Source organism: Nelumbo nucifera, chromosome 1, assembly GCF_055504915.1.
Source record: "Nelumbo nucifera cultivar China Antique chromosome 1, China Antique-T2T, whole genome shotgun sequence".
In the NCBI taxonomy this organism is placed as follows: domain Eukaryota; kingdom Viridiplantae; phylum Streptophyta; class Magnoliopsida; order Proteales; family Nelumbonaceae; genus Nelumbo; species Nelumbo nucifera.
The window spans coordinates 214,069,613-214,213,339 of NC_142649.1; the positions used below are offsets into that span (position 1 = coordinate 214,069,613).

Below are 143,727 nucleotides of genomic sequence, written 5' to 3' on the forward strand. Positions count from 1 at the left end.
GCTATCTACGCTCTGACGTAGATAGCGAACTCAACGAGCAAGTGAGTCCCTTGCTAAGATGTACCATATCCCCGGGAATTACAGACTTAGAGTTCCCAACGTAGGTGATAAGCAGTGGTAGCCACCCAAGGGGGAGGTGTGCGTGCATGAGCACTACCTCCACTTCGGCCTCTGATTCCCCATTCCTCCTCTCATCTCTGAGCTCTTGAATTGCTACAACATATCCCTTAGTCAACTTGCCCCCAACGCCGTTGGGAATATCCTTGTCGTCTTGGTGATGGCCCACCTTCGAGGTGTCTACGTGACCGTGAATGTCAAGAAAGCACCCTGCTGGGGAAGGTCTTTTCTACGAAAAACAAATAAACCCATATTCATTCTCTAATAAAAGAACAATTCCCAAGTGGCTTGTGGCTTATTTACCCATAAAAGAACACTAATAAATGTTCTTATCCAAACAAATGTTTTCCAGATAAATACATTTACGCAAATAAACCAGTTACCAAACACAAGCGATGCCTAAATAGATTTGACCAATCAAAACCCTTGTGAATTTTGAGGAAAATCCATTTGATTGGTTAACACTTCTACGATGATTTTGCCACGAATTAATATTTTAGAGAATGAAACAACGCAACCTTCATCAATTCAATACCTTCCCCGTGCTCAAAAATGGTGCAAGCAGGGCACCTTTGACACCAGAATTGAGAGCACTATGGGTTTAGGGGACGACACCTATCAGTGTTTTTGCAACATGAGCATCTGGCACAAGAATGGTCCTGATTTGGTGATACTCCCACTGCACCAAGACTTCCAAAGGGATCGACACAGAGACATTAGCTTATTTAATATGCATTCAGCTCTGTATCACAATTCACAGCACAACACAACGCACACGCAAACCCGAAACCCGGAAATACAGAACCTAAGACCTACCAAACTTTGTCCATCAGGCTTAGACAACAAATTACATGGGGACTTGCTATTATTATTACTATTTTGGAGTCAAAGTGCGTTAGAATACTACAACTCCACCGGAGAAGGAAAATGTTTCTCTTACATATTAATAGATAGATACATACAGTTATCTTTTGTTAAAAACATGATGTTTTTTCCTTGTGCAAATGAATCTTTGCATTTTCTTAGAAATCAAGAAAAACCAATGCATACATGCATACTGCCCCGTATCCTAATTTATGCTATGCAATTTGAGAAAATGAAAACTTAAAATATGAACTTTCGTGACATATTTGAAACAGAATTATTGAAAACCCTGAGATATTCACATATGCAAAAGTTTACCAACGTCAAGCAAATTTTTAGTGATCTTTAAAACCATGCATAAAGCAACCATCTCCAGAGATTTAAAGAAAGACAAAAATACATGGGAACCAGCACTTTTTCTAATCTTGAGTAAACATGATATAATTAACAGCAACAAAAAGTCTCCAAACAGAATTCTTTTAACTGTACAATAGGAGATAGCCAATATAACTTATTTTTATATCTAACAGAAGGAATAACTTTGTCAAACTCTCACTTATCAAAGAAACTACAGCAAGTACCCTTTCCAGTTCTAATTTCGGCACATCATCTCAAGTAAAAGGATCAAGTGGCGTTTACAGAAGTAAAATCACTATTCGTACATGGGCAAAATCAGTGGTCTGCATTGATTCCAAAGATTCGGACTTTGTGCATGTTGGGGAACTTGGCAACCACCAGAATGAACACCGCAAGAGTGTTGAGAGCAAGCATTGGGTGTTGGTAGTCTGTTGTATGTGAGGCTATCAAGTACCTGTTACAAAACAATGAGTGAATAAAGCATATGGTCCATCATCTGTATCACTTCATAACCATGCATGTTACCAAGTCTACCAACCCAAAAACCGTATCCATACTATATAAAAAGATACTTGTCTTGAGTTCCATGCAGGTCATAAAAGTTAAATCCAAATGCCATGTATCAGATATGGTTAACCCTTACTTGAAGGCATACATAGCACATTCTCTTACACTAGTTTAGACAAGGAGAAAAGATCAACTAATCAATAATTCAAGAACTTGCATCATTGTGAAGTTGGCATTTCATATTGCAATCTGATAAAGGGTTCAACTATGATACCGGAAGGACATGATATATAAAAAACTTGTGGCCAATCAACCGGTATCATAGACGTGTCAGGTGGTATTTATCAAAATTCACGGGTGGGTTTTGATTGTCAATCTCTTCTCATACCATGTCTTTCCAGTATCATAGATTTTCCCCCTAATCAAATATATAAACATAAACACTATGAAGGTAGAACACTAGCTTGACTTTTTTACCTACAACACTGCTAGCTATAGGGCAACAATAATTTTAATAATTACAAAGACTACAAATTTATAAGAATGAAGCAGTTTTTAATACTCCAACACAAATCCTAAAACTACAAAGACACTTCTAATCCAAGAGTCAAATGATGATGATGATGATGAAGACGACAACGACAATGATGATAATTTTTGGACCAGGAATATCATCATGTTTTAACCGTGTTAACGTGCCGGGACAGATAATTTAATAACTATTCTAATAACGCCATACCTAAGCTATAATACCTAGATAACTGTACAAGGCATCATGTTGGATGCTTGAATTTTTTGTATAAATTTCATATCTGATAAGATTAATACCAAATCTAGTTGTGCCACGCAAAAAAGAAGGACTATGGTAACATAGAACTAGAGCTAAGCTCTAGTTATCCAAAAAGAATTTGTCCACTAAGAACACAAATATCAACACAACTTATGGCTAAGCATAGGTTGAATGACTATGGTACAGCAGAACTCTGTCGGCAACTGGTATGGCTTATGACTCAAAAACAATTACAGCACAACTTTTAGACAAGCAAGGCAGTTGGATAATGCATTGTATAGTTATCTCTAGGAACCATGTTACCATTGGCACAGTTTTTCAATAACTCAACCCAATCCTCCCAAAACAATGAACAAAAAAATAAAATAAAATAAAACCCATGGTATTCTAGGGCTGCAAGCAGCATCCATTTGTCTTGAGTTTTTTTTTTTATCAATAACACCATCTTCATTAAATTAAAAGAAAAGAGGGAATATGGATACAAAAGGGGAGATAAAACAACTTAGCTCCCCAAAAACAGAAAACAAAGGAAATGCAAAGAAGAAAGATTAAAAACTAGCCCAAAAAACAGACTCCCCATTCACTCCTTGCTTGGCCAACCCATCCCGCAAATGAGTTGGCACTCCTCTTCACCCAGCTGTACTGAATCTCAATGTCCCTACCCAGCCATAAGAACTGTTTTTCTTCATTGTTAAAGTTCCACAAACCACTGTCCTCTGTCTTCAACCAACTAACCACCACCTTCGAATCACCTTCCAGGATCAAATGGCTGATATTTAATTCCTTTGCTCTTCGAATTCCTTCAAGCGCTGCAAGGATCTCAGCCCTAAGAGAGTCACCTTCTCCAATAGGGCCAGAGAATCCCTTCCTCATTCCTAAAGACTCCTCCAATCCCAGAGGGCCCTGGATTTCTTACACTACTGCCATCAAAATTCAGCTTTATAAAGCCCGAGGGGGGAGGGGACCAAAACGAACAAAGAGTCCTCTTGCATCTAGCAATGGAAGCAATCTCTTTCTAGTTTCTTAGCAAGTCATCCACAGGAAAACCTAAAAACAACTCCATAGATTTTAGCCAGTGAACAGCCCTTAAAAGGATTCGATCTAACAATTCTTCCAATGTTCTTTCCTTGTCGGAAAAAATGCGTGAGTTTCTTTCTTCCCACAATGACCAGCATACCGCTGCCCTAATACACCTCCACATAGTCTTCCCTCGCTTCCTAGGCCAACTGAAAAAAGAAGGAGAAAACAAACCTTGGACAGTCTCCGGAGGATACCAAGAACACCCAAAATGGGAGAAAACCCACTCCCAAACAGTTTTAGCAGCCTTACAAGAGACCATGAGGTGGTAGCCAGATTCCCCATTAGCTTTACAAAGAGCACATCTATTAGGAAGTAGACAATAGTTGGGTCTCTTTCTCTGAAGTAAGTCTAAAGTGTTGATTCTTTCCAGAAAAATTTCCCAACAAAAAAAACCAACCCGAGGAGGAATAGACCTGCTCCAAATTTCCTTAACTGGAAAGGACAACCCAAAGGGGATAGGAGGCTGAGTTAAGGTTTCAAAGAATGAACCACAAGAAAAGGTACCAGAGCTAGAAAGGATCCAAAATCTGGTGTCTTCCTTAGCAAGGTTTACGAAGACAATCTCAAGGGAGGCAAGCAAAGTTACCAAGCTATCCATATCTGTATCCCTAATTTCCCTACACAGGCCAAGGTTCCATCCAAAACCAGAAGTGGAGGCTGAAGGGACCAAGAAAGAAGATATGGGTTCATTTTTCAAGTCTGATAAAGCATACAAGGAAGGAAACCGGTCCTTCAGAGGAGAATCCCCGACCCAAAGTTGTTCCCAGAATTTTATTCGGTTACCAGAGTTTAGACCATACCTGATCCAAGGGGAGAAAACTGGAAGCAGATTGTGAATGGATTTCCAAGGAGAAGCAACTAAAGCCCTTGCCAAGATTCTAGGATCCCAGCCATTGTCTTCCAACCCATGAATGCTAGCCACAATCTTAGTCCACAATTTATCCCTTTCCAATGAAAACCTCCACAACCACTTCCCTAATAGAGCCATATTCCTTTTCTTGAAATTACCAATCCCAAGACCTCCTAGTTTTTTACACCTAGTGACCACCTCCCAACTCACCCTATGATCTCTCTTCTCCTCTCCAGGCTCCCAGAGAAAGTTCCTTATTAATTTTTCCAAAAGATTTGAAACCTTTGAGGGGATCTTAAACACTAACAGATAGTAGACAGGTAGGTTAGCTAGGGTAGACCTAATGAGAGTGACTCTCCCACCTAAAGAAAGATAATTTCTCTTCCAGGCCGCCAGCCTCTTCTCAAACCTCTCCACTACCAGAGCCCAAAAGCTAACACTCTTAGGATTATCTCCTAAAGGGAGGCCCAAATATGTCAGGGGCCAGTCCGAAATTGCACAACCTAGCTCACCTGCAAATTCCCTTAGGTTCCTTTCGTTCACATTCACTCCCGCCACACAACTCTTATCAAAGTTTACCTTGAGGTTAGATATCTGCTCAAAGAGTTGTATTGTCAACTTTAGATTCCAGATCCAATTGAAGTTCCCTCCTTCACAAAAAATGATAGTATCATCTGCAAATTGTAGAAGTGTTAAGGGAACCTCCTCCCTTTCTACTCTCCACCCTCCTATCAAATTCCTCGAGTCTGCTCTATGGATTAATCTCCCAAGCACATCAACAATCAGGGTGAAAAGAAATGGGGAAAGAGGATCTCCTTGTCTTAGACCTCTCAACGCAGGAAAGAAGTCAACCACAGTCCCGTTCACCAGGATAGAATAATGACAAGTCCTAACACAGCCTCAGATCCACTTACACCACCTGTCTCCAAAACCAAAACTCCTCAACACCTCCATCAAGAAAGACCAATCAACCAAGTCATAAGCCTTCTCCAAATCCAATTTGCAAACCACTCCCTTCTTCTTTGACTTCCTAAAGCTCTCCAAGCTCTCATTTGCAATGAGAATCTGATCGGTGATCTGTCTTCCCTCCACAAAAGCACCTTGGTTGGGTGCAATAATAGAGGGGAGCATCTTCTTTATCCTAAGAGACAGCATCTTTGCAATGATTTTGTACAAGCTAGTCACCAAACTAATAGGTCTAAAATCCTAAGGTTGAGAAGCATCTTTCTTCTTTGGGACTAAAGCAATGAAAGTTGAGTTCAAGCCCGGGTTTATTACACCCCTCCTGTGGAACTCAAAAACCAATCTAAGATCATTCTCCAAAATATCCCAACAATCCTAGTAAAAGGCCATTGTGAACCCATCTGGACCCAAAGCTTTTGTCCTATCCATTGAAATACTGCTTCCTTTACCTCCTCCGTATCAAACCTTTTTTCTAACCACTCTCTCTTCTCTGCACTTAAAGTCGGCCTATCCAATCCCTCCAACCACACTCCCATTCATAGGCCTTCTAAAAATAGATTTGAAGTGGTTTACTAGAGCCTCTGCAATTTCTACCGGGTGGGACAACACTGCTCCATCAACTTCCAAAATAGAGATGAAATTCTTCTTTCTCCTCCCATTTGCCACTGAATGGAAAAACCTTATGTTTCTGTCTCCCTCCTTTAGCCACTTACACCTGGATTTTTGTCTCCAACTGATTTCCTCCTTAACCAAGATGTCCTCCATCTGCCTCCTCAAAACCCATCTCAACTTCCATTCTTCCTCTCCAAAGGAACCTCTCTCTTCCTTTAGGTCCAAATCCTCGATTTGCTCCACCAGAACTTGTTTTCCCTCTTCTAATCTTCCAAACTCCAGCCTATTCCACTCCTTTAATTGTGATTTTAAGTATTGGAGTTTCTTGCGGAACCTCATTCCCTCCCAATCAACTACCGGATTAGCTTGCTCCCACCACTCTCTGATCTTCTCAATGAAACCCAGATGAGTCAACCACATGTTTTCAAACTTGAAAGGGGTAGGCCCAACTCGTCTTAATTCCTCCTTGACCAACACTATAGGCCAGTGGTCTGAAGTAAGTCTTGGGAGAGCCCAAGAGGTAATATTGCCCCAATGTTCCTCCCAATCTGTTGAGAACAAAAATCTATCCAACTTAGAGCAAATTGGCCTTGATTGAAGGTTGGACCAAGTGAAGTTATTATCTAGGAAAGGAAGTTCTTTGAGTTCAAAAGAGTCCACAAATTGGTTGAACTTCCTCATACTTGTTGTCACTCTCTGTCTGGGGTTGTTGGTTTCCTCTATAAATCTCACTACATTAAAATCCCCTCCCACACACCAAGGTCCATCCCAGAGGCCTCTAATGTCACTCAATTCTTCCCATAATTTCTCCCTCTGCCTATAGTCATTGGGGCCATACACATTTGTTAGTACCCATTCATATCCATCGTCCACCTGTCTGAACTTTAGGGAGACAGAATGATCTCCAATTAGCTCCTCCACACCTATGAGTAAATCTTCTTTCCACAGGGTCACAATACCTCCTGAGGAACCCCAGGAGGGAGCAGCCACCCACTTTATACCCCTAGAACTCCACACACTCCTAGTCCATCTGCAATCAAAATCCATTCTTTTGGACCCCTGAAGCATTACCACATCCGGATTAAACTTCTTAATTACCTCTTTAATTGTCGCTCTCTTCCTAATGCTACCCAACCCCCTCACATTCCAACTTAGGATTCTCATTGAAAACTCTTAGCCTTAACCCTAACTCCTCCAAGAATTATTTAGACCCTTTTCTTCTAACCCCTTTCACTTCAAACTTCTTGTCCCCCCTCAATATCTCTTTTTAATCTCTCCACTTCACTCATCTTTCTAACCTTCATCTTGCTGTCCTCTTTTTTTTGCATGTAGGCTTTTAGATCATTCGGGTTCTTCAGCTTGCACCCCAACTTTTTCACAAACTCTGCAACTGACTCTTCCCCACTAGTTTCCTCTTTTTCTAAAGATGCACTCGCCTCACTCCTAGGAAACTTCTTGTTCCTTCTCACATTACCTCCAACTACAGCCCTTTTTGTCCCCTCCAAGCTCCATCTCTGCAATTCCTTCCTCTCCACTTCACCCAAAAGGCTCTCTAAGATTTCCCATATTTTTGTCTCTCTGCAAGTTTTCTCACCCACTTCCCCCCTTGTAGACGCACTGTGGGTTTCAGAACAAGGGCTTCCGACTCTTGGTTGGGAAGAGAATCTGGAACAAGGGACACAGAGCGCTCATCAGTAGCCAAAACTGAATTGACAGAGTTGAGGGATTTACCTAAGGCAGAGAAGTGAGGAGAGAGCATAGGCGAAGGAGTGGTAGTCACTTTCTTTTTTGAGAAATTAGAGCACTCTGTCTCCCCGAGTTGGGGGAAGAAAATCCCTATCGATGTATCAACACAAAGACCCCTTTCTGTACCCAAGTATGTACCTCTCTGTGAGGTACCCTTGTTCAGCTCTGAGAAGACCCGAGCTACCTCCTTTTCGGCCTCTTGCAAAGCACTAGAACTAGGGGAGGGCTCAACCAAATTTGGGTTAAGATCATTCACCCGCTTCTCCCCCTCCTCCTTTCCCTCCCCCACCGAATCCCCTATGAACAAACAATCCAAGCTGAAAGGATCCCTGTTCTGATCTTTAGATAGAGCTTTGTCTGCCGCACTGCCTAAACTCCCACAGGCTTCCGTTCTTTCATCATAGTCAGAATCTGAGCCGCAGCTTATCCAACCTTGGTCAGCCTCTTCGTTCTCTTCTGTTCTACCTCTCGAATAGCACGGGTTCGGGCGATCGGGAACGTGTTTTTGCGCGTCGCCGGCTGTCCGTCGGACCCAGCACAGAGGACGGCATCCTTCTGCCTTTCTCGCCATCTTAAGCCCCTCCACAGTCGAGAGGGCGAGACCTAGACAATGATAGATGAATGTTGCCATCTATCGTCGCCCCATGCCTGTCCCGTCCCACATGATGACTTAAGTTGTCACGTGAGCTTTTAAAAAAACAATCCGAAGCCTACCCCATCCCACATGAAGGCTCACCCACTGACTCGTCCGACCCAGCCTTCCTTAAAGCCGGTTCAGACAAAGACTTTGAGCACAATCGAACCTTACCCATTTTAGCCACATCAGCACAGGACGGGCCACCCTCTTTAAACAACCCAACTACAAAAAAAAATTGAATTAGAAGCCTTAATAGGAAAGCTTCAAGACTTGGGTCACCCCCGTAACTATTCCCCTTCCTCTATCGTTCGCCCACATGCACCAAGCTTTCCCACCAACCTGTTGAGGGCCCGAGAATAGGATCTCGTCATGGGTCGGTCCACGGGGAAAACCTCCTGTTTTCCCTTGTTCCTTCCTTCTCGTGATGAACCTATCTTGGCGCCTTTAGTGATTTGTCCAAGAGATCACCAACTCTCCTAACTCACTCTTTGACTGAATAATTTGATGATTTCATTCAATAAGGGTGTCTCCTTAAATAGGAGATTACAAGAGTCCTAATCTGAGGGAGTCTCCTTGTTGAATAGGGAGACTTCCAGTTCTATCTTGCTAAGGATAAGATAAGCTAATCCTAATCTGATAACTTACTAACTAGATAAGATAAGAGCAATAGAATAAGATAAGAACAAGCAAGATAAGCTAATCTAATCTGGATGAGACTGTTGCTGCCAAACTAGGTAGACTGAGAATCACTGAATCATTACTGTTGCTGGCGGTGGGTCAGGTTCCTGCTGCTGCCGGCGGCGATGGTATGTCTTCCCGAGGAATGCGTCCATAACACAGCCCCTGAAGGCCACGTGTACACCAACCTACAGACTCGTCAGCTCCTTCAACCTTTGTTCGTCTTCCCCAGAGCGAGGCTTCATCTTCTGAAGCTAACCAGACCTTGTACCAGGCATCTTCTGAGAGAACTTCGAAGGCACGCGGCAAGTTCTCCGGCTTGATCCCAGCAACCTTAAGTTCCACAGCTCTCAAGTTTCTTAAGTTAACCTCCAACAGAACTCTACCCAACGCTCTGACAATTTTCCTTAGTATTTGATCATTCCAAAGGTTGAAAGGAAGACCGAGAAGTTTGATCAAGAAGTTGTCGACTCTAGATTCAACTTCGTTGCAAACTGGAGCCCAGTTCTAGACCTGAATCAAACCTCCCTCTACAATGAATGTACTGAAAATCAGTTTCTTATCTCCAGTATCTAATAAAGCTTTCTTTTCAGTAGAAGGCAACAACACTACATCTTCATTTAAGCCCAACCTCTCTGCAACTACTTCTAAAACCTTTGTCCAATCTTCTATCACCCTGTCTACCACTAGGACCACCCTCTTCTCCCAACTCCCACTCCCTTCTTCCAAAGCTACTCGTCGGAGGACAGTCGAGCTAGACACCAAAACATCAGGGTAATGCTTAAAGCAGGGCACCTGATTACACAGGACAGAATGATTACAATCCTTCAAGCCAGGGGCTTCTTCCACTCTCCCTTCAACCTCCAGAAGAAAAGCCCGAAGATTAAAAGCGAAGGAAGCCCACCCTCTCCGCTTCTGGCCTTCCGGAATACACAACACTTGCTTTTTGTTATTACCAAAGAGTTCGGTAACCATTATAAACCACCCGTTTCCATTCCTCTTCAGCACAGATTTGAACCTCTTACTCTCACAGGTCAACGGGTTTCTCCAACCTTCTTCCCATAAAGAATTAACAGTTCCATCTACAAAACCTTTCAACCACATACAAGCCTCCTCTGGTAGGAGAATCGTCGCCCTACTCCCTTCTCTGATTTTCAAGTGAGCCTTCCCCTTTGTCCTTCCTTGCTCGAACAGGAAAGATTTGGCTTCAATGATCAACTTCAGTCTCCATTTCCCCGCCAGCTTGAACTTCCTCTCCCCTCCCATTTGGCTTGAGAAGAGGTTTGATTCTACACTCCTACTTTGCAACAAGTAGTTGCAACATTATCATTGTGTAAATGGATCTGTTTGAATTCAATCTGTTTAAAGGGTGATCTAAATTTGATCCATTTATGATTGGATTGAATATGGATCCACCCCTATCTGGTCCAATATGATCCAATGCAATTTGACTTATATTGTATTCATTATTAAAATTGATTTGGGCATTGTATTTTACTAAAGAGGTATTACATTCAAGTTTCATAAAAATTATTTTCAATTCACTTTTGCAATCTAAAACCAATATATATCGGACATATATGATTTGATTTGAATCCAAATACTAACAAATCAAACTTGGATTTAGGTATATCTGATTCAATCCAATCTATTTGCAGCTCTAACTCATTCATTGCAAAGTAAGATACCTCACGCATTACATCCAACAATTGCATGTTAGATGTTGTATCCAGCATTTGTTACATGGAATTTGAACCTAAAAAGAAAAAGAAATGCAAATATCTATCTTAATGGGCAAAGATCCAAATGATCATAAATGTGCATTTAATAGGTTTATTATATACCAAATGTCAAACTTTGATAAGTAATTCACAAGAAGTGAGTAATATAAGAATAACTGTTTATATAAAACAATTGTTAATTCTTTTAAACACCCCACGGTTTGGTCATATGCCCCATGTGTAAACCATACATCAGACATGAGCCTTGGTACCTTGCACCAAGGTGCGCCTTGAGGCTTATACACATACAAATCTGAAAAAGCAGGTATTTGTGCAGGCATATAAATCTATTATATTATATCTGCATTTACAAGAAAAAGCATGCTGAATTTATTTTATTCTATATTTTTCAAATGAAAATGTATTAAACATGAGTTAATTTTAGCCAATCACTACAAGGGAGAAAGCATTGCACCCTCCTACTAGAGTTGACATAACTCTTATCTAAGTATATAAAAATCTCTTCATTACCAATTAGAGATCTGTTCATGAGCTTTTGATGGGTGAAGCATGCTCATTATTCAGGATCAAAGAACTCCTTAAAGATGCACCATTCTTCCCCCAATTTGGTCCTTGAATTTTCCTACTGGTTCTGGCTTCACTTAATTTAGTTAGCTATCCAATCCCCTCATGGATCACATTGTTCATCCTTGTAAAAGTCTCTCTCTCTCTCTCTCTCTCTCTCTCTTTGATGAATAGTAGACAGTTTATTCTCTGAGCCCATACTCCTGCCACATTTAGGAATTTAGGTCAAACTTTTTAAAAACTTAAAACATTAATTTGAAATCTTGAAATATTCTTGGGAAATTAGAATACTTCCTTTTCTAGTTGTCCTAATAGCAGATTCATTTTTCCAATAATTTCAATCCAAGACCACCCCCCAAGGTATTCTAACAGCTGTTCTAAGATTATTTGCAGAAAATAACATAATTTATTTGGTGATCCTACAAATATATACACCTCAACTCAGTCATGCACTAATATAAGCAAATAAAAACATATATGCAGCCTGAATTGTTGAGTTACTATAAAATTCTAAACAATTTGCGACATAAAATATTGCACACAAAGTAGGATCAATTTATGCAATTGCCAGAAATGCTCCTCAAAATATTTATTTCATCTATTCATATTCAGAATGACCAAATTGAAAGGACAATGTCATAGTGGTATACTCACAGCACCACGGGTACAACAGTCAGAAATTTTCTATTACGAGTGAGCTGCTTTCCATTGTCTATCTGCTCCCACCATGTCAATCTATTATAGATACCTTGGTCTTCAGCAAATGGGGTTCCCTTCTTCCAATGGAAAAAGTGATATGTGACCTGGGCCAAAAAAAAGAAAACAAAAATCTCTTCAATCATGATATATAGAAAAACAAAGAAACTAAAATGCAAGGCAAAAAAAAAGATGATTAAAAGGAAAACAAAAACAGACTGTTAGCTTGTTCAAGCAATTTATTAATAAACATAACACCAAACTCTGTTTTGTCAGAGATTAATAATTTAAAATACCACCTACAGGGAAGCATAAGGTGAGTAGCAACTAAAAGACAACAGAGCTCGACTCCGGAGAGACAAATTCTCTCACAGAAAAGATGTGCAAACAGCAAAAAAGGTAATAAAGTCTCAGCTACCAAAACTAAATTCAGCAAAATGATTAAATGCACAGATAATTATGTAAAAAAAGGCTTGGTCTCATATAACTTCTTCCAATTCAAATATAAATTTGACTCTTTTATCCTCTTTCACTGATCGTTGCCTACAAGAATTCTTGAGCACAAAATGTAGGAAGCCTAGTTATTTAAAAAGTGTGCCTCAGGCGCACCTAGGTGCACAGGCAAGGCGCATTTTAGGGTATGCACCTCGCCTAGGTCCCAGGCAGAGTATTTTCAAAAGGTGCTCACCTGGTGTGCCTTGCGCTTCAGCCCAGGCATGTGCCTTTTGAAATCTGTGCATTTTTTTTGTGTGTTTAGCAACATATTTACTAATGTTGCTCATTCATTCATCCTAATAAAAGATATTTTTAAAAGATACTTAAAGTGCCTTGTGCTTCAGCTCAGGCATGCACCTTTTGAAAATCTGTGCATTTTTGTGCTTAGCAACATATTTACTAATGTTGCTCATTCAATCATTCACCCTAATAAAAGATATTTTTAAAAGACACTTAACATTATAAACCTTCCTTTTTATAGGGATTAAGGATTTAAGACCCTAATATGGATTTGTTCGGGCTTGCCTCGAGGGGCATGGTACAAAGGCAACTCATAGAATCAAGAATGCATAATGTTTAACATAATATTATCTATTTGAAGTAATGCAACTGGGAAAAAAATAAAGAGATTAAGAGTTTACATGCTTGAATATGTTTGGTATGTTATGCTTGATTTTTTTTTTAATTTTCATTTTAAGTACGTTTTACATGTTATGTTCAATATTTTAATTGGAGATAATAGGTTTTTAAAGCATTTATTTTAAAATTTAAGTTTATATTTTTAATTAATAATTTGTTTAATATTTTAATAATTAGCATTTTTTGGATTTTTTGGCTTTTTAGTTTTTGGCATTTTTTGAAATTTTTAGATTTTTTTTTGGCATTTGTGTGTCTTTCTTCAAAAAAAGGTGCATACAATATATGTGCAAACACCGAGGAATTCTGTCAGTTAAAAATAATAAGCATACATCTTGGCTTTAGGTTCAGAAACCAGACAATCTCAAAATAGGGAAACAATCCAAAGAAAAAAACAGTATGTCTGCTTTAAAAGCAGAAATCCATCAAATAGAAATATAAAGGTAGCAAAAAATGAGCTGCGATCTGCTCACAACAAAAAACGCCCAGCACGCTTCCAACAGGATCTGTGTTTGCACATCTCACATGAGACTGGGATCCACCATGTCTGCGATGTGTGAACACAGATCAAGTTGGAATATGTTGGAACAGTTTTTTGTTGTGAGCAGATCTGGACTCACAAAACATCTAGCTTAAAGGTTTTTGGTTCAAATATAAGACAGGCTTCAATTATAAGCTATGTTAATTAATTTTATTCTGCTATCATGCTACAAATTTCATAGACTCTAAATGAAGTAGGAAACACAATCTGATGCAAGAAAGTAATTAAAGTGCAATAAAGAATGTCATTCCCTATTGCAGCTTTATCAGTCTATTTGTAGAAATATCATAGCTTATAAGGTCTTTCAGATGCATTATGTTCAAGCTAAATCATTCATCTAGTATACAAAGGTTAAAAGAAAAGTCTTATGGTAAATTGTGTGCATGCACGTTGGAAATTATATGTATGCCTAAAATTACACAGAATCACCATTGCATGTGGATTCAAATAGGACAAAGGAAATGAAACCAGAGAGGGAGTTCATGCAACGTCAAAAGATAAAGAGAAAATGCATTTACACCATTTGAGCTCATTCCATGTTTATGCAAATCAAGCTGCCAAATTGTAATCTTAGCATGGAATAATCTTCCTAAGTCACACAGAGAACATGTAAAAGATATCAAAACACCAAAGATAAAGAGAAAATACATGAGATGAAATGATAAACATTATCTCAAATATTCTGCAATTTGGAATCATGCATAATTGTAGAATATGAAAAAAGAGCTGTGACATATCCAACTACAAACCAACTGAAAAGTGAAAACCCTAGAGTAAACCTGGACAAACATTATATACCATGGCCTTACTATTCAAATTCAAATTTGACTAGTTATATTGAATTGGTTCTGTTTTCTCAAACTCATATGACTATAAAAATACCAATCCCATAACTAAGTGTTTGCACCCATATAATTTCAATTGGGGCATCTATTTTCTATCACCTCCTAATGACATAATATCATATCAAGCTAAATATGGAGGATAACTCATGCAGAAGACAATGGAAAATCAGCTAACTGGTTAAGAAGAGACACTAATACCATAATATAACTGCCAGAAGAAGGTCATCCACAAAATTAAACTCCAAGGTTTTGATCAAAGTAAGAACTAAAATCAAGGAAACGAAGAACAGTTTAAGAAGTCAATTCTCATAACATATAGACTGTAGGCTGCGTCCTTATGTCACCCAATCCCACTTGTTAACATTCTCAACAGTGGTCGCAAACATACAATAAATAAAAGGAGAGCTCAGGAATTCGCAGTCATGTCCTTTATTTTCTAAATTCAAACCCCGCCCTTACCTTTCAAGGAACAAAACCTATCCTAGAAATATCCAGAAACTATATAACACCGATCCAACAGAAAAAATCCAGCATGACCCTATTCCTACCTGCCAAATTCAATATAACGGGGGGGACCCCTCCGGCCAGACGAGCAACAAAAAATTGAAACCTAAACCCTAACCCTGTGAAAAAGTCAAATCATGAAAAGATGGAACAAATCTATAATCTGAACGGGTAAACCCTAGTGCACCATGAAATTAATGAGAGAGAGAGAGAGATGAGAAAAATAAAAAGGAGTGAAGCTTACGGCGAAATGGCAAAGATTGACGATGGTCCAAGCCATGCCAGGGGTGCAGCCAAAGAGGGAAAGCACCAAGAGCCATGAGAAGAAGAGGATCAAGATGTAGGTAGTCCAGACACCAGGGTACATAAACCACTCGGTGTTCTTATTGAGATCCGTCGGGGGCGCTGCGTGTACGTACAGCTTCGACATTTTTCCCGATGAGAAGTCAATCCATCCACCGTTATCAAAATGCTTAAAAAACCCCTTTCTCTATCTATCCGTTTGGTGCAGAGAAACACCGCCAACCAGATTACAATTATTACTATTACTAGTAATATATTTGTGATTACTGTTTTTTCTATTAAATCGAGAATAAATGGAAAAAAGGGAGAATGAAGAAAAACAAAAATCAGTGTTGAAACCCAAAACCAAAAACAGAAAACAGGCAAACTAGAGAATAATGGGAGAGAGGGAAACGATTGTTTTTTGAAGATGTTTTTTGGGTATGGGTATCAAATGGTTTTGTTGTTGATGAGCGAGGGGCATTTTCATTTATTAAAATTATATTATATATAAAAGTGTGAATATAGTGTAAAATTTTTTTGGACTAAAATTACTTTTTATTTATTGGTTTGAGAAAGGGTATAAAAATTATTTTATTATAAGTTTAATGTCAGCTTTAATGGCTATTATAATGACAATATTTGTGTATTTAATCTATCTCTAATTGTAAGGGTTGAAAATATAACTTCAATTATAACTTTTTACTTTATTTAATCCATTCTCATTAAGTCTTATATACTTAAAGTTATTAGCTCCTATTTTTTCTTATTAAATCCTATATTTAATTTATTTTTCACCAATAAATGGTACTAATTAAATCTATCTCAATATTTTTAACAATATAGACTCATATATTTTAAAAGTGGTTAAAAAACAAAAACATTCTTTACCCAAGTGATGGACAAGGCAATTCAACCATTCGAATCAAATTGATAAATCTATAAAGTTATAGTTAGGTAATAAAATTTTTTAAATAGAAATAAATATAAAAAATTACAAAAATGTAAAAAAATTAGACACATTTATGATACTTTTATTAATCAAATTTAAAAAATATGTGTAATAAAAAGATTTATTTTTATTGATAACGAAAATGAAATACATACTTTAGAACTGACCAAAATGAAATTATTTTACTATTTGGTATAGTTCAATGGTTCAACTTTTGAGTCAAATGTATTAACATTTAATGTCATATATAAATAATAAAAATACATAAATGTTGCAAAAAAAAATATTGAGGAAGATGTATAATATTAATTAATTTTCATATTAAACAAAAAGTAAGTGTGACATACTGAAATTATTTTTACACATAAATATAAAACAAATATAGAAAAAATTGAAGACATCTATAATTCTATATTTACACTACTATAACCTTTTTTTACTAAAATTACCCTTTATTTTTTTATTTGAGAAAGGATATAAAAGTCATTTTATTTTGGCTTTAATGGCTATTAAAATGCCCATAATTGTGTATTTAGTATATCTCTAACGGTAATGATTGAAAATGTAACTTCAATTATTACTTTTCACCTCATTTAATCTCCTTCTCATTAAGGGAGTGTTCTGTAGTGTGGATGAGAAATTGGTGGGTGTAGACTGGTCCACACCACACCCTATGGCAGGATCAATCCACAACTGTTCAGAACTGTGGACAGACTATGTAAACTGGACCAGTCCACACCCACAGTGTTCGGCGTCCACATCACACTTTTTGGTTCAATGTATCTCATATACATTTTATGAATGATCTACATAGTCGATCATAAATGTCTAATTTTTGCATTTTATATGATAAATATATTAAAAAAAAAGACATCGATAAATTAATATTAACCAATAAATATTAATTTTAATAAAAATGATAGTAAAATAATTAAAAAATAAAAATATTTCAAAAATTAAAAAAATATTACTTTATTGATAAAAACATAGAAGAATTAATATTTAAATAAATAAAATGAGTGGAGAAGGAGCACCTCTAGGCTTGTGCTAAAGTTATAATTAAAAATATTATTTTATTGATAAAATATTAAAATTAAAAATTAAAAAATTATTATTTGAAAATGAAAAAATTAAAAGAGAGAAAAGTATGTAGAAGAGATGTATTGTATCAAAATAGAGTGTGAAAATGTTGTGAACCGACCACATCCACAAGATATATGTGTGGTCGAGATTTTGGGTTGTGGACGGGGAGGGTCATGATATAGTGTGGGTTGGTCTCATCCACAACCAACCGATCAGGGAGTTCATCCCGTGGCATGGGCTGAAATGGTCCATCCATGAAATGAACACGTTACCGAACGCCACGTAAGTTTTATACTTAAATTATTAACTCCCATTTTATCTTATTAAATTATATCTATGTTAATAATTTTAATAATATAAACCCATATATTTTAAAACTAACTCAAAAACAAAACCATTTTTAATCCAAATGGTGGCTAAGCAATTCAACCATCCAAATCAAATTGCTCAACCTATGAAGTCATAGTTAGGTAATAAAATTTTTAAAATAGAAATAAATATAGAAACTTACAAAAAATTAAAAAAAATAGACACATTTATGATAGTGTAATAAACAAGAATTATTTTTATTGGAAATGAAAATGAAAATATAATTTAAAACTAACCAAAATGAAATTATTTTACTATTTAGAAAAGATCAATAGTTCAAATTATGGGCCACTTTAATGTCATAAATAAATAATAAAAGTTAATAAAAGTGTGGATGTAATGTAGTAGAAGCGGAATTAGTGGTAGAGGATTACACAGTTCCATTACACAATGTGGTAGAAGCGGCCATTGAAGAATCAGAGTGAGAAGAGGTAGTTGACCTGATCAGACATCAAAGCTCTGATACAAAGGATTTAATTGATACACATATCTATACTATATATTAAAGAGTAAATGCAATGTGAAACTTTTTCATGACTAAAATTACCCTCTACTTCTTTGTTTAAGAAATGGTATAAAAGTTATTTTAATGTCAACTTTAATGGCTACTAAAATGATTATATTTGTTTATTTAATGCATCTCTAATTGTAAGGGTTTAAAATGTAACTTTAATTATTATTTTCCACCTCATTTAATCCCCTCTCATTAAGTCTTATATTTAAAGTATTAAATCCCATTTTCTTCTATTAAATCCCATAGTTTTAATTTTTCACTAATAAATGCTACTAATTAGATCTATGCCAATATTTTTAAAAATATAATACCATATATTTTAAAACTGACTAAAAAAAAAACTATTTTTTTATCCAAGTGGTGACTAAGCAATTTAACCATCCCAATCAAATTGATCAACCTATGAAGTCATAATTAGGTAATAAAAATTTTAAAATATAAGTAAATATAGAAAAATTACAAAAAATATAGAAAAAAGTAGACACATTTATGATATTTTATTAATTAAATTAAAAATAAGTATAATAAACAAGAATTTTTTATTGATAATGAAATACATAATTTATAACTAACCAAAAATGAAATATAAAAATTAATAATAAATAGTTCAACTTTTGGGTAAAATGTGTTAACCTTTAATGCCATAAACAAATAATAAAAATTAATAAAATATAAAAATGCAAAAATAAAAAAAAATACATTAGTTTTGCAAAAAAAAACATTCATGCACATGTATAATATCATATTAAATCAAAAGTAGGCGTGATATATTAGAATTATTTGTACACACAAAAATACAAAAAAAAATGTAAACAAAATTGAGCACATCTATAATTCTATATTTACACTACTATTAAAAATATGAAAAATTATGGAACTTTTTTTTAATAAAATACTCATTTTGAATTTAGTTCATATTTAATTGTAAATTGAACTACTACTTTTCACCTCATTCAATTCCCTCTATTTAAATCTTATAATTTTTTGATAAGTGAACAAAAAAAAATGATACACCACAAAGAGAAAACACTACAAATGAAGTCTAGCCAAGCAGGTAGGTCTGTCAATGATACTTGAAACTTTACAACTCGATCTGATTATCACATATTTGGGTGAGGTATTCTATAATCAGATTTGGATTTTGCAAATTTGCATCTAATTAATAATAAAAAAATATAAAATATAAAAAACAATAAATAAAAACTATATAAATTTTATAGAAAAAAAATAGATATATTATTATTGTCATTATCATCATCTAGAATTGCCCACACGCAAAGCACGTGCATGCTTACTTGTAACCTTCACATTTTTGTTTAGACTTTAGACTTCATAATAGAAGGTTCAAAAAGGCAACGGTCATTCATCGTTCCTGCTCAAACAGACCATTGTTGAAGATTACCATTACATGAAATAGAAAAACGGGCATTTGAGAGTTGAGACCAAGCACAAAGACAAGGCAAACTTTTTTCTTTTTTTTTTTAGAGAGAGAATCCCCCTTGAGAGTGTGTCCAGGGGGGCATCATTCATTACATGAGGAATCACGAAATTAGGGATGGAATCCCAAGTAATATAATGAGAAGTAAATTTTACAACCTTATGAACAACTATATTGCATTTTCTAGGAGGAGTCCGGATCACTTGCCAACAAAATACGTTCAAACCCTCTACCAATAATATCTTATATTGCACATCTCATACATGGCGGGTCTCACTTTTGTGGTGGGTCTTAGTTTCATGATGAAATGTGCAGTGTTAGATCTTGTTGATAGAGGGTTGGAACATATTTTATTGCTAGAAGGTCCAGACTACTCTTCTGGGAGTCCAAAAAAAGGATAAATTTCTTAAACTACCCTTATGGTTTAGCTAATTGACTAAGTGTACCCTTACCAGGGTAATTAAACATGGACAAGAAAATGTAAAATAACTATTTTACCCTGAAACTCAACCAGATGGAGCCACCGGAGAGATCAACGGCAACGGAGAGAAAAAAAAATGATCGTCTTGTATTGTTTCTGATCTGAACCTAGATCTGAGATAACCCTGATGAGAGCCACCAGAGAGATCGATGGTAGTAGAGATTTGAGAGAAAAAACTACTTGTTTCTAATCTAAAATCCAAATTAGAAACGATCATCTTGTATTGTTAAGATTTCATATGCACGTTGTCCGGTGAGGGAGAGAGAGATGTGACATCCCACCCATTGTCGAGGGACCAATTATGGCCAGTTAGGTTCTATGGGAACTGCCCAGATAATGATTAGAGGAAGAGCTCGGGCCAAAGAACCCTAACCTGAAAATCCCGGCTTCTCTCACAAACCTTAATAGACTACAAATACTAATGCTCCAGTCAAACAAACTCACTGGAAGCATACCCGACTCATTTGGGAGCCACCTAGAACAGTCACTTGTCTTTAGGTTGCCCATGCACTAGTATAGACCATAAATTGCTGCATCATCCGGTGTCGTGCTGCCGTTGCCGGTGACAAAGCTGTTGTACTCAGACTGAGATGCGGAGTTGGCAATGGAGGACAATAAGGAGTTGAGGTTGGCTTCAAAAGTTGAGGTGGGCTGGTATTTGTCTGGAGAGCATCCTCCATAGATGAAAGAGTGAGCTTTGACAAAGCGGCGGTCTTGGCTGGTGAGGGATGAGAGGAGGAAGAATAGTAGAGAGGAGATTTTCAGAGCTATTGAGATAATATTGTGGGAGGAGTGTTGTTGAAGGTTCCTCCACATCTTTCTTTTCAAACTTTGATTTGTTTTTCCTTTTGCTTGTGTGATCTTTTAGATAGCTCGAAGGATCAAGACCTTTTTGGTGTTTTCCCTGTGTGGAGCCTTCCTGCGAAAGAGTGAAGTAAGCGTATATGTTTCAGCTACAACAATCAGTGTTGGGATTCCACGAATCGAAGTAATGGGGGATTTTCAAAAATTTTTTGATTTTCTAGAGGAAATCCAAATTTTCTCCTCCGACCCTAGGTAAGAGAGAGAAAAATAGAGAGAGGTAAGAGAGAGAAAAATAGAGAGAGGTAAGAGAGAAGAGACCGGAGGTTCGAGGAGGAAAGGGTTGCCAGTTAGATGAAGGGGACAAGGGAGGGGGGTAATATTGGGTTTTAAAAGAACTTTAAACGTCACATGGTCTCACGTGTATGCGGGTTTTGACGGAATACTAATGGATGTTAACGGTAAGGGTAGAGTTAGTCAATTGTCAGAAATAGTAGGGGTAGCATCAGTCAATTTTCAAACAATAAGGGTACACTTAATCAATTAGCTAAACCATAAGGGTAGTTTAAAAAATTTACCAAAAAAACCGAGCAAAAGGGGAAGCTTCTTATGAATAGCTTGTAGTCAGCGATCACCACACGGATGCGCCAGGGAGGGACATGCTTCTCTAACAGACTCTGAACAACCAATATAGAGTCCTCTTCTTCAAGTTTAATGGAAGAGAAGCAAATCGATGGCTATATAATGCTGTATAGGCTTCAACTTCCTCTAGAGTACAGTAAGCAATCTTTAAAGCATGAGCAAATCAAGCAAAAATTCCCATAGTGGTCCCGAATAACCACACCAATTCCCACATGAGTATCAGTCACTGCACCATAAAAAGTTAACTATGTGGAGTCGGTTTACACCATGTGAAACAGTGTGAGAATGAAGAGGAGAAGCACCAGTCAAAGAAGTTGCTAGAAAGGATTCAAGTTCAGCCACTTGAGATTGAGCAATAGATAGGGGATTGAAAGGCTTGGAATCAAAAACACATTTAAACCTATCTTTCTGGATATGCCACATCACAATGCTACAGTGAACAAAAAGAGAAACAGAAGAGGACATCAATCATAATGCTAACCCCATATGTAGCTTGTGCCCAACTAAAGTAGAGGGCATCAATCATTTATTTTTTTCAATGCTCTATCACCAGTCGCATATGGTTTGCATACAAGTTTTCTAGTCACCCAGATTGGAGATTGGAAGAATATTGGTTAGATTTTTGATTTATACAGCAACCATCAACAATAATAGAGGTGAGGCAAAGTTTTAGTCTATGTTAATATGTTTTGGCTAATTTTATGTGCCACTGAATTTCCAAATCTTAGAGTAAAAAACAAAACTAAGCAGTGACATAGATAATTTAGGCTGCGTTTGGTAGAGGTGTAAAATCAAATCGGGGTAAACTTTACACCCCGGTTTGATTTTGCAGACATTTGGTAAATATGTAATTTTACACCAAAATTGGTGTAAATTTACATGTTTACTGTTTAATTACATCGCTCTCTCTCTCTCTCTCTTCTCCTTCTCTCTCGCTCGCTCGCTCTCTATCTCTCTTCTCCTTCTCTCTCTCTCTCTCTTAACAATAAGTGGTGTCTATCGGCGGCATCAGAGCAAATCCAAATGGGCATTATCCTTCACCACCACCACCTCCAACAGGGTTTTGATTGGGGGAACTTGGAGGCCGATTCATATGGGCGTTCTCCTTCACCGCCACCACCTCCGACGAGGTTTGATTGGGGGAACTTGGAGGCCAATTTAGATGGGCGTTCTCTGCTTCTGGGTAGCAATCTCCATTTGGGTGCAACCCCATTGTTCTCTCTCTCCCTCCATGGCTACAACATCTCGTCGTTCTTGGGTGTTTTGCTCCCGTTGTCTCTCTGCTGGTAGCATGGGTACTTGGGGATCTGGTAGACTGATGGGGCATAAGGAAGTGAAAGGCAGCGACATAGACCTCCCTCCATGGTTGTAGCATCATGCACATTGGTCATTAGTTTCTTCAACTCAAGCGAGGCAGCTTGATTCAAATTCCACAGGTCGGTTTGTCGAATTAGAACATGGTATCGGAACTCAGGCGAGATACCCCAGTTCCACCCTTCTCTCTCTCTCTCTCTCCCCCTCCCTCTCTGATAAATCTCCCGCTACAACAAGATGTAACCAAACAGAACGATTGTAAATGGGCACAATGGCCGGTCCATATTTTACACTCTCACCAAACCATCGTGTCTCAACTCCATTGGTGTAAAAGTATCGGGAGATGTTCCCAATACACGGCGGGGATGTGCTGTGGGGCGTTGTGGGGTGGAGACGTCATCTCCTCCAAGCAAACTCCAGAGCTTGTACAACTACCCACCATTTAGTCTCACCACTACTTCCTGCACAACATTGATAGCCAGAGGCAAAAACAACATTGTTATTAGTGTTTAACATCATCAATCTTGTTGTAGCATATCCTATCTCTGACTCATATGAGCCATCAACAAAAAATTTCTAGTGTGTAGATGCAAATCATCAAAAGTAACATGATTTCTTTTGTTCAAGGAAGTTGTTTCTAGCGAGCTTTGGAAAACTTTTTACAAGGAAATTTTCCACTTGATAAAATTGTTGCAGCAGCTTGTTTTGGATTTGATATCTTATCATGATACAGAACTCCATTCCTCACATCCCATATGAAGCACAAAACTGTCCAGAACAAACCCATTAACTGTAGCTTCTCCTTTTTCATTAGTACCTATCTGTAAAGACAATCAAATTACTCTTGCAAAATAGCGAATGAAAAATAAATGATTGAAGGTCTCTCCCATCTGATTACACATAAGGGAGAGTATATCCTCTTCTTCCAAAGATTGCTTCAACAGACTGACAAATTGCTAAGCTCCCACTAAAAAGAGAGGCAAATAAATTTTAATTCAAGCTAAGGTACCCTCATCAATGGTAATTAAAAGAAAAAAAAAAATTGTTATCGAGTGACATGGACCTGGGTATCCAAAGATTAAGCACCGTCTTACCAACTAATAGAGTATAGATAAATAAATGATACAACTAATAGAGTATAAACTTGGAACCTTTGATTCCCCCCATGAGCCAAGAATAGTATTCATGCTGCTATATACGGGAGTTCTTAGTCCGGGCTGGGCTTAGGTTTTTATTACCAAGGTATTGGGCCTGAGCCTTGCTGCAGGCCAAGTAGTCATGTCAGCCAGAGATTTGAAGGCCCAGTCCAGCATTACCTTTTACAGGCAAGCTCTATAGTATGATTTATACACAACGTGACCAATCAAAACCCATCCACCTTATTGGTTAACATGTTCATGATACCAGTTGATTGGGTGTATTTCCGGTATATAGGCAAAGTCCTTAAGTAATTAAACCTTCCCTGCAGGAACATTCCTATTTCTGCCAAGTGAGGAATCTTTTGAGTTTCGATTGATCACCTGTACAATCCTCCAATATCAGTTCTGTAGCCCCTCCCTTCTTATTAGTAGTGTGTCTTACACAAGTAATGCTGGCCATTAACAGACACTAAAATTAATTTCACTTATTTAACCTAACATATGTAAGATGTACCAAACATTGTATTGCTTCACAACATTCTATATATACTATATAGCTAATTAACCAATCGGCCCTCAAAATACCGTCACCCAAACCCAGTGATGGCGGTAACTTCTTGATCTGATGAGTAGACAAATTGGAATGTATATATACAAAACAATAGAAAACGAAAGGAACAGAAAAAGAAAGAGAAAATAAAAGGTTTTGCTTCTTCTCCACTCTACATTGTTTTCTTTGCTTTCTCAACCTTGAGGAGAGGAGAGAAAGTAAAAGATGTCAGTCAGACAGAAAACGGACATTGTTATTCCATCGTCTTAGCTTTATTTATTTATTTTTTTTCTTTTACACTCCTACTCCTCCTTAATTGAAGTCAAAAGGAAGGAAGGAAAGCCACTTTTCTTTCTTTTAGATTTTTTTTTTTCCTTTTCCCCGTTCCTTGGCATTTTCTTTGCCAATTGTAACCAAACACAACAAGTTAACTTATAATGCAAGTGAAAATTAATTTTCGGGTTTTCACCTTCCTCTATATATCAATCTATTATACTTAAGAATTTGTATGCATGTGTGCATTAATTAGTTGCTGTAGTGTTCAAATTAATTAAAATTGATGATGAGACCGGGCCCCTGCTTTTTTGTTTTATTTTCGAAGGTGGTATATATGAAATAGCCTAGCTACTTCCTTTTCTTTTTTGTGGAATTAAGTGTACGATCACTATGATGTATGAACTATGTGATTCACAGGCTACCGAAGTTTCCTTGATAACGCAACGACCTTTAATTTCTAATGTAATTGCCATAAAGAAAAAGTGAGACTATTAACTGATGAAGAAGAGAGGAGAAGGGGTCGAGTTAAACTTCTAAGGAAAGAAAGAAGAAGGCTAAGGCTGCATGTGTACTCTCATGGAAGCTAGCTAGCAGTGCACTGTTTAATATCTGTCGGACATAAGACAATGCGTGATCTTTGTGCTTTTTTTTTTTTTCATTTCTGCAGATTTTTGAAGGGGAGGCCAGGTTCTCTACATCTCCCAGTCAACAATTTCAAAGTTCAAATCTCTTTAGATTGAACTGGTTGCAGTCAAAAGGGGTCTGCGCAATTCTCTGGTTGCAGTCAAAACAATGTCTTTTGGAGCGTGAATGGCCTTCAACCAAGTTTGAAAGCTTAATTCTCTAACGCTATCATGGCTCAACCCCCTTTCCCTACCTTTGCCCGATTTTAATTAACTTGCTCTTATTTCCCTACTTTAAACTTGTATAGTTAAGAAATTAATTATAGTATACCAAAATCGAAAGAGAAGCTAGCGTTTCAAAGCATTCATGGTGCTCAACAACAAAGAAGTTGAAGTTGAGCTGAACTTGTCGGGATGCAGTGTTTTCAAACCAGTCTTAATTAATACTCAAAACTAACCACTGTCGCTGCTTTAGTTTTTTTTTTCCAAACTAGGGCATACTATCTACTCATGTACATATATAGCATTCTCTGTTATTTAATGAGGAAGGAATTGAGGAGGAAGATGCATATATGCCCAACGACAACTCATCTCCTTTGACAGTAAAAAATTCCAATCAGCAATTGGTCTCCATTATATTACTTGCATGGCCATTGGCCACATATACATATACTTAAATTAATTAAATCCCGAAATGAATAAATTCCATTCTCCCAATTGTATATGTATAAAAGAAGAAATGAATAAATTCCAAAACCATTCCTCGGTCACAGCCTCTAATTAAAATGTTTATCACTCCAACCATTGCCTGATTAAGCTCATCCAATACTGGACAAACTTTGGGGTCACACCACACCAGTATTATCTTATTATGTGACGATCTAGAGCTAGAAAAAGGAGGTTGGGTTTGCTTCATTTTTAATAATACAATATGTAGATAGATGATGTGTTAACTGTTAAGCCGTATGGTGTTGGATACCCAATTGGCCAAAAGAAAAAAAAAAACATTAGTTAATTAATTAAGACTTTTAACACTTAATTGGTGCCTTTGAATGGTATGGTAGCGTTAACACCTCAGAGGTCAAGAGCTTATATACCCTTCTCTTTTTCAAATGAGTCAGCAGAAGGAATTGGATTGCAGGAATCATGCATCCTTCAGTTCAGGTGAAGAAAATATCAAAATATTGAATTTTGTAGGCGCACCGCCACCGGCGCCGGAAAAAAGAGAAGCATTATTGAAACAGAAACCAAATCAACAATAAGAAAGATGCATGGCGCGCTTTACTACAAAAATATACTCGTCACCGATGGGAAAGCCACGGCCGACAAAAAAGAGTATGTGACGATGACTGGCCTGTAGACTAATTTTGTTCCGCAAAGTTTGAAAAAAGAAAAGGAGACGTGACGAAAATTACACCTTATGTTATGGCTTCATCCTAAGATTATTATACTAGTTAAAAAAAAATCAATACTTGAAGAACCATGATAAAATTTTCCAAGTAGCGATTCCTGATCATTATAGAAAAAAAAAAAAAAACTGAATACTAATTTGACAAAATACTGTTTTTAACATTTATGTTCTTCTGTTTATATGGGGGAGCTCGGATCGGATGCCCACAAGAAGATGTTCAGGGGGGAGGTTGTACAGGGCAAATGCAAACGCACGGCAACATCTAGCATATACTGCCATACTGGCTGGTCAGAAACTACGTACAACCAAACGGGTCATTAACTCATATTAAAGGAAAATTCAAAACTGACTAAATAAAATAGTAAAATACTCAATACTAACGCACATCGTACGTCAATATCATTTATTAAATACAAAAATATGGATGAAGAAAATTGGAGATCAAGTAGATGAAACCCATAAACATTCATTTCGTGACTTGTATTTCGACTTTGGACTTTGGACTTTCAACTTTCAACTGTTGTTGTGGCCTACGCTGCTGATCCATCCCTTTTTCTTTTGTTCCCTTTTCCCCTTCTCCGTTCGGTTGTACATCCTTGAGGATTTGTCTCACTGTCCTCGCTTTCTCTTTTAATTTGACGCACCCAACAAATTAAAAGCAACAAGAGTCAGAAGACCCACTTCAGATTTCCTCCTCCCCTCCCTTTTATGTCGTAAATACATCTCTTCTTACAGATTTGCCGTTCGGTTGTTTTTGTAGGTCTGAACTCTCTCTACTACTTCTTCCATTCTAAGAATAAGGAAAGAACAACAGCAATGGACAATGTTGCTGATGAAGTTCCTTCCTTCTTCATCTGCCCCATCTCGCTGCAGATCATGAAAGATCCAGTCACCATCTCCACAGGTATGACCTACGATCGAGAAAGCATCGGAAAATGGTTCTTCTATTACAACAACAACACATGTCCCATTACAAAGCAGCCCCTCACCGATCAAAGCCTCACCCCAAACTCCACCCTCCTTCGCTTGATCGAATCATGGCGTGTCAACAATCCACCAATATTGTTCTCCGCCACAAGGACTGAGTCTCTGAAGCATACATCCGATATTAATACGACCCTTGTTGGCCAACTTATCGAGGAGGTAAGAAAACCTGAGTTGCAGATAAAATCTCTGAGAAAGATTAAATCACTAATCCAAGAGAGCGATGGCAACAGGGCGTCCATGGAAGTTGCTGGTTTCGTTCCAGTAGTAGCATCTCTCATCACTCAAACCGACGACCCACCACCGGAAGGGGTTTCACAATCCAGCTGTGACAAATCGGTAGTCGTTGAGGAGGCAATAAGTGTTTTCTACCTTCTTAAGCCAGCTGCCGACAAGTTGAAGAAGATATCTGAGGACAGAAACGGCCTACTGATAGGATCACTTTCGCAGATTATACAACATGGGAGTTACCAGGCTAGAATCCAAGCTGCTCTTGTCCTTAAATATGTGTTCAGAGCGGTAGATGATATATATAAAACAGAACTGAAGATGGAACTCTTCGAAGGCATCGCAGAAATACTGAAGGACCAGAACTCGAATCGGGCATCTATGGCAGCGCTGTCGATCTTAATGGAAGTGGTGCCATTTGCGAGGAACAAGATCAAAGCCGTGGAGGCTGGAATAGTATCAGTGCTTGTGGAATTGCTGGCAGAGAGCAACGAGAGGCGATGCTGCGAGATCATGTTGGGGGTAATAGAACAGCTATGTGGGAGAGCGGAGGGACGGTCAGCTTTCTTGGCCCATCCGGCAAGCGTAGCGGCGGTGGCGACGAAGATCTTAAGGATATCCCAGATAGCTAATGATAAGGCTGTGACGGTGTTATTGTCGCTGTGCAAGTTTTGTAACAACAGCGGGGTTGCCAAGGAGCTTATGGAGGTGGGTGCTATTGCTAAGCTATGCCTGTTGGTGCAGGCTGAGTGCAGTGTTAAGACAAAACACAAGGCCAAAGAGATTTTAGGGCTTCAATATCTCAAGACATGGAGCAAATCTCCTTGCTTCCCTTCATACTTGGTGTAGTAGTTCTTCATATATCCTTGAAAAAGCTGCTGTTACATCTCTCTGGTTTAATTCTAGTTTTTTTCTTAATTATATATTCTGTGTATTCATTTTATTTTGTTCTATATTCAAACCTCTCGAGTTTGGGTGGATGGAAGTTACAACTTACAAGCGTGGGTTGCTGCAACAGGAAGTTGATGATGTGAGAAGAACTGTGAGATGTATGCAAGTATACGTGTTTGTGTGTTGGTGGCAGAATTAAACAATGAGTTGGGTCCGGTTGGGTTGAAAAAAAAAGTGTCAATAAAATAGTCATGAAAGGGTAAATTTATTAATTATACAAACCCATTATATGTAGCATTGTAGCCATAAGCATACAAATCCACAAATCCCCATTATTATATAAATCCATTGTATTTGATCAGATTGAAATTCAAACAAACGGAATACCATTTGCAACCGTGCTGTAGATATCTTATTTTGAATTAAAATATCGACAATGGGCCTAGATTTGGGCCTATGCCAGCCTAATGATGATGGATCTATCAATTATCATAAAGTATGATGCAGAAACCAACGAGGGTGTGTTGTGGCTAAATCAACCTGATGATTCGAGTCATTAGAATTGGTCTCTTTAATATCAATGAAATAATCTCTAACCATACAAGTGACATCAAGATTTGTTACCCGTTTGGGAGGGTTTTTAAACAGCGTGTTTTTTTTTTTCGTTGCAAGATAAGCCCCAAACAAAAAACTGTAAAACTGTGTCTAGTGAAAAACTAGCAGCTGAGAAGTTAATTTTGGTACGTTGATTCTTTGAAGCAGTTCAATGCTGAAATCTTCTCAAAATGGGCCCCTAATAATGATGTACCAAACCATCAATATATGACTTCCACCATTCCATTCAACTAAATTTACAGCTGTCAATGGATTGGGTGTGGTTCTAGGGTGTACCAATCCCAAATTGATTATTAATCAGTTCTAGCTAGATAGATTCAAACCACCCCAATTAATAATTGTGTATCACCCAATTACAAATAATTATACTTGGCATCTATAATTACCAATTCTTTTTTTTTTTTTTTGAAGGTTGTAATTACCAACCTTAGTAGAATTGGTACTAACAACATAAAACTTCATTTTTGATAATATAGCCTTAATAAAGATGACGAAAAAAATAGTAAACATTTTATAAGTTGACAAGTCAATTGATTTGAACCAAAACTATCTTATATATTATGTACAAATTTTATCTTTTTGGACACAAAATGTAATAAAAATTACAAAAAAATGAAAGCTTTCTAATTTTTTAGCTATATAATCAGTTCAAAACAGCTTAAACCAGTTCCAACCCAATTATTATTTGGGATAAAATCACAATCAGAAACAATACAATAGATTAGGTAATTTTGGTTAGATCAGGTAGACCTGACCCATTGACCCTTCTCCTGATTTTTGCTTTAAAATCATAAAAAATAAAAGATATGTGGGTGTGATAAAGTCTCATATTCCAAACTACATAATTTACCTTTTTTGGGTAAATTTCTAAAACCACCCCTAAAGTTTCTAACCAGTAACCATTGTTAGCTAGTAATTGCAATCACCTCCCCTAAACTTTCTAACATAGTTGCAACTAGACCCTCTTTGTTAGAATCCTAGAAAACTAGGTATGAAAATGTCCAAAATATCCATGTAGTTACTTTTGACCAAAATGTTTATTTTCCAAATTTTCTCTTCATAATAATGCTAGCCAAGGCCATCCTCTTTTCTAAAATTGATTTTTTTTTTCGAATTTGTCCTTCATATCAACCACTCAAAGGTAAAGCTACAACTTTAATTTCTCCATTTTTTTGTTGTTTATAAATTTTGTATTGTTTTTCTTCTGTAGAAAACCAACCTCAATAGAAATTGCATGAGGATTCTAACAAAGGGATCTACTTAAAACTATGTTAGAAAGTTGGTGCAGTTCAGAAAACAAATCACATTAAGAAAAGCTTCAAAGAAAAGAACTAAAGACAAAAACAAGAAGAAGAACAATTCTTCACTGAATACTTAAAAAAAAGAAAATCAACAAAAACTCCCCTATCTTTGGTCTAGCTACTCTTTACGTAGACTTCATTACACCCGTATAGCTCCTACAAAAAAGTTTCCTAATCTAATTGAACACTCCTTATCAAAATCCTACTAATTCTTTTCAAAAAAAAGAAAGTCCTAATTGAAGACAAATTCAGAAATCCCATTGTAATGCTAACTTGATAAATGCAAATCAAGATAGATAAACACAAAAATCCTGCATTAATGTTGTCTTGGTAAGTACGAAGTGAACAGGTCATCATAAGCCAACCTAGTAAATGTGTACTCAATTGGACCAAATCCCATATTGCATCAAAAGTTTAGGATAGGTGGTTAAAATTACTAAACTTCAAGGGAGCATTCAACAATGGTTAGAAACTTCAAAGGAGGTTTCATCAATTTACCCTTTTTCAGCAAACATAACTTAAAAGATAGTTTGGAATTATTTATTGGAAAATTGCATATTATTAGTACCATGTACTTTGGGCCTAGTATCGCTTTGGTCCCCAAACTTCAAAATGTGACAATCCAGTGCCTAAACTTTCAAAACATGCCAACGTAGTACCTACCGTTAGTTATATGTATCATGTGACATCATGTGCGACTTAAAACTTTTGAAAATGTCAAAATTACCCTTCAAAATAAAACACTGTTCATCATCTTCTTCCTCAAGAAGATGAAATAGAGGTGTAAGTGTTGTATTCTTCGATCCTCCTTTCAACTTATTTGGCATTTAATCCATGATTTAAGCCATTTTCAGCAAGGATTTGCAATCCCATTCCCCCTCTCTTTGATGGATCTCGAGCAATCTCTCTCTAGAATTCGAGCTCTATCTTGAAATTCAAGGGCGATTTCTTGAATCCTCAACCCAGACCAGACCAGCTTCAATGGAGGTAAAACCTAAATTCTTTATGTTACAATTTTATTTTATTTTTTTATTTTTCATTCTACAAGTTTTATGGGTTCAAGATCTATCTAGCTTTCGGTTCCCCCATCACCTGGACCCAGTGTATTGGTTTTGCTTGTTGATTCCTTTTTTTTTTTTGGCACTGTTGGGGTTTTCCTTACTGTTGGTTCTCTCTTCCTGAGCAAGAATTTTATTCGTAGTTGTGTTTTAACCTTTGATCTTCTTGTTATTTTGGGTGCTTTTGTTAATTCTACTTGGAAAGGAATTGGTTTTTCAAGTTTTGCAAAATCGGTTGATTTTGATTTTGAAGATTGAATTTTGATGCAATTATGTGAAGGGGCTCCTATCTTCTTGCATATGGGAATGAATTTCATTGAAGTTTCTAGCATTGCAAATTTATTGGTTGATTTTGATGATTGAGTTTGATTGAAAATATGGAAGGTGTTCATTTGTTTCCATGGGATTTGTTTGATGTTGATGTAGTGCGATCTAGTCGCTCCTTGCTAGAAGGCAACTCGGACATCGATTTGCTACGTGGCCGGGTTGAACTACAAGACAAGTAGATTAGAGGTCCCAGGGTACTTTACCGAATGTGGGCACTCCGATGCTTAATTTAGCGTAGAAGGTTTTTGTGAGAGTTGAGAACTCAGAATGCTAGTAAGAGAGCTAAATCACTGGTACCTTCTAAAGATGGTGACGATGCCTTTATATAGGCAAGCTACCGTAGGTCTCATGAAACATGTACGAAATCTCCGGCCCGCCTAACTCGGAGTTTGTTCCGCACCCGAAGATGGATTTTGTGTAAGCTGATAAGGCTTATCCAGGTTTGTCCAATTCGAGTGGGATGGAGATAAGATCCGTTGGCGTGCAACGTAATACCGAGGAGATTGGAGACAATTGGCTCACATCTACAAGGAGCCTACGTGGCACCTTGGCAAGTCGGTGGATATAATGAGTTGCTCGGGCCTTGGTCTTGGCTGAGTGACCCAAGGTGACATGGACTGCTGAGATGTCACAAAATCAACAAGTCACTCGACGTGTCATCATGTCGTAGGTTGGGCCAAATTATCCCTCATCAATTGTCCTCACTCTCAATCTTGAGGCAACTGACTTGGGGTAGGAGTTTCTGGCGACCTGGATGAATTTATCCCGACCTCTGGTTTGGCCAAGATCCGACCAATAGGTCAAACTTGAACGATCCAACTGGCTCGACCTTAAGGGGCAAGGCCATGTCTCGAGTACACACGGACGTCACACGAACTATAAATTCCATGGACATCAAAAATGCGCTCAACTGAATTCGGCTTTAGAATGCGAACACACCCCTGGGAGCCATCGGATCTTGTTTGATCTGGACCATCTGTTGTTGGTTAAGGAAACTATAAATAGGGCCCTTGGGAACCCATTCATTTCGTCCCATTTCAAGCTCTCGTGCATTTGGAGGTCGCGGTGCATTCTGTCGTCAATGCCTTCGGTGTCGTTAGGTCGGTCTTTCTCCCTTTTTCGGTAAGTCGTCTTCCTTGTTTGTTTTCATTATCTTTGCTTTTCCTTCTAATATGTCGGGTAGTGAGTCTAGTGGGGAAAGGGTTCAGTTTGGTCAGGCCGAGGAGGGCACCTTGGTCTGAAACTGACAAGGTTCCCATAAAAGGACCTCGTCTTCCCACTGGCCAACTAGACCTAGAGAGTCGGATCACTTCGGTCGTACCCAACTGATTGCCAACGCCATTTGCGGTCTGGCAGCTCGGTACAGAATTCCAAACCCCTTTGGTTACTCTCTTCCATTTGTGGGGTTTCCTTGGCAGAACAATACGAACAAGGTCACAGTCTTCGAAGAGGCCCTAAAAGCCAACCTTTGTTTCCCGCTTCACCCCTTCATCGCTGAAATCCTGAACTTCTATGATATAACCCTTAGTTAGCTGCATCCAAACTTTGTTCGTACCCTAGTTAGTATGATTTCCCTTTACTTCCACCTCAGCCTTCCTCTAGACATCAAAACCTTCATCGCCCTCTACCAGATCAAACAAAACCTTGCCATCAGCTTGGACAAATTTAGCTATTACTTGTCCTACTATCCCGGATACAAGCTTCTTCGTGGGTTTCCCTCCAAAGTCCCAGCCTAGAAAAGCAAATATTCCTTTGTCACCCTAGCTAATGGGTGGCCTTTCTCGACACATTGGAGAAAAGGAATCAAAGATGTCGATGAAGAGTTGAGTGAGAAAATGCAGGCCAAGATGTGAAACCTAGTAGAATGCGGCCTGCGACTAGACGATTTTTTAGCCAAATAGAAGCTAATTCAGGCCGGGCTAAGTCCTTTGGGTAGGTCAACGTCTTGGGCTCGGATGTTCAATTTTTTTGCTTCATTTTGACTTGTCTAACTCTTGGGCTACTTGTGCAGGTGACATGTCGGGCATTAAGACTTCGGGGTTCCTCTTGGATATGAGGAAGAAGAAAAAGAGGAGGGTGTCTCACAAGGACACACCACAGTCGTCAACCTGGTCGAGGAGGACCAAGTGGAAAGGCCATCGCACCAGCCCGAGGTGGTCCAGTTGTCTGAAGCTCGTCCTCCTCTACCACTCGGGGCCAATTCTGTGAAGGAGGCTCCCTAGGAGAGGGGAACTATCATGGACTTCCGGACCTCCCTTATCAAGAACAAGGAGGTCATCTTCCCCGAGGAGGTGGGAACAATGTTCGAGATGCGGTGCAACGAGCTCGGTGCCAAAGCCGTGCATTGCCTTATGTGGGTAAGCTTCTAAAATCTTTTCTACGTTGCTCCCAAACTGCATCTTTATACTTAGCTTATTTCTTCCTTTTTGTAGGCGAACTCTGTGGTCCATTCCCTTGTCAAGCAGTTTGAGCAACATTTGATTAGGGCTGAAAATGCCAAGGCAGCGTCACAGGAATATCTATCTCGAGTGGAGTGAGCGGTTGGTTACATCGACGAGATGAAGAACGATTTTAACGCTGAGTACAACCACGTCGGGGAACTGGAACTTCAGTGTGTGAGACTTAAGAATGATCTCTGAGAGAAGGAGGCTCGTTTTTCTAAACATGAGGTGCAACTACTTGACGAGATCCAGGCTGCCAGATTTCAAGCTATGGAAGAATTTAAGGTCTCACTAGGATGGTTGAAGGAGAAAAAGAACTTCGACATTGCAACCTTTCACTAGGGCTTCAAACTTTACGAGATGCTGGTGAAGACGGCTTACCCTAAGCTCGACCTTGCGCCTGTCAAGTCTTTGTCTTGCACCAAGGGAATGTCCCACTAGGTTGACTTAGAGCCGGACTCCGAGGAGGAGGAAGATGAGGCCGATGAGGGTGCTGGGGAGGAAACCGATGCGAATGTTGCCGACAAGGATATCATCGAGAAGGATGCCACTGAGGAGGACGTTGCCGATGCTACCAGAGATGGGAGTGAGGAGCCCTGGGATGTTTGAAATCCTACCTCTTTTCTTGGACCCCCCCTATATATACGTGTAATGTGTCAAGCCTCTGAGCTCAATCTAAAGAACTCTTTTCTTACAATACAAATGTAATTTTTGTCGAGCTTTAATGAATGAAAGTTTATTTTTAGTGCACCTAGCGTTCATCTATTCTTCATGCTTTGATAAAACTTGGGACTTCAAAAATAATATAAGTGTAGATTTATCCCGAGGTGCCTATCTATCAAAGTGACTAGACACAGTATGGGATTAACTTGAGGTATTTGTGCGCTAAGGCGACTAGGCATAGTATGGGATATAACTCAAACTGCATATGTGCCAACTAGGCGTATTGTAAGATGTATTCGAACTGCCTATATGCCAAAGCAACTAGGCTTTATTAAACTGCCGAGGTCATTACCAGGTCAAAATAAGGGGTCTTTAAGCTTAAAGCGACTTGACGTCCCCTTTGACATGTAGTTTAGCTAGCGTGTGCTCTACGCAGGGCGAATTGACCAGGTTGCCAAAGCGGGTGGTCTTCCATACTTAGGGAAAATTTTGATCATCTTATTGAAGTCGTGAATACTTAACTCCCAAGCTCATAAATAGTACTTCCTTAAGTTGTCCACGTTCCAAGCACGGGGTACTTGCCTCCCTTCCAATGTCTCAAGCTCGTACGTCCCTTCGCCGATCACCCGTTGTACCCTATAGGGACCTTTCCAATTCAGACCCACCTTACCGACATCGGGATCCGGTACCATAACCTTCCAAAGTACAAGGTTGCCAATTCAGAAGTGGCGTCTCTTGACTCGGGCATTGTAGTATCGAGCTACTCATTGCTAGTAGGCCATAGTCCGAATATAGGCCAGGTTGCGTGCTTTTTCCACCAGGTTGAGGTTTGTTCGCAACTCCTTGTCGTTGGCCTCCTTGTCATAACCATGAGGTCAATACTTCAATCTCGGCAGGGATGACGACCTTTGTACCGTACATCAAGTTGAATGGAGTTTCTTCAGTCACCGTTTTGATTGTAGTTTGGTAGGCCCAAAGGACGCTAGGCAGCTCATCTACCCACAAAGACTAAGCTTAGGAAAGTTGAGCTTTGAGTCCGCGGAGGATCGCCCTGTTCATCGCTGCAGTCTGTCTGTTTGCATATGAATGAGCCACTGAAGTGAAATTCTATTGAATCCCCATCTTGGCACACTAATTTTGGAACTTAATGTCCTCGAACTACTTCCCATTATCGGATATTAGCACCTTCGAGAGTCCGAATCAGCACACTATGTTCATCTACAAGAAATTTTGTGCATTCTGACCTATGATTACCACCAGTGGCTCAACCTCCACCCACTTCGTGAAGTAGTCAACTGCCATGACCAGGAACCTTCTTTGCCTAGTCTCCAGTGGGAAAGGACCAATGATGTCTATCCCCCACTAGGCGAAAGGCCATAGGCTGGTCAGGTACTTGAGGTCGATGGTAAGCTGGTGAGGTATGTTGGCGTGCCTCTAGCAATTGTCACACTTCTAGACGAGTTTGAGTGCATTTGCCTTCATCGTAGTCCAATAGTAGCCTTGCCTTAGCGCCTTCTGGGCAAGCACCCTACCCCCCAAGTATCCTCCATAGAGACCTTAGTGGATCTCGTGTAGGACCTAGCTTGCCTCTAAAGGTCCCAAGCAACGAAGGTAGGGGAAAATGAAGGATCTCATGTACAACTACTCGCCGATAAGGACGTAGCAAGCTGACTAATGCTCTACCCTCTAAGCTGCGTTGCGATCCACTGGTAGGGTCTTGTGGAGCAGATAATTAACGAGCGAGTCCATCCAGCTTGGTTCTGTTGCCAACGTAGGAGCGACCTCTTCTGCCACCCTTTTGATGCTAGGTCGTGGCAGGTCTTCGATGTAGACCGTCCTCCTTGTAACATCGGTTGCGCTATCCAGCTTTGAAAGTGCATTGGCTTCTACATTCTCTATTCATGGTATTTGCTGGATATATCAAGAGTGGAACCTGGGTAGGAGCTCTCTCACCTTAGCCAAATAGGCCGATATGGTGGGCTCCCAGGCCTCATACTGTCCATTCACCTGGTTCACAACCAGTTGAAAGTCACTGCACACCACGATGTTCTTTGCACCGACTTCCATCAACAAAGTCAGCCTAATCATTAGTTCCTCATATTCTACTTTGTTGTTCGATGCCTTAAACGCGAACCGAAGAGCGTACTCCAACTTTACCTTGGCCAAATAGGCCGACATGGCGGGCTCCCGAGCCTAATACTGCCCATTCACCTGGTTCATGACCAGGTAAGAGTCACTGCACACCACGATGTGCTTTGTGCCGACCTCCCTCAACAAAGTCAATCCGACTATCAGTGCCTCGTACTCTACTTCATTGTTCAATGCCTCGAATGTGAACTGGAGAGCATACTCCAACTTTACCTTGCTTGGCCCATAGAGCATTAGCCCAGCTACGCTTCCTTGCTAGTTAGATGAGCCATCGACGTGGAGGATCCAAGGCTCCTCTTCCCAGGCCATGGCAGGTGTCGTGCTGGTTGATGCCTCCGACATGCTGAATGTACACCCAGTGATGAAGTCTGCCAAGACCTGTACTTTAATTGCTAGGTGCAGCTCATACCAGATATCGTACTCACTTAGTTCGATTTCCCACTTCGTCAGCCTTCCTGAGAACTCGGGCTTCTGAAGGACATGCCTCAAAGGTTGATCAATTAGGACTATGATGGTATGGGCTTGAAAGTAGGGAAGTAGCTTCCGAGCTGCCAAGACTGAGGCGGAGGCCAACTTTTCAAGGTTGGGGTACCTGGTCTCAATTGCATACAACACCTTACTTATATAGTAAACAGGTCATTGCACCCGGTCTACTTCTCTTATTATTACTGAGCTCACTACCTCATCACTTGCAGAGAGGTAGAGTTCTAGCTCGTCTCCAGGTTCAGGTTGGGTTAACATTGGTGGTGAACTTAGGTACCTTTTAAGCTCGTCGAACATGAGTTAACACTCCTCGGTCCACTCGAAGTCCTCATCCTTTTTAATTGCCTTAGATAAGGGTAAGCACTGCCTAGTCGACTTAAATATAAGCTGGTTCATGGCGGCAGTTCAACCTATTAATTTGTATACTTCTTTTATTGACCTAGGTGGTCTCATATATAGGATTGCCTGGATTTTATCTAGCTTGGCTTTGATACCATGTCAATGCACTATGTAGCCAATGAATTTGCCCAATGTGACCCCGAAGACACACTTGTTCGGGTTAAGCTTCAGGTTAAATTTTCATAGAATTTGAAAAACAACATTTAAATCATCTACAAGAGATTTTGAAAACTGGGTTTTCATGACCATGTCATCAACATAACATTCAATTTTATTGCCAACCAAAGGGGAAAAAATACTTTATTTAGTCCAAAGGACATAACTTTATAATAGTATAGCCCTAGATCAGTTACAAAGGTCATTTTCTCATAGTCGTCTAACTCCATCCAGATCTGGTTATAGTTAGAGTAGGCATCCATGAAGCTCAGCAACTCGTGCTCCGAGGTCATGTCTACCAAGCGGTTTATTCTGGTGAGCGGGAAACTGTCCTTTGGGCTAGTTCTATTGAGGTCATTATAGTCGGCGCACATGCGCCACTTGCCGTTGGCTTTTTTCATGAGCATAGTGTTGGCTACCCAACTCGGGTACTGGACCTTTCTAACGAAGTCCGCTATAAGGAGCTTCCCAATCTCCTCATCTACTACTCTCCACCTCTCTGGGGTGATGTTCCTTTTTCTTTGCTTGTCTGGCTTGATTAAAGGGTCCACATTAAGTTTGTGAGTAATCACAGATGGGTATATGCTGGGCATTTTTGTTGTTGACCATGCAAAAACATCTAAAGACCGGGACCATGACGGTGTCCTCCATAGGTCGATCTCGGTCATTTGTGTTCTCGAGGGGTGGCTCTAGCTTGATGTCTTTTGCCAGCTTCCCTTTGCTCTTTAATGCATTGACGTAGCACTTTCGCGACTCCAGTTGGTCGCCCCATGCAATCCCTACTCCATACCTCGTTGGGAACTTCAACGAGAGGTAGTAGGTCAACACTACTATGCGAAGTGCATGCAAGATGGGCTGACCTAGGATCGTGTTGTAGGGGAACAGGATGGCAACCACTAGGAAGGTGTGCTCAAACCGGACTATATTGGGCTCTGACCCGCTGCAACTGGTACTTTGATCCGACCTAGGGGCTTCACCACATCCCCGCTGAAACCAATGAGTGGAACGTCCGCTAGCTGCAAGTCTTTCCGCTCCAACTGCATCTTCTCGAAGGCCTCCAAGAAAAGGATGTCGGCAGAGATCCTAGAGTCGACTAGAATCCGCTTTACCTCAAAGTCATTGATCACCATCTTGACAACAAGGGCATCATCGTGCGGATACTAGACCCTACGAGTGTCATCCTCGGTGAAGTAGATGACGTCTTCCACATGAGGGCACTTCAGTGGGTACTCATCCTCATGCTCTAGCTCCCAGACTGAGTTTTTCCCATTGTTGTGCTACAACTTGCCACTATTGACCCGTTGGTGATCATGTTGATCACCCTGCGAATCGACCTCTCCGGTGGTAGTGGATCCCGAGGTAGCTAATCACGATCTTGACAGCGCCACTTGTTGCTTGAGGAATCCATTGGGTCAGTTGGATTAAAAATAAGGTCAGAACTAGTTTTTTGTTGCGTTGTTCCCACAGACGGAGCCAATTGATGTAGCATGATCTGTTCCCTGCTAGAAGGAAGCTCGGACGTTGGTCTGCTACGTGACTAGGTCGAACTGCAAGACGAATAGATTAGAGGTCCTGGGGTACTTTATCCAGTGTGGGCACTTTGATGCTTAAGTTAGTGTAGGAGGTTTTTGTGAGAGCTTAGAGCTTAGAATGCTAGTAAGAGAGCTAAATCGCACATACCTTCTGAAGATGGTGGTGATGCCTTTATATAGGCGAGCTATAGTAGGTCTCACAAAACATGTCCAAGATCTTTGGTCCGCCTAACTTGAAGTCTATCCCACACCCGAAGACGGACTTCGTGTTAGCTGATAAGGCTTATCCAGTTCCGTCCAATTCAGGTGGGATGGAGATAAGATCCGTTGGCGTGCAACGTGATCCCAAGGAGATCGGAGACAGTTGGCTCACTTTTAGAATGAAGCTATGTGGCACCTTAGCAGGTTGATGGATATAGCGAGCTGCTCGGGCCTTGGTCTTGGCTGAGTGACCCGAGGTGCCTGAGGTGACTTGGACTGCTGAGGTGTCCGAGGATGCTGAGATGTCACAAAGTCAACAAATCGCTCTATGTGTCATCATGTCGCAGGTCAGGCCAAATTATCCCTCATCATACGCTTTCTAGTTTTTGCTCCAAAAGTTAGAAAGGTCACTGGTTTTTTTCCAAATGGTTTAATTCCCTGCCTCTAGTTGGTCGAATAGGTTGGACTATTGATCATCTAACGGTTGTGAAATAGGGATCGAAGAGAGAAGAGAGAAGGAGAGATGGTTTAGATCTTAAAAGAGAAAGACATTTGGATGGTTGATAAAGAAAAGGATAAATTTCTTAAACTACCCTTACTCGACTAACTGTACCCTACCGTTAAGTGCTGACAAGAAAAAAGAAAATGTCAAATTTGCCCTTACTATCTCCGGCAGCGGCTCTTTCTCTCCCCTGTCCCTTGTTGAGCTGGTTTTCCGACGAAGCTCTCTAAATAATCAAACCAGACCAACACTCCAAATAATCAAACGAGTGAAATCTACAACTTTCAAAGTCCAAAACCGAAGCTCAACCCAGAAAAGGAAACCCTAAAAAGAAGAGAGAGATACAATACAACTTACACGAGTTGGAATTCGGTAGTGGCATACTCTAAAACATCGACTTCGATCAAACAAAACTGAAACGCAAATCATCCAGAAAATTAAAAAATGAATTTCTTCCTCTTCCTCTTGTCTCGATTCAACTATTAAAATAACCTTCCTTTTCTTCTCCTAGTGTTTTTTCTCCTCTGTTCTTCGTTCGAAGTCGTTTCTTCCTCTGTATCTAATCTCTCTCTCTTTGATATTTCATTCAAAGTTCGTTGTGGGAGAGATCGGGGATTCTGAGCTTATCTAATCCGGAGAGCTTCTATGGGATCTTGCCAGAAAGCTCATTCCAGCTAAGATTTAAAGCTATCTCTAGCGCCGGAATTTTGCCCAGGCTCAGTGAAATCTCTCCTATGAATTGGTTTCCGCCCAAGTCAAGGAGTTGTAGTTTCGTACACAAGCCGAGTTGTGACGGGATTGAACCTGAAAATTGGTTCTTTCCAAGGATGAGTTTGCTAAGCGACGTCAGTGATCCAAGATTTGGATTCAACTCTCCTTCTATCAAGTTGTCGGAGACGTCAACATATTGAAGTGAAACGACTTGGTTGAAATCTGTAGGCAAGTTGCCTGTGAATGAGTTGGAATGTAAGTTGAGGAATGTTAGGTTCTGGCAACCAGATATCTCCGACGGTATGACCCCGCAAACTATTCGAATCGAGATCTAAGAACTCAAATTGGATTAACGACATGCATTTCCCAATCTTGGGTGGAATTTGGCCTATTGTTCGACAGTAGCAGCAGATTGTTTAGATTCTATAACTCAAAGATTCCTCTTGGAATCGGACCTCTGTATCTAATCTCTCTCTCTGAGAATTCCTTCTGAGACTTCGTTCAAAGTCGTCCAAAGTTCGTTCACGTTCAAAGTCTGAACTTCTCTACAACTTTCTCTCTCTCCCCATCCCGTTCATTCTCTCTCTCTCCTCTCGCCCCTGTTTCATCACCGTCCAGCAGCGGCAACCTCTCCAGCAGCGCCTCTCTCTCTCCCCTCTTCGTTCTCCCTATTTTCTTCTTCTTCCTCCGCCCCTCCCAGATCTACAACTCCCTGCTTCTTGACTTGCATTCGAAGAGGGCACCGGCACCCCCTTCCCTATTTTCTTCTTCCTCCATCCCCCTCCCAGATCTGTAACTCCCTAATTTCGTTGACAAGATTTTTCCTCTCTTCCTCTCCTCCCTCGGCGGTCAGACGACTTTAAAAAAAAGGAGAAGATCACACCCGTCTGTAGATTTGGGACTTGCGACTTGTTTCGTGTTCCAGTAAAAGATCTGGGACCTGCAAGTGAGAGAGACATCATCCTCAACATTTTTGTGAGGGGAGAGTGTAGAAAACAGATTTGTAAAACCTGAAATAAAGATGACAAATTTGAAGAAGGAGAACATGAAGAAAGAGAATGATGGAGGGAAGAGAGAAAGGTCAGAGGAAGTAGGGGCTGGCGGTCGAGAGGAAAGGGACGAGCGTAATATTAGGTTTTAAAAATTTTTAAAAGTCGCATAGTATCACATGTATACGAATTTTAACGGAAAATTAACAGATAGTAACGGTAAAGAGCTATTATTGTAAAAAAAAACTTAAAAGGTATTATAAGACAATAGTTAAACAGTATGTTTGTCAATTAGCTAAATAATAGGAGATAGTTTAAAAAATTTATCCTAAAGAAAATTAAATTCCCGAAGGACATTTGTGTATTTTTATATCCGGCTGATTAACTATAGTACTAAGTTGATACCTTTTTAAAATTTAGATAGACAAAAGATTGACACGTTTTGAAGTTCGAGACAAAACAGTCTCGAACCAGGTGGTTAGAGACGCGCGACCCAGTGATCAAAACGGGTTTTCATCCGGTCATCACTCATCAATTCCTTCAATATTTCCAGGTAAAACTGTAAAAGAATGGAGGAAATCGTATCTCACTACTTACCAGTCACCCTCACCATCCCTGGCTGTGGTTGTGGGTATTCTGGTGCAAATGAGGTCAACAAACTAGATGTAGTCACTAGTCAGTAGTTTTGAGGAGAAAACCAGTATGTGGTGATTTGCATCACTTGTAATCAAATCCCTACTAATTCAAGTGTCAAAAAGACCGGCATCATCCCCTTCCTCTTCAGAATTCTAAGTATCTTCTCTTTCCTGTACTTCGATTCTATTGCACTTCGCTGCGAAAATGGCATCTCTTCTAATCTCAGAGGTTGGGCCTGCCACTCACCCAACCACACCATGTCACCACAGTGATTTGAGTTCCCATCACAAATCCATTAACCTCTCCTTTCGAAGTCTAAAACCCGCCACACTCTCAATGAACCCACCTCTCTCGGACAAGCAAAACCTCGTCTTGTCACTTAATGGCCCTGTGGACTCCACCGCCTATGCTTCTGTTCTTGAGTCCTGTAAATGCCCTGGTTTGGGAAAACAGGTCCATGCCCACGCCCTTAAAACTGGGTTTTGCGGGCATGAGTTTTTAGAGACCAAGTTGTTGCAGATGTATGGTAGGTGTGGTAGCATTGAAGAAGCAAGGTTGTTGTTTGAGAATATGCCTCTAAGAAACATATATTCTTGGGCTGGCATTCTTACCGTGCTTGCCGATAATGGGCACTTCGAGGAATCTCTGTCACTGTTTCAAGAATTACAGTATGAAGATATTTGTTTGGAGTTTTTCATATTTCCTGTAGTTTTGAAGGTGTGCAGTGGTCTTCGTGCATTAGAACTAGGAAGACAATTACATGGGTATGTGATAAAGAGTGAATTTGCTTCAAATATTTATGTGGGCAATTCTCTAATCGATGCGTATGGCAAATGTGGGAGATTGGATGATGCCATGGTGGTTTTAGCTAAAATGCCTAAAAGAGACTGTGTTTCGTGGAATTCTGTGATTACTGCTTGTGCAGCTAATGGGTTGGTCTTTGAGGCATTTGAGTTTCTAGAAAATATGAGATTACAGGATGATTTGATGCCTAATGTTGTTTCTTGGAGTGCCATGATTGGTGGGTTCGCACAAAATGGGTACGATGAAGAAGCTCTTGAGCTTCTTTGTAGGATGCAATCAGCTGGGTTTAATCCAAATGCTCGGACTCTGGCGAGTGTGCTGCCTGCTTGCGCTAGATTACAAAATCTAGGCCTTGGCAAGGAAATCCATGGCTATATAACAAGGCATGGATTTATGTCCAACCCATTCGTTGCTAACGGATTGGTTGATGTGTATAGGAGGTGTGCCGATATGGGAAGTGCTCTAAAGATCTTTTCTAAGTTCTCAGAGAGAAATCTAGTCTCTTTCAACACTATGATCGTTGGGTACTGTGAAAATGGTGAGGTAATTGAGGCCAGGGATATTTTTGATCAGATGGAGCTTGTCGGGATCAAGAAAGATATCATCGCATGGAACTCAATGATTGCAGGGTACGTAGACAACAAGCTGTTTGATGAATCCCTGAAGATGTTTCGAAATTTGCAGATGGAAGAAGGGATTGTACCCGACTCTTTTACCTTAGGGAGTGTTCTTTCCGCCTGTGCAGACTTGAATTGCTTGAAACTTGGAAAGGAGATTCATGCTTATTCAATCATTAGGGGTCTACAATCTGATACCTTTGTGGGCGGTGCATTGGTAGAAATGTATTGTCGATGCCAAGATCTAGTCGCTGCACGGATGGCTTTTGATGAAGTGATCGAAAAGGACACAGCAACATGGAATGCTTTAATCTCTGGCTATTCCCGCTGCAATCAAGTGGAAGACGTCCAGGAACTTCTTCGTAAGATGAAAAATGACAGTTTAGAACCCAACACTTATACCTGGAATGGAATTATAGCAGGTTATTTGGATAATGGCCACAATGAAGCAGCTTTGCAACTGTTCTCTCAGCTGCAAACTTCAAATCCGAAGGCAGATATCTACACAGTAGGCATGATTCTACACGCCTGTTCAAGGTTGGCAAGCATAGATCGAGGTAAACAGGTTCATGTACATTCCATCAGACGTGGATATGATATGGATGTCCATATTGGAGCAGCACTTGTGGACATGTATGCCAAATGTGGAAGTATAAAGCATGCATGGCTAGCCTTTAATAGGATATCAAAGCTTAATTTGGTTTCCTGGAATTCCATGCTTTCTGGATACGCCATGCATGGTCATGGTGGGGAAGGTATTGACCTCTTCCTTAAGATGCTGGAAGATGGAATCACACCGGATGAGGTGACCTTCCTTTCCGTTCTATCTTTGTGTGTTCATGCTGGATCCGTTGACTTAGGCAAAGAGTACTTTGGTTTGATGTGCCATTATAACATAGAACCAACAATCAAACACTATACATGCATGGTTGATCTCCTTAGTCGCGCTGGTTGCCTTGAAGAAGCTTATGACCTAGTGAAGAAAATGCCCATGGAACCTGATTCCGTGACATGGGGTGCTCTGCTTGGTGGTTGTGTTCTTCACAGGAGCATAGAATTGGGAGAAATTGCTGCAGATAAGCTGATTGAGTTGGACCCATACAATACGGCAAACTATGTTCTGCTAGCAAATATGTATGCTTATGCAGGGCGATGGGACGACCTAGCTAGAACCAGGCAGATGATCAAGGACAAAGGAATGCATAAGAGCCCAGGATGCAGTTGGTTCGAGGATAGAGACCTGATCCATGTATTCCTTGCTTGTGATAAATCTCACAATAAAACAGAGGAGATCTATGCTACTCTTGACAGCTTGACCACTCAAATGAAAACGGAAGGTTATACAGCTCTTATCTAATCTCTCATCACCAAGTAACAGTTATTAAATTATACAAATACAATCATACAAAGGCATAGCTCAGTGGTGACCATACAAGCACCCTGTCTAGATATTTTGTTAGCCCTCCCAAAATTTTAGTACAGATCAGTGACTCAAGAACCCTGCGAACTTGGATATATAGAGCTGTCTGCCTTTGATCTGGATCAAGGGGTTGACCCAAACTGACTTGCTGCTCATATCAATGATGCAGATTTCTCACCCAGAAGTTGTATTATGTCTTCATGTATTGTTTATTAATACTGTTGAGAAAGCAACAAAGAATAGAAGATCTACCCCCATTGTAGTTTTTTCCAAGGTATGATTTATGGCAAGGCTTGGGTTGTAATTAGCTATATGGTAAAGTTGAACAAAAATGATATGCTACTATGTGTTACTAAAATTCTTCAAAGAGTTCTTTTAGCCAATTCCAGTTCAAAGGCATGTCTGTAAGAGATACTCAAGCATTATTATCCTAGTACTACACCATATTCAATGATGCACTGTCATCTTATTATTTGAGTTATTTTTCAAAGCTCCAAGCATCGCACCATAAATTTAATTTTCGGAGTTTGTCAAGAAAAGCAACACCAAGTTCAAATCCCGACTCCTGACTCCTGAGCAAGGCAGATCATCAAAGTGAACTTGTGATATGTATGGAAACTGGTCTCCCAATCAGGTCAGTTATGGTCTTATGGGAGGTCCCCTATACGACCTCCACATATTTCTGTCACACAGAGGAACCCTGTGGCTAATCCAGTCAGTGCATTGGATGAGGGGATCCTCTGGATCAATATTCACTCCTCCAGTCCACCTCAGTCCTACACTCCACCTTGTATTAATTTCACTTTGATATAAGCAGCCAAATTTTTCAATTTAATTTAGTTGCATCATCCTCCAGAGTAGGCCATGTAGTAGATCAGAACTCAGGTCCATTATAGAGAGGGAGGGGGGATGATGCTCATTACGTCAGACAAAAGAAAGGGAATATATGGTTTGAACACCAGTTGCAATATCACATCAAAGAAAAACGAGAACCCACCTTTTCAGGGGCAGATGAGAAAAGAAACGTTTACCTTATATTTTCATCCAGTTGTTTGTCTTTAACAAGAGCTCTGCAACTTTCTCAGTGCCATGACATCCCTCAAAATCTTGGAAAAATTATATAGCCAAACTAGGGCCATAAATCATAAACGTAGAGTAAATGGAATTTACACGAGCGGGGCATTAAGTCAGCATGCGAAAACATCAATATTTTATGCATGTGTGACTCTCACACCCCGTCTCTCTCTTCCGCTTTCTACCCCCTCTCAGGTTTTCTCCCCCTTTCTCTTCCTGCTTCTCTCTCTTTGTTCATGGTCCCTCTCTCCCTCTAGCCAACAATCACACTGAAACATTCTTCACAATGCTTTGTCATATGTACTATCTAATTCTACACCACTTACAAATGTTCTTGAAAAGGGTTCAAGTAGTATGTTTATACAAAGTAAGTAGTTGAAATATAATTATGTTATATAATCATTATTGAACATAATATGTTATATGGTACTAAAATATTTCTCATAATACCAATAGGAAATCTAAGAGTTGAACATTTTCAAAGTATTGCAAGACAATGGAGATTTGAAATCTTAAGCAAGCGAAGGGCAGATGTGAATGTTGAGATTTAATGTAATCCCCCAATGGGATACCTTTATATAGGCGTAGGTTGTCATGGGATTCACGTAGCACGTCTGAGATCATCGGCCCACCTCGTCCATAGGTGGTTTCACAATCGAAGACGTCTTCCACATAAAGTGATAGAGCTTATCCGGTTGCCTCCAAAGTGGGTAGGGCGGGAGTTAGCTTTGTAGATAAGGTGTGATCCCGGAAGATTCGGAGATGATACCCCACTTGCCAAGGAGGTCAGCCACCATGTCATGCAAATCGACAATTGGTCTCAGTCATGTCAGCGAAAGTAGGTCACCTCTTACACCGACCTGACCTCGCTGAGATGCCCGTAAGTCAGCCTTGCCGAGGTGGTGCTAGGACAGCTAAGGCAAGCGAGATGTTCCTAGAGTGTTTCGATGTCATTGCCTACATGGCGTTGATGTGTCATGAGATGGTTCCAGGATGCCATGTGTCACTAGAGGGCCAAATCATCCCTCATTAGTTGCCATAAAAGCAGAGCTAGAGCTATCTATGGTTTAACTAATCAATAAAGATCATTACCAAGTAGGCAGGTAGCTACTTTTTGGCATGGTGGTTTGCTTCGTCTCATGGTCTCAATCTCAAACTCAGCCTCTCACTCTCACTTCACTTTCTTAGCTCATTCCAAATAGATTTAAAGCAGTGAAAAAAAAATCTTTGAGCCATAAATCAATTAGGGTCCCATGCATTCGTGACTGCATTTTGGCATGCTAATCAGCCCTGACAGCCTGAGATTTGAGATTTCCTTTCTCAATCCCAAGCTCTCACTTTCACTTCATTCCTCATGCTGTTGCAGTTCATTCTATAAGAGAGATGGAGAAGATAAATTTAAGTGTTTGGAACCATGGGAAATATAAACTAAGAGGAGAAGATAAATTTAGTAGTTTTATCACCTACTTTTTTTATTGAGGTATTCATAAAAACTAGTAAGCATGCACGTGGTAATTCTAGATGATGATAATGATAGTAATAATGTATCCACAAATTTTTATAAATATGCATTTTTTTATATTTTATTTTTTATTATTAATCGGATGCAAATTGCAAAATTGAAATCTAATTACATAAACACTTCATCCAAATATGTGATAATTGGATCGAGTTGTAAAGTTTCAAGTATCATTGATAGGCCTACTTGTTTCGCTAGATTCTTCTTTTTGTAATGTTTTGTCTTTTCTGGTGTATCTTTTTTTTGTTTATTTATCCAAAAAAAATGTAAGATTTAAATAGAGGGGAATGATGTGAACAATAGTAGTTCAATTTACAATTTAAAGGTCATAATTAAATAGGGACTAAATCCAAAAATGAGTATTTTAGTCAAAAGAAAGTTCCATAATCTTATTCATATTTTTAATAGTAGTGTAAATTTAAAATTATAGATGTGTTCAATTTTTTTCTTTTTTTTTTGTATTTCTGTGTAGAAATAATTTTGATATATCACACTTACTTTTTGTTTAATATGATAACTATATGATATTATACATGTGCCTGAATGTTTTTCTTTTTGTAAAATTTATGTTTTTTTTTTCATTTTGTATTTTTATATTTTATTAATTTTTATTATTTATTTATGACATTAAATGTTAGCACATTTGACCCAAAAGTTGAACTATTAATTTTTGCAAAACAGTAAAATAATTTTATTTTTGGTCAGTTCTAAATTATGTATTTCATTTTCATTATCAATCAAAATAATTTTTGTTTATTACACTTATTCTTTTAATTTGATTAATAAAAATATCATAAGTGTGTCTATTTTTTTTACATTTTTGTATTTTTTTTTATATTTGTTCATATTTTAAAAATTTTATTACCTAACTATGACTTCATAGGTTGATCAATTTGATTTGGATGGTTGAATTTCTTAGCCACCACTTGGACAAATAATGGTTTTGTTTTTGAGTTAGCTTGAAATATATGGGTTTATGTTGTTAAAAATATTGGCATAGATCTAATTAGTAGCACTTATTAGTAAAAAATAACTTAAATATAGAATTTAATGGAAGAAAATGGAAGTTATTGATTTAAGTATAAGACTTAATGAGAGGGAATTAAATGAGGTGAGAAGTAATAATTGAAGTTACATTTTCAACCCTTACCATTAAAGATGGCCTAAATACACAATTATGGGCATTTTAGTAATCATAAAAGTTGATATTAAAACTATAATAAAATGACTTTTATATCCTTTCTCAAACAAAGAAGTAGAGAATAATTAAATCCAAAAAAATTCACATTGCATTCCCACTTTTATATATAGTATAGATATACTCTGGTTTGTAATGATACCACCATTTTTAAACTTTTGTCTATATGACTTGAAAAAATAATAATAATTGTACATATAATCCAATATCACTTTGAGAAGGCCTAATTTGGTACTAGCATTGCTTGCATCCAGACATGGGAATAGTTATAATGTTTGATCTTGTTATTTGATACAAAAGGGTTAGAGGAACTCTCAAGATAGGCAAAAAATGGGAAAAAAATTTTGCTCTATCCTTCTGGCATGTACTTCCACTTTTTCACAGTGGATGACTCAATCATGCCTCTCTTTTTTTGAAAATTTTTGAATGTTAAATGAGGTGACTTGAACATCCACCATGAAAAAGCGGAAGTATGTACTTCGAAGATGGAACGAAATAGAGCTCAAAAAATGGCATGGGTAGAAGTAGTAATAAATGAGTCTGAGGTTGGGTTTTCTTGTGTTTAATGGTAGGGCTGCAACTTGGACCAGCGTGAACGAACCTAAACTGAATTTTTAATTTTCAAGGTTTGAGTTTAAGTTTTTGGACTATGAAGTAAGTTTGGGCCTAAAAATTTGGACTTAATCTAAACTTGGGCTAAATTTGGGTTAAGGTCTTGGGTAGCTCAAGCTTGACCTGACTCAAGGTTAAGCCTGAATTACCAACCCAAACTCAACCTGAGCTTAATCCAACATCAAGCTAGACCTGGGCTTGAGCATGTTGAGGTTTGTAACCCAATTTACAAGTAGAATAGTATGTAGGTATGTATGTCATAACATGTTGGACGGGCTTAGATTTGATCGGACTCAAGCTCCAACTACCTAAAGCATCAACCCAAGCCCAATTTGAGTGTAGGTTAGACTTGATTTTTTTGACCGAAGCCCAGCTCCAAGTTTGGCTGAGCCAAGCCAGGCTTGGGTTGAGACCACCTAAGTCACATGGGTCCTCTCAGTCCTCGCTGGCATATATGTTAAATTTGTGAATGACATTTTATACATTTTTTCAATCATTTTTATTTTTATCCAACCAAACCCTACCTAATCTAACCCAACAAAATTTTGGTTGGGTAAAATCAAAATACCTACATAACATTGATGTGATGGTGTTTCTTAAAAAAGTGGCCACATACCAAACACCTACATGAACGGGATAAAATGCTCATGGATTTGAGTTGGGAACTTCCAACATAAAAAAAAAGACACATTCAAACATATTTTAACAGAATTTGGATTTGTCGCCAACAAGATACGTTCCAAACACCCTTCCAACACTCATTCTAACATGATTTGTTGTACATGTCAACATAAGAGTGGGACTCTCCATATATGAGATGTGTAGATTTGGATCATGTTGGAAGGAGTTAGAATTTTTTTTCTTGGTTGGGAAGAGATCTAAACTCCAATGATTTTGTTGTAGGCTTAATAAGGGATAGGGATGTACTATCAACAGAACACTTCCAACACTGTCCCAAGAGGCCATTGCAGTCACACATTAGGAATATCTCCGTTTAGATTTTACATTCTTACCCCACAAATGTCCCACAACATATCTCAAGGAAATATCTCCTAGTGACAACTTTGAGAAAATTTTCAATGCACATTAAAATGTGTATGTGAGGCGCAGATGTGATCTCTTGTGTTGGTAACAGATGTAAACTCCTTAATAAGATTGCACCATAATCATGGCATGTGGCACGACGACAATGACATGGGAAAAAAATAACTCAGGGCCACATGCAGCTGGTCGGGATCCTAAGAGAATTTTTGGGGAGACCTCTTTAGTACATATGTCATAAAGCAATACTGTCGTGTGGACCCTTGAGAGTGCCATTCAAGAATGGGAGGGCTCCAGAGCCGACCATGATCGATTTTCTCTGTCAATTTTTGTTATTTCCACGACTCTTTACCTGACAGAATGATTGTTGGAAAGGGAGCGTAACGGCTTCCCCTTGGGGAATTGTCTTTTGATTAATTTTTAGATTACGTGCATATAGTTTGAGTTTAAATCCTGTGTTTTTTTTTCCTCTTTTTTTACCTTGACTTATTTATTTGCAATAAATAAAATATAAATTAAAATGGTGTGATTCACCTGATATTCAAAAGAATGGAGGTAGGAGGAGGATTATTTATTTGAGAGTGAGTTGGGAAGTAAGATGTAGTTCCAAATTTATACGAGTGATAATTGAGGTGAGAAAAATGGTTCAAAATTTGCATCAGTTTTTGAGTGAATGCAAATAAAGCAAAAAGTATAAATTTTATATCAGATACGAATACAATTATGGTTAACTATTAACAAGTAGATGCAAAAATTGTATTTATTTGGGATTTGCACTGCAACCAATTCATCCTTAATGCTCTTTCTCGTCACTCAGGAAACCCTTCAAGTATAGCAAATTACTCTTCTATCAGTTAACTCACGAGATTTAAAAATCAATACACCCTTAATAATTAGGAGGGTAAATTGCAAATAATTACCCTCCTAATTAAAAAATCAATCACTTATGGGCATGAGCTTCACTTTAGTACTTAAACTTTTAGAAAATATAGATTAGGGAAAAGCGGTAAAATTATGAAAATACTCATCTTTAGACTCTTTTTTCACTATTTATAATTCTTTTACGTGTGGACTCTTCACTTAGGGGGTGTTCCTTTTTCGGATTTTGAGAGGGGGGAAAGTAGGTCAATGGGATTTTGGTTCCCATTGACCAAGAATCCCATGTTCATTTTTCATATTTATGTGGGGATTAGAAAAAGTTTATTTTCTTAGATATCACTTACCTAGGTATATAACTTTCCCACTTAGGGGGAAAGTTGCTAACACTTGAATAGAACAAAAATGCCCCTTTTAATAATAGATTTTGAGGATAAAATGGTCATTACCTTATTTACTTAGAAAATAAAAGAACATGGGTAAATAACTTACGGAAAAGATCAGGGTGTGCTTACTTTATCATTTATATAGTTTTGAAAATCAGGTCAGATTGGTTAGGCAATTGATTCTATTTTACCTTAAAACTGCTTTTTAGCCAAAAACCGTTGATTTAATCAATAACCCGGACAACAGTTTTTGCCGGTTTTTATTTTATTTTTTAAGTAAAAATGAACCATCTATTTGAACCAGACGATCTGACTGTTCAACGTGGGAACCTGTACTAGAAAGGCTCCGTGCCCAGTCTGGTTTTTAAAACCTTCATCACCTTCAGTCTGATTTTTAAAACCTTGATCACCTTTGATGTGTTCAAAGTCCAAAAGTGGAAGATAGATGAATAGTGTAAAAAAAAAACTACCTGTACCATTTTGCAATTTACCGAAATTATCATTAATTCAGAAATTTTGAGTAAGCTTAGAAACCGAGAAAGAGAATGAAGCTGATTAGCTAATCGAGTCCCCGTTTCCGGATTCCCACAAATAATCAATCATATATGCCATATATGTTTCATGTTTGATCCTTACAGCACCATCACTGCATGTGCATGCATGGCCTCCATCGGCATTCCATTTATATATTCTATTATTTTGTAGAGTGTGTGTCTTCCTTCTCCTCCTTTAATTCAATTCATTCATTGACTCCCAAACCCCGTTTATCCTCTCTCCATTGTTATCTCTTCTCTATCAAACAAACCATACAGTGAGTATTAACGTCTTATCTGAAGAAGCCACCCGATTTGGGAAGAACAACCTATATAATAACTATAAGAAATTAATAAATGGTTGTTGGGAGAAGGGATGGTGTCATTTCGGGAATATAATGTTTGTCATCGATTGAACTATCTATCTATATATAATATGTGAATTTTAAGATGACAGACCTAAATGGCACTTGCAGCTTTTGCTGCGGAAAGCTATGAGATTCCTGTTAGCTCCATCTCTGCATGTTTTTGCTTGCTCTGCCTAAATCCCAAATTCATAGACGCAAGTCTAGTGACGACAAACTAAACACTCTTTTTTTTTTCAGAACAGTTGGAGAAGTAGTGGAGTACAAGGCTCCTCAATCAAACTCAGTGCCACTTTTTTTTCTTTTTTGCAGGTATCCCATGCTCCTCGTCCTCGATCGCCCAGCAAGCAACAGAACAGAACACACGCGCCCGCACAAGTTTGCAGCAGAAGTGTCAAAACTGAAAACGATATTACCTGATTGTGATGGAGTTGCAGGTTCACATTGCAGAGCAACAGATCACAGATGGATGGATCTTATTCTTATATATAGATTATGCGCAAATATTATTTAGTAGAACAAATTGAGTACTATTTAAACGCCCCTTCTCTCTCTCTCTCTGCCTGATGAATAGCTGAAGTGAGTAGTGAGAGCTCAAGCCACCACTTTGTTGGACAGTTGCAATTTGCAAGTACTATTTCAAAAGGAAGAAAATACTACTTCTTGCGTTCTTCAACTCCAGAATCTCTGTTTCACTGCTCTTCATTGCTGTTCACTCGTTTTAGAAGCTCTGCGAATACAAAAGGAGGTAAAGAATATCTTCTTCTTCTTCTCGTGTCGCAAAAGCTCCTGCGTTTTCAGCTCCATAAACCGAGCTCCATGAAAAAAGACAGAAAAAAAAAAAAGGTTTTGACTTCGGTGCATAGTAATAATGCCCTGAACCACTTTCAGGAGTGAAGAGTCCCAGCAGCGAACTTTTATGTTGCAGTTCTGAACACGAAAGCCGTTTTCTTTTACTCCAATCGGCTCTCTAATTCTTCCTCCATGGTTGAAATATAAATTGGAAAATAGCTCGTTCATTTACCCTACAATGTGAAGAACCACTGTTGTTGAAATCCACAGGTTTGTTTCCTGCATTTCTTATTCTGGAGAAAAAGAAGCAGATTTTTAACTGTCTGCTGATGGTTGTTGAAATCCACAGAATTGTTACGTGAACTCTATTTATCCATCCATCTGATTTGTGTGGTTCTTGAAGCAGACAAAAGATGAGTTCCTTGCTTAAAGAGGAGCTTAAATCTCTCTGTTGCAGCAATAGATGGTCTTATGGGGTCTTCTGGCGCATCAATCACCCAAATTCCATGTAATCCTAGTCACATTTATGTTTTGTCTCTTAATATTATTTCCTCCCTCTCTGGGATTCATGTGATAAATGCTATTCTGATTAATTGTTTTATTTTGGCACTTGGGATCTCTGGTTTCTTATTTTGTGCTTTTCATTTTTTTTCGTTTTCTTCTGATTATTACCATGAACTGCTTATTTTATGCTTTTTTTTTTGTTTTCTTCTGTATTTTATTTCTTTCCCATTTTTTCTTAACTTGGTTTGCCATAGTATGAAACTGCCTTTTCAGACAAGAAGGGTTGAGAAGAGCAGTTAAGTGCTATATAGGATTTCCGTTATAAAAACTCAACGTCGTCAAACTTCAAGTTTTTAGGGGAATAATTGTCTGTTATCTAGTCCTGTCTGATTTTTTTTCCATCTTTGGCCTTGTTGAGAATGCAATGGCCTCCTTTTACCGATGGAGTTCCAGAAATAGCTGATAATTTCAGTTTATTACACAATAACGTTTGATAGAAATAAGAGAGATACAGAAATGGATTTGAGTTGGAATTTCACAAAATTCCTTGTGAACATTCTCTTAAATTTCTGTTTCTCTCTTATTTTCTATCAAACCAAACACAGCCTTAGGTATATGCGGATCTCTTGTTTACTGAGCCTAGTTGATGTTACCTTGCTAGGTTGTTGACTGCAGAAGATGTCTACTTCAAAGAATATATTGGGGTGGTAGTTGACAGGATGCTTCAACAAGTCCACATGCTGGGGCAAGGGTATTTTTGTTATTACATATTCAGTTAATTAGGCTTTAAATTTGTATTTCGGGATGTCTTCATTTACAGGATCAAAATTCTCTGACACTAACCTGCCAACTAAACCAAATTTCCTTTCCTATAAAGATGATAATTTTGAATGCCTTAGGCAAGTCATGAGCACAAGGCAGGGTGCTGACAAAGCTAATCTTGTTTTTCTTTTCCCTTTTAGAATCATTGGAGAAGCTGCTTTTACTGGGAAGAACAGATGGTTGTTCTCAGACACCTACTATAGAGAATATTGTCCCCAAGAATCTGTTGACAACCAAAATGCATTCCAGGTATTGCTAGATGTTAAATATGGTGCTCAGCCGTCACTATTTTTCTCTTCAGTATTCTGGTGATCTATGTTTATATAATTTTTAAGTTTCAAATTTGACTTAGTCATTACTGATTCAGTAATCCCTTCCATGTAAACTTTTGGCGTATTTCCATTATTGTATTATAAAGTTATATGTGTTCTACAGATATTTGTCGTTCTTCTTTTTTTATCTTTTACTAGTTAAAGGAACATGCATTGTACATGTATCAACAAAAGAGAAAATATTTGTTAGCATTTTTATACAGCTTGCCATAAAAGATATTGGCAGTCACATTGATGTGGATTGTGAAGCTGCTTGCAAGTTTCAAAAGTACATACTAAAGATAATTTTCTCCAAATCTATTTTGGATGAAAATAAACTTTTTGGTGTTGGTACTTGTTGAACTGCAAGCCCTGTTCCTTCCTATGAATGAATTACAAGGTTAACTCCTTGATACTTTTCTACAGGACAGTACAGACTTTCATCATCAATTTTCTTCTGGAGTGAAGGTATATCCCTGTTTCTTTTGTATTCATGCATAGGTAGAAAAATATTAGCTCTTATATTGAAGTAATTAAGTTTTATTATATGACTCAAATCTTTTTATTCCCCATAATTACTTCATAGTGAATTTGTCATCATTTTCTCATTTCAAGTCTTTAAGGAATGCCCACTGACCATTTGGGTCCTTTTTGCAGACAATTGTGGTAATTGCAGTAACACCACAGGGTGTTTTGCAGTTTGGATCCACAGAAAAGGTTAGTAATAAAAAGGGATGAATTATCGAGAAATTAATAATAGAAAAGGATACACTTTCATGGTTTTCTAGCCATAGCATTTCTAAAATTATTTATTGCCTTGACGAACCTGTTCAAGTGAATTCCAATTGCAAAGATTGCAATGTGGTTTAATGATAACTGATTAGTAATTGCTGACTACAGCTATGCCTATCTTGTGGGCTGAGGTTTCAGTGTTGATCTTTAATATTTTGGGAGCATATTGTTTATCCCTTTACAACTGTGAAAATTACATCCAAATTCCATTGCAAACCATGGAATTATCAGCTTACTTTTTGGAGGGTCTACAATTAGTAACTGACACATTACTTATCTAGCATGAATGAACTGTCTTTTCCTCTTCTTTTTTTTTTAAATAAATCTGTCATTTATTCATTCATTGGAGCCTAGATGTCTTGTGCTTGATTTATAGTTTGCACAAATATCTTAGAATGAACAATATTTAAGGTACTATAATTGATTAGTCACAAACTTGTTAGACTTGCCAGATAATTTTTGCTATGATAAGTGGATAGAAAAATCAACTTTGGCTTCTCTTTGTTCTTGTGGTTATAGATGGAACCAAGGGGCTCTGTGATAATGACTGAAGTGGCTGAACTAAATGATTTATTGATTTTTATTTTAGTGGATAAAATAATCCTGCAACTCGACTAAGTTCTGTCCCAACTAGGATTACATGAATCCTGTTCCACCATTCTACTTTATTCAGTGTAGTAAAGAAAATATTTAAATGACGAAATACTTGAGGGCACAGCAGTCAATCCAACTTCAGCTTCAACCATTAAGGAGCTCACAACCTCTTTAATAACTTGTTCATTAAAAGACAGAGCAACAAGTCATTCAGTTCAGCCACTTCATCTATTTCAAACTTCCCCTAAAGTTTGATGTGAACTGCCACGATTCATTGTTTACTGTAATGATTTTGCTTTGGCAGGTTCAGGAGAGTTCAGAATTTGTGGATCATGCACAAAACTTGTTTGGCCAGATTGAAAATCGTAATGGAATTGTCCTGTCAGGAGATGTATTGACATCTTTGAACAGTGAAATTTGTCATCAAAGTGGATCATTTGCATCAGTAAGTTTTGCCTGGAATTTCCTTTTCCAATTCTGAGAACATCAAATCCATGCATAATGATAGCTGAAAAGAGCTAACATGTAAAGCTGATCTTCATTGATTTTCTCTCAATATTCCCCTTTTACTTTGGAGTTGCACAGTAGCAGCACAACTCCCTTTATTAGCAACTCATTTCATCACAAGGTTGAACTCCAGATGGCAGGTCTTGAAGCTCAGGCTTTATTGCAGTCTACTTGCAATTCTACTAGCAATTTTATTGCCAAAAACACCACTATGAGCACTTGGAATGGAGAGAGTTTGACTACGACTTTGATTGAGCAACGACTTCTCACTGGAATGGGGATACATGGTTCTTCAAATATGCCTTCTGTATACCTAAAGAATCCTGTACCTTGCAGAAATGCATTTCAAAATTTTCAAGGGGATTCCGACACAGGATTGCTTCAGGTCAACAGACCTATTGTACATGGCTCAGGGAAGCTGGTAGACTTACCCCATGCAAGTGAAGTTGAACTTTCAAAAACATCAACTAGTTTTCCCTCTTTCCCATGGGATTCTTTTCCTTCCAATGCTACAAAAGCTCTCTCTAAACCCAATCCAGGAAATAGTACTCCCCAGTGGGATTCCCCACCATTTGAGCAGGTCAATGGTGAATTGGATGCAAAATTGAATGAAAATCTGTCACAATCTCCCAGGCTTGTTTCAGTATCATCTGGTTTCACTCAAAGTGATGTTTTCAACAGCATCTCAGAAAACCACGTGGATACATCTGTAAACAATTCTATCAATGATACTATAAATTCTCCTGCTGCAGTTAGTGAATGGAAAGAAAGTTCTCCTAATGTTCCAATGCAAGTGCCCATTGTCAGCAAAATTTTTGATAGTTCAGGATTGGATTTTGGGTACTTCCAGGGGCAAGAATGTTGGGATGATATTTTAGTGCCACTAGGAAGGAGTAATAACTCAAGCTTGAGCACATTTTTCTCTGGATGCATTCCAGAGTTGGATGTTGGCTCCATTAATGATTGTAAGAAAGGCTTGTTGTCAGAGTTTGGACTCAAACAGATGTTGAGTGATGCTTGTGATTCTAACTCTGTTGTCAGGACTGCTTTGGAAGATCAGTTGTCCACATCTACAGTAACAAGAACAGGGAGTACCTCACAATATGGTAATCAAGTTCAGTTGGCAGGTCTTTCTTACTTGGGTAGGTGTTTGGATGCGATGGTGCCTGGATCTACCCTGGAGAAGATAGCAATGCATAGAACTCAGCAAGAGGTTATCTCAAAATCTCAGGCAGTTTCCTGGGTTGATGACAGTTACAACATTCACACTGAGAGTGTTGTCAGCCAGCATAAGAGACCTGGAGAACCAGCAAAAGTCATCAGGAAAAGAGCTCAGCCTGGGGAAAGTACTCGACCAAGGCCAAAAGACCGTCAGCAGATCCAGGATCGAGTGAAAGAACTCAGAGAAATTGTCCCAAATGGTGAAAAGGTACTTGTTTTCAGATCTTGAAGTTTGTATGCTGACTGTTGCATGAATGATTAATTTTGTTATACTGATCTAATGTAACAGTGTAGCATTGATGCTTTGTTGGATCGTACCATCAAACACATGCTTTTCTTGCAAAGTGTGACTAAGTATGCAAATAAGCTTAAACAAGTCAATGATCCCAAGGTAACAAATTTATTTGTTCGATTCTCTTGAACGTTATATTAAAAACTTTAGATAGGGGTCTCAGGTGTTTTATTAATCATTGCATCTCAGTGATATTTTATATTCAAGTTTTGTGTTGGTGCAGATGATTGGGGAGGAAAATGGTGTAGTTCTGAGAGACAACTCATGTGGCAGTGATGGTGGTGCTACTTGGGCATTTGAAGTTGGGGGTCAAACTATGGTCTGCCCAATTACAGTTGAGGATCTCAATCCCCCTGACCAGATGCTTGTAGAGGTAAAACAAAAATGTCATACATTACTGCAGAGGCTTTACTACCAACAAGTTATCTCATGGTGTGGATGTCCAATCTCTAATCAATTTAGTTCCCTCATTCCTTGTTTTATTTGTTACAGATGCTCTGTGAAGAACAAGGTTTCTTTCTTGAGATAGCAGATATAATTCAGGGATTTGGCTTGACTATCTTGAAGGGATTAATGGAAGTTCAGGAGGACAAAATATGGGCACGATTTGTTGTTGAGGTAAAACTTAATTGACAAATAAAAATAAAATAAGACAGAAAAGGACCTAATTTAATTCAAAAGAGGCCATATTGTGCTCTTTCTTTGAAAAGTTCTCTATTCAATCAGGAAACTGATAGCAGGTCTCTTACAGGCAAACAGGGATTTAACCAGAATGGATATATTTCTCTTTCTTGTTGAGTTTTTACAACAAATGACTAGTGGGATTGGTCCAAATAACGAGTCTAATAAGGCCGTTGATACTGGAGCTCCACTATTTATCAATTGCCAGCAAGCTCCCATGCCTCTTCGAATCGGATTGGCTGACAGAATGCAGTAATTATAAGAACACATCATGGTTCAGAAATGCTTTGAGCAGTCGTGCATTTAGTGCCCTCCACAACTGGTACTCTGTTATTTGATCTTGAAGATCCACCATCATGCAGAAAGTGGTGAGATGTACATAGGAATTCTATTTCTTATCGTGTTCAAAGCAGGTGGTGGAGATGAGGGTTGAATGGGGATGTGCATGTTGCATTGGGGGGTGATTTCTATTCAAGGAAGGGATGATGCACTGTTTTTTTGAACATTTTCCCCCTCGGGCAGGAGATGGAATGTCAAATGGTTCTTTCTCCCTCTCTCTCTCTACTTGCTAGTCAGGCCGTTGGGCTGTTGGCCACTCTATTTAGTTCCTTGTTCCTAATTCCTATTCATGGTAATTACTACTTACGATGATTTTATATCAAGGTTGGACTCTAAATCAAGATATGGTTTTATAGCCATGGTGACTAAAACCAGACAAGCTGAACCATTACATAGCGGCTTTGACTGCTATCTTCTTGTCTAGAGCATTTGGTCATGCACTCATGCCCCTACCTAAGAACTTGAGCTTGTACCATCTCACTAGATCTTATTTTAATCATTTGATTTGTAGTTTTTGTTGGGATTTAATCTCGATTTTGGGCGTTTACTTGATTGATTACATAGTTGTATACTTTCACTTTTATCTTTAAAATTAATAGTTCTCTAAAAATTTGATTTTTTTTTAATTAAAACTCTTATTACCTTGTCTCACATTAGAAAATTATAAAATTTTTCTTGAATTTATTAATGAAAATTTGCTTTTGTATCTTAGTAGAGTTGTTTTATATGCGCATTTTATTTGTACCTTGTTCGTACCTAATGCTGTGTTTGGTTGTAGTGCAATTTTATTTGCACTAGTACAAATGCATGGGAGTGCAAATATAAAAAAAAATGCAAATTATTGTTTAATTTTGTTTTGGATTTTACTTTATCCTGTTTCATGTCTTAATTACTTAATTTGTACTGTAATCAAACAAAATAAGCTAAAATTTAAAACAATAATAGGTGAGAATTTACATTCAAATCATTTGCACTGCCATGATTTTGCATCAGTGCAAATTTATTTGCATTGCAATCAAACACAGCCATTAATAGGTTTGTGGTGGCAGCAGTCTCGAGTCTCGACCAAATGCATTAAGCTTTTCCTTCTTTCATCACGCTTAAGGGCATACCCAAGATTTCTCCATTTTCTTCTCTGGGTCCAGCCGTCCAGGGGCTTTATTTTTTTTATTTTTCTACCAAAAGGGATTTATTTTATTTAGTGTAATCATTAAGGTTGATAGTTACTTGATGGAGCGATTTGAATATAGATTATGGATAATGGTGTTGTCAGGCTTAATCTGGTAAAATGGCAAATTGAAAATTCGATTTCCAAGTCCAACCAAGCTCGATCGAACATATTATTATTACCTTTCGACCAATAAAATAAACTGTACTGTTTGGTTTCCTCTGCATCATTGGCCTTGTCCAATTTTATGGGCTCACCTGCACGAATCCAGTGCCTCCATTATGCTTTTATCTAGGTGGTGTTGTTCTGCTAATGACTGAGCCAGATGGCAAATGTTTTTGTATAAGAGGTTCAGGAATAGCAATCCAAGGTACTCTTTGCTCTTCTTGTCCATTCAGAGTTGCGTAAGATCCATAATTTCCAATTTCCTACCCACTTCTGCTGCATTTGCTCGTCTTCATTTCACATGGCCAGACCATTTCTCCTTTACCTCTGGTCCTTGTGTATTCATGTTTAAATTATATTGGATATTGGATTTGGATATCTCTGACTCTGTTTATGCATAATGAGTATTTAGGATCAAATTGCTTCATCTTGAGCTCTTGACGCTAATGCAAAAATACTTTAATTTTGAAATTAACATAATTACTCATTTTCCTACAGGTTATAGGCATTATTGTAAATTAATGATCATAATTCATAAAGTATATATCTATTACCGGTCTTTCAGTTTGACAGGTGGATCTATTTCTATCCTGGGCTGCTTTTCAGTTTTCTTTCTTATACAGGATACAACTCTTAGTTTCCATTGTCACATACCTACTCTCTCTCTCTATTTATTTGGCTTTTTGCATATTAAACATGTTATTGTTATTAAGGATTAAAGTATCGGTATAGAATATTGTATTAAAAAACTCATATACGGATATGGACACAGGTACATTTTAGAAACACATAAATACAGATGAAAGATATAAAAATGCTTGGATGCGATAGAGAAATGCATACAAATCACATGAATATGTTGTGAATGCCGGGAGGACTATGGAAGATGTACATATCATACAAGAATTATCACTTTATTTCAGTTATTATAATTTTCAATTTTTATTATTTTTGGGAATATTTTTTTTTTAGTATTTTCATATAAATAATCTCTGTTTTTTAAAATAATAAAAATATCTTTATTTTTAACATACAATTTTTATTTTACATATAATTTTAAAATAAAACATATAAATCATTTAAGTGGATAAAATAAATTATTTTTATAGTTTTCAGTTTCTATTAAAATGTTGGGGAAAATGAACTCTTAAATTATTTAGTTCAGTTTTTATAATTATAATTTTTATTAATTTTTTTTGAGAAAATTTATTTATTTAGAATTTTTATATAAATAATGTATAAATCATTTAGGATAAATAAAATAAATTAATTTTGTAACTTTCAATTCTTATTAATTTTTTTAAATTAAATCTTAAATCAATATTTGAATATACCATCAAATTAGGGTCTGATATGCTTTTATATCAATGAATATCAAGTCATATTCACTGATACATCATACAATACAATAACATATATATGCATGACCAGAAAGACACACATAAAATTTTATTCTATCAATACTTATGGAATGTCGGATAAAAAAATAATTATATATGTAGGACTAGAAAGATACGTATAGAATTTTATCGTATCAAATAGGTAAGGGAACGTCCGATAAGAAAAGAAAAGCAAACCCGATTCGGATTCGGGTAAACGGATACATGTTATTGAAAAAAAGTCTGGGGCCTGGGGCAATCACATTTCCTTTCCCTGAGTATTGAATTTGTTAGCTAGTCCCTGTCAATATGTCTCTCTCTCTCTCTCACACATATACACATTTCATTCATTTCGATAAAATAATAAACAAAGCAAAGCAAAGCAACGGAGAAAAGAAGAACAACGTTCAAACTGGATTTGGAGCAGGGAGAGATACGACGGCGAGTCATCATCTCCCCCGAGTCTCTCCGACTTCCAATTTCAATTTCGTCTACGAAACATTACTTGTCAAGTGTCAAGGAAGAAGACCAAAATCCCTGTCTGGTTTTGGATTTGGGCTCTTTAACTCCACCGACAGAAAACCCTAGTCCTTCGTCTTCGATCTCCCCCTGCACCTTCCAGGGAGATAGGCAGAGATGGGGGATTTCGTCGATAAATTAGCTTATTTTCAAGCAATTACTGGCATTGAAGATCCCGATTTATGCACGGAGATGCTCGCTGCTCATGGTTGGGATCTCGAACTCGCGATCTCCGCCTTCACCGCCTCCGATTCCATTCCTTCTGACAACCCAAACGGTAACCATACTAATAACGACACCACCACTAGTCCCTCCAACGATCACAGCAACGCCGGTAGCAGAGGTCAATCAAATTCCAATACGTGGGAAGGCGTCGAACGATCCGAATTGGCTCGGCAAGAGTCACATTCGGTTGCAGATGTCGCCCCCGCCGCTTCTCCCGGTTTGGCTTGGAAGCTCATCACTCTACCCTTTTCCGTCATTTCTGGCAGTTTGAGCTTGATTTCTGGCGCCATCGGCCTTGGTGTCTGGGTTGCCGGCGGCGTTCTTTCTCACTCCCTTGGCTTGCTGGGCTGGGGTTCATCCCGTAATGGTGATGCATCCTCTCCTCTGGTTTCCCTCTCGGCTGCCGCTTCCGAGGCTTTGGATTTTGTAGCCGCCTTTGAGAGGAATTACGGAACGACTCATCCCAATTTTGTCACCGAGGGCTTCATGGATGCCTTGCAGCGTTCCCGCCAGGCATTCAAGCTGTTGTTTGTGTATTTGCACTCACCAGATCACCCTGATACACCATCGTTTTGTGAGCAAAGTTTGTGCTCTGAACTTGTGGCATCCTTTATTAATGAGAATTTTGTATCGTGGGGTGGGAGTATCCGGGCGAGTGAGGGTTTTAAGATGAGTAACAGCTTGAAGGCTTCCAGATTCCCGTTTTGTGCAGTGGTTATGGCCGCTTCAAATCAGAGGATTGCATTACTTCAGCAGGTACCGGTGCTTGCATCCTAATTTCCTTTTTCTTTTCTTTACAATTTTTTTAACGCTATGATTGCAAAGTTATTTCATCGGAAAGCTTAACTATATACAGATTAGTGTGGAATGTGAGAGGCCTCGGAAATGGGAATAAAAGAAGAGTAATCAAAAACATGTTGAAAAAAGAGAAGCCAGATGTAGTATTGCTCCAAGATACAAAATTGTCAGACAGACAGGAGGTGGATTAGGAATATATGGAGTTAAAGGAACATTAATTGGGCTTTCTACCAAGGTGGGTGAAATTATCACTTTGTGGAAAGATGATGTTTTTGAATGCACTGAGCAGCTTGTGGGGCAATTCTCGTTGTCCGTGAAGATAAAAGGAAAAGAGGATGGTTTGGGTTTTGACCAATGTATATGCGCCCAGTAGGTATAGCGTTTTGGGAAGAACTTGGTGATATAAGAGGTCTATGGGAGGGATCATTGCTTATTGGTGGTTATTTCAATGTGATTAGATTTACAAAAGATTCAAACAATCCCAATAACCCTATCTCCACCAGTATGAGGAACTTCAAATCTTCAACAACTTCATTAGTGAGTGTGGTTTAAAAGAAACTTCCTTATTGGATGCTAAGTTCACATGAACCAATTTTCAATCCCCTTCTATTTGCTCAAAATCGGATAGAGGAGGACTGGCCTGGTGTTGAATGCGATGCTCTGCCTAGACCAATTTCAGATGATTGCCTCATAAGGATTTCTCGTGATTCCTTTAGTGGAGGACCAGGGACCTATACCTTTCTGGTTTGAAAATATGTGGTTAGATCACCCTGGTTTTTTGTAATTAGTAAGGCTTGGTGGGACGAAGAGGTGCAAGCTAGTGGAAGGTTATTAAGTTTTTCTAGAAGCTCCAAACAGTAAAAGAAGGTGAGGAAGTTCTATCTGATTTGGATCAGTGTTTTAAAAGTTCAAGGTGCAAGGGGTATTATGTGCCTGAGGTGCAAGGCAAGGCACATACCCTTTTTGAAGCAAGGCGCACAAAAAAGCAAAAAAAAATAAAAAGCCAAAACATTCAAAAAAAATATTAAACTAATATTAATTAAAAATATAAGCTTAAATTTTAAAATAAATGTTTTGAAATAACCTATTATCTCAAATTAAAATACATAAACATAAAACATATTCAAGCATGTAAAACTTTCAATCTATTTGTTTTCTCCCCAATTGCATTACTTCAAATAGATAATGTGATGTTAAACTAACATTATGCATTGTTGATTTTATGATCCACCTTTGTACCAAGCCCCTCGAGGCAAGCCCAAAAAGTCCATATTAGTGTCTTAATTTTTTTTTTTATTTCTTTTGAAGGGCTACACAACCGGGGGGCAGGGGGGTGATCCCAAGTCTCCGCTACGACTAGTAGGAGACCTTACCAACCAGCTGGTTGGCACCTTGCATATAGGGGTGGATTTGAGCCAAGCCGAGCTGAATACTTGGCTATTCGAGCTCGGCTCGCTTAAACTTGATTCGAGCTAGAGATTTGAGCTTGAGCTCGGCTTGGTTCAAAGCTTGCAAGTTTGAGCTCGGCTCGGCTCGAGCTTGACTGCAAGCCAAGTTTTTTGTCTAAAAAATAAAAAGTATACATATAAAAATATTTTTTTATTTTACGTACAAAAATATAAGAATTATAAAAATTATTTATTATATATATTTATATGTATATGTACATGTATATATGTATGCATACAATAAAAAATTATTTATTTATTATACTAGGATTGCGAGCCTCACGAGCCGATCTTCACTGGGCTCGAGCTCGGCTCCATTAGCAAATGAGCCTATATATCAGTCTCGAGCTCGGCTTGAAGCTCGGTTTAAACCAAGCCGAGCTGAGCTCGAATAGCTCGTGAGAAGCTCGGCTCGTGGCCACCCCTACTTGCATATTAGGGTCTTAAAATTCTTAACCCTATAAAAAAAGATTTTATAATTTTAATTGTCTTTTAAAAATATCTTTTATTAGGATGAATGAATGAGCAACATTAGCAGATAGGGGTTTTTCAAAGCTTCGGTGAGTGAGCAAAAGACATCCAGCCCATCCCAGATAGAGCCCCCAACCCCAGCTGTTTATTTTTTTTGATAAATAAATGGTAATTTATTCAGACATAATAAGATGATGATACAAAAACAGATGCCCGAGGAGAGGCACAAGCTGGTACCTCTCCTTACCAACAACAAAGTATTACATAGCTCAGAAAAAAAGATTACAGAGCTGCCCAGAATAGAAGTTCCCTTGATATAGCTAACCCATCCGCTATGGCATTAGCTGTTCTACCCACCCACTGAGAATTGACAATCATGTTCCTTGAATACCACTTAACTTTTCTCATAATGTCCCTGTAACACCAAATAACTGAATCTGGATTCTTTAACCAACCCACAACAACTTTGGAATCTCCTTCAATAAGCAAATTCTGAACTCCTAACTGATCTGCAATCTGAATACCTTGGACCGCTGCTAGAAGTTCAGCTCTAATAGAGTCTCCTATACCCACGGAGCCAGAGAATAAAGCTAAGATATTGCTGTCTTTTTCTCTCAGCATCCCTCCTATTCCTGAAGGGCCTGGATTTCCTTGGCTGCTACTATCAAAATTCAGCTTAGTCAAGCCTTCAGGAGGAGGCACCCATACTGCTGGTACCCTGCTCTTCCTTGTACTAGTACTAGCCACAACTCTCCAATTCCTCCATATGTCATCAAATGAGAATATTTTAAAGGATTTCAAGGATCTGAGCCAATGGATTGTCCTGGTCAAAATGCAGTCCTTTACATTCTGAATATTTCTCTCATTCTCTTGGAAAATCCTCGCATTTCTTCCTGTCCATAGAGCTGCAGCTCTAATGCATCTTCACATTGTTTTACCAATCTTTGTGACCCCCATACCCAGCTGTTGGGCATAGAAAAACAGAAAAAAATGCGCAAATTTTCAAAAGGCCCGTACCTAGGATGAAGTGCGAGGTACACCAAACATGCACCTTTTGAAAGTGTTGTGCTTGGGACCTAGGTGAAATGCATACTCTAAAATGTGCCTGGGACCTAGATGAGGCACATTTTAGGGTATGCGCCTCATTTGTGTGCTTAGGAGCGCCTTTTAAATCACTGATTTTGATAGAAGAACTTGTTGAAACCTCAAGAAAGAGTTAGAAGAAATTATAGAAAGAGAGGAGGTTTGCTAGAGGCACAAAGCTAGATGCAAGTTGAACAAGGAAGGTGATGGCAATGCAAGATTTTTCCACTTTCAGGCAAACAGCATAGCGAAAAAGAAATTCATCTTGAAGTTGGAAGTAGTTATTTTGGATTGGTTTTCAGTTTGGGTTTCTTAGGAGAGTAGTCTAACAAGAAGATTCAGGATTGTGAATAGGGCCACCCTTTGCATGGCTAATGAGCTAATCTAAGGATTCCCCAAAAGGGCAGCCTGGATTGATCATATTGCCCCTCCCGAAAAGAGATTTTGAACATTAGATGTTAGACACAAGAAGTTAGAGTGATTCTGCTCGAATAGATATTTGCATCTTTGTAATTCTGTAGCATAGAGACATTATAATTGGTTTTTGGTGTAGGACAGGGAGGAGAAATGTGGTGGGAAAATAAGGGAAAGAAGGATCTAGAGAAATTTATAGACTCAACATAAGGGCTCAGATTTCCCTTTACAAAACTCCAATTTCATTTAGTAAACTAACTTAAAACCACTTATTGTTTTATAACTAAGATAGACCTAGAACTGATCCATACAAACACTCATAGAAGGATTTCAACTCTAGCTTTTGGCCAATGACCCTTTGCAGCATTTTGTTCAACTGATTGCAAATCTGTTCATGAGTTGTTATTAGAACTCAAAGAATTTTTTTTTTTAATCAGTACCAATCAAAATTTTATTGAAACTTATAAATGGGATATACTAAGATACATACAGAGGTTTGTAGACTACCTTACATTAGGATCCCCTTGTAACCTCACTCAAAGAAGGATTCTAACGCTAGTTTTGGGTCAGTGACCCTTGTACCTTTCTATTCAACTAACTAACTGCAGATCTGTCGACTAGTTGTAAACTTCTCATGGATTTTCTCTAGTTTCTCTTTACCACTTATATTGGCCATTGATAATAAGTTGAACTATAACTTGCTTACTTGCATCTTTGGAATTGTTTGGAATTCTGCATCTTCACTGCTTATATTAGCCATTGGTAATAGAAGTATGGTAATCAGTTGAACTAATGGCCATTGGTTGGTGTGGCTTAGCTTTTGCAATGTTGAACTATAACCTGCATCTTCTGAATCTTTTGGAATTCCAGTAGGTAGTGAATTGTTAGTTTGCTAGTGAGCATGGATCTAATGTAACTTAAGTACTTAATATCTAGGTGGAAGTTTCACTTTGTTATAATAAATCTTGACTTATTTAAACGATCAATATATTTTTATTGACACACCATGAACCATTTTGAGCTAACTGGTCAAAACTATTACTTTCCCGTTCTATGGCTATAAGTTACTCCAAACTCCAAAGCAGTGGTTTTTTACTCTGACCTGATTCATGAGGATTTAACTAGGAAGGCATACACCATCCAGGGTTACATTAAGAGGAATTGTTTTTTGTTTTTGTCTTCATAGGGCTACACAACTGACTGGGGGGGGGGGGTAGTTGGTCTCCCATTTCCATAACCCCCAACCCTGGTGGCAACGAGATTTGATCCCAAGTCTCTGCTGCAACTAGCGAGACAACTTACCAGCTGAGCCAACCATCAGTTAGTAAGAGGAAATTGTTATAGCAACATCATAAAACTTGTTCATCCATTATTCTATGGTTTTGATCAGTTGATCTGAAATGAGTGTAAGATTTCCAGTTGTGAGTTGTAACACAACTTCTTCTGTAGTGGCTAAATGTTTGGAGAAAATCACGAGGGATTTCCTATGGGAACAAGGAGATTCTAAAAAAAAATCATCATTAACTGGGGTAGTGTCTATCAAAGTAGGGGGGAGGGTGGTCTTGAATTAGATAAATTGAGATTAAGGAACACCTTGTTACTTGGGGAATGGTTGTGGGAATATCCTCTAGATTTTCACAAATTGCGGCATGCTGATAAAAAGCATCTATGGAGAACAGTTTAACGGATGGGGCACTGGACACAACACTGGCATCATGAGCAACACTGGCTTCTGTCTTGGAAAGTGATTCATTTTCTTCTTGATTCTTTCCTAAAATTCATTATTCATCATATGATGGCTCCTCAGCTTTGTGGGATTTTAGGTTCAAAGAGGTCTTAAGGATCATGGAGATTGAAGTATTAGATGGTCTTGACTTGTTGAGTCCTTATATGGTTTATTTTTTGGATCCAATTGGGTGGATAAAAGTTAAATTGTGGATCAAGGTTCAAAGTATCAATACAATATGCTCAATGTCGGGTGTATCACATCATACCTTTGGGGTACCGATGCACTCATATCAATGGGTTTTGGGTTTTAGGCACTATTTTTAAACCGCCGTTGACCTGGATGGTTGAACCGTTCAATCCGGAAGCTGGTCACTAACCCAATTCCGTTTACCTCCTAACCTGGAGTTATAAGAAAACCATTGAAAAATCAATAAACTGTTGATCTGGCTGTTTGAACTGTCAAATTGTTCGACCCAGACAACGGTTCGCAAGTTAAAAACACTCAATCACTTCCTCTTTCTGATAAAATACTGAAATGACAAATGACAAAAGATAAGAAAGTATGGTGAAAAATCCCACGACTCGAAATATGGTAAATCCATTGTTCATTTTACAACTTTTTAACTAATTTAAAGAGTTATTTATTCAAAGATCATACGATCAATTCTTTAAACTGTTGTGTCTTCGTGAAAACTGCTGCGTCATGTGTTGAATAAACGAATTGTTTATTGGGTTATTTTCAATTAGTCACATCAACGCCCCACAATGCCCCACAACACATCCTGATCTTGTATTGGGAACATCTCCCGATGATGTCTCATCATCTTCCGTACTATCATCGGGAGATGTTCCCAATACAAGGTCGAGATGTGTTGTGGGGCATTGTGGGGCACTGATGTGAACTCGTTAGCAAGTTTAAACAAATTTTACTTTTTTTTTCTTGCGACTTATATTATAAGCGTACTAGAGATAAATCCATTGTGCTTTTATTTATTTTTTATTTACATTTATTTTATCACAGGTTAATCGGTTTGATCCAGACGGTCGAATTGCTAACCTATGACCCGGAAGGAAAAATGGTTCCGTTTTTGGGTCGTTTTTTAAAACATTGGTTTTAGGTTGTTTCAGGCGGTTGCTCACCATGATGTCGATCACCTTGGTCAGTTTTACTATGCTCCTTCATTAAGGCCCCTACCTCTAATACCAAAACCACAATTAAGTTCTGGTCAAAACAATTTAGTTGGGCCCGACCCTACTTTTTATTGGGAAGTGTTACATTAGCACTAGAGGCATAGACATACATTGTTTTAGCCATCCTTTTTCTCCTATAGGAAAAAGAGGGGAAAGGTTTCATGGAGATACACAAGTGCAACAATTGAGGGTGGGCCTTGGCGCAATGGTTGGGTTACTTCATTGTGAATTAGGTTACGTAGGGTTCAAATCTTGGAAATAGCCTTTGTATGTGTAGGGGTAAGGCTGTGTACATCTGTCCCTCCCCAAACCCCACATTGGTGGGAGCCTCATGCACTAGGCATTGGGCTGCCCTTTTTTTACACAAGTGCAACAATTCTATCATGGACATCATGGGAAGAACAAAACAACAAAACCCTAACCAATCTCAATCAGTGGAGGATATAATAGGCTTGATAAGAATTAGAATCATTCATTGGGTCATGGGTAGAATTGTTCATGGGTCGGGTAGCCCGACAGGTTGGCGGGTGTCAATTGGATTGGATTTGGTCCAATCCGATCCAGTCCAATGTGAGTCCATTATAAATGGACCGGGTCCAATCCAATCCAATGAATGTTTTGGACCAATTTGGACCGGTCCAATTCAATGTCTGGATCATCCAATCTGTTTAAATTCATTTTGATTTAGATTGGTTTCTACCCAAATCCGATCCATTGACACATATATTCTTATCTTATATCAATGGACCAGATATTGGCTTAATCCAACCCAATCCAATCCAATCCAATGTCTTGTTGGTCTGTCTAATCTGTTCAAATTGATCGGTCCATTGACACCCTTAGTTGGCATGGCCCGGCCTGTTCTAAGTTGGGCTTGGACATGAATTTAGGCATGCGGTTTCGGTCTCTATCTCAAAACACCAAGACCAACTTTCTTTCGGGTTGAGCTCGGGCTTTCTGGCCCAAGCCTTAGCTTGACTTGATAATATATTATATAACAAAGAATATTATATATACTAAAAAATTTATATAATATTTTTTTCTTTGTTCAATTGTTCCTCTTCTCTTTTTTCAAGTCATAGTGAGATCTTTAATTATTTTTGGCTTTTGAGGTCTTTTAATATAAACAAAATAGTTTTTTATTGAATAAAAAAAGAAAAATCTTTTTCCCAATTTTCTGGCCAGGGTTTGGGCTTTATATGACGGGCAGGCTTGGGCTCAAGACCTAGGCCTGATGGTCGGGCCTGGCTCAGGCTCGGGCCTGAATGTGTTTTGTTAATACAGAGAAAGCCCGACTCAAACCTGACCCGTGAACAGGTCTAGTCATGGGTGAAGACCAGAAAGGAGTATTCATTTTTTCTATACTGGTGTTTTCCTTAGGGATTGGTCCATAGTAGCTTTAATGTTCATGAGAAGGGGTAGGTACACTTGATAAAAAAGGGGTAGGTACACACTAGTTTGGTCGCCCTTATCGTATAACATGTTAAAAAAAAGGGGTAGGTACACACTAGTTTGGTCACCCTTATCGTATAACATTTTAAAGCAACAAGCAGCTTGAAAATCCTTGACAGTCATGGGGGGGGGGAGGGTTGCTATCAGAAATCATGAAGGACATAACTTGGTGGCTCATTGAGGCCCAACAGGAGAAGGAAACTCAATTAAAGTGGAACTCATAGTGCTAATCCAAGGTAGGGGTGCCAACTTGGGTAGGCTCAGGTTTGGCTAGTGTTTTAAAAGCGTCAAGGGCAATTTGTGCCCAAGGCGCAAGGTGAGGCGTGCACCTTTTTGAAGCAAGGTGCAAAAATACAAAAATGCCAAAAAAAAGTCAAAAAATTCAAAAAATATTAAACATAATATTATTAAAAAATATAAACTTTATTTTAAAATAATTGTTTTAGAAAACCTATTGTCAAATTAAAATACATAAACGTAACATGTAAAGCATATTCAAATGAAAATTTAAAAATAAATAGACATATAAAACATTTTCAAGAATGTAAAACCCACAATCTCTTTTTTTCCTCAGGCTGCATTTGTTTGTGATACAAACGCCAAACTGGGGTATTTATGTACCCCGGTTCACGTTTGTGAGCGTGTGTTTGGCATACATAACTGCATCGATTAAGAGTGTAAAATTGTTTTTTCTGACAGCTTTATGTCGTTTCCAGAGTTCATTACTGCATCGATTTTTTAGATGCAAACTTGCTCTCGCTGACTGATGATGTAAATAGGGTATATGTTTGTGCTGTTGTTTGACCGAACGAAAATAGCCGTTCGAGTGAGAGGAGATCTGCTGCATTCTGCCCCCCCAACGATAACTTTCTCACCCCATCTCCGACCATGGCATGGTTGTCGCTGGTCGGAGATGGGGGTGAGATGTTCATCTCCTCTTGTGTTTTGATATGCACGGATTGGCCATAGATGTCGGTCATCTTCTGCACTAGTTCTTGAAAACATATATCTCTCTTCATGCCAATTATCCCAGTCTGACCTCCGACATATCTCAACATCCCATCACTTGGTCTCGGCAAAATCTTACCTCCGAAACTGCATAAAAACTTAACTTTCTTCCTCGACACCGATTCTTCACCACCCTCATTGCTCGCCCGATTGGCCCCATTACCTCCAACCCGGTTTCCAACATTTGGAAATTCAGTATACCCAACAGGCACACCACCAGCGATGCCAATCAGCACAAGCGGACGAGAACACCAAGCCATCATCGGATTCGCAAACCCTAACCCCACATACCCAATATCGGGAACTGTCGCTGCATAATACAATGGTTGTCTAGACCTAGGACTGCCAACATCACGAGCCGAATTAGGGAGAAATCCCCCGGTGTTCCTCCCTGTCGCCAAACCAACGGCATCACGTGTCTCTTCGGTGACCATCCGAGCAACATCTAACTGTCGGAGGCCTTTCTGGGTGGAGCTTTGATCAAACGCCATCAGCAACAACAATGAAAACGGTAGGCACCGATTAAATGTAAGCCAGATCGAGTCATTGAAGAAAGAAATGCAGTGTTTTGCGGGTCCTAGGCTGGAATAACACTAGAGTCCCAGGCTCCTAGCTTCCATTTATTTAACATTCAAAGAGAGAGAGAGAGAGTGCACCGGATTGATTGATCAAAGAGGAAGGAAGAAGAATAAGAAGAAGAAAGAGAGAAGAGGAGTTCCGAAAAGGAGCACACGATCCTCTTATGATGTGATCTTGGTTAGAATGGAAGGTTCAGATTTCATCAAAGCTGGTCTGATGGTTATTTGACCGAAAGTTCAACATAGTGGAGAGTAGGTAGTTAGAGCATTTGTGTTTGCTCTCATAGATTGCATCGATGTCAACCAAATGTCAGCAAATTTGTACGCACATTTACCTCAACTCCAAACAAACGAGAAGAGTACAAAAAACGGACTAAGCTGTGAACCAACTTTGCATTCATGAACCAAGATGAAGGCAAATATGCAGGATACATATTTGCGTTTGCATTGGAAACAAACGCAGTCTCAGTTGCATTACTTCAAGTAGCTAATGTGATCTATAAAACATATTGCATTCCTGATTCTACGAGCTGCCTTTGTACCAAGCCCCTTGAAGCAAGCCTAAACAAGTCCATGTTAGGGTCTTAAAATCTCGATTAAGAATTTAAGACCCAAACATGGACTTGTTTGTGCTTGCCTCGAGGGGCGTGGTCAGGGGTTTGGGGACGGAGCCCCGGGCCCAACTGCTAGGTTCAAAAAAAGCAAAAAAGCGTAAAAATTTAAAAAGGCGCACCAGGCATGCGCCTTTTGAAACCGCTGCGTCTAGGACCTAGGTGAGGCGCATACACTAAAATGCACCTCGCTCGTGTGCCTAGGTGCACCTTTTAAATCACTGGGTTCAGCTTTTGTCAAAATTTGAATGGGCCCAGCCAAATCCTGAGAAAGAAGCAGTGTAAAATGTTAACGTGGACCAACCCGAGTTGCACCCCTAGTTGAAGAATTAAGACTGGTTAATTCAATGGCAACAGAAATCTGATTGTGGAAGGAAACTCAAAATCAGTCATTAGCTGGCTGAAGAGAAACTGCAGGGAAGGGAGTTCATAGACAAGAATTGATGTAGGGGGCATATCCTTTTGAATGAGACAAGGTACTGCTTGTATGTCTGATTTTGTGTGGAGCTGTTGGAGAGAGTAGCAATGGGCTAGCTCTATAATGTAATATCTGTATATTTGTTATTGAAAATATTTTGAAGAAATCTCCATACAAGATACTTAACTCAATAATTTAGTTGATTATTTTGAGTACGACCATTCAGGGTTTGACATAAATGGCCAGTTTGTGCAAAAAATGCCAAAGATTTGTCTGTATCAAGTCTATCCCTTCCAAGATTCCAGATGGCTGGACCAAACCAACATTGGATAATGGCCTTTTTAGTTGTCCCACTTAAGTGTCGTCCAAATCCTGATTTAAAGACATTGTATGGGTTGTAAAAAGAGCTTAAATAACTGGTCCATTATTTTATTAAATGGCCTGAATCATATGGGCCTTTAGTTCAGCCCAACTATTTAGCACCTTAGGGTATAATAAGTACTTTTGGTAGTGTGTGTTCCCATCTGTAAAACTCACAAGAACCACAGAAGTAAAATTTTTTATTCTAACCATATTATTAGTAATTAAGAAATTTTGTTACTGATAATAAAATGCAGCTTCTGCTGTAGATTTCAAGAAGATATTAAAGGGTATTTTAATCAGTAGATTGTATTAAATTGATCATTGCTTGGATTACCAAAAGTTCTCTTTAAATGTAATAATTTTCAAAGTTTATTGTACTATTTTGCTAATTGCATGTTTGTTTCATCTCCTGATTGATACCTGCAATGTGAATATATATCTCTCGTTTTTCTATTTATATGGTCATTGAATTTTCAACTGAATCTTCTTATATCCCTACCTGACTCGTGATCACAGATCGAGGGTCCAAGGTCTCCTGAACAAATGCTCACAATCCTTCAGAGAGTAGTTGAAGAGAGTGCGCCTGTTCTTGTAGCAGCCAGGCTTGAAGCAGAAGAGAGGAGGAATAACATGCGTTTGAGGGAGGAGCAAGATGCTGCTTACAGGGCTGCACTTGAAGCTGATCAAGTATGTTACTTTACTGTTCTGGTTTTTATTTGCTGTCTTATATCATCTGACTGGTTGTCAGGGTTGACACTGTTCTTATTTTAATGGAAACATAAAAGCAAAGTTATCAAGGCATATAGGTGACAGTAGAGTACGTAGTCACCTAGGCAATAGAATTTTATGAAGATAAAACTAAATCATAGGTTACTTCCCTAATTTTATGTACCAATCAACATGCATATAAATTGAAAAAGTAGAAATTCTCTTTACAAGAAACTTTAATTTTCCTCTCAAGGTATAGCAATGTTTTATCTAAAGGACAATGTTATTTTAAATCAATTAATTTTAAATTTTCAGACATAGCACTGACATAAGAAGTATTTAATAGAGCAATTGCATGCCAAAATTTTTAGCAACTACATAAGGCTATACTTTTATACTAATAAAAATTTAGGGCCTATTTGATTTGTGGGAGTAGGGGTCTGGAATTGGAATCCAAATTGCCCATTCCTTTCCAGCTGTTTGATTGGGCAGAATGGAATTCTGATTCCCATTCCTGGTGGAATGGCATTCCTCCATTTGAGGGAATGGCCATTCTGGCCTCGCCACTTTGAGAATAAGAATCTTACTCCAGTTGGCCAGAAAAAACAGACAAGTGACTTTAAAAAGGATAAAACTCTTTATAGTTCTCTTCTTTTTTCTTTTCTTGAAATCCTTTGATCTTGCATGTTTTAATGGTAAAATCCTTGAACAAAGCATGGATGGTGTATGATATATGGTAAGACGTTAGCACACACAGTAATGATGGCCACCTAGTGATTTCTGTTACCTAAACAAGCACCTTTTTTTAATATATAAACCAGTGTGTTTAAGCGAGGCACTCAACTCAACCAAAGGTGTCATGTCATCTAGGCATCCACTAGGTGATGCCTTGACAATTATGCATGACAAGTAGAAATGGTGCTTTCACATGGACCATGAATCTGTGATTATATCTATATTAGGACCCTATGCAATTTTGAAACTTATTTTTCTGTTTCTGAAATTTGCTTTTCTGCTGTGTTAGGCTAGGGAACGCCAGAGAAAAGAAGAGCAAGAGCGGTTAGAGAGAGAAGCTGCTGAGGCTGAGAGAAAGCGCAAGGAGGAAGAGGAAGCACGGGAAAGAGCAGCTCGTGAGGCTGCTGAGAGAGAAGCTGCACTAATTAGAAGGCGCCAGGAGAAAGCTATGTCATTGGGTGTTGAACCTGAAAAAGGACCTAATGTCACACAAGTAATGCTTCTCAATTTGAGTTATTATTGTTGTTGTTGTTGTTGTTACCATCATCATCATCATCATTATTATTATCATTAGGTTTCAGCCAAAGGTCAAGTTTTGTGCTTGTTTACAAAATGAGGTTTTTCTGCCAATTGCATTCTTTAATACTGCTCATGTGGAGAAGTTGCTTAAAAAATGTTGTGCCTTTGAGAATTAGTTTTCTTTTAGCTTTTAAGGTGTGTGAACATTCGTTTGAGAAAATATAAGTTTTTTTATGACCTGTATCTATGTTCAAAAAAAGCAATTAAATGTGTGTAGGTTCATTTAAATAAAAAGGTTTTTTAATATTTCAAACATCATGTAGTTTTCCAGTGCTTCTGGACATTTTCTTTTCCTTTTTTTTTTGGTTATTCGTTGGTGATGAACTAGTCTTTGCATTCTAGTGTACTGTCTTCAGAGATCGTGAATTTACTGACATAAAAACGTGTAGTCTTGTTTGTCATCCGGATTGATTTATCTGCTGCTGTTGGAGATGAGGCTTTTATTTGGGCTTAGCTATGGTACAAAAAAATGTTTTATGTGTTGCTATATCCATAATGAGGAGAGATGAAGAGGATGTGCTTTGTTCAGCTTAGTAGAGCTGAGCTAGATGGAGATCAGTGATAATGTTTTGCAGCCACAAGGTTCCAGACTTCTTTTTAGTTCATGACAAATGAACCGTTAATTTATTGTTTGTATTATTTTGTTGCACTTCTTTAATCTATTCCTACTTTGTGCTTTGCTAATGGTTCAGACTTTATACATTTGGGTTCTAACTACTGGGAGATAATTCTGTGTTTTTCTTGGTACTTTTAAATGAATATTAGAATAGGATGCAATAAGAAAATTCATGAAGTAGTGTAGCCGCAGTCACAGTACAGTACCCATAGAAAAGTTGATTTTATTTTGGTGAAATCATAGAATTGAGTGAACTAGGCAAAGATATACGGTATACCTCATATATAGACCCTAATGAATCTGTGCCATGACATCCTTTTTTTTTTCTTTCCTCATTTGATGATGAAAGCTAATTTAGGTGTTTTGTTTCCCTTTGGACAGGTTCTTGTAAGATTTCCGACTGGAGAACGCAAGGAAAGGAGATTCCATAATACAGATACAATCCAGTCCCTCTATGATTATGTTGATTCTTTGGATTGCCTGAATGCAGAGAAGTACAGCCTGGTCTCCAACTTTCCGAGGGTTGTCTATGGCCCAGAGAAGCACTCTTTGTCATTGAACGAAGCAGGATTGCATCCTCAGGCTAGCCTTTTTGTAGAAGTGGACTCATGAGGGCTATTTGTGGTCAGTAGCCTGAGATGGGACAGTGGAAAACCAGTCTGTATTCTGTATTTTGTCACCTTAACATAGAAGTTGTATAATTTGGATGCTTAAGCTTTCTTTCAAGCAGATCGAATCAAACAAATGACCTTTGCTTTGAGGGGCTGTTGGGTCTGACGTGAGGTCTAGAACCTTCTTGACTGTTAAAAGATAACTCGCACTTGCATTCTGTTGGTGACTGATTTACATAATTATTTAGATAAAATGAAGGCTGAAGAAAGTAATTCGTCAATTGCGGGAATTATGTTAAAACTATTTTGTTGGGATTGTTTCTCCAAATGGTTCAGCCTCGTGGTCCTCCTCATCTAATCTAAGATTAGGTCCAAGTTGAAAGGTAAAGAGAGTTTCGATTCTTCCCTTTACGTAGAAAACGCTTTTAAAAGAGGTGAAATTATGGGTTTTTGGAAGATTTTATCCTTTTCTGCCCTTGGTTTGTGGAAACAAAAACCCGTTGTCATATCATGTGAGTGGCACCCAGTCCCAACTATCCAAGCCGGGGTGCTATTATCTGCCTTTCTAACTCCTTGTATGGGTAATTAGGTATAGTGGGTGTAAAGTCTCATAAGCCGGGGATCAGTAGTGGAGGAAGTTGAACCTCTTGGAATAAATACATCAAAGAGTCCAGTTTGTGAAGCGGATATCTACAGGGCCTATTCTTATCTGCTCCGATTCCTACAATGTGATTCGGGCACTCCAATCCAAGACTACTCCGGCCCATGCGATTGCTCAATGAGCAAAAAAACTTCAGCCAGGACCCCTCCTTACTTTTAGTAACTACCCGTCATGAGTGGCTGATGTGAAGGATTGTTGTTATTTCTGCTATCCAATATTAGTATAAGGTTCAAAGTATCGATACGGGTTCGTGTCGATGGTTTCCTAATACGTCCTTTCAGGGGTTGTATCGGGTCAGACACTGGTTCAGATGATAGCCGGGCTTTAAACTGATCTTTCTGAATCTGTTTCGTAAAAAAATAAATAAAACCTTAAAAAAAGTACCAATACAGGCCGATACTTTGAACCTTGTATATGTATATCATCAAAATTGGACTTCGGAGTTGGAAAATTATATACCATTAAAGAAAACGTGGAAAAATGGGAGAAAAAAAATTATTTACTCTGGATTTCAACTTATTATACTATAAACTATTAAATATTTATAGTTTTACAAGTTTGATTTTAAAACATGCAATGTGAATGTCAAGGCGTGAAGGAATGGAATTGGAACCACTGCAAGTCTACAACGTTTCGTCTCCTTAGTTCTCTCTACTCTCTCCTTCAAACACAGTGTGGTATGAACTGTCAAGAATCAAACTATAAATGACTAAACGGTTTGAAATTTTTCAGACTGTTGTTCTCATTAGGGGTGAACAAACGATTTGTTTGGTTTAAAACCAAATCAAATAAACCGAATTTTCAGAAACCGAACTATGAAAAGTGGCAACCGAACCGAAATCGAATTTAGGTTAAACCGAATTTTTTTTTGGTTAATTCGGTTTTTTCGATTAAAACCGAAAATTGCAAAAACTGACAGAAATTTTCAAAAGTGTTCAGGTCTTCTCAGTCAGTCTGTGACTCTGTGTTCTATCAGAAGAAGAAGAAGAAGAAGAATCAAGAATGACTGAAGACACCAGACAGAGTCAACACAACATAGACTGCCTGAGTGCCTGGGAGGCTGGGACTCTGGATTTTTGGAGAAGAAGAAGAAGTCGAGACTCGATGGAGAACACAAACTGCCTAAGTGCCTAGGAGGCTAGGACTATGGTCTCTGGACTTTTGGAGAAGAAGAAGAAGAAGATGATTTCGGAGTTACCTGGCGCCGGTGAGCCATGGAGAAGAAGAATTGAACTGGCGATCTGGTCTGTGCCTGTAGACTGTGGTAGTGTGGTCTCTGCTAAACTGCTATGGAGTCTGGACTCTGGAGTCTTTGTACTCTGTAAACACCGAACTGTTGAAGGCCCGAAGCCAACTCTGTGGACTGTGGACGTCAGGACGTGGAGTGTGGAAGGAAGAAGAGGAAGAGTCGAAGTCTTTCCTATTTTGTTTTCCACTGTTTTCATGACTAAACAAAATTACTAGTTATGTTTAGATTTTAGAAATTTAGATTATAGTTTAGAAACTTTTAGAGTTTTAGTTTGAGTCTTTTACGTTATTGCTTAATAAGGAAATTTGGCATATAGCCAAATACGTCTCAGGTCTTCCAATTCAAAGTTTGATCTATATTTATAAGTATATTTATTATTTATTAATTTATTAAATATTAATATAAAATAATAAATTATAATATGAATAATTTTAATAATATCTAATTATAAAACTTAATCGATTAATTCGGTTATCCGATTTAGCAAACATGGTAATCCAAACCGAATAAAAAAATTGAATCGAATCGAACCGAACCGAACAACCAAAAAAGCCAAACCGATTGAATTGAAATCAAAATTTTGGTTCGGTTTTTTTGTTTTATTGTGCTCACCCCTAGTTCTCATATCTGGTTTGCGTTTTGCTTTCTCAAACATTACATGTTAATCACTTTCTCTCTCTCTAACTCAAACTGAGCAACCCACCCTTCAAGTTTGGGTCTTTGGGTTTCGGTTCTCTATTTGTCAAACCGACCAGGTTAGTTCGGTTGGCCAAAAGACTCCAACAAAACCAACCCAACCCAAGAATAGCCCTAATTAACACTCTTTACTTTGGAGTAGATTTTTAGTCCCGAACTTTGTTTTGTGACAAAGACTCTTGAGCTTTTGAATTCGAATGCATTGCACCCACCGTTAGCATTCTGTTAGCTTACATGTCAGAGAATGCTTTTATTCAATGTTTTCAAACTGCCATTGACCTAGACGGTCAAACTGTATAGCTCGAGAACCATCTAAGCAATTGGTTCTATTTCACCCCAAACCTAGTCCCTGGCCAAAAACCGTTGAATCGGTCAACAATCTGTTGACCTAGGCAGGTGAACCATTGACCCATTCAACGGTTTTTGGGCATTTTTTATTTTATTTTATTTTTTGTTAGAACAAGTCATCCATTTGAATTAGACAGTCGAACCATCAACCTGAAAATCGGTGGCCAGAACAGCTCTGATTCTGAGTCATTTTTTAAAACATTGCTTTTATTACATCAAGCACCACTTGTAGGAATGGCAATAGGCGGGGTGGGGCCGGGTTTTGCCTACCTCGTACTTGACTCCAAATTCAAATTCCCTACCCCATCCTTGCCCCTATCCCTAACGGGGCTAAAAATGGGATAGGGATAAGGGATCCCCGACTTTGCCCTACCCTGCCCCAATCATTCTTTCTTGTATACTTATTTATTTAATTATTTATTTTTTAAAACCTACCTAAAACTATTTTTGTATTATGTAATATAATATAGTATTTTATTTCTCAAAAACATATAATATAGTATAATATAATATATGATATTGTCATATAATAGAATACATATATTAGCATATATTAAAATTATATATATATATATATATATATATATATTATGTTTTATAATATAATGGGAGCGGATGGACAAATACTGTTCTCGCCCCATCCCCAATCTCAGAGTTTCGAGTTTTTCCCAAACCCACCCAAACCTCGATCAATGGTCAAAAAGCCCACCCCGATCGGGGTGGAGCGGGGCGGGGCTCCACAGCGACGGGTGAAATTGCCATCTCTAACCACTTGCATACAAGACGAATCCACTCGTTTGCTGTTTCAATATTCTCGGAAAGATGATGATGCAGTTTTGGAGCATTCATAAGTGTTTGAATGCTCAATAACACAGTTCAGATATGCAGACCTGAACTCCATTACTCCATTTGTCTTTCAGGATACGAAGGCATTCTATCCACCGTACTAAAGGGTCAGTGATAATTATTGCCGTTAGCTTTTATTCGTGACAATAGACACCTTCAAATTGCACTTTCCAACAAATATCCCCTCCGTTGCAATTCTGTCAATTACAAAAAAACAATCCATTCAACTCTTTAAAATTTTTTAGATTTTTAAATTACCATTTTTTATTTATTTCAACAACTTATTATTCGACAGTTTTTTAAATATAATATTAAAGTTTTTTTGCTTGTTTCAACTTTCAATAGATCCTTACAGATTTATGGCTGTTTTCAGTATTTAAATGAAATGATAGAGGTTTTTTTTTTTTTCTTCATAGATATAAATTGAAGGTTTCATTTGGTTATCGCAGATACAATGCTCTGTTTCATAGACAAACCTGGAGAGAATCATTTCATAAACAAGATTTGCCATGAATTTCAAAAAAAAAAAAAAATTTAACCTTGAAAGATGAGGAATTTCTAGAAAAAATCCAAGAATGTAATAGAAGTGTTTGCCACTGATCTCCACTGATTTTTATTCTTTCTTTTTATTTCTACAACAGTTTCGGAAGAAAGGGTTTCACAGGATCACATTGGAAGTATAGTTAAGCCAGCGGCTTGAGAATGACTATTTTCATCATTTTGATATTTTGTGTTATCATTGACACTTAGGCTCGTTCGCTTTTTGGTAATTTATTATCCTAGTAAGTATTACCCATGTTCTTTTATTTTTCAAGTAAATAAGATAATGATCATTTTAATTATAAAAATCTATTATTAAAAATGGTATTTTTGTCCCATCAAAGTGTTGGTAGGTGGGAAAGTTATTTAGAGATTGGTATCAGTCACTCACAGTAAAATAAATTTTCACTAGTCTTTACATAAATATGAAAAAAGGACATGAATTTATTGGTTAATGGGAACCAAAATCCATTGACCAACTCCCCCCTCAAAATCCAAGAAACGAATTCCCTCTTAGTGAAAGTTTTTGACACAGTCCACCAATTTTTACAAAAACAAAAAATAAAGTACAAGCTTTTGATAGTCTCCACCTATTTCTAGGAAAAAAAAAGAAAAACAAAAATGGAGTAAAAGTTTTTGACATTGAGAGTCTCCATCGATTTTATAATAGTTTCAGGACGAAAGGTTTCCCTCAAAAGCTATTTTCGTCATCTTGATATTTGGTGTTATCGAAACATCGAAATTCATATAGGTAATTTGGTAATTTTAGTATCACCATCAACCCAATAAAGAACAGAATTTGGATTAATTGAATGAAACCAATGAGTTGAATAATTGTGGACCCCATGTATTTTATGACTGGTGTGCAGTATTATTATTGGTTCCACATCCTATGAAGAGCTAAAGCGTTCAGCTAATCCTAGAAAGAATAAAAGGGGAAGTATTAGAATCTGAAAATTCAGGGGGTCTTTGTTGGAAATGAAAGTTCAAAAAGCTAAGTGCCATGAATTGGAATCTCCTACCAACAAAACATGTTCTAAGCCTCTACCAACATGGTCTGACACCACGCATCTCACCATGAGACTGGGACCCACCATAAAAGTGGGACCCATCATGTATGAGATGTGCAGTGTAAGATCATATAGGTAGAGAGGTTGGAACGTGTTTTGCTGGCAGGTGATCAGGACTGAATAAGTGCCACTACCCCCAAAGTACAAGACTTAGATATTACTCTTTGTTAAATTCTAAATTCTGAATTCTGAATTCTGAATGTAATTTTGTGTTGAATTAAATAAATAAGCGCAAAGACACTTCTCTTTAAAAAAAAAAAACTAGTCCAGTGAGTAGTGGACGAAGAACATCAAAGTAATTTTGTAGACCGGTCAGTTGAAAGGTCTTGGCTGGGTGCGTGGAATTGTAGAAAGGATCGATATCGGAGGTAGATAATATCATGAACACGCTGCAGTGATTTTGAAATTCAGTGACAAGAATCAAGTAACAAATTAAGCGATCAGGACATAAAAGTCCTCCCTTCGGCTTGAAAGTTGAAACAGAAACATACACTTACAGATTGAACGGTAAATCAAACAGTCCATCAGTTCGGAAACATCTTTTCTGGTTGCAATTCATGATCCTTCCCGTGTTTCTCCACTTCCCAGCATCAATGCCCTTCTCCACTGCCACCTAAGGGAAATTCATTCAAAATACACAACATACATCAATAACATATAAATACATGAGAAAAGCACTTTAATAGGTTATATGAAGGGAAGCATTACAATCAATAATACCGGGACTTTAGAACATGTAGGCATCATTCAATAATTATCACTCTATTTCAATTTTTGTAATTATAATTTTCAAATTTTATTTATTTAGTATTTTTATATAAATAATAATTCTAACTTTAGATAATAAGTATGTTTTCATTTTTAGCACTTAATTGTAAAATAAAATATAAATAATTTTTTTTTATAACTTTTGATTTTTTATTAAATTTGAGAAAAATTAAATATTAATTTTTTTTTTTAATTTTTATAATAATAATTCTATTTGAGTTTTTATAATTATAATTTTTTTTATTAAAGTTCAAAAATAATCCAAAAGTGACCAATATACAGTTTAGTCAAACTAGGCATTGATATGCTTTTGTATCCATACATGTCAAACTGTATCCAGCTATACAACACATGACTTGTTGGATACATATCAGGTATAAAATACAAGTGAGGAAACTTTCAAACCTGAACAACTCACCCAAGCCCATTTCAAGTTGTGTTGGGTTTAATTTATGTGGGGTTAGCATGGGATTTGGCATTGGTTTTGGCCCAACCCGAATCTAAGGTTAGGTAACCCTACTTTATTAGAGGGAGTTAAGAGTTAAGAACGATTCAAAGAGGAGAGAGGATTTAATGGGGGAGAGAGAAGGTTATAAACATTAAGGGTTTGTTCGTTTGCTCAAAGTCTAACATTTGAAAGCCTAATAATTACATTAAGAGGTATATTGGTATTGGTGAATTTTTCTTTCCACTGAACTCTGAATGAGAGAATGTTGTTTTGAATTCTGAAAATTATCAATATTCATTTTGACCCCGTATATGAGAGCTTTTGTTTGTCATTTTGAGGGTATCATTGAAAAATTAAAAGTTGTATGATTGCACTTTAAGGCTATGTTTGGTTTGAAGGAAAATGTAAGGAAAGGTAGGGAAACCTTTACAACCTTGTACTGGTTTCCTTGTCTTTCCCTTTCTTTCCTTGCCTTTTCCTTCAAACCAAACATAGCCTAAGAAATAAGAGATAAGAGGAAACAAACATCCATTTTTCTCTTAAAGTTAAAGGATTATTCTTAAGAGATAAGAGTTAAAAGGAAAAGAACAAGATCTAACCGGGCAAGGGGAGAGAGTAAAAATTTAGGGTTAATTACTTATGTATACTATGTATATTTAGGAAACTACTTAAATATACCTTAAACTTCTAAAACCTACTTATATATACCTTGTTGACCTTTCAAAGGTTTAGTCTAACAGATAAGTTGTAAAAGACAAAATATCTCCTTAACTGTTCATTAAATATTTAAAATATACATTTTCTTCTTCTTCTCTTCGCGATGGTATTTTCATAACAATAATGGACCCACTTAATTTCGGTTAGCAGCCAAGTAAGAGACACCCAAGACCAAGAGAGCCAAGGGCAGAGGCCAGCAACACCTTGGCTCTTCCCTCCTTAGTCTCTCTGCTCCTTCATCCATTTGTTGTATACAAGATCTCAAATCATCCCTTCTCTTCCTAGTTACAAAAATGATAGCGATTTTGAAGAGTATAGTACTGAGTAGTGACCAAAGTTTTGTCATCATCCTCTAATTTCGCTCCTAAGGGAGTTTAGCTCCCCTCCCTCAAATCTCTTCCAGGCAATGTTTAATCTGGATCTTGGGTATTCCATTTTTCAAGAGGAAGGGAGGTTTTCTGATTGACAGGTCTGATGCAAGGGTGGTTCCTGTTTCTATATCTAAGCTGCAATCACCACTGGTCATCTACTTGTGAGGTCTTCATCTCCGCTTTGTTACAGCCATGTCTGAAACCAAACCTATTACAGCCCGTCACTGCTATGTTCTCATCTGGTTTCTCTTAGAGCACTCCACACTTTTGTTGCCTGCCTTATTCACGATTGGTTTTCTAAATTAAATCAGAGCCACAATTTCCATTGAAAGTAGAAAAATGTCTTAATTTAACATTTTGTATCAATAAGAGACAATAGAAGGGACAGTCACGAATGATTTGAAAGTTAGGTACGTATAAGTAGTTTCCTAAATATTCAGGATATAGCAATTGACCCAAAAACTTAAAAACAAAGAAACCACTTGTGAGAAAGGAGAGGAAAATGAGTTTCCTAAGGCTGTGTTTGGTTTGAAGGAAAAAGCAGGGAAAGGAAGGAAAATATAGGAAAATCTTTACAAATCTTGTATAGGTTTCCCTACCTTTCCCTACCTTTTCCTTCAAACCAAACATAGCCTAAATTTATGTTTATTGCTCTCTGTTACCAAACTTTTTGCTTAATCTATACTACTATTAAAAGTGGAAATGAGGTCTAATTCTAGAAATCTTCTTAACTAAAATACCCTTATTGTTGAATTTAGTCCATTTTTATTGTAAGGGCACAAAACATAATTTGATCTTCTATTTATATTAAATTCATTCCATTTCCACTTATTAATCTTTATATTTTAGGTATTAACTCCCAGCCCCTCTCATTAAATTTCACATTTACTGTATGTTAAATAAAGGAGCTTTATGGACTTTTTCTTGACTAAAATACCCTCAATTTTGAATTTGGTCATTCTCTAACAGTGAGGGGAAAAATGTAATTTAAACTACTACTTTTTACTCGTTCAATTCTCTTTCATTAAGGTGATATTTTCCATTCTCCCTCCTTAGATCCTTATTTAAGCATTTTTTTTTCACCAATCAATTCTACTAATTAAATCTATACTCAATAATTTTAACAATACAAAACCTGTGTTCAAATTCAATTTGAAAACTAAAATGTCCTTTTGTTCATGGCCTATATAGGTTTAGGCTGGGCTTGGCCTCTTTATAAACTGAAAATGACAAAGGCCCAAGCCTGATAATGGACATATATTTTATAATATATGATATTTTTTATTATGTATATACTAACTATTATTAAGTTGGGCTCGGGCTAAGGCTGGACTTATTTGGGAAAGCCCGAGCCCGTAGGCTTAAAAGTTTGTCTAAGCCCAACATAGAACATGTCAATGTGGCAGGTACATAATTCAACTATCTAAATCAAATTGGTCAACCAATAGTCTTATAGTTAAATGATAAAAAATTAAAAATAATAAAAATACAAAAAAATTAGGCACATCTCTAAAATTATATATTTATCATGTTAAACAAAATTATGTATGATAAGTAAGAAGTATTTAAATGACCTAGAAATGAAACATTTCATATTCAAGTGGTGAGTTAATGGTTCAACCTTTTAGGTCAAACCGGTCAATGCACATTGTTATAATTAAAAAATAGAAATTTTAAGAGAGAGAGAGAGAGAGAGAATTATTAAAAATACAAAAGATTTGTAGAAAACATTTGGATACATCCCCAATATTATGTATTCCATCATATTAAACAAAAATAAATATGATAAATTAGAGTTATTTTTGTTAATGATGGAAATAGAATAAAAAATTAAACCAACTCAAAAAGAAAATTTCCATTTAATTGGTGGCCAGTGACCCATGTAGGTGCAAACTGGATGGGCTCAATATGAGTTTGGACCAACCCAACATGCAGTTTTAAACGAACTAGCTTGCTTTTTGGTTCTTGGGTTGGGCATAGGCCTTGCCCAAAAGTTTAGACTCTTTTATTTTTTGATCTATGCTGAGGCCTAGCGTTAGGTAGCTTGAGCCTAGTCTAACTATATACATACTTGCATACATGTATATATATAGACATATATAGCATGCATGTATACATATACACTTGCATACATTTATGTCAAATTTTAGCATGAGGATGATTGACCAATCCAATCCAAGCCCAACATGTATACATATATACATACATATACACTTGCACCCTACTAGTCCAATTATTTGGGTTAAATGAATCAACCAATAATGTCATAATTAAACAAAAAATAAAAATAGAAAGAATTATAAAATAAAAGTGTAGAAATTTTATAGAAAATTTTGGCATATCTAAAATACTATACATTTGTCATATTAAACAAAGATAAGTGTGATAAGCAATAATTGTTATTACAATTAATTATGAAAATGGAATAGAAAAGTTAAAATTTCCCAAAAATGAGATTGTTTTCTCTTTCAAGTCAAATATGTCAAAACATGATGCCATAATGAAATTTGTCAAAAAAAATTGTGCACATCTCTAATATTATATGTTTATCACATTAAGCAAAAATAAATATGATAAATAAGAAGTATTTTTATTAACAATGAAAATAAAATACAAAATTTAAATCTACTAGCACACCGTGTTTTAGTTACTTATATTTTTTAATGGATTCAGGGATACTGAAAAATTATTATTATTATCTAAAATTGTCATGTGCAATGAACATACAGATTTACTAGTCTGTATGAGTTACAATTTATGAATAAATAAGAATTTGGTAGCCAAGAGCTAGCATGGCATATTATCAATTACAAAGAATGGATTACTAAAGAGTTTTCTTCCAAGTTCTCAAATATCATCCAAATCCAAATCCACATTATTCCCTTGCTACTAATGTTCACTCCATAACTTTCTGAGTAAGCAACTTTAGAACACCCAATACAAACTCATATGGGACAAAAAACAATTAGCACATAGCCATATATTCAATTTATTAGTGTCAATCAAATGCTTGCTGATTCTAATCTTTTTAAGAACAAATAAGTGCAAACTCACAGGCCACACAAAGGAAATTCACGTCACCTAGATGCTTTTTGTTTCACTATCAATGAACTGCCTGTTAGGCTGTGCGAATTCTGCCTGTCAGAAGCCTCTTTATCCTCGGCTTCTTCCTCACTTGTACCACTCCAATCCAGGATTGCATCCATGTCTTCAACTGCCACCTTTATTACATCAGTTCGGACACCTATATCAGTGGCATACCTGCTCATACAATACATTCCAGCTGTTACGGTGGCAACACCAGCAGGACCTGGAATTAGCAGCTTTAAAGGAGATGAAAGAAGGGCTGCCAACGGGGCTCCAATGACAGAAGAAGCTTGACCACTCCTACCCACTCCTGACTTATCAAGTACCAGAAGACCTGTCTTGCAGTATAATGCAAAGTCCTCACAATTGTTCTGGAATACATCATAGTTCCCAAACCCATTCTGTAGCAGATACATTGCCCTGTGGATCACAGTTTCAGGGGGATCAGGCTTTGCAGTGGTGCATGTGCCACCACGGACTTTGGCGAGGAAATAAGATGGAGTGACTTCATACTCAAAGTGGTACAGGGATCCATTTCCAAGAAAGCAATCCAAGCAAGAGAGGATAACACCGCTATTGGGTTGCCTGAATCCACAGTCAGGGAAGATTGGGCAGGCTGATGGGAGTTTTGAAGCTGAACTAGGATAAGATATGCTTGAACTTGCATTTTGTTCACGCGTGAAGTGAACCACTTTGCTTCCCCCAACATAGATTCCTGTATGTTTTCCCAATCCAAATGGAACTTAAAAGCATTACAAAGGTTGTCAGCTAAATGTGCAAACAAGTTATGCTAACTACCATATCTACTATGATGATCTGGAACAAAAAGTTACGGAAGCTGAGAACTCTGGATAACTCATATGAGAAGGCTATTGCATGTCATCATGCCCTTATGCATAATGTGGAGTAGTGCAATTACATATTCAAATGCAAACATGCATGAGTGCAGTAACTGAGATTGATATGTTGTTAGTCAAGCACTAATCATGTTGTTTGTTTTCTCGTAACCATTAGAAACATTTTCCAGAAATAATACACATTATCACTTGGATAGGAAAATGCAGTGACCTATACAAATTATCAAGTAGAACAAATTTTATTAAATCTGAATGGAAGAGGCCTGTCCCACAAGCTGCAAAAGAACAGGTATGCTAACACTTCAAACCAAAGAAAAAAAAAGGTTCTATCAATATGAAAAGATATGAGAGGGAGGAGATGTACAAGAGGTTATGAAATTGGTGAGTTTAAAGGGCACAGTTCTGAAGGTGGAATTTGGCAACAAGAAACTACAAAGAAGGTCAGTATCTATTAAAGTTGGACAATCCATCTATGATCTACCTTATCGCAGCCATACAGGAACAAAGAAGAAACATACAGCCATGCAGGAACAAAGAAGAAACATACGCAGACAAGTGCTTTTAGTATTAGTGTGGCAGTGCCCAACCTACTGCAGAACAAAGATAAATATTGTTTACACTTTACACCAAGGGAAAAATAGGAAAGAAAAATAATGAGCTATACATATCACCAATTTGGCAAAGACTTATTCCAACTATATAAGGTCTGTTATAAGGATCTTGTTTCGCCATTTCACTCTATCAATGACCTATGTTCTGTCAACAGGGCTAGAAGAGAAGGCCACCTATAGCACCAGTAAAAAACAGAAGATGCACAGGCTTTGTTAAGCTAGATCACCAGTAAGGTCTGCTATAAGCTCATGCATCTCCTGTTGTTTGGGCACATGCAGGGAAGACCACATACAGCACCAGTAAAAAAAATGTGATCTATTACAAATTGAAGGGGCTAGGATGGCTAGGTACAGGCTGTGTTGGAGTACTGACAAATTATTTAGGGCCCAAAATTTAACAATGGATATGATTCTGAACAGGATGGAATGGTGGAGCAGTAATGATGTAGCTGACCACATATAGTTGGAACAAGGCTTAGATGATGACGAGATTCTTTTCTCCTTATCTCCATCTATGTGTGTTTCACACAATATTTGATATGCACCTTTCCTCTTCATCTACATTGTTCTAATCCTGTATAACATCCACTTCAATCTCTTCCTCATATGGATTATTGAAACAAAATAACAAAAGTGGTGAGTTTAAAGCATCTATTGGTCATGAATCCTAATTGTACCAACAATGTGGTAATGACATATGTCCCGTGTACTTCAGCTGATTGTTGTGGCCTCCAAATCAAGGAAAATAAAATAGTTCTTTACGGCAAATTCTAAAAATCTATTGGCATGACCATCCATCCTCTCCCATAGTTTGTAGGCATTGTAGTTGAACAAATAGGAAGGATGGAAAAGGCAATTAGTACCTTTTTCAATTATGAGCTTTTTATAGATACACATCGCATACTCCATATTCCATAATGTACCATTTACCATATTATATTCATAATTTTCCAATCTCTTTTTTAACTCCACATATAATTCCATTTCTATACAAAAATAAGGCAATACGAATATGTATCTGGGTTGTCATGTTGTAATGCCCCTTTGCCAGCATCTCTAAACAGTTTCTCTTAAAGGGGATCAAAGGCAGTTTCAAACTAGAATTAAGAGAGGTTGGTTATGATTTGATTTCCAACACAGTAAATGGGCGAAGTGTTCCCCTGGACAACACTAAATTTACTTGAGAAGAAACATGCTACAGCTTACCATCTCCCTTGTTCCCTCCACCTTCCCCCCTCCCCCCTCCCCCTTTCAAGCAGTAAAACTGGCGAAGAAATTGCAGAAAAAAAAAAAGAAACTCCCAATTTTGAAAGAAGTCCAAATCCCGTCCATAGTAATTTAGCACCCATTTATCTCAGCACCTTGTGAATACTCAAAGGGAGTCTATTTTTTGGATTACTGAGATGCGTTAACTAAGGAATCGCATGCATAGATTTACAAGCAAAGAAATTTACCTAATTATCCACCTTTCATCAAGGAAACGCTATAGAAACAGTGGATTTAATACAATGTTGATGAAACCCTACAAACAAAAGTGCAGTAAGCGAAATCACCCTCACGGGGCTTCATCAACCGTTTGTGAAATCTCAGAGTTTAATGAAAACCCAAATCAAGCCTTGGGAAAGATAATCTATTTGACCATGAGCATCCGCATTATAAAGAAGCCCAACAGGCACGCCAAATAGAAGTCGCAGAAAAGAGCTTCAAACAGACAAGCCAAAAAAAAGCAGCTCAAAAACCAAAATTAAAAGATGAATCCACATTATATGGTTCTGCAAAGACGAAAAGGGGGGGGGGGGGGGACTGGAGTTACCATGGTGAGAATAAGTATAGATAGCTCTCCAGGTATAGATATGATCCCCGGCTTTGATCTGGGTTCTCTCTACCCTGTTGGAGAGGAGACCCATCTGTCAACCGCTTTCAATCTCTTGCTTTCTCTGCTCTCTGGAATAAAGAGTAGAGTATAATTGGAGGGAGAAGAAGACAGAAAAATGAGAAAGCCGAAGGATCGGTTCAACAACTCATATGCTTTAAATACTAATAACAATGCCAAAAAATACTAATAATTACGTTACCTTCGTTGTTGACTGACTCCCTCGTTTCGTTATTTTTTCCTTTTACCCGTCTACTCGTAAAGACTAAAAGGAGAGGAGGAGGAGACGGAATCTGAGTATACGTAGAAGTGATCGTCAAGTCAGGAATAGGTGTCCAAACTACTTGACTTGAGAAGGATAGACAAGATTTTAACAAAAAATAAATAAATAAAACAAAGTAACGGAAAACAATAGACCACTTTGGATTCTTTTAGGATGTGGTGAAGCTGCTTCAATCTGCATATGTTCAATGCTTCATGTTTTTTCGTTCAGGTGATCAGGGTCCACCTCCACCACAGATTGATTCTAGAACAAGACTGAAGCGCCGGTTGACCACAGCACAGGTGATAGGTCCGTTTTACTTTTAGGGTAAACTACAAAAGCCTCCCTTTAAGTTTCTTACAATCATAAAACCTCCCCTCTATTTTTGAAAAAAATAGATAGATACCTCCCTTCCCTCAAATCATCAAGACAGAAAATTTTCGTATTTGCCCTTAATCGAGCAACTGCTTAGAATTCCTTTTCTTTTTTTATATAAGAAACCAGACCGTTTTTCATTCTTTGAGAATCCAGACCGTTCTTCACCGGAGAGCGGGAGACCGTCGTTCTTTCTCTGTTCTTCACTGGAGACTATTTTGCTGTTCATTCTTGAGAATCCAGATTGTTCTTCACCAAAGACTAATGCCGTTCTTCATCGAAGACCATTTTTGTTGTTCATTCTCTGAGAATCTACCACTGTTCTTTCTTTGAGAATCAAAGTATTGATGAACAGATCTGTGTTCATTCTCTGAGAATCCAAGGAATTTAATTTCTATTATGTGAGTTCATTTTTTGTATTTCTTTGCTTCATTTTCTGTAGTATATATGTTTATTCATTTTCGATTTTTTCACTGAATTGGATTTATATTTCTTTGCTATGTTTTCTTGTAGGAGTTTGATTTATTCATTTCTTTGCTATGTTTCACTGATTTTATTTGTTTGTTCTCAACCATATCTTTTGTTATGATTTTTTTTTTTCTTATAGGATCATTATGCATTAAAATGAAAATAGAGAACCCACCTGACCGAAATCCTTGGTTCGTTCTTTCTGAGTTTGTTCCTCTCTAGTTGCTCCTTTTCAGACATAAAAAGTTGAATAAGGGATAATAAAAGGGGGTAAAGAGTATAAAACGTAGATAAGAGTATTTTAATAAAAATAGATATACATTAATTCATAAAAGGGTAAAATAGGTATTTAAAAAAATGGTCATCGGTTTAATGTTTTCCATTGATGGAAGTGAGGTATCTGTCGATTTTTTCAAAAATAAATGGAAAATTTTTGTTAAAATAAAACTATAGAGGAGGTTTTTATGATTGCCAAAAACTTCAGGAGAGGTTTTTGTATTTTACCCTTACTTTTAAAATCTTTTTGTCATCCAGATGTCGGTTTATTACTTTATTAGTACTGAATATGTATCAAATGATTCGGCTTTCACTGTTACACATACGGCACACATCAGCATAACTTTTGTCTCAATTCTAGTGATGCTTAAATTCATGTACTTACAGTGTATAACCATGGTGTCCGAAAAGTTAAAAATGTGCAATCAAAAACACTGTAGAGAGGAGAATCATCATTTGCTTGATTAGTTTCAGAAATAGGTTTGGATTGGATTCAAGTTGAGGCTGACTCTTACAAAACCTGACCAGTTAATGACATAGTGAACTTTACGTTTCTAACTTACCTGGTGAAAACTGAAAACAACCTCTACCCATCCATTTGGATGACAAATTTACCAAATGACCATGATTGAATTTTTCCTTTTATGCTTAAAAAAAACAGAAAAGTACCTTGCTTTCTACAAAGACAAATGCGACTCCATGCATAACTTCTGCAATAAAAAAATGATTAAAAAAAGTAAAATGGATGGAAATCATTCTGGTCAATGACATTCAAATACACAACCAAGGGGTATGGTTTACACTTGCTATATAAACATCAATCAATAATGCCAAGAAGTTGAAAAAAATAAAAATAAAAAGAAGCTGACCAAGAAAAAGCGACCACTATTCTGCATTGTATCTTAATTTGCCTTCATCGTAAACCTTCATTTCAAGTACAATATTCACTTTAATAAGATGCTCTATAAATACAATTCCAGTCAATAACAGGAATTGAAATACAGATAAAGAATATAAATATAAAATGCTATCATCAAAGAATAACTATCTTTCAACTATTGTCCTAAAAAGATGTTCCAATTGTAGACTTTCACATCAAAATCTGAAGCTTCTTCTAGCAAATGTTTCAGTTCTCTTGCACGATGAGCGTCCTTGGCAAGTAATAAAGCAAATCCTCCACCACCAGCACCCAAAAGCTTGTAGCCGCAGCAAAAGTCATCAGCAAATGCAAAGAGCCTGTCTACAAATTCAATGCTGCAGTAAGGATCTAGTTCCTGATGCAACCTCCAAGCTTCCAGCATTATCTCCCCAAGCTCATCTATATTTCCAATCATGAGAGCTTCCCGCCCAATTTTGGCCAGCTCAGCAAGGCGCTTAATACTGGAGATGAGTAGGTTATCACGTCGGAGATATCGGATTACCACCTTTTGTAGGACCTGGTTTGCAAGCCGAACCTGTATGGTGGTTGTGGCATGTACTTTAGACAAAAGTAAATAATCTGTTGCTGATAAAAAAATACATAATTCGATTAAACTGGATCAAAATTTAGGATAGCTAAAATGAACTAGAAGAGGGCATGACAACGATCATTAGCAGACAACTTTTTCTGGTTTCAAGGATTTATAGTATGGTCAAGACTTGCATCAATGGTGCTGGCCACATTAACCCCAATATTTGATTAATTGAGCTTTGGCATCTAATAGACAAGGCCCATGATGCACGCATTTTCCTTATGGGTAAGGAGCAAAATTATTACAATCAGAATGCCCCGTAAAGCATAATATACCAACCTCTCGGTCCTCTCCATGGAAGTACATATTTAATTTTATAGATATCTTTAATGGTTGCAAGAAGAAAATCATGAAATAAAATGTTATATATACTTGAAAACTATATGGCCTTCATATGGGATTCTGGATTAACTACTGACAAATGTTACCATGTAATTTCCTCTTTGGATTGCACTGTAGAAAGTTTAATAAGGTATTCCTGGAATAATGATTTAGGCTTAAACAAGTCTACTTCCTGCTTTAGCATGAAATGTGGTAGCTTCAATCTGCAAGGGGCAAAATGAATCATAGAATCTATGGTAGGGAAAGAAAGGATCTGTGATGGGGATTGATAGTCTCTTTGGTTTCCACGAGGAACCTACCTTTAATCCCATTCTTTGATAATTTTTATAAAGCTTTCAAGGCATCATTTGGCCACTTAAAGACAAATTTCTCAACTTTGAAGACCAATCAAACCAGCCAACTATGTTTTTGTACATACATTTCTGAGTGAAGTAAGTTTCAACTCCAAAGTCATTTTAGGGCCCATGTTATGTTCACTTAAAGTTGGCACTATTTTATTTCCACCAAGAAATTTTGGCATCCTTTTGTCTGATAGGTTACAATAGCACGTGGCAACAAATAACATTTCTGTAAAGCAACTTGACATAAAATCGTTGCCAACTCACTGAAAGGTTGGTATCCTTTCTTAGGTGTTGTTTCTGTTGGTCTAAAGTCTGATGCCTTAAAAGCAAAAAAGCTCTAAAAGAAAGTACTTTGAAAATTAGTTCCTTTTGTTTTATCTGATATTTGAATTTGAATGCAGAGAAAGTTGTTATGAAATCTGAATGTTGAATTCTGAAAATGGTTATTTTACTATTTTGCCCCTGTAGTTGATTATGAAATTGATATTTACGTTATGATAATTAACATTATTATTAATAAAATTTACATAAAATAATAACATAATAATAAAATAATATTACAAGGCCTTGGAATACTACTGCATTTTGGGGACAAAAAATAAGAAGGCTGTCAGATCTGATGTTTGAAGTCTGAAGATATGAGGTAAAAAAATTGCTTTTAAGACATCAGAGGTTGAAAACAGACCAAAAGAACGAGGACTTAGCATACTACTACATTCCCAACATGTAGTAATACTATAATGTAGGGCAGGCTTCTAAACTTCATTTTTTTTAACCATAACTAGTTATGTGATGCATTTTCAGTTATTTTATTCAGTTAGAAACAGAAAAGGCAGTGGTGTACACTAATACAAGGAAATTGGAGACTTACTTGACCCGTAAATACCACCAGCAGTCGTTGCTCTAACTCTGACACCAATTGTGGTGAAGCCACTAGGGGGGTGACTTGAAGCTTTAACGGAATTCCTGGAAAACTTGAAGTAAATTTAATACCTGGGTACAATCCCCCAATTTGATCCTGCCAGCCTCCTCCAGTGCCCATGATCTGCTCCAAGACCAAAACAAGTCTAACAACATGTTCGTTACTTTCATCTCTTTCCATTATTTGAAGAAGTCCTTTAACAACTGCCGCTGCCAATATACTTGAAGTCCCCAAACCACTACCACGGGGAGCATTGGCCCATGTCCTGATATGTAAGCCAGTAGATGAAAGTATCTTGTCATGAATAATACCAGTCACAAGCAGTGCAGATTTGACAAGACGAAATGGATCATCATTATCAAATGGTGAAGTAATAGATGAAGGATCTTCAATATATAACTGATTTTCAGCATCATCAGAAATCAGCACTCCAACCATCTTTCTTGTCTCTATTATGGTGCCAACTGGTAGAGAACCTTCTAGTCTTATTGCCATGTTCAGAACACAACCAGAACGTTCCAAACTCCAGGGAGGAGTATCACTCCAACCCCCAACAAAGTCTACACGGACTGGAAGCTCTACCCTTGCTCTCTTCTGGTAGAAAGAATGGTCAACAGAAGCATTGACATTATTCTCTTGATTTGCAGAAAGAGATATGACATGGGAAGACTCCAAGAGATGATCTGAGGAAAGAAAGTAAGTTTACGAACCAAAATCCATGAAACAATCATAGATAGAATATGAGCTCACAATGTGATAAAATATTCAACTCAAGCACATTCTGGTGAAACAATGCAGAAACTTAGCAGAGAAAGAAATATAAAAAATATTGGTTTATATTTTGCATCATGGGGGAAGGGAAATTTGCAAACTGAGTTAAAACGATTTTTTTTATTTCCATCATTTCTATTATTTTTTCACTTTTTTTTTTGGTAAAGTTATCTCTAGCTGCACCAATTCAGATGTTGTTTCTTCAACATATGCTGCCTCAATTCAAGATGGCACTGCATTCATTGCTCACTCCAATTGGCAGCAATAGGGGAATTGAAATTTTCAACAGCAAAAGAGGTCAAACATGTTTTCAAGTCTCATTTTTATTTACTTATTTTATTGGCAGGTAATATAAGCATTACTATACACAAACAGAAGGATAATAACCCATTTACAACACAGTAAGTATTTCTAGTAACCACGGTCCTAGAGACTCAAGCTAGGGATCATAGTGATACAATTGAAGACAAGGTGTTTTTTTTATAACTAAGGTGGTGTTTGGAACAGTGGCGTGTCCACGAGATATTCTGTTTTGAAATGTGCAACACTTCATCTAGTCGTTAGGTTGCACCGTGGTGTGGACCGAACCACACTATATCGTGGATTGGTCCAAACCACAGGGAAATTTATCATCTACGGTTATTTCTTGTGGACAGATCCGCACTACCATGGAAATTTATTACCACAATGATCCCATGCTTTGCACTCTCAAAGCACAATGTGTTTTACCCTAAAAACATACAACATTTTATCATTGCAACTTATTGATATTTATTTATTAATTATTAAGTTTCAAATATTATTTTTATTAACGTTAATAATTATTTTTAGTCATTATTCATATTATTGATTATTATTAAATATTATTTTTAATATTATCAATTATCATTAATGTTATTACTCATTTTTAATTATTATTAATTATTGATATTATTAGCAATTTACTAATATTTTTCTATTATGTATATTGTTAAAAAATAAAATATTGTTTTTTTAATGATTAACGGCATACAGATCATCTCAAATGTTGTACCTGAGATGCATGGAATCAAAACACAGGGTGTGAACTGAAATGCACCACACCTTACAGAATGCCCATGGAGGTGTGGTGTGGTTCCATCCACACATCTTTGTCCATGGTGCAGAACAACTACCCTGTTGGGGAGTTGTGTGGATGAAAACACACCACCCAATTTCTCATCTACGCTACAGATCACCCCCTAAATTTGGTTTTGATGGGAGGAAAGAAGAGAAGGGAAGGAAACAAATATTCATAAACATTACCTCCAAATCCATATTTTACTGCTGAAGCAGTTTCATTAGCAACTGCAGCCCAAACTTTTCGTTCCATTGTGAGAGATGTTGCTGTTTCTCTACATGCCCGAAGAAGATCAACTTGCACCTGGTATACCCTGCTTTGGGGAAGAATTGTAGAGTCCTGAGCCTGGAGACTGGGACACATGGATAGGAAGTTTTTGCACATTCCAATTCCTGATTCTTCCTTCTGTAGAATTTCTTCACACAACTGAGATAAGTTTCGTCCAAGCAAACCATAGTTAATGCAGGCTTTAGCAATTCCAGCTGCAAGATCTGCTTGATGATTACTGGAAGCAAGGCAAAGCTGGAGAAAGTCTATGGATCTGTGCAATTCCTCCAAACTGACACGGGGTGAACTTCTCCACATTGAAAGCATAGATTGGTCTTTATATTTACTTAGACCCATTAGCCACATTGCCATACTAAGCATCTTAGCATAAGGCAGAACAGGGAATATCTTTGCATTCCACAAACATTTCTCCTTAATATCTGAAGAGCTCCAAATTTCAGTATCATGAATGCCTAAATCTTTCAAGATCCTCTTCCATGGTTTTCCACAAAAAGTTCCATCCCTAGAAAATGATATCTTTGGGTTATCATGAAGTCCGCAAAAGACAATAATTCTTCCTCTGTATCCTACCAAAGGAACTTCCCAAAGACAATGGCGATCTGGAAGCATGAACTGAAGTGAATCTCCCGGTTGCCTATTTTCCCCATCTCCTGGGATATTAACGCCAACAACTATAGACTGAGATCCTATCTGTATTCTGCCTGAGAGTGATGAGTCATATATCATAGAATCTTCCCCAATTGATACCCCTGGTTCAATACTACTTGAGAGAATAACAGCAGATGATGCAATGTCTGATACAGTGGTTGCTGGAATAGAACATAAATGCCTCCTACCTACGAGGTCTGAACCAGACCCACTTAGGTGATCCAGAACCTCACTAGAGGTTCCAAAATGTAAGAATGACAAATCATCTGCAATTAAATAAGGGAAAAAAATAAAATAAGAATAAAACCTTTAACAATGGTTGTTCATTGTAACATAAATCTACAACGTTAACTAGGATACAAGCATAATTATGCATCAAAACATCTGTATATGTGTTTTTCTTTTTTATGAATTTTTTTTGATTGATAACAGAAACTTTTATTAAGAGGAATAGAAAAGAGAAAGTTACAACAGGGAGGGGTAAATTCACATAACCCTCCCTAAAATTAGAAAACAAGTTACAGCAATGCCCAAAAGAGATTAGCTCTTCCCACCCCTTGTTTGGCCAAAGAATCTGCCATAGAATTAGCACTCCTCTTGGACCACTGAAACTGAATTTCCATGTTCTGAGTTAGCTGGTTAATTTTCTTTTTCTCATTTAAGAACTTCTACAGACTTAATTCTTCCTTCTGTAGCCAACTAACAGCCAGCCTAGAATCGCCTTCCACCAGCAATTTTTTAATATTCAGTTCTTTTTTATGAATATCCATGTATGTGTTTATTTGACTTTACGTTTCTTTAGTATAAGAGTAAAAGATTCCTATACTTCAGACCAAGTACAACATACATGCGCAATAACTGAACATTCTTTGATTTCCCAGCCCATTGACCAGTTCTTTTCCCAAAGGGCGATGCTTCAACCAATTGTGTTTAGCAGGTACCCAAGCTGCCACTAGATCTTCATATAGACTCATCTGCAGAACTTTTGAAAAGCCATCAAACACTGATAAGGTCTAACACAGAAACCATGAAAACCAGCATTTAAGTTTGTGAGATAAATAACATAAGTTTCTTTAATTACTCCTAACCTGCAAAAAGTCCCACAAGAATAAAATGACATGAAAATAACATGGAAAATCCAGCTTATGTAACACAACAAAAATAAACTCAGTAATTTACTTGATCTTTGCAACTCATGGAGGAAAACATGGAACTATCCAAATTAAAAAACAGGAGGATCTTGAAATACTTTCAAATATTGATCTTATAAAGAAGAGTGAAAGAACTGAAATGCCTCCACAGGCTGTTGCAAGAGACCCTTAGGCTGTGTTTGGTTTGAAAGAAAAGGTAGGGAATCCTTCGATTCCTACCTTTTCATTCAAACCAAACATAGCCTTAATGAAAATATGATGGGCCTAAGAGCAGAATTACGCAAAGAGAAAGAAAATAACTTAAGTGGAGGTAAAAGCAAAAGAACATATTGAAACCACATCTAATAATAAAAAGATGCAGCAACAATTACTAAAAATTTACTTATGCATCATTTCACCACACAAATCCGTAGACTGAACTGTATGTAAAATATAAGTATCATATGTATAAAATTTGATAGGCTAGTTTAAGTTCACAGAAAATTTATCAATAAAAAGAATTATTAGCTTTCACAAAAATTGTCCCTCCTACAGATTCAATGCAGGGGCTATTGCTTGGTGCAATGGAAATTTTTCAGACTGACAAGCACAAGAAAGTGGATTTGAGTCTCAGAGCAGCTACTTTGTGCAAGAAAATGCCAAATGTTAAATCCACATCCAGACCACCCCTCCCCTGGATAGCTGGGACCAAAAGGGCACAGAAACAGATAAACCCACAAAGCTCACCAGTTTGAGAGCTCAATAAATTGTCTCAGTATAGCAAATAAATTATTCTTTGTCCCACCAACCACTTGAAGCTGCACTAGCTAAACACTAAACAGAACATTATATCCATTAGTGATATAAGTTCTTAAGTCTAACCATCAGATTAAACTGAAGGATGGTAACTTGCCTCTTTTCCACTCTTCAGAAGTTCTGAAATCATTTCTTTAGAAGAACTTGCAATCCCAATAAGCTCCTCCCATGCTTTACCTCTAGCAGCTATTAGTCCTGTATCAAGCAATGTTCTACCATCATGTAGAATTGCCTGGTTCTCAATGAGTTCCTTTGCAGTGGGTTTCTGTAAAAGATTTTCAACTAAACAGAGCGAATATGCTTTATCCAGGGTCCCAGTTTTGGATGCCACAATAACACCATGGTTAGAAGCAATGTCAAGCGTGATAGGAACAGTGATAATACAGGATGCATCCTCTGGAAGAACCAAAGAAGAGGCATCAAAACATGGGAGAACATCTCCAGTCATTATGAATAAGCCACCTGCAAAGATAAATATGTTGCTGCTAGTCAATTTCTACAATATAATAAAAGGATAAATACAGCAAAAGCAAACAATATTCCTAGCTTGCTTGACTCAACCCATTTAACATCAAGACACAAGAGAAATGCTAGTCAAACAGGTTGACCAAACCATATTTGCATAATAAGGGTGTCATGAACACCATGGAACTGCAACACTGTGGGGCATATGTTGCCAGTTATACTTTTAAACACTGGACCCCACATGATGTACCAGACCACAGTGTTCGAAGCACCCCTAAGAAAATAGAATCTGGACAACCCATATGGCTCCTAACATCATTATAAGACCAGATGCATCTTAAAAACAGTTTCTTTCCAACAGGAAGAACTCAGATCTTCTCCCAACAGCACATTTCAGCCTCACATTGAGAACATCTCCAATACTTGTATGTTGTCATTAATGGGGAGATGTTCCCAATACAGGGCTGCAATGTGCTGTGGGATTGGTGTGGGGAGCAGACCTGGACTCCAGCAAAAAGTGTTAACATCCAGCCCCCAGCTGCTCCTTTACATGGTAAGATTAGACCAGGTGGATTCTCTGTGCCTTTACTTCTGTAATTTCTAAGAGGCTCATAACTACTGCAGTGCATGAACTTAAGGAAATAATTGGAAGCAAGATCAAAAGCTGCCAAAAACACAATATAAGGAATTAGAATGGAAGAGCAGTTTGCATTAGGGGGAAGTGCCTTTCTTTTTTTGCTTTCATGACCCTGCATCTTTGTTTTTAATAATTCTCTCTCAAGAATGTGAATATGTGATCATTACTCTCAACCCCTGACAGACTTGACAGAGCTTGAATTGTGTACAAACATGGCAACTTCATTTAAGGACAGTTCATACACCACTGTATTAATTGAAAAGAGAAGTTCACAAACAGATAAAGGAATGAAACAAAAACAGTTCAACTTGAGGTGATTTACTTGTCAGAACTAATGCTAATTTTCATATATGCACAAAAGAAAGGCCACCGACATAGAAACCTTCATTCTTAAAAGCTTGTCTTGCACATGAGGAAATTGCAAGTATATGGTCAAAAAGTAGTGGAACCGGTCCATCAGGATCATCGGCTGCCAAATAAGGCAATGGTAGAAAAACCTTCCCCATTGGATTTGCCCATGGCACCCTTTTGGAATCACCTCCAGCATGAAGCAATAGTATATGCTTTTTGGCAATGAAATTAGCCAATGATTGGGGAGCTACTTCAGATTTAGACCTTATACACGAATCTGAAATTCCTGAACTGCCAGTCTTGGTATCTGCGACCTGTAGATGATACATGCCCAATCAAAGCCAACAACAGAGAAAACTTATGTATCTATATTTGTGCACAGAAAAATGCAAGGAGATATTTGGGATAGGGGAAAAGAAGATAACATTACGATAGAAGTATTAAATATTCTGCATAATTAACATGCAAAATATAGTATCACAAGCGCATATCGTTCAAATGTATTCAAATTATCATCAATTTAAATATTTAATCATTGTTATTGTTGTTGTAGGAACGTGCTGTAGTTTGTCTTTTTTATTGTTTAATCATTACTGTAGGAAGTCCAATGAATCATCAATTCTTCAGCGGATAATTAGATAGCACATTAGTAACAGATTAATTGTTGGGACAAGGCTTACATGATGTTGATGATTAGTTACAGATATTTTTTTTGTAGTAATCAAATTAAAAAAGAGAATACAAAGGAAGGTCACCAGGAATCACCCGAGAGAGAAAAAAATAAAATAAAATTCCACCAGCCTACCAATCCAGCCGTGGACTTTTACTTTGACCCCCTCAAATAATCAACCAATCCTTTCAACAAATCTTATCCCACCCAAGACAAAGTTCCCCAACAATTAACAAATAAACCACACAGAGAACCTGGATTAACCATTAGAACCTATTACCGCATTGAAAGAATCTCCTAAGTTACATAGTATCCAGGAGTTGTATAAAAGATCTAATCACTTCTCGCCTTTATGAAGTATTAGTCTAAAAATGTGGCCTGAATGACATGACCCTAGGGGCTTGAAAGCAAACTCACAACCTTGTCATAGTGATGTAGGACAAGCCAGAGAAACAAAAAGAAGTAGCAATGACAACCAAGAAGTAGCGGATCAACTAGCAAAACAGGGGGTCCATAGGGAAATCTGCTTCTGGGCTCAGTTGTAACTGTAAAAACAAAGTGTTATAGGGATCAAAAACTTTGATTTACAGGGGTAACCGAGACTATCCTTGTTGTAACTGTTTACTAATAAATTAATGAATAAAATTTTCTGTTACTGATCAAAAAGAATGACAACCAAGAAGTATGATACTAATAGATGAAGAAGAATCAAATAAGAAAATCAAAGAATCAAAAGTGAGAGAGAAAGAGATAGGTAATTAGAAGGGAATACTTAGAGAACTTGTAAATCTCTTTTTGAATTGGCATCATTTACATCACTTCTTGAATCAAGGCCTTGGTTAGTGGTGTCAAACCATCAAAAAAAAAACTTGAGAGTCAACACTCAAACAGTATTGAATCAACTCCAGACCAAGAAATGCCAAGAAAAGGTAGACTATGAGAACAAATATTCAACCAACAATGTTCTAACATAAAAAGTAAATTAACTTGAAGACAGTAGCTCCTGCCAAAATCATAAAATGGATTCCTCCAACCCCGAGCATGATCAAATTGAATTTCATTTTTGCATCTTTGGGGAATCCAGAAATTTTTGGAGTTGGGGTGTTACCAGAAATTAAGAAGGAAATATCTTAGCTCCATTCTCTGGGTTGGAAGGGATTTTTTTTATACTAAATGGAAATTCAAATGAAAAGGAAATAAGGGAGAGTAAAACCCCAGGTGACAAATCCATTAAAAAAATCCTGGTGACAAGAGATTACTGAGACAAACAAGAGGGAAAAAACTCCCCACCAACACAGCCCCTTCATCAAACATCTCCAAATCATTTTCAAATAACAGTCACTGTTCTACAAGGATTAAGGCTGACAAAATAACTGCACTACAAGGACACATTGGTGGAAGGAGATTTGCATGTAATCGTTAGATGGCTAAAAAGCAATAAAGCTAGATCATGGAACCAGAAAGCTAGCAATACCATTGTGGATACATTGTAATCATTAGATGGATTCCAAGAACAGCTAATAATGCAGTTGATGGGCTTGCAAAACAAGGGGCAAACAGAAGCCAAATTACTGGGGTTCAACCCCCCACAGTGGGAATTTGAGACCATAATGTAAGATTTGGTAAAGGATAGGGGCAGACCAAATAGGGTATGGGTTGAAGTAGCAAGAAATGATTTAAGTGCTCATAATTTAACAATGGATATGTAATCACCATGGACTCTGACCGGCGGTCTGTCAAGTCTCTGAAGCCAAATTACTTCCATGGTGCTGAGTTTACTTTCTTAGCCCAAGCAATAGGAGGATGGCCATGGAGAGAGAAGAAGGGAGAGAGGGACGAAAGGGTCTTGACTAGTAAGCTCTGAGGACTCTCTTATTGCTTGGGCTAAGAAAGTAAACTCAGCACCATGGAAGTACAGATTTGCATTCAAGGAGATTGATTCTCTTGCTAAAAGATTTAACTCCACTTTTGGATGGCTTAAAAGGATAGGGAATGGACTGGCAGGTACTCTAGCAAAACAGGGAGTTAATAGACCTACTCTATTTTGGGCTAAATTGTAGTTGGCTGTATCATAACAGCGGGATGTTGATCCACATAATCTGGGTTTATTTGTATATCCTAATACTCCGGAGTGCAGAGTAGATAAGAAACTGTAATCTGTTTTTCAATTTAATAAAAAGCTAAATTCTCTTTTTTCTGATAAAAAAAAAAAAAAAACTCCGAGGACTCTCCTGTTTGTGTCTTGCTTGTTTCCCCTTTTAATAGACGGGATCTTAAGGCTATTAGGAAAAGATCCCAAAAGAGACATTTCCTATTAGGAAATGGGATCTTTGTCTTTATGTTGGCTATTAAGAGAGCACCATTGGGGTTTCGTCACATGTCCAGCGAGATCCTTCAAGGACAGAGTTTCCTTTCTCCTAAGGATTCTCGCGTGGAACACGAAAGCTACATCCCCTTATGGCTTTCCCTGTGGCCACGTGTTAAGGACAAGTTCTAGGTCTGACTATGCTCAGGTCTCTGCTCGATCGCCCCCAAGGTGCCTCATCACAGCTTGTTGTGACCAGAAGGGATGTCAATCACCCGCAAGTGGGTGTCACTAGTCTCAAGGTCTATCCTCCGTTCGTTACAGCATGGGCTGCCATTTCGTGTCCATCGCAAGGCAGTAGTAGTATATTGGGTTTGTCTCATACTAGCACTATCATTTTATGTCCATCGCAAGTCTTAGGTGTCACTCATTGCTCATCGCAGGTCCCAGCAGGCATTTCATGCCCATCGCAAGTCCCGGATGGCTCTCTATGCTCATTGCAAGTGTGTGAAGCCTTCCATCATTTTGATAAAGTGTTTCTGTGAGATGTCCCGGTTGGGATTTCTCCGTATGGTTTTCCTTTAACATCTTCGTCGTAGACCTGGTGATGGTAAACTACATGTACTTACAGATATGGCACTAAACATAATAAAATGTTTTAATTAATGATATGTAGTTGGACCCATATAGTTAGGACAAGGCTTAGATGATGATAATGATATTTATCATACATTTTCATGCCTAATAAAATGTTTTAATTGTTACTGATAAAAAAGAAAGTCAAAGTCTTTCCAAGACCATGAATTTGTTTCTATTCTAGCCAAAAACCCTTTCGATCTCAGGCATCTGCACATGTTTGACAAGGAAAACTTAATGCCTCGAATGGAAACATTGAATGGGCTCTCTTTTTGCTTCCAGTTGATGTCCAGTTAAAAGTTATATGGCACTTTGAGTATTAGCTATTTTGCCAATCCTATCAAGTAGTTCTTCTCTTCCAAATGTCTCAAATAATGCATTTTTGTTTCAATCAGTAACTGATCAGAATATTTTTTTAGAAAACAATAGAGAAAGAAATGATGTATAAAGAAATAAGAGCATGATTAACCCTCCTCAAATTAAAATATAAGAGGGCTAGTCCTTCTGCTCCTATCCTCTAGCTAATATACAAACATGGGGGGTTTGATCACCAATGTCTGTCTATGTACTCCCTCTGCAGAGACATAGAGTAGCCAGCAAGAGCATTAGCTAACTTTTGAACATGAAGATTTCAAACTAATTTCTAAAAATCTTGCTCAAATATAATAAAATAGCTGCCAAGGGCCCAATTTCCCAATCCTCATCCAGTTAATGACTTTCTGTAAGTTACCTTTCCACCTCTAGGTTCACATATCCTAAAGAGCATCCCATCCTTAGTCCTTGAAATAAGGAGAGAAGATCAGCCAGTTTGGAGTCTTCAACACCAATAAAACCTGAATAGATCACCCGAATGTCTTGAGAATGGTTTATAAAATATCCAACAACACCTGAATTACCAGGATTCAATAGGGTCAGAAATGAAGTCATTCAAAGAAACCTAGGGGTTAGCTCTAATAGGTGATAAAATGAGAGAAAGTAGACTAAGATGGTTTGATCACATGCATAGAAATCTACAATACCCATAAGAAGAAACAGTCTGTTGCAAGTTGAAGGGGCTAGAAGGGCTCATAATTTAACAATGGAGATGGCACTAAAACTGAAAAAGAACAGAATGGTAAAATAGGATTCATGTAGACGATCCCATATAGTTGGGACAAGGCTTAGATGATGCCGCCCATTCTATTGGATGTCAAAGCCACTGCTTGCTATCATAAGATGTTATTTGTGGTGAACATCATAAACTCCACTAAATGCACTTTGGATTTAAATTTCATAAAAACCAAGGTATCGATACACCCTGATACAACGGAAGGGGCGAAATTTTAAGCATTATTTAACATTTAAAACAGTTAATTTTGGGGTTAGCCTTAAAAAAGGCGTATTGGCAGGTGGCAGATATGCCCAATACAAGGCTTATTGTGTTGATACTTTGAACCTTGGTAAAGACAACAATATTTCCTTTTTTTCTTAGTTTCAGGTGTTTTGAGTAATTGGAAAATTGGAAAAGAGATTGCACATATCCCAAGATTGATGAGATGCAACATTTTCCTTTATTTTGTATTTTTATTGGTTTTCTTTATTCCAGTTTGTGGCTTATTAGAAGAGCTGCATTGTTGTCGTTTTTTCTTTTAAAAATTTCTTGAGTATTTCCAAGTGTGAAAAAAAAAATCTTGTAGCTAATCTATTTAAGGCAATTATCCATCTAGGGAATAGTATAAAAAGCCTAATTGAGGAATGAAAATATGATAAAGATGTTATCATTTCTCTTATAATTCAGCTCCTTTTTTTGGAGGAAATACCCTTTGCATGTGCAATATGCAAGTACGCGTCATTATGCCCTTGTTATAATATCGAAAGTCATATCATTACCTCCAATTAAGTAAAACATTTGCTAGATTTGTATAAATAGAAAATGACTACATGGTAAGAATCTTTGACCTTACCTAATAGAAAATCTCAGTAATGAGAGCTATAAAAATTAAAGAAAAAAAATCAAATGTAGAAAATTGTTAAACTTTGTCCAAAATGAGCTTCTGCTTGAGACCCATTTCTTCGGAAGAGATTTGAGAGTCTTTGTCGAATCATGTTGGGTTAACTAAAATAAAAACGCAAATAATGATAAGAGATGGTAACTGGAGTACCTCTGACTCTGAGTCGACACCTAAGTTCTGAAAATGCAGGGTGAGAGCATAAATGGCGTTTAGCGTAGCAGCACCGGAGCCGATGCGTGCACCCTCCGGATCGGGCACAGCGAGAGTAACGGTTGATCTTGCAATCCGGCCCATCCGCTTGGCCCGCCTGAGTTGCCATTCATAGAGCTCGGCCTGTTCAGGACTGGCAGCAGTAAGGACGATTGCATCCCAAGTCGGAACCCTAGAAGGGTGTCGAACCGATAACCTCAAATGGTACCATGACTTTCGTAGGACTGTCGCCAAATCTCCCCTGTTCATCTTCCTCAAGGATCCCTTATCTCCATTAGTCTCCATGTTTAACTCTCTAGCTCTAGGTTCGTTGTAGAAACCGCAATTAGACACTAACCAACCATCCCTCTCTGTTCCCCTTGGTTCGTACCCGCCACTACAACCAAACTAATGGCAAGGTCAAACTCAGCAGTTAGCAGTAAGCAGATGAGCAACCGCAGAAAGCTGAGAGAGAGAGAGAGAGAGAGAGAGTCACAATAGGTGCCTTCGTGCCTACCGACGAAGCCGTCGTCATTCGTGAGAGTTGAGACATCCCATCACCACCCTCTTGCGGAAGAACACGTGTGACGTGTAACGCGGTTAACAATGAATGGAATATTAACACCCATGGATCCATCGAGACTCGAGAGCCATAAGCATTTATAAAAATGAAAATGGATGAATCGTCGTCGAACACACCCTACCCTGATTTCAGATATCCAATTTTACCCTCTTAAAATGATAAAATGATTGAAATGGTCAAGACATCCTCATTTTATATTTACAGGATTGTCCCTTTTTAACACACGCGGCACGCCCCTCACAGGGTGGTTTCTTTTGAACATTCCCTCTTTGCCCTTTGTTATTTCCCCCAAACATTCGTTTGAGGCATTACTTGAGACATTTCAACGACTATTTGTTGGATAAGACGAATCAAGCCCATTGGCTTCAGGCATTACTTGATTATTGGAGGGAATGCATTAATTTGGAGTTGGTGATAGAGCATAGTTCAACGACTATTGGTAGGGTAGGACGACGAATCAAACTCCTTGGCTTCATACATTACCTGGTAAGTTTATGTTTTTATTTAGTCATGCATGTTCTTAATTTATTGGAAGGGAAAGTCTTAATTTATGGTTGGTTGGTGAAAAAATCTAATTTTTCGAGTACATACGTAATTAGTACGTACAAAACAATTTGAGAAAAGGTATTAGTACGAAACAATTTTATCAACTTATGTACTACTGTTGTATGCCCATATTATTTGGGGAAAAGAAAAACAAAACATTTTAATTCTCTAAAACATCAAACAAAAGAAGTGATGGCAAGGTTTCTGGTAAAACTACAACTATAATCAGGTCAAATTTAAACCAGATCCAATCAAATCTGAACCCAATCTGATTGATATTAAACCCGAATCCCCCTTTAGTGTTTGTAAACTAAAGAATTAACAAGTTTTTAAAAAAGTAATCACTTTCTATGCATATAATAACTTAACTGTAGGGTGTTTTCTGCCAAGTCATTCTATAACCAGATTGTTTGGTTTGCTACTTTCAACTCCTGCCTAACCAAGGAATTAAAATCCGATTAGTAGTAAGGGAGTAAATTTGGTTTGGTTTGATTATTTTTCTTTGCCTCTAGTTTCATTAAAAGAAGGAATAATTTGATTAAAGAATTGGAACAAGGAATAAGAACCACTTTGCTGATATTTTCGAAACAACAAAAAAAAAGGAAAATGTCGTAAAAGGAACGGTGAAACTAAGAGGATTATCATGTCTAACCCCAATTATACCTGGCAATTTGGTTGGGTGGATCGAATTCGGGGTTGAGTTAAGATACTTCGGGTTGATTTCAGGTTTGATTGAATTTTGAGTTGGGTTGGTAAATCATAGACCCTAACCCTAAATGTTCAAATTAGGGTTGATTCATGGGTCATTTTAGATCATTCCAAAAAATAGTTGAAATTTAAAAAAATAATAATAATAACGAAAGATCCATGAAAAAATACCAAAATTAACCTTAGAATTCCAAAAATAAAATAAAAACTTGAACATTTAACAATTTAAATAGTGGAAACTTCTAACAAATACATAAATACTCCCAATTAGACCTGAGAATTAGGTCAATATGTTGACCCATGACTGGGTTAGGTCATTCTCAAATTCAAGTAGCTAAATATGAGATCCTAACCCTATTTTTTCAAATTAAGTTAAGTCGGTTTGTGGGTTGGGTCAACTTTTTTCCAAGCCTAACCCCAATGACCAACCTACAATTAATTTGGAGAGAACTTTACAAATTTAAGTGGAGAATATCTCGAAGAAATTTTTGGGGTTCAAAAAGCAAGAATTCATGGGATAAATTTAGGAAACAAGAATAATAAATTCTTTCATACTGTGGTGGTAAGGAAAAATGAATACTATTTTTAAAGAGACTTTCATAGTCTTGATCCCCCAAAACAAAGAATCCTGAATCAATCAACAACTACAAACCCATTTGCATGTGCAATGTAATTTATAAGACAATATCCAAGATTTTGGTAAATCACATAAAGCATTACCTAGATGGTATCATTTCCATGTATCAAAGCACCTTTGTTCCTAACAAACAAATTAATGATAATATCCTTATTGCCCATGAAATTATTCACTCAATGAAGAAGATGGCTTATAAGGTAGATATAGAGAAAGCCTATAATAGGCTTGAATGGAATTTCATTGAGCAAATTCTTCCTAAATTTGGGTTCCATAAGAAATGGATGGACTGGACTATGGCATTTGTCAGCACCCAATTTTTGCTCGGTCCGTCGCTTAAACCCCCAATTCACCCCGACCATTTGATCAAACCCTTCCAATCTCCTTAAAACACCAAAAAAAAAACCGATTTTCATACAATCATACCTAAAGCCCTCAAATCCATAGTCAAACTTATCTGATACCAAATTGATGGCCCTGATCGACCCTCATTTACACATCTACCCATAGATCAGACACTACCACTAAACTTAAATTCCTCCGTTTACCCTCTCATCAAGCAAAAATTCCATTCTAAGCCATCTCATTGGCCTAAACACCCACAACCCAGATATCCCTGATCCAAGCACATATGAAACAATCAGACCGTACAATTGAGCCCTAGACACACCAAAACACCTGCTTATGAAGTTTCAATCCAAGACTCTCCCATTTACCCTTCCATCAAACCAAGATTCCATTTTGAATCATCTCATCGACCTAAATTCCTACAATCTTGACCACCCTAAACCGCCACCAGATCCTCGATACCTTAAAATACTCACCTGTAAAATTTCACCCAAAACCACCTCTGTTTACCCCTCCATCGCAACAAGATTCCAATTCAAAGCTCCAAATTGACCAAATGAAACCCTTTCCAGATCTGCCCAATCTAGGCCTAGTTAGGCCAATCCAACCCTACCAATCAACTCAGAATGTCCAAAAACCCCACCCTATGAAATTTCATCCAAAAATACCTTCATTTACCCTTCCATTTAAAAAGATTTCATTTTGGCCAATCTCACTAACCTACACATGCACGACCCCTCTTCGCGGTCAAACCCATCTCAATCCTCCATTTTTTGGCCAAAAAATCCCCACCATTGAACCAGAATCCCCGATTTAACCCCTTTTGACCCATATATTTTGAAATTGCAAAAATGCCCCTCGAGACCCCTAGAATTACGAAAATGCCATTAACCCTATTATAAATACAAGCTAAGTAGGGGTGTTCATGGATCGGGTTGGGTCGGTTTGAGGTCAGTTTACTTATTGACTAAACCGAAACCGATCGACCCTGAAGCTAGAAGTGCCAATGAGCCGAGCTTTTCACGAGCTGCTTGAGCTCGACTCGGCTCGGCTCGAATCCACCCCTACCTGAAGCAAAACCAACCCAAACATGAAGGATCAATTTGGGTTGATTTATTGGTTTAGTCGATTTTTATATATATTTTAAACTAAAATGTCTATTTATATTTATGTTTATTTTTTTTAGTTTTTATGTAAATCAAAATATATATTTAAATCAATTAGTTTTTTATGCAAAACTGATTTTTTTGTCAATATATATTTAAGTTTATATAAAACTAAATTAAATATTGTACCATTGTATTATATTTTTATTGGTTTTACATTTTTAGATTTTATCATAAATAACAATTTTTTTTAAGTTCAAACAAAACACAAATAAAATATATCAACATTTAACATAGTATAAGGTAAACCGAAACCGAATCGAATTGTGGGTTTATTTTCTCATACAAATCGAAACCGACCGGTGGTTTTGAAAAAATAACCATTGGGTCGGGCCGGTTTCACATTTAATGTGAACACCCCTAAGCCTAACTTTTCTGTTAATTCCCTTCCCGTTCGAACCAAAACCAGAGAGCGATAGCAAAGCTACTCCGATCTCCCTATTCCCGACCACATCCCATACTCCTCTCTCTCTCTCTCTCTCTCTCTCTCTCTCGTTTTTCATCCTTCTTCTTTTTCTCCTCCTCATTCCACCATTGAAGGGGCCGAATTCAAAGAGAAAGACCCTGTTCATCTTCTTCGCTAGCTGCAACCGAACAGCATCGGCGGCACCCCTTTATCTTCGGCTATTTTCTCCCTTTTGTCCCTCTCTCTCCTACTCCGTTTTTCATTCTTTTTTTTCATTTCTTCCTAATCTCGCTTTCCTCTTGGTCTCACCCACCCTATTCGAATGTTAGGAGATCACCGCTGTTGCTGTAACTTCCAGCAACGGTGATCTACTCTCTCTTCTACTTCTCTCTTCTCCTATCTCCTTCTCTCTCCCCCTTCCTTCCCGATTCGCTACTATTTCACCATTTTCCCTTTTATTTTATTTTATTTTTTTGTTTGTTTCAGTCATTGTTCGTTTTCTTGACGAGAATAGAGAACTAGTAGCGGCAGTCCTCCAGTTTTTTGTTCTCGTTCATCGGCCAAGGAGAAAGGGCGATACCCGAGAAGCATTTCGGCTCCCCCAATCCTCTGTTATCTAAGTTGGACTGAAAGTTTGCAGCAGCGTTCATCTTCTCTGCATCTTCCGTCAACCTCTCTGTGTTCGGTCATCTTCATCCCATCAGAGCAGAGTTTAGATAACATTCGAACGCCGGCTCTTGCATCCACAAATATCCCAGTTGCAAATCCCCCGAGGATCTCCTCTCTTTGACTGCCAACCATCAGAGATTACAGCAGACGTAATTTTCCTCTGTTCGTCGATTTTTTCTCAGGCCAGACATATTGCATAAGCTCTCCCTCATTAGTCTCTTTCTTCATTTTATTTTCTTAAGTTTATTTGTATACTTGCTGCAACCGGCATCTGGCCAGGAATTGACTACGCTGGTGATGAAGTTATGTTGAATCAGCAAGATCAGTCGATTAAGTATTGGTTTGTTACCTTTTGTCCATGATAATGCTGCTGATTATGCATACAGATGTGAATTTGTCTCATTGTTTTTCTCTTTTTTATGCTTCTTTGAATATTAAGTCCCGACTAAAAAAAAGGAAGACGACAAATTGCATATTCCATTGTGTCTTTGTTTATTTACTTCGTTATAGGTGATTTCGGATGTATCTAGAACCTGTCCAGAGGGTTTCACAGTTTTCTATAAGTCGGTGGTAGTTTATTCCTTTATTATTGCTTTATGAGTGTGCGCAGCCTGATTGATTAATAAGTTAAAAACAGAGATGGTTTTTTAATTTGAATCAGTTTAACTATTCTCCGACGGTTTAAGAGGTTTAAACTTCCTCTCTTATCTAACCATTCTACTGAATCCGAAGGTGGGGGATTTGATAGAAAAGGGGTAAGGGAGCAATTTTCCACCTTTTTGCTCTCACCTCTATCCAAAAGGGGGTTGGTTTGTGAGTATGGAAGGGAACATCTTTTTGAGCTAATGGAGGATGTGGGTCTCTGACTCAGATTGAAATTATGAAAAAAAGAAAAAGATAAAAAAGAAAAAACAATAATGCAATAAATAAATTAAATAAGTCCTCTTTGTTGGTATTTTCAATTTGTTACTTTCTCTATCATTGTTATGTTTTTTATTAATTATGTATTTGCGGTCATACTTGTTTAGAATGCCATTTGGACCACTATCTGGAACAGGAAGAGGGGTGCCTAACCCCTTCCCTCTCCCATCCGAGTCTTATCTGGACTAGTTTAGCTGTATGCCCCAGGCTTAGGAGTCACTATTAAAACAAAACGACTATAAAAATCATTCTCAAAATTTCCATCACCTCCATTTCCATAACTTATGGGTGGCGACTCCATTTCAGCCCCAAGTGAGTCATTTTCCAATGCTCACAGACCGGAGACTCCACTGGGTATTTTTTGGACCATAGGTGGGATCCACATGGGGCTGTTTGGCTTTATTATAACTTCTTGAATATATGGATGCTTTTACGTTATTTCTTTTAGTTATATTAATAATTGCTTTATTTCTGATGTATTCCATAATTATCTACTGCTTTATTTCTATTATTGCGTCTATTCACATTTTACACACATCATCTTGCATTAGATTTAGAATCCTCTTGTCCTATTAGGAGAGGGTCCTACTAGGGACCCGGTGAGGCCGGTGGAAAGCTCTCAGTCAGTCATCAACCTGAGAAGTTCGTATGGGTGGAGGTTTGCAAATTGGTGACCTCAGCCATGGATCTAGGTGTCACACTCCAACCTCATGCATCACACTCCACAGGTCAGCCTTGTTAGCTATGCCCCTTGTGGGGTCCACATAAAATAATAACCTAAAATAAAAATAAAAAATAGATAAAATTCAAGAGTGCAATAAACTAAAATAGAAATAGAACAATAGGATAAGATATATAAAAATTAAAAAATTAAAAAAATCATTAAAAAATGAGATAAAAGGGCTAGGAAGGTTAGGCATAAATAAAAAAATATAAAATTAAAAAAATAAAGAAAATATTAAAATTAAAAAATCAAAAACCAAAAAAAAGAGAGAAAAAAAGAAAAGAAAAAATAAAAGCTAAATAAAGAAAGAAAAGGCAAAAAGGAAAAAATTATGATAATACAAAGAAAAAACAACAAAGAAGAAAAAAATCAAATCAAAGTCAATAAAAAGGAATGAGAGAATCATGCCTTGATAGTTCCTAAGCACGTTGAGGTAGTAGTTCAAGATAAAAAAAAATAAAAAAAAGGTAACAAAATATAGGATATCATAAAGGAGGCAATAAAAACTAATTTAACGGGAAACAGAAGGGTAGAAACAAGAAAAGAGTGGGAAGAGAGAACATTGGCAATTGCATTCTAACTACTTTTGTTCATGGTGATAAGTTGCAGGTCATGGTTTCAGGGTTGTCCTATCTGTATATGTCAACAAACCCATGTTTGATATGAATTTCGACAACAATCTTAAATTCTATTTTTACAAAGCCTTGTCTACCCTTATCTTCATTTTGGTGGTGCAGCTCCACTTGAAGTCTCCTTTGCTTAAGGGACGTACTTCTGTTTCAATTCCATGCTTGTGACAACAATTTTATATTTGAGCTTCCACTCTCATCATTGTCTTGATCAAGATATCACCTCCAGATTCAGCCTCACTTTGGTTTTCTAGATCATGTAATGGGTAGCAAGTTTTCTATTGAGGCTTTGGTTTCAAGTTGATAACCATCACATAGTCATGGTATCGGTTTGTTGGGCTTAGATTGAACTCTAGATAAGTATCAGCACTATTGGTTTCCATATTAATGTTGCTTTGTTGTAAATTATCTTCTAGGATCTGGATTCCAATGAATGAGTATCAATCTCATACACTTGCACAATCTGAGTTTTATATCACTCTGCAGCTTCTAACTCAATATTCCATGTTGGTCTGATCATTTTTCAAGTGAATGTTTAGTGGATGGCACTGATACCATACATGTAATTCAAATTTTGAAGTTCTTTTTTATGTCTTCTGATCAGTTTGAGCAGCCTTCTAACGGATTCATAATACAGCGGTGGTATTATACTTGTGCAGTGCTTTTGTTCTTAATTGATGCATATGTAGTGAATTTTCAATTTGAATGCCAAACAAAGTGGTGATGGCTAGTATTGTGCATCTCTGAATTTTGATGGAAAATATTCTATATTCTAGATTCTAGATTCAAGTTGATTGCGTAGCGGGTAGTGTCAATACCCTGCATTGGCATGGCCTAAATGTTAAAGGAACCATTCTGATGATTTACTTTACTTCAATAAGATTGAATCCATGGCAAACAATAGCAATACTCTGTATTTGCACGTGTTGAGCAATCATCTGTGTGGCCAAGTTTCTAGGTTGAAGTCATAGCAGGTATTGGTAACATTATGTGAAATTGAATAATATGAATTTAATGGAATCCTTTACTTGCCTTTTGGTTTTAATATTCTGTTCTGGTTTTTAAATAAAAACTAGGGCATTAAGAATTTGCATGGTTTGTATTTTGCTTGAATCATCCTCTTAGTTGTGGACTTGGCCATTTGTTTAGGTTTAACCCAATTTCAAGCTGAAGTTTTAACAGGTGGTGGCAGTACCATGGTCTTACATGATCTTAATGGGAAAGAATCAAGCTCTTGGTCACAAATTCAATATCCACCGATTCAGCACCAATTTCGAGGATAGAATTACAATGAGCCAAAATGGTTTGGGCTAAGCCTTTTGAAATCAATCTGGAGAGGAAGAGAGGCCAAATTTGCTAGTTAATACGAACTTGCTATCTCCTCCATTGATTGACAAGGAGTTCACAGAGGGTTCAGTTCTGTCATTGATTATGGGTTTTGTGGTTGAATGATTCAATATGATGTTATATAGCTGTGATAATCTCTCTTTATCTTCTTGGATGCTCCATAAACAAATAGTTTTTGTGCTTCTTTGACTCTTTAAATAAGGTTTGTTGTGACTAATTGCACAATTTGTTTTACATTGATGCATGAGCTTGTTCATGTTGTATATCATCTTTTATGCGTTTAGGAACCTATTTCAGGAGTAAGCATACTTAGGGCCATATGGGCTTAGAACCCAGTAAGGCCATTTCATGGATGGAGGTTTGAAGACCTGTGGTTTTTGCAACCATGGGATCTAGGTGTTACCCCCTAAACTCATACTTCTTGGCTGAGACTCTAGGAGTCAATCACCACATGTGCGATTGGCTACAAATAAAAAAAAAAGAGATAAAGAGAAAAAAGACAACGAAGCATAAAATGTAAAATGATAAAAAATAAAAAAAAAATTCAAAAGAAAAGAAAGAAAAATCCAAAATCCAAAAAAAAAACAAAATACAAAAAAAGGGGGAAAAATCCAAAATGCAAAGAAAATGCAAAAAAAAAAGAAGAGAAACCCAAAATCCAAAAGAAGGAAAAAAGACAAAATACAAAAAAAGAAGAAGGAAAAGATAAAAAAAAAGAAAATGAGTAAAATTATTATAAGGCATTAAAAAACAATAATAATAAGTAAGATAAATAATAAGAATAATAAATTAAAAGAAAAGAAAAAAGGATGAGGATGATCCAAATTTCTTTGAGTTTTTTTTAATTAACCAAAGTTTTGGGAAATGTAATAAATGTGATACCAAACAAAAAACAAAAAAATAATAATAAAATGATAAAAAATCAGGTCATCATAAAAAATAAAAAGAAGAAAAAAAGAGGAAAAGAAGAAGATGTATGCAAAGGTAAAATAAGAAAGTAAAGCCAAGGAAAATAGAAAAGTACAAACAAAAATAGACAAAAAAAGAAGAAAAAAATTAATTAATTAAAAAAAGAAAGAGAAAGAAATGAAAGGTACTCAAGGTAGGACATAGAAGAATAAGCAAAATATGAGACAATGGTGCACAGTGATCTAATTGATGTCCTTTTTCAGATGAGGTTATTCTTGAAGATGCAGAATTCAGAAAACATTGCGGTTCGGCCCAAATTCTTTACTATGTTTGAAGTTCCTCCTAAGACTAATTGCATCTTTCAAGTGGCGGTCCCGCCAAACATAAAGACAATAGTGCCGACTCATGTCCCTTATAGTGACTACCTCCATCTCCAAGAAAGATTGAATGAAATGTCTATTAAGTTGGATAGATTGGAAGATGAGAAATCCTAAACGTTCAATCTACTCCCACATGGGAACCCAACCATCTTTCCCTCCTGCTAGGGCTACAAGTCAGGCTGGGTTAGGTCTGGTTGAGGCCAATCCTAGCCCAACCCTAAGTTCTAAACCCCCAACCCTAATCCTAATCCAATTCGACCTTTAACCTAACCTACCCAACTCTAATTAAATTCATCCAACTCTAACCCAACCCAAAGTCAACTTCGGGTTGGGCCCAACCCAACCTTCTTCTCATCCCTTAAAATCTCGTAGAACTTCTTAATCTCAGATCTTAACTCAACTTTCACTACATATATCAATCCTATGTTTTATTAGTATTTGTTTGTTGATGTTTTTATTGGTTCTTTAAGTACAAAATTAAAAAAAAAAAGTGTTTGAAATGATTATAGTTTATTATGAGTTATAGCTTATAATAGATTTTTATGGGCAGTAAGCAATGAGTGGCAAACAACAAAGAGGAGATAAAGAATAAAATATTCAAAAAAACATAAAAAATGTTATTAAGGTTTTGGTATTTCCAATTAGGATTAAGTGAAGTGATTATCTTAAAAGAAATAAATGATAGTATGTAGTAGGGGCTATACAACTATCATGCATATAAACAAATCAATGTATGATATCATATATACAACATATATTTATATATGATATGCACTATAGAGTCGGGTTCGGGTTGCCCAAGTTGGGTTCATAAATTTCAACCCTAACCCGAGCATCAACCCAACCCGACTTTTTCGAGTTGGGTTAGGGTTGGGTTTGGGCCAACCCGACCCAAGTTGCAGCCTTACCTCCTGTATCCTATACCTTAGGACCCTCCTCATCCCAAAACCCTGCACCTATTCCAGGAACAACATACTGGTCACCACCCTTTGTCTTTACTACAGGAACCAAATAGACTCATCAGTCAAGGACATTTCCTGCCCATAACTTTGAGAATTCAACCATACTCAACTCACTGCTGCATGCTCAGGAGAAGAGAATTTGAATATGACTGTCGTGCAATCACCACTCCAAGATTCCTTTAAGATTGAATTAGAGTAGATGAAAGATGAGTTGAAGGGGTTGAAAGAAGTTCAGAACTTGGGAGTTATAGATTTCAAAGAGTCCCTGATGCAGAATTTCCTACCAAGTTCAAGATATCAGACCTTGAAAAATATAACGGGAAGAGATGTCCATAAACCCATTTGAATACCTTCAGTAGTGATATGTTTCAATATGGCTCAAACATGAAGTTACTCATTCAGATGTTTTAGAAGAGTCTTACAGGGAGTGCTAGGACTTGGGTTGCAAATCTAGGGGATGAAAAGAAAAGGATTGTGAAAGGTGTTTCAAAGGCATTCTTAGACCAATTTTCTTACAATATGGAGTTGGCACCTGATCGACTAGATCTCGAGTCTATGACTCAGAAGTCAGGAAAAAGTTTCTTGGATTATGCATATCGGTGGCGTGAAATGGAAACTAGATTATGACATCTGATGCCAAAGGAAGAGATGGTGCGGTCGTTTATCAAGACGTTAAAGGATCCACATCATACATTGTTGATTGCACAACCTTTGAAGGATTTTAGTGTCGTCATGAAGGGAGCTGTTAGAATCGAAAATGCTCTTAAGAAGGGTTGAATCAATTTGGTGATGGTTCTTAAAACTTCACCATTGCTTGGGAAACCTTCACCTAAGCATTAAGAGGAGAATGAAGTGCAAGCCATATTTGCTTTTGACTCTCAGGTACCTCAAGCCCATTATCCAAAAAATTACAAAGTTGTAGTCTATCCCAAATCTTTTCAAACCAGTTGGACCACCCCTAAGCAAACATATTATCCCTCACTCGCACAAGCACAAAATATCTCCTACCTCCTATAATCCCGATCACTCATCAGTCTCTTCAAAAGGAAAGAAGAAAACTCTCTCCTATACCATGTCCTCATTCTCAACTGCTCCTTACTTTAGTTCAAGGTGGATTTTTGCAATTGATTACATGGAGGCCTCCACGGGAGTCTAAGCCTAGAAATTATGAAGAGAATGCTCATTGTGATTATCATCAAGGACCCGGTCAGACCACCGACCATCGTTGGCAGTTGAAGTTTGCAGTTCAAGATTTTGTTGATGGAAACATTCTTACTTATCGGGACATTATACAAATGCAACATTTTATAGAAATCAACCAGAACAAGTTGCCTAATTCAAGGGAAAAATTTGACACTTCCGTTAGTTTCCTAGGAGAAGGGAAGGCATTTTGTGATCCTAGCATTTTTATTACTCTCATTAGAACTCCACCAATAGCCCATTCTCTTAGAGTCAAATCATTAGCTAGTTGGACCTCTCGACCTTGACCAAAGCAGGCTATTAATTCTCCACTAACTCTCAAAGGAGGTAGTCATTATAAGGTAAAAAATTTGATGTTGTTACAACCTTGATCAAGCAAAGTCAATAATTCCAATTTTGAGCCATCGTCAGTGATTGAGGACATGACCTTTGTGCAAACTGAAGAATATATTATTGAAAGCTTACCTAAGGAAAACATCTCTATGATTAATTCGAATGTTTCGTCAAGAGTTGAGGATATTTTATCTACTATTTTAGGAATTGCCTATGATATTAGGGCACCTTCATCAATTTAAATTTAGCTTATAGGGTATGGAGACAATGCTCTCTACCCTACTTCCACATTCATCAAGAGCATCTTTGCGTCATTATACATAGTCATTATCCCTTTCTTGTTTCCATGTCATTCAAAGACACACTGAACTACGTTCGACCTGATCCCTTTCAAAGGGGTACGTAGAGCAGCCCATCTCACGGATCCGGCCTCTTCCATCATATCTTCGTAAAAAAGTATATCTTTTATAGGACCAAAAAAAGGAGGAGAATAAAAATTAAAAAAATGAAAAAAATGAGAAAAAAAGAAAAGAGAAAGAGGAAGAGGAATGAACAAAGAAGAAGAAACTAGGGCAACTTAGTATGGAAGAATGGTCAAAGAAGTATGGAAAAATTGGAAAGCTTCAAGGGAATGGCAATCAAAGAAGATCAAATTAGGGAATCTAGGGCAGATAAAAAATGGAGAAGAATGATAGTGAACTATTTGCAGAAGGTTGAAAAAAATTGAGGCAAATATATGTTTCAAACATTTTAGAATCAATTGGCTTGAGTATTTGTGTGTCAATTCTCTAACACGTAATGTCCTTCATGATCAGTGAAGAAACATGGTTCATATTTGAAAATGTGAAGAGTATGTAAAAAAAAAGAAGAAAAGAGAAGAAAAAAAGGAGAAAAAGCAAAAGGAATTAGAGAATATAAACAAAAAATGATGAAGAGGATAAATAACAACCCTGCATAAAGGTCAAGCATTTGATTTCCCGTTGTAAATGCGTTTTTGAGCTTTTCACCCTTAATTTCAGACCCCCTATCCTAAACCACGTTTCGTCCCATTCACTAAGTCCTTCTCGATCTTTTAGAAATTGGTAATTTAGCATGGGATAGACCTAGTTGACTGGAAATGAGGGATTTGTTCTGAACCTTCTTCAATCAAATATCTCTCATCACAAATCCTCCTATTAACCAAGAACTGAGATACCATAAGACCAAGTTTTCACAAAGCAAATATATGATTGTTTCCTTCGCATTTTCGAAGCACATGCCTTTATAATTGTTGAGGTTTCAATAAGCTCTTTTGAAGAGGAGCAAAATACTTTTATCTTTTGCCAAGGCATGATGTGGGTCCCTTTGGACATAATTGTTATGTCATGAATCAATGCTAGTGACATCTTCTGTTTTGGCATCGTAATTTCCCAGAAAAAATGTACAATAAAAAAGAAGAAAAAAGTTTCCATCTCCTTTATGTTTGAGTTACATTGTCTTTTTACTCCAAAAGTTACAAAGAAAAAGTAAAAATAAAAAAAAAAGAAAAAGAAGAGAGGGATAAAATGAGGGTAGCCCATGGCGTTTGACACTTGAATCGAGCACAAATATGTCTCAAAGAAGAAGCTCAAACCGCACCACTACAAAAGTCTTTCAAAAAGGAATTTAGTTGTTCATTGTGCACCAAAAAAATAAAAAAAAATGGGTAAAATAATAAATTTTTGAAAATCCAAAAGTAAAGTGTTGAAAAAATAAACAAAATAAATTAAAAAGCAAAAAAAAAAAGAAAAGACGAATATATAAAAAAAATCAAAATAATAAAATAATGAAATGAGGAATTCAAAAATCAGCAAAAATAGAAATACAACCAAAATAAAAAAGATGATGAAATGAATTAAATGAAAAATGAAATGAATGAAATGAGAACTGAAGGATATTTGTTAGTGACTCATTATTTATGTTTTCGAGGAAATTTGAGCATATTTGTTTTTAACTGGTCTTGATAATTGATCCATTTGTCGTTACTTGTTTTTCTTTGTCTTTTTTACCCCAACTCCGCAAGGTTTTTACCTAGGAAGAGCCTTTTTAAAAAAAAAATATACAGTTTTCACAAATTTACCCTAACTCCGCAAGGCTTTTACCTAGGAGGGGCCTTTTTTCAAAACGTATCCAATTTTCATAAATTTACCCCGACTCCACAAGGTTTTCACCTAGGAGGGGCCATTTTTATAAAAGTATCTAGTTTTCGCAAATTTACCCCAACTCCGCAAGGTTTTTACTTAGGATGGGTCTTTCTTAAAAAAATATCTAATTTTCACAAATTTACCCCGACTCTGCAAAGTTTTTACTTAGGAGGGGCTTTTTTTTCAAAAAATATCCAATTTTCGCAAATCTACCCCGACTTCGCAAGGTTTTCGCCTAGGAAATGTTGTTTTTCAAAGAGTACCCATTTTTTTTACCAGTGTACCCTAATTCCGCAATGTTTTTGCCTAGGAGGGGTTGTTTCTCAAAGAGTATCTAGCTTTTACAAGTTTCCCCCAGCTCCGCAAAGTAAACTTACAAGTTGCTATTAGTGTTTTCTTTTGCCGCAAATGTATTTTAATTCCAAAGGTTCATCATACTTAGGAGGGTCTTTTCACCAAAAATAAATAGTTTTCACATTCTAAGCTGTTTTTGTTGTTTTCTTTTACAAAATATGTACCCTATTTCCGAAAGTTCTTGATAGCTAGGAAAAGTCACTTTGCCAAGAAGGCTATTCTCCCCCTTTGAAGTTGTTGCAATTCAAAAAGTTCCTCTCAGCCTTCATGGAGTCGGCGATAAGATTATCTAAGGTCTTGCCAAAAATGGAGAATATTCCGTTAAAGGCAATAGGCCTTGATCAATCTAATCGGTGCCCGGAGTGCTCTTCTAAGCCGGCTAATCGCCCCCACTTGCCTGGTTCTTTGTGGAAAAAGCTTTGGAGAATTTCTGTTCCCCCCAAAAGAAAATAACTTTTTTCGGCACACCATTTCAGATGCGATAGCTGTGAACTCTCTCCTTGCGAAGAAGAGAATCGTGCCAAATTCCTACTGTCCTCGCTGCTCATCTAATGAGGAATCTGCTCTGCATTCGCCTTTTAAATACATGTTTGCTAAAGGACTTGGATTGCCAGTAACTTGGCCTTGAGATCGGATAACATTGCTCAAAATTCTCTTGCAAGTTGGATGTCAAAGGAATTCCGAGATCATAACTCTCCTTTGCACCAGAGCAAGTGGCTTCAGGACTTTGTGATCATTTGTTAGGAGTTTTGGAAAGCTAGGAATGCCTTCCTTTTTAGAGGAAGCAATTTTTCTCCGACCCAGGTGGTGCAAAAAGGTAACTTGCTCTCTATAGAGCTGAGGGCGATGACGACTAATGTGGATCTACATGACTCACATGACAACCCCTTACTGATCTTCATCTGCTATCCTAGTCTCCCGACTCTCCCCCCTCCTCAGAGTGGTTCAAAATGAATGTTGATGCGAGCTTCTCTGTGGGGTCAGGATCGGCATCCATCGCCTGCATCATAAGAGACAATTCCGGCTTGATCATTTCTGGTAGAGCCAAAAAAAAGTTTTGTTCTATCTTCATGGCGGAAGCTTTGGCTCCACGCCTTGGTTGTGCTGAAGCCTTTAGTTAGGGGAAAATCTATTTTCGAATGAGACGCTAAAGCAGTAATATCTTGTCTCTTACATTCCTCGTGCTTGTAATTCTATGGCTGATAGCTTTGCCAAACATGTACAGAGAAACCAGACCGTTGGTGACACTGTTGATGCATTTGACTTTTTAAATGAAAGCAATTTCCCTTGATTACCAAAAAAAACATATGCATAATACATCCAATATTAGTTATATTAGATAATATATTTACATGTGAATTGTAAATTTATTCAAACAAAAAATACATAAATATCAAATCAATATGTTCTAGATTTATAATTTATAATGGAAATCAGAAACCCAAAGATCATGTCAAATGAATTGGAAAGGTATTTCTTTGTACACATTTCTACAATAACGCATAAAGCATATAAATTTAATACAAAATTGTATTCAGATACTTATTGGTCGTTTAGAGTGGTTGTATCATGTTCCATTTAACAAGAGATATTTCTAATTCTTGAATTAGAAAACCAACATCTTTTGGGAAAATATAAAAATAAAAAGTTAAAAACCCAAAAAAAAGGACAAAAGTGGAGAGCCCTGCATGTAGCAACACGTTAATTGCCTGCATGGCCAGTGTCAGACCCTAAACACTTTGGCTCGGAAGTGGAGAAATTTATCAATGTGACATCTGGTATATAGAGTTTAACAAGTGTGATGAACCACATAGTTGTTTAGTCTTCAGTCTTCACGCCACTCTCTTTTGCAGTTCTCATTGCAACACATGTAAAATCTTGTCATAGGCTCATCCGCTGACCGTATCTGTAGCTCCCTGAAGTAGGCCTTTCCACAGTGGCAATTTGGGCAGGTAGCTGAACAAAAATAAAAATAACAAAGGAACGGTTCAGAAAAAAAAAAAAAAAAAAAAAAAAAAAAACACAATTAGCCTCCCCCCAAAAGATTATGCTTACATTGTGGTGGAAAGGATCATGTCAGATGGGACGACTTGGAATAAGATAATATTAAACCAATAGGCTGACAAATTACAAAAATTCAACCTGGTTAGGTATAGGCAACTTAAGTCTAGGGTGTGAACAGGTATCGGCTGCTATGATAAAAAATTGCCACCTCTAAACTTAATGTAAGCACAATTAACTCTCTATCTAGAATTTCATCAGATCTTTCACACTATATCTTTTCTTTTCAAAAGATAGTAATCTTTCATACTTTATCGTTGCAGTAGTACTTATCGTCTGGAGGGGATCATAGCTTGCTTTGGTTAGATGGAAAAATTTGAGGCTGCTAAGCATGAGAATACAGGTTGAAATCTGAGAGTGGCAACATTTTGCTAAAAACCCCAGAGGTTAGGTTTGAATCCAGTTGACCCCTAACAAAACTTAAGGTTGTCAGAACCAGCATTGGGTAATGTACCTTCCAATTGTTGCTGGAGATGAGGGAGCAGGAAAGAAGCTAGAAGAACAATTGGACCTTGAACTCTTTGCAAAGTGTCTCAAGATCCACATTCAATGGAATACTTGTTAATCAACCTCAAGTAGATGAGATAGTAATGTAAACTCAACAAATATAGAGGAAAAGAAACTCAGAACTTGTTGGTTCTGCAACAACCTCAAAACAAAACATCTTATAGTTACATTGTGTTATAATCCAATTCTGAAACTTAGTAATTGAATTTTAGCTTCATTTTGAATATGCAGTCTAATGCTTCCCTAAGGCTATGTTTGGTTTGAAGGAAAAGGTAGGGAAAGGAAGGGAAAGGTAGAAAAACCTTTACAAAGATTGTATAGGTTTCCTTACCTTTCCCTTCCTTTCCCTACATTTTCCTCCAAACCAAACACAGCCTAAGAGTATCTGTGTAAGAATGCATGAGCAAGCTCTAGAAGATGCTTTATTTATTGAAAGAGTAACTTTGACAAAACACAAGAAGCCATTTAGTCATGTCACACTGAAGCAAGGTTAAAATATTCATAATCATATAGCTTGTAAAACTACTACTGGATCTGGGTGGCATCTGAACTTCAAAGAGGGTCCTTCTATGGTCACTACTAAAATCTAAATTGCACAAGATCAGCAAATACTTTTCTACTCCTCTAGACTACCCTTTTCTCAGATTTGCTGCTTCCTCCTATACTAAGGAATTCAACATTCAAATTCAAATCTGATTTAGAGGACAACCAGTCCCGGGTCTCAATTTAGTTTAACACTGATACCAGTGGCTGCACCGAAAATGTTTTGCATCATTAACAATTATCCATAGTTTAATAAAAAACAAGACATTCACAAATAGAGCAACTTCCTGCTTGAGAAGATTTTTTTGATCAGTAAGAAAACCTAAAACTTTTAATAATATTAAGATTCAGAAAACAAATCTTGTAATTCCTTCACTAGCAAGTAAATTGGCAAATGGTTCTTCTCTCTTTTTGGGTAAAGGTGGACACCCCAATACGTGTGGCTGACCTCTTTTCCTCCATGCTATTTCTCTTCAAAGAAGAGAGCAAGGTTAATGTGGAGATTACTCAAGCAACTTTTTGATGAATTGTGTGAGAAGAAAGAAATGCAAGAATTTTCAAGGACCAGGATAGAAGTGTGGAAGCACTAATTGAGTTTATCTCTGTAAAGGTGGCTCATTGGATGAAAACTTCCAAGCTATTCTCCTCTTTCTCAGTTACTGATATCCTAACTCCTAAGGAAATAAGAAGGGTAACAGATACTTCGGTTATTAAGACTATAATGTATAAAGAATGGACATTACCACAGGAACCTTCATAAGATTGAATTTTGATGACAGCATTGCAGGTAACCTGGCACCAGGTGTAGGTGGGGTTTTGAGGAAGGCCATGTAATTGCATTGTTTTCTGGGCCAATTGGAATTGAGGACTCATTGAGGGCAGAGGTAATGGCTGTAACATCATGAGAAGAGCTTATTAATAGGAGATTCAAAGATTGTGATAGGATGACAAGGAACATGACAGTTTCAGTACAATGGGTTCAGAGGTCAGCCAACTCAATGGCTGACTATTTAGAAAAACAAATGATTTGGGAGGTATAGACCTCTGTAAAATCTTATTGTAAATTTTGTATATTTAAATTTCAATAAAACTCATCATGTTATCCCCAAAAAAAATGGAAAAGCTATTAGCAGGCCTAGGGTCTAATTGAATGAGTGGTTCATATTTATAGTCAATGTCATTGCCTCATTTATCACCACTTTGCAGTCACCTTCTACAACAGATGTGGTAATGAGAAGATTTAATCTTGATCCTTAGAACAGTGTAACCAGTTCTGCCCTAAATGAATTTCCTTTTTCAACTGGGCCTGAGTAGCTTGGTAATATAGATCTTTTTCCGTTCCTTCTAACTCCAATTCCTGATTGGCTGGGGTTCCATGGCAGCAACCACCAATATTCAGTTTTCTCTTACCCCTTACAGGGCAACCCAAGGATGCATCAGTTTCTATCTTCATTGAGCATATCTAGCCACTATTGACCACCCCCCAGAATTGCATCCACTGGAATACTTTTGAATTTATACCTAGCCAAGACCGATGAGCCACTGTTTTATGGTTTGATTATATCTTCCAGAAAGTAAGCCATATTTAATGTCTTATGGAGGTAGAATAGATAACATCAATAGCTCAACCAGAAACTAAGTCATATTTAACATCAACAATAGCTTTCCAAGAACAGCATCTACTAACTCTTCTTGTTGGTCCAGACACCAGAGTCCCATCCATTGTTACGGATGCCATCTTTGCTTTTGATTATCAAATGCCAGAGGGAGTTTGGTTCCAGAGGGAACCTCCATAGCCACTTTCCTAACAAGGCCCCATCTTTGTCCATAGTCCTCTCCAGTCCTAGTCCCCCTTATTCTTTCTATTTATAGCTTTCGTGAAGTTTCACAGATCTCATAGAAAGTCCTTGATCATATTTTCAATCATTTTGGTCAAGCATACAATTGCTGAGCATTAACCTTATTCCCAATAATGTATGTATTTCTTTTTCCATGTTACCAATTTCTTGGAAAGCCTCTCCACCATGCTATCTCAAAATGAAATGACCCTAAGATTACCACCTGAAGACAGAACAAGGTATTTTAGGGGCCACACCATTATTTCACAACCCAGCAAATGTGTGCAATACCTCACCTCTCTATGATCTATGTTAATCCTGCAAAAGAGCATTTCCAAGGGTTGATCCTCGGTCCACAAACTCTTTCCAAAATTTCAAGGATGATCCTAAGGTTGTGAGCATCTTCCAAACAAAATGACTCTTACCAGAAGCCTACTTATCATCTCAGCCACCAAAATGAAGATAGAGAAGTGGGTCAACATGAAACACATACCGTCCATGTTATCCACTTCCTACCAAGGGATATTGTATTCCATTCTAGGAATCCCCAAAACCATAACCATAAGCTTTCCCCAAGTGAACAAGTCCAATTTATAAATGAAGCCTTTCTTTCCAGACCTTGAAATATCTTCCACCATTTAACTTTCCAACAGAATTTTGTCTAGAATTTCTCTACCTTTCATAAACCACTTAGTTGATCATAACTCCACTTCCATCATTTACCATCAACTTTCTTACCATGATTAAAACCCAGTCTAGAAAATGTATAGAGATATTCCACTGTGACTCAATGGGAGATTATCAATGATCAAAATTTCTTTCTTATCTTGGTAAATTCCCTTTTTTATCCTTGCTGAAAAACGAACTCAGTCATGGATATTTTTCTCTGAAAATCATCATATTTTAGAAGTTATCTCCACTTCCCTTATTGACTCCTCTGTCAAACCTTCATTCTTGGTAGAATCTGCTCAAGTAGTTTTCAATGAATAGATCCCAACTGTTAACTATACAACTCGTTTTTCACATTTGTATTTGGAAAACAACCAAATTCCTACATGTTTTTGGGTTTACATGCTTTGCTTTTTACTTCATGAACAGAGTAAGTTTCTTCTAAGCTACTAAATTTGCTTTTCTTGGATGTGAGAATGCTCAAAAGGGATACCTTATGTGCACCTCCATCATGTTGTATTGTTTAAAAAGTGCTCATCCCAAGTTCTCAGTGCTCTTTCTAGAACCATCACCCGTTGATAAGTTCACTATGGATCACTTTATCAAGGATAAAGGAAATTCTGACATGTTTCCTACTTTCCTACCATGTCAGTCCCTAATGAGATTGAGCCATAAAATGTTTCAATTCATTCTGAAGTTATGATACCATCTGTACCTATTAAATGTTTCATTTGCAAATCTATCACCCCTACAGATAGCAGACAAAGGCAGCACCGTACAGGAAATCCCAAACGGGAACTTCCTCTAAGCTTTCAATATCTCTAAGTAGATACTATCAAGAGATCCTGTCAGAAAGAGGAAACTAACCAGCTAAGTTTGAATATGCCCCCACAAGGACTTCCTCTAAATTGGGGATTTGCCAAATTTTATATTAATTCATTTCCTTGTCATGCCTTTCTGAAGTTCCCTATGGTGCAAAATCAAAGTGACAGCAAACTACAACTTGAAAGCAATAATTGATTGAATGAAGCAATAGAATGGAGGAGGTTTCTTTACTAGGCGATCAGGCAAGTGGACACAGCAAGTTAGCAGCAAAATTCATGAGTAAAATGGTACAAATGTCATGATATGGTGAAAAATGAAATACTTTGCCTGGTGAATACTAAAATTCCTAAGCTCATCAAATTGGCATCATTAAAATTGATTTAGAGGCAAAAAATTGGGCTACTTCGTGAGTAATATATTTCAAGAAAGGATAGGGCAATTAGATAACAAACTATAACCTGCCTATGGTTTAATATCTATTCAATCAGGGGCCATTACCTGATGTATTGGTAAAATCTTGGGATAGCAAGTGTGAGAATGCATGTTCAAGTCTGAGGATGGCCACTTTGTGCGAAGAAAATGCCAAGCCAAAGGTTAGGACCGTACCCAGTCTGCCCCTCCCAAGACCCCAGATAGCTGGGACGGTAGGACCAACATTGGGTAATGGCCTTTTATCTTTGCATTTATTTCAACCCATAGCACTTAGCAAGCTCACCAGAATCCACAAAGATGGATGTGAAGCTACAAAAGGTAGGTTATCTCTTTTTCTTAACTCTACTGAAAAGAGAGAGAGAGAGAGAGAGAGAGAGAGAAGGATCCATAAACCGTATAAACCAAACCGACTGTTAACCAGATAACTATGAACCAAATGGTAATCTCAGCTCGAGTATTGCATAAAACCTTGTGAAGCAATTGAACCTAAGAGTACAATATTGAACCTAAAAAGCGCACATCAGTAGGTTGGTCAATAATATTTTTAGCAGAAACCTATAATCCAACGACATGGACATTACTGAGTGACTAAGACTTAATTAAGGTCTTCAAGAAATTCATTTAAAAACCGTCCAGTTAAGGGGGGAAAAAACAACCACAAATTTCTATTATGTTATTCAACCGTTTATATACCAAACTAAAGTCTAAAACAAATACAACACACACAAAAAGGAACTAAGGTTGAAAGAAATGCAATAAATCTACACAAAAAGGATGCCAAAAGACTTCTATATAAAAAGAAAAGAAATGAGATGGAGTGCGGGATATTACATACCGTCGGTTTTGGGGGCAAATTTCATGGCGTCTTCACCGCTGAAGATTGGCTCAATCTCTTTCTTCGAAAGATGTTGCCTTTTCTTAATCTTTATCTGTAACAACGCGCTTGTAAGAAAGGATGAGAATCATGGACACTGTTATCAACAAAAGAGAATACGAGTTGAGTTGCAATGGAAGAGTGAATGATCGGTAACATTTTACCTGGTCCCCTATAGCACAGATGTAGGGACAGGTCGGGCAGAAGAGCCTTGCTCTCCGATCCCCATGGGCTGGTTCATACTGCAACAAGTTCCCGCAGGTCGGGCAGAATTCCATTCTTTTTCATCCGCAGAGCAAACGCAAGTCGCAACTCTCAAGCCGCAATGGCTCTGCTTCAGCCTTAAGTTGATGTTTCAGTAAAAGAATGATCTCATAGATATGATAGATTTCATCGTCCGAGGACACACAGATGGCGATTACCGTCTATAGTAGACATAAAAAAGTCCTTGTCCATTTAGGGCTACTAATCGGATCGAATCGGATATATCCAAATTTAATTCGTTTAGAATTCGAACTAAATTCGGACTGCAAATACGACATAAACCGATTAAATTAAAATTGGCTAAAATATTATATATCCTTATTTAAATAAATCTTTTTATCAAAATAAATTATAAATGTTTTTATGACCAAAATGAATTAAAATTTATTTGGATGGAAATCGAACGTGTGACAATATAGGCTTTAATAGGTTATATCAAATTGAATAGGATTATATCAGATTGAATAAGATTTACTAATACATAGATACTATTTGCAGCCCTAAGTCTGACAAGTAGGGGTGGAAGGTGGATATGAATCAAATTTTCTACGAATTATTTGAGTTTAACTTGTGAAACTATATTTGCTTCTATTTAAATATGAAGCTTCGAGTTGAATTTGAATCCAATATATTTGATCGAATTTATATATAATAACTAGATTTTATAATTATTAATTTTTTATATGTATATATTTTTTTTTATTTTTATAGGAAGTTTGGTTCACAGTTGAACTCAAATTTACGAGTTTTTAAGTTGACCCTGATGATGGGTAATTTGGCACAACCTATTGAGTAAGGGTTATGTGGACGCAATTTGCCCGTAGGATGACAACTCAGCAAGAGGAGCCTAGTCAGTAGTTTTCAGAGCTCGGGTGTTTGGTCACCTTTGCATAGAGTCACCTCGGTATGGAGGCACCTAGGCACCTAAGCCAGTTCGGGGCCCAGGAAGGAACTGAAGTGACACATAATTGACTCCAGAAGCTTCTCAGCGGACTCTGAACTTCTCCGGATCATGCTTATCTTCTCCCCGCTCGGATCGGGCGGTAACGATAGACTTCATTGACTGATACGTTACTCCCCGACTAAAACGAAAACGGATCTCATCTACTCAGGCCAAAGATCCTGGAACCGTTTTGTGAGACCCACGACAGTTCAACTATATAAGGGCATCAACCCCTCCAGGGCCCAGGTACGTGCGGTTATTTACATTCAAGCTCTCTAGCATTCAAGTTCTTAGCTCGCAACCACAACAAGAATACTAACTTAAGTATCGGAATGACCTCAATGGCTCATCCACCCCGGTCTCTCTGATCCCTATTTTACAGTTTGATCCAGCTCGCCACATGAACAACATTCAAATAACCTTTCAGCTAGGAGCTTTCAGATCATCATACCCGAATTCGAGATTGAACTCAAGTCTCATAATTTTTAGGCGAACCAGACTTTGAATAGCCAAATTTTTATCTCGACTTGAATCCACCCCCACTGACAACGTCTCTTGACTTCTCCATCCAACTACAAATCTGAAAGACTCGTTAATTAAGCCATCTATCAATGTTGCACTTTGATCACCGTTCATGGATTTCAAGGTTTTAAAAGAAGAAAGGAACGGGGCCTTGCTTCCAACATTTCTGCAAAGAAGTGGTAATTGGATTATTTAAAAGGGAAAATTATTTTAAACCTCCTCTATGATTACTGACAAATTACTTAAAACTCCTATGCTGTATCTTGATTTCAAACTAATGAAACACTGCCCTAGTTATGATTGCGCACGGTGAACACCATTGTTCACTCTATAGTTTGCCTAACTATGGCATTTTTGCTAAATGCTGAAGAATTAAACTTGATGATGTGAGAGTGAAAATAGGCTAGGCGTAAATTGTGGTTTCATTTTGCTTCAGATTTGACTTTGTTTGTTTATATTTTATAATAATTAAAATAGTAAGTGATGATGTGCGATCTGGTCGTTCCCTCGTATATAGTGATTCGGCTCTCACTGGATGTCAATCTGGTTGGGCCAAGCTGATGTCTGGATGTCCGAGTTGAAATGTGCCTCGCATGTCGCTTTAGGTCCTCTCAGCTCGGACGGCTCCTAGAACAGGTTGCCGTCATCTTACGGGTCTGCCAGCTCGGCCTTGCCGAAGTGGAACTGCAGGGGGTGGTTAGCGAGCTCTCCTTAGCAAGTCACCTTAAGTTCCTACAGCTCGACCAACTCTTAGGACAGCTCGTTGTAATCCTACGGGGTCAGCTAGTTCGGTCTCGTCGAGATAGATGTTTTCTGATCTCAAAATTTGTTGGAGATACCAGGAGTTGAAGTTGGGCAAAAGTTCCCTAACCTTGGCCAAGTAGGCTGCCATGGCGGGTTCTCACGCCTCAGTCTCCGTTTACTTGGTTCACTACTAGTTGTGAGTTGCTGTAAGCTACGAAATGCTTGGCTCCTACCTCTTTTGCTAGTACCAACCCAGCTATTAATGCCTCATACTCGGCCTCATTGTTTGAAGCTTGGAACTGAAACTAGAGCACGTACTCCAGCTTTACCTCGCTAGGTCTATAAAGTATTAACCCAGCTCCACTCCCACCCTGATTGGTCGAGCCATCAACATGGAGTATCCAGGGCTCCTCGTTCCAGCTTGCTATTGGGGGTGGTGCCGCACTGGTTAAAGCCTCCGATGCTGTTGCGAGCTCAACCACGTTAGGGGTTGGCGAGTTGAAAGTGCACTCGGTAATAAAATCTGCTAGAACCTATGCTTTTATTGCTAGTCGCAGCTCATAACAGGTGTCGTATTCATTGAGCTCTATTGCCCACTTCATCAGTCTCCCTGAGACCTCGGGCTTTTGAAGAATTTACCTCAAAGGTCAATCGATAAGGACGACGATGGTATGGGCCTGAAAGTAGGTGAAAGTAGGGCCTTAGCTTCCGAGCTGCTAGCACTAATGCAAAGGCGAGCTTTTCTATATCAGGATACCTTGTCTCAACAACATGCAGGACCTTGCTCACGTAGTATACTGTTGTTGTACCTTGTCGACTTCTCTTACCAGGACCAAGCTAACCACCTCGTCACTCACAGAGGGGTAAAGTTTGAACTCGACCCCAGTCTCAGGTTTGGTCAACAGGGGGGTGAACTAAGGTATCTTTTCAGCTCGTCAAAGGCGAGCTACTGTACAGAGGTGGAGTGGCTTGTCGTTGAGTCGAGCTCCGAGGTGGCGACCTGCTTTTCTTTGTGGCGAGCTACTACGCCTGCTCCGAGGTGACCTGCTTCTTCTAGGAGATTTTCTTCTCTTCTTTTTCTTGCTACTGCTTGTCTCTTCCTCATCTTGCTTTTTCTTTCCGATCAACTCAAACTTCAACCCTACAATTTCCTCTGCTTTCATAAACTGCTACTATTGTTGTTGTTGTTGCCCCCTGCTATAAAGGCAAACCTATTCTCCTAGGATCATAGTTGTTCAATCATCCTTGCACACACCGCACCAGATCGTTAAACTGACGCACGTCGACCACCGTGGGAGCTACAGTGGGCTCAACTGCGGGGGGAGGCGCATTCACATTGTCTAGTGGTTCGATTGGGTGTAAGGGAACGTCAATTTGTCTGATGATAATGGTGGGGGCTTGGCCATTGACGGTGTTGTCATGGGCAGGGGATTTTTTGAGGATTCCATTGTTGAATTTATGAAAGAAAACAAGAAAAAAGGGAACCTAGCTTTTTTGTTGCGATTCCCACAGACAGTGCCATTTGATGATGTGTGATCTAGTCGCTCCCTCGTGTACTGTGATTCGGCTCTGACTGGATGTCAATCTGGCTGGGCCAAGTTGTGTGGCCGAGCTGATGTCTGGATGTCCGAGCTAAAACGTGCTGCAAGGGAAGAAAGGTGAGAGTGCCTAGGTAAAGAATTACCCGGGAGGGCACTTTGATACTTAAGCCAGTAGGTGAACAGAGATTTCTCAGAGAGTGTGAGAGAGCTCTAGAGTATTAGTTTGCATACCTTTTTGGGTGGATATGGACGTCTTTATATAGGCTCCTAGGCTCTGAGGGTTCAGGGTAACAGTCTTGAGCTCTTTATGGAGTTGTTTCCTTATTTTCAGGTGCATTAAGGTTTCAGTTGAGAGATCTTCGTAGGGGTAACGATTTGTCTAAGTAAAGTCGAGGCGTGCGACATGGTGAATCGTTCTAACAGTCGCGCTATTGGCGCCTTTGGTAACTAACTGCTGGGGACGGTTAGCGAGCTCTTCCTCACAGGTTGCCTTAGGTCCTCTCAGCTCGGCCGACTCCTAGAACAGGCTGCCGTAATCTTACCGGTCTACCAGCTCGGCCTTGCTAAGGTGGAACCGCAGGGGGTGGTTAGCGAGCTCTCCTTAGCAGGTTGCCTTAAGTCCCTACAACTTGACCGACTCCTAGGACAGCTTGCCATAATCCTACGGGGTCAGCTAGTTCGGTCTCGCCGAGGTAGAGGTCTGCCTGGGTGAGATGCTTCAAACTAATTTTATTAAGCTAACTTGCTGACTTGGCACCGAGGTGTCATCTGAAAGCCACATGCCGTTGTACGATTAGAAGGACCAAATTACTCCTCATCAGTAAGTAAAATGATATGATTCCCACCTTATATCAAAGAAAATGGAAATATGAAGAGGATTATTTCTTTGGGAGTGAGGTAGAAGGCAAGATAATGTGGTCCTTACTCATGCAAGAGAGAACTTGAGGTAGGAGGAAAGTAGTACAAGTTTTGTATCAGTTTTTGTGACACAAATGGCAAAATTTGCACTGTAAATGAGTTTTGACGAGGCAAAAGTACAAATTTTGTAGTAGATAGGAAATCAAAATCACAAATAAATCAATGCAAAACCAAACCAAGTTCAAATTTTGCATTTGGTTTAGATTTGCACTGCAAGCAAACAGAGCTTTTGGACAATTAATAGGAGCACATTGCATGTTTATTTGAAACATGAAAGGAGGATTTGGGGGATATTGAAGTATAGAGTAGGCTGGGTACATTAGATGGGTACCTGAGTGGTGGCTTAGTTGGGTAGTCCTAGTCCCAGCAGAAATGCAGATTCGAGTCCCGCTACCCGTTATCACCTACCTTGAAGAGTTATTAGCGTATTGTGTTAAAATACCAAAAAAAGTATAGGGTTGGCTATTCATCACAAAATAATTACAGCCTGTACAATAAGAGTTAAGTAATTGTCATAAAATGAAGGTTTAAGTAAATTTTCCCATGGTAGTTATGACCAATGTTTTCAATCATCATTAACCTAGCAGTTGAACCATTTGGCCCATAGCCAAGTTATAATACCAGTTAGGGTTAATCCCCAACCCACCATTTAAGCAAAAACCTATTGACTCGACTAGAGAACCAGAAACTTGAGTGGTTAAACTATTGGGCCAGTTGACCTGATCATTAGGGATGGCAATTTCTATCTTACCCGATAGGTACCCCACCCCTACCTACTCCCAACGAGGTGGTTTATTTTCTTGAAGGGGGTTTTGGGATTTTACAACCCGTATAGGTATGGGTAGGATACGGTATTAGGCTAAACACAACCCTCCCTAACTTGCATATTGTTGAAAAGCATATAAACTTTATGTATTAGGTGTTGAATTTAATTATATTCCGAAGCTTATGTAAAAAATAATTGATAGTTTGTGTTTTTTACATGTTTTAATCAAATAATTGAAAATTTGGTTGTTTGTTTATGTTATTTTACTTATTATAGCTTATATATAACAAGAAATAATAGGAAATTAGATTCCGGTTTTAAACCCAACCCACCCTACCCTTGAATGTAGGGAGGTAAGGTTGGAGAGGGTTTTGCATTTCCATGTGTGGGGAGTAAGGGTGTAAGTGAGCCGAGCCTACTTGCGAGCTGTTCAGGCTCGACTCGCTAAATACTCAAATTAGCCTCGTAGTAATCGAGTTTGAGTCAAGCTCGACTCGAGTTGAGTTCAAGCTTCACAATAACCAACTTGAGTGGCTCCCGAGCTTAATCAAGCTCATAATAAAATAATATTTTTTAATATATTTGTATTTATAATATAAATATATTTTTATTTATAATTTTTAATATTAATTTATTTATATTTGACTCGAGTTCGGATGAGCTCAAGTAGCTCGCAAGTATCAACTCAAGTCGAGTTCGAGCTAAATATGTAAAACTCGACTGTGCTCGAGAGTTTTGAGCTCTATGTTTTAGAGTTGAGCTCGAACTTGAGTAGCTTGATACTCGGCTTGACTTGACTCAATTACACCCCTAGTGGGGAGGGTTTGGATTCTCAAAATCCAACTTGCTACAAGTTTTGGGACAGGTATAAATTAAAAGGTTTAGAAAGGCAAATAGGATCTAGAATTTACAAAACCTACCCAAACCCTCCAGTTGTAGGTTACAGGTTACACAACTATTTTGTTTTCTCTTGCATCTTGAGCCATTTAAAAAAAATCAAATAATAATACTTATCATTTTCTACATTTGTTTTGTTTAATGGATGAACAATTCAAGACCAAAGATGACAGACTCTCTGTAATTTTCTACATTTTCATACATTATATATATTGCAAATTCAAGGCATTCCCATGTTTTACAAAATTGAGACATATCCAATTGTTTTAATTTTTAACATTAATCAATGTGGCCCATCTTTCATTAATCAATCACCTAAAGCTGCATAGATGGTATCAATTTATTACTACGTACTTTCCAAGTCCCACATGAGACACGGCCAACCATCATCCAGAAAGTGTTCACTCTTCTTATTTAACTGTGGATGAAACGCAACTCAAAAACTTTGATGCTTATCAACAGACTCCCAGTTCTCAATATGAAGAAAAGGCAAACAAAAGAAATACCCATTTGATGAATGCCCTCGGCTCTTCATAAAACTATCGTACGGTGAATATACCTCCTGCCTCAATATGGAGTGTTCATCAACCTCATGAATCAGTTACCGGAAAACCATACTAATGTATAATGAATACATATGTCATCTACCAATATAACAGGTAAAACTAGCAAAAATAACTTCAATTCCTCTATTTTTTTTTATTTCTTCTATTTTTGAGGGGGTTGGCACTGAATCCCCTACATAAATTGTTGTGGAAATTAAAAGTTTAAAACCCCCTAATAGTGTTAATAGTGAGCGAAAATTATTGAATGTCTTATAAATTATCGTTATGCTTTTTAAAGCGAAAAATCAAGAGAGATGAGAGGAGGAAATTTGGTAGCAGTGACAAGGATGATAATGGAGGAGAATGAGATATGTAAAAAGTGCCAAATGAGAGCGCTGGTAGTGGGGGCAATGGTAAAGGCAGAAGCAGAAGTAAAGATGAATGAATTGGTCATGGTAGAAGACAAGAATAACATAGTTTTCATCATTAAAGAGTCGAAGAAGTAATTGAAATATTTCATCCGTTCGGCTTGAACAAACCCAGCCTGAAGATATATTTGGTTCAAACAATTTGTAGGAATTCAAGCTCCAGGCTGGAAGGTGATTTTTGCAAATTCCATGTCCATAAAAAACAACGTAATGCATCAAACCAACTGTTTTATGCATAATTGTACACAATGGTTTAACTCATTAGCATCATATGAATTAATAAATATCCAAAAATGAGAATTATGGGCAAAATTTTAAAAATACAGATCATAAGAAGTTAGTTGGCTTGTAGCATCACAATATTAACAATAGAAGAGAAATGTTAAAAATTAAAAATCCAACTGAGACCCAACCCTCATTATCTGGTTCTTTCATATAACAACCCATCCAAGACATCTTTTTCTTTTTTCTTTACACCCTGCCCAGATATTCCAGTTTGGAACAAGAAAAGACCCTTTTACAGAAGAACCTGGGTAATTCACCGACTGTTTCCCAAAGTCAAGATGGGCATTGTCCTCCGGTTCCCACGCCCACCCTCGTTATTATCTAATAAGTGATCAAGAATCAAGAGAACATAATACATATTTTCCAGCTAAATACCTGATTAAAATTCAAGGGATCCAGTTTCAAATGAAGAACTGGTTGGCACAAAAATGGTAGAAAATATCATTGGCTTATAATGACTACACAGAAAACCTCGTAAAAGTCTAAAATACTGATAATCCAATAGAAGCAGGATCCATTCTTCAGTCTTTACATTGTGCTATTTGTTAAAATAAACTAACAAGAAGTTGTACCAGGTAGAGAACTTCAGATCTGAAACACTTCCAAAAAAAATGAAATTCGCCCATACTACAAATATTTACATATACAAATGAAGAAAAACTTTCAAGTTTGAAACTTATATTTAAAGCATCAGGCAATTGCAGCGAGATGAGAAGATGATGCAGTTCTATATCTGAAAGGCAGAGAGTTCTATTGCAAAGAGAACCTGGCAAATAAAATCATTTGCACAAGAGCTCTTAACAGGTGATGATTCCATTTAACTGCATCACCATTTAAGTATATGAAGTTCTCCTGATAACACATCTGGGAAGCTTCAAGCAGATTAGATGGTTGAAGCACTTGGTCAAAGCAAATATAATGTAGAGCACAAGAATATTTCAACCCAATAATTTCTGGTGGGCATGCATGCCGAGGAAGTTGTGCTACACAAAGCTTGATACCTGTTAGAAAACTAATTTAGAACTCCAAACGAACTGCAATCTCAATCCTTATACCAGACTCAGAGAGGGAAACTATACATAAAAAATGGACCATAATTCCATTGAGAACCTCAAGCACATAATAAATCGGCAATCAATGGTGATCATGCAACAATACCCACAAGTTTGTTGTTTAACTACAGAAAAATTATAAGTTTCCAATACACATTTCTAGTTACACAAATAAGAAAAAAAAAAAAAACACAAACTTCTAGATACAGGCTATGCTCATATGCAACAAGAATGCAGGAGAAAGAAGAATGAGTGAATCTTTAAATTGATGAGGATTTTCTGTACAAGATGAACACATGAAAGCATTGATACACTTACATCACTATTAGAACAGATGAACAAGACGACCACATGAAAGCTACCAGTTTTCCTTTACAATCTTCGACTTCTCAAGTATGAACTTCCCTTCCTTGTACTTCTGTGTTTCCTCATAAGCCCGTTCATACTTCCAACCCAACACCTCACGGCAGTCAGAACAGTAGACATCGGCAACAGTATGAAGCCCTGTCATCAGCTGCCGGTCCTCTTTGGGCCCCACAACTATGTTCATTGCATGGGAGAACAGAAAGGCCCGACCATTTCTCCCCTAAAACAAAACTTTAGATAATTATAGTGCAGCAATAACCGGCCAAATCTTTCAGCAAGGTTAAAATACAGAGGACCCAAAGTCTAAATGAAGCAAAACAAGAGGAGGATGAGGAAGAAGAACTATTTTACAATTGACAATTTGAGTATTTGACATTACATAGAAATCAGACATGCAACAGTTCAATTCGTTTTCAAAAAAGAACATCAAACCATCCTCCCCCCAAAAGGAAAAAGAATCATTTAAGCAAAGCTCAGGGGGTGAACTTCGTTTCAGATGATTTTTCATGCACGAGTCTTTCTTCACATTTCAAGAATATTTTCTATCTTTGCTCAAGCTCTATCTATAGGCACCCTGACGTTTGGACTAAATTAAAAGGTTGAGATGAAACCAAGAATAGAATACGTAAAAATGGGAGTCACTACCCAACCCAAATTGCAGGAAGGGAACCAAACATCTACATTAACTGAAAACTAGTGTAAGGGTTCCACCTGAAATGCTTTAGAAATAACGTCATCGTGAAGCGAAACATGATTTCGGCAATTATAGCAACTGTACAACCGAGGCCCAACAATTTCCGCCATAGAAGGAAAAGCTTAACACTAACCCCCTTACTGCTCAGAACAAAATACAGGGAAAATAGAAGTCAAAATCCAATTACATGATCACTCATTGAACCAAATTTCAGAGGTTAAAGCAACAAGTGAGGAAAACAAAATCAACCAAACCGGTAAAGTACAATTGGAGGAAAGAGGAGAATAAGAAAAAGACCCTTACTTCTTGCTCCTCCTTCTCCCACGAAGTGGAAAGACTACTGTCCTTTAACCGTTATTCTGGAGAATTCTGCTTGCAGAAAAGAAACGCAACAGAGTAGCATGAACGATTATAGCTTCTGAAGGTGTAGAAGAAGAAGAATATTCAAGGTTGAGTAAAAGTTCTAATAACCTATTTAAAGTCAAAACAAAAGCAATGAGTTGATAAAGACAGGATTGGTTGCAAGAGTAAACGAGAAGCATAATACCAAAACCAATACAAATAAAATAAAGGGGAAACTCAATATGAAGAAAACTTAGAAGAACAACCCTGAAAAGAAGATCTGGGTCAAGAATGAAGTAGGGTCAAGAAACCCATTTAAGATAAACTCAATATTTTAATAAAAACGGATGAGGATTGAAATGGGCAATTACCACCATAGAACATTAAGCAGGGGGAAAGCATATAATATAAAATCAAATTAAGAAACAACGGAATGGAGAAACGTTCAGAACCAGGAAAATAAACAAAACAAAACTAGAATGTGTGGAGACAAAGGGGAAAGGTTTCGTATAATGGACTTCTGAAGGGATGTTCTATAACCACGGATCACCTACCACATCACAATTTCTGAAGAATATTTACTACAAAAACATGCAGAGTATCTAATAACACAAAAATTAATTCTTGAACTAACTAACCTGGGCACAGATCGTTGCAGAGAGAGAGAGAGATGTTGTGTGGCCTTTGGTCGACTATGAAGACGAAGACTATGGTGGGGTTACGCCCCATTAAAATAGAACAACTTGCGTAAGGTAAGATGGAGTGGTATCAATATTAACCTCAGCTTTGCTAAAATCTACGAAAGTACCAGTTTTGTATTCCATGAAAAACCGAAAAAGAAATGGTCGCAAGCTGCCTCCGAACTGCACGTCTGCACCAAATGTCCAAACTCTAAGCTAGTACTTGTTAGTAGGTCAGGTGTGAGGTGAGACTCCTGAGTCCAGACCCCATTTTCCAGTGATAAAAGTCCAGACTCCAGACTCTCTCTCGGTCATTCAGGCAGCACAGTGGTAGTCGGCAAACAAAATCCTACCGACTACGGAGCATCAATAGACAACCAACTGATTTTATCATTTTGTTAGTAAAGGATTTGATGGGCCGAAATGACACGATCAAGTGATTA

At 37.7% G+C, this 143,727-nt stretch overlaps 8 protein-coding genes, 2 long non-coding RNA genes and 1 pseudogene across 21 annotated transcripts in view; 5 read left to right on the plus strand and 6 right to left on the minus strand.

Annotated features, from left to right (window-relative positions):
- Positions 1–1,395: 1,395 nt before the first annotated feature.
- On the minus strand, positions 1,396–15,751 carry LOC104604724 (uncharacterized). Its single transcript, XM_010269213.3, has 3 exons — positions 15,469–15,751; positions 12,162–12,310; positions 1,396–1,792 (listed from the first exon to the last, which is right to left on the minus strand). Exons 1-3 carry the CDS (start codon positions 15,652–15,654, stop codon positions 1,654–1,656), a joined length of 474 nt encoding a protein of 157 aa, XP_010267515.1. The 5' UTR covers positions 15,655–15,751; the 3' UTR covers positions 1,396–1,653.
- Positions 15,752–27,432: 11,681 nt separating this feature from the next.
- Positions 27,433–29,462, plus strand: LOC104604723 (E3 ubiquitin-protein ligase PUB23 pseudogene; annotated as a pseudogene). The gene has a single exon (XR_016076294.1). The product of XR_016076294.1 is annotated as an E3 ubiquitin-protein ligase PUB23 pseudogene (transcript).
- A 13,712-nt stretch (positions 29,463–43,174) lies between these two features.
- Positions 43,175–46,651, plus strand: LOC104604722 (pentatricopeptide repeat-containing protein At2g13600-like). Its single transcript, XM_010269211.3, has one exon. It carries the CDS (start codon positions 43,569–43,571, stop codon positions 46,140–46,142), a length of 2,574 nt encoding a protein of 857 aa, XP_010267513.1. The 5' UTR covers positions 43,175–43,568; the 3' UTR covers positions 46,143–46,651.
- Positions 46,652–53,573: 6,922 nt separating this feature from the next.
- LOC104604721 (transcription factor LHW-like) lies at positions 53,574–61,225 on the plus strand. Of its 6 annotated transcripts, none has more exons than XM_010269207.3 (14): positions 53,574–53,722; positions 54,122–54,557; positions 54,701–54,871; positions 55,008–55,109; positions 55,767–55,856; positions 56,068–56,176; positions 56,665–56,706; positions 56,896–56,955; positions 57,929–58,069; positions 58,265–59,560; positions 59,642–59,743; positions 59,868–60,017; positions 60,137–60,262; positions 60,396–61,225. In XM_010269207.3, the coding sequence occupies exons 4-14, from the start codon at positions 55,015–55,017 to the stop codon at positions 60,579–60,581; spliced, it is 2,397 nt and encodes a 798-aa protein (XP_010267509.1). In that variant the 5' UTR covers positions 53,574–53,722; positions 54,122–54,557; positions 54,701–54,871; positions 55,008–55,014; the 3' UTR covers positions 60,582–61,225. The 6 variants fall into 6 exon arrangements, with proteins under 6 accessions (XP_010267509.1, XP_088752270.1, XP_010267508.1 ...); XM_088896144.1 differs by lacking the exon at positions 53,574–53,722 and adding an exon at positions 53,776–54,006; XM_010269206.3 differs by lacking the exon at positions 53,574–53,722 and having other exon boundaries at positions 53,776–54,557.
- A 208-nt stretch (positions 61,226–61,433) lies between these two features.
- On the plus strand, positions 61,434–79,213 carry LOC104604720 (plant UBX domain-containing protein 10-like). The gene is made up of 4 exons (XM_010269205.3): positions 61,434–64,876; positions 76,200–76,370; positions 77,416–77,619; positions 78,703–79,213. Exons 1-4 carry the CDS (start codon positions 64,013–64,015, stop codon positions 78,931–78,933), a joined length of 1,470 nt encoding a protein of 489 aa, XP_010267507.1. The 5' UTR covers positions 61,434–64,012; the 3' UTR covers positions 78,934–79,213.
- Positions 78,777–81,285, minus strand: LOC148804490 (uncharacterized). The gene is made up of 2 exons (XR_016081050.1): positions 80,792–81,285; positions 78,777–80,277 (listed from the first exon to the last, which is right to left on the minus strand). It is a non-coding gene; the product is annotated as an uncharacterized LOC148804490 (long non-coding RNA).
- Positions 81,286–89,467: 8,182 nt separating this feature from the next.
- LOC104604719 (NC domain-containing protein-like protein) lies at positions 89,468–93,515 on the minus strand. Of its 2 annotated transcripts, none has more exons than XM_088896147.1 (3): positions 93,277–93,515; positions 93,015–93,145; positions 89,468–90,475 (listed from the first exon to the last, which is right to left on the minus strand). In XM_088896147.1, the coding sequence occupies exons 2-3, from the start codon at positions 93,106–93,108 to the stop codon at positions 89,724–89,726; spliced, it is 846 nt and encodes a 281-aa protein (XP_088752273.1). In that variant the 5' UTR covers positions 93,109–93,145; positions 93,277–93,515; the 3' UTR covers positions 89,468–89,723. The 2 variants fall into 2 exon arrangements, with proteins under 2 accessions (XP_088752273.1, XP_088752274.1); XM_088896148.1 differs by having other exon boundaries at positions 89,468–90,448; positions 93,277–93,481.
- A 1,805-nt stretch (positions 93,516–95,320) lies between these two features.
- Positions 95,321–110,197, minus strand: FKGP (L-fucokinase/GDP-L-fucose pyrophosphorylase). Of its 3 annotated transcripts, XM_010269198.3 has the most exons (7): positions 109,529–110,197; positions 103,808–104,090; positions 102,421–102,785; positions 101,225–101,351; positions 99,627–100,643; positions 97,521–98,254; positions 95,321–95,909 (listed from the first exon to the last, which is right to left on the minus strand). In XM_010269198.3, exons 1-7 carry the CDS (start codon positions 109,871–109,873, stop codon positions 95,511–95,513), a joined length of 3,270 nt encoding a protein of 1,089 aa, XP_010267500.1. In that variant the 5' UTR covers positions 109,874–110,197; the 3' UTR covers positions 95,321–95,510. The 3 variants fall into 3 exon arrangements, with proteins under 3 accessions (XP_010267500.1, XP_010267502.1, XP_010267503.1); XM_010269200.3 differs by lacking the exon at positions 109,529–110,197 and having other exon boundaries at positions 103,800–103,920; XM_010269201.3 differs by lacking the exon at positions 109,529–110,197 and having other exon boundaries at positions 103,748–103,885.
- Positions 110,198–113,800: 3,603 nt separating this feature from the next.
- LOC148804491 (uncharacterized) lies at positions 113,801–118,643 on the plus strand. Its single transcript, XR_016081051.1, has 2 exons — positions 113,801–114,321; positions 114,445–118,643. It is a non-coding gene; the product is annotated as an uncharacterized LOC148804491 (long non-coding RNA).
- A 7,417-nt stretch (positions 118,644–126,060) lies between these two features.
- On the minus strand, positions 126,061–132,708 carry LOC104604716 (uncharacterized). Of its 2 annotated transcripts, XM_010269197.2 has the most exons (4): positions 132,462–132,708; positions 132,259–132,352; positions 126,604–126,667; positions 126,061–126,504 (listed from the first exon to the last, which is right to left on the minus strand). In XM_010269197.2, exons 1-4 carry the CDS (start codon positions 132,573–132,575, stop codon positions 126,438–126,440), a joined length of 339 nt encoding a protein of 112 aa, XP_010267499.1. In that variant the 5' UTR covers positions 132,576–132,708; the 3' UTR covers positions 126,061–126,437. The 2 variants fall into 2 exon arrangements, with proteins under 2 accessions (XP_010267499.1, XP_010267498.1); XM_010269196.3 differs by lacking the exon at positions 126,604–126,667 and having other exon boundaries at positions 132,462–132,682.
- Positions 132,709–140,627: 7,919 nt separating this feature from the next.
- LOC104604714 (protein yippee-like At4g27745) overlaps positions 140,628–143,727 on the minus strand; it is a 3,132-nt gene continuing 32 nt past the window's right edge. The window contains exons 1-5 of one of the 2 annotated variants that reach the window (XM_010269194.3): positions 143,243–143,727; positions 142,566–142,631; positions 142,280–142,402; positions 141,521–141,788; positions 140,628–141,151 (exon numbers count right to left, since the gene is read on the minus strand). The exon at positions 143,243–143,727 is cut by the window's right edge and continues 32 nt beyond it. In XM_010269194.3, coding sequence (XP_010267496.1) covers positions 141,561–141,788; positions 142,280–142,372 — 321 coding nt within the window. In that variant the 5' untranslated portion in view covers positions 142,373–142,402; positions 142,566–142,631; positions 143,243–143,727 and the 3' untranslated portion in view covers positions 140,628–141,151; positions 141,521–141,560. Of the gene's footprint in view, positions 141,152–141,520; positions 141,789–142,279; positions 142,403–142,565; positions 142,681–143,242 lie in introns of both variants that reach the window. The other variant, XM_010269193.3, reaches the window with a different exon arrangement.

Excerpts from the sequence above, each read along its gene's own strand:
- LOC104604721 (XM_010269207.3), top strand. The coding sequence starts at position 55,015 with ATGAGTTCCTTGCTTAAAGAGGAGCTTAAATCTCTCTGTTGCAGCAAT. Across the intron at positions 56,707-56,895 it reads AATTTTCTTCTGGAGTGAAG|ACAATTGTGGTAATTGCAGT; the intron begins GTATATCCCTGT and ends TCCTTTTTGCAG. Across the intron at positions 60,263-60,395 it reads GGGCACGATTTGTTGTTGAG|GCAAACAGGGATTTAACCAG; the intron begins GTAAAACTTAAT and ends GGTCTCTTACAG.
- LOC104604724 (XM_010269213.3), bottom strand. The coding sequence starts at position 15,654 with ATGTCGAAGCTGTACGTACACGCAGCGCCCCCGACGGATCTCAATAAG. Across the intron at positions 12,311-15,468 it reads TCAATCTTTGCCATTTCGCC|GTCACATATCACTTTTTCCA; the intron begins GTAAGCTTCACT and ends TTTTTGGCCCAG. Across the intron at positions 1,793-12,161 it reads ACTGTTGTACCCGTGGTGCT|GTACTTGATAGCCTCACATA; the intron begins GTGAGTATACCA and ends GTTTTGTAACAG.
- LOC104604720 (XM_010269205.3), top strand. The coding sequence starts at position 64,013 with ATGGGGGATTTCGTCGATAAATTAGCTTATTTTCAAGCAATTACTGGC. Across the intron at positions 64,877-76,199 it reads GGATTGCATTACTTCAGCAG|ATCGAGGGTCCAAGGTCTCC; the intron begins GTACCGGTGCTT and ends TCGTGATCACAG. Across the intron at positions 77,620-78,702 it reads AAGGACCTAATGTCACACAA|GTTCTTGTAAGATTTCCGAC; the intron begins GTAATGCTTCTC and ends CCCTTTGGACAG.
- LOC104604716 (XM_010269197.2), bottom strand. The coding sequence starts at position 132,575 with ATGGAATTCTGCCCGACCTGCGGGAACTTGTTGCAGTATGAACCAGCC. Across the intron at positions 132,353-132,461 it reads TCTGTGCTATAGGGGACCAG|ATAAAGATTAAGAAAAGGCA; the intron begins GTAAAATGTTAC and ends GCGTTGTTACAG. Across the intron at positions 126,668-132,258 it reads ATTTGCCCCCAAAACCGACG|CCTATTGGTTTAATATTATC; the intron begins GTATGTAATATC and ends GTAATTTGTCAG.
- LOC104604719 (XM_088896147.1), bottom strand. The coding sequence starts at position 93,108 with ATGGGTCTCCTCTCCAACAGGGTAGAGAGAACCCAGATCAAAGCCGGG. Across the intron at positions 90,476-93,014 it reads CTATACTTATTCTCACCATG|TTCCATTTGGATTGGGAAAA; the intron begins GTAACTCCAGTC and ends AATGCTTTTAAG.
- FKGP (XM_010269198.3), bottom strand. The coding sequence starts at position 109,873 with ATGGAGACTAATGGAGATAAGGGATCCTTGAGGAAGATGAACAGGGGA. Across the intron at positions 101,352-102,420 it reads TTCTGAAGAGTGGAAAAGAG|ATGAGTCTATATGAAGATCT; the intron begins GCAAGTTACCAT and ends AAAGTTCTGCAG. Across the intron at positions 98,255-99,626 it reads AGTAAAATATGGATTTGGAG|ATCATCTCTTGGAGTCTTCC; the intron begins GTAATGTTTATG and ends TTCTTTCCTCAG.
- LOC104604722 (XM_010269211.3), top strand. The coding sequence starts at position 43,569 with ATGGCATCTCTTCTAATCTCAGAGGTTGGGCCTGCCACTCACCCAACC.